Source organism: Rhinichthys klamathensis, unplaced genomic scaffold, assembly GCF_029890125.1.
Source record: "Rhinichthys klamathensis goyatoka isolate OS25496 unplaced genomic scaffold, OSU_Roscu_1.1 h1tg000114l_1, whole genome shotgun sequence".
In the NCBI taxonomy this organism is placed as follows: Eukaryota; Metazoa; Chordata; class Actinopteri; order Cypriniformes; family Leuciscidae; genus Rhinichthys; species Rhinichthys klamathensis.
In genome coordinates, this window is record NW_026606651.1 from 2,627,723 (window position 1) to 2,771,901 (window position 144,179).

The following is a 144,179-nucleotide window of genomic DNA, read 5'->3' on the forward strand; positions in this document are numbered from 1 at the left end:
AGGGGTATGGCGGCCTCTAAAGCCTTGTTATTTGGGGTTTCCCTCCAAGACGTTTGTGATGCGGCAGGCTGGTCCTCACCGCTCACATTCGTCAGGTTTTACAGTTTGGACCTGGATGCTGCCCCAGGTTCTCAGGTGCTTAGTGCTTAGTTTCAACAGACTGACACTCAGGTACTTGGAATTCTGGCGGTTTGGGTATTCTCGTTCCCAAAGCGTCAAGTGACGCATCGCGAGTTCCCTCGAAAGGGAACGTCTCAGGTTACTACTGTAACCATAGTTCCCTGAGAAAGGGAACGAGACGATGCGTCACCCTGCCATACTTCCTGCTTCCCTGTGATCGGCTTGCTTCGACTTTTTGAAGCTAATGCCGCGTTTCACCGGGTGAGCCTTTATCCCTTCCTGGTCATGACGTCACCCGCCCGTGACGCTCATTCTTTCCATTGGACTAGTTGACATTGATGCTCAGACGCATGCACGCTGGGGGCGTTCCCAAAGCGTCAAGTGACGCATCGTCTCGTTCCCTTTCTCAGGGAACTATGGTTACAGTAGTAACCTGAGACGTTTCCCAAGGTGGGTTTTCAGAGTGATAGAATAACCATTTTTTGCTTCCTAAAAGAACCTTTCAGTGAACAGATCTTAAAAAAAAAAAAAAACATGTTTTCTAGTGCACGCTTTAAAATAAAGGTTCACAAACTGGGTTTTCACAGCAATGACATAAAATAACCATCTTTGGTTCCTCAAAGAACCTTTCAGTGAACATGTTCTTAAAATATTTATTTTATTATTGTAAAGAATATTTTAATTATCAAAAAGAACCTTTTTTCACTATAAAAAAAAAAAAAAAAAAAAAAAAAAACTTAAAAGTTTCCATGGATGTTAAAAGCTTCTTCATGGAACCATCAATGCCAATAAAGAACCTTTACTTTGAAGAGTATGTGAAGAACATTAAGAATCTAAAGAACCTGTTTGTCCATTATGAAGAATGTTTTGGGGGTTGGAAATGTTCCATGGCGCATCCCTGAAGTGCCAGCCTCATCAGCCCTGTGAAGGCCTCATCAACACGACAGCCATCGGCACTGATCCTCAACAAACTCGTCTCCATATCGGCGTGATGACTCCGACTTCCAACCAGATGGAACTGGATTAATATTCGGAATGTTCTGATCCAATCTGACTTCTGACCTGTAATGCTGCCTGAATCATAATCATACACTGTTCGCTCGTTGGCCAGAGGAGAACTGGCCCCCCGACTGAGCCTGGGTTCTCCCAAGTTTTTTTTCTCCATTCTGTCACTGATGGAGTTTTGGTTCCTTGCCACTGTTGCCTTGGCTTTTGACTTGCTTAGTTGAGGACATTTAATATTCAACTATATTATTGATCTGCCTTACTTAAGGTGGACGATGACGCAATTTTTTTCTAGAAACAAACTTTGTTGTATTAATTTCATGTTATCACTGTGAAGCTGCTTTGATACAATCTGTATTGTAAAAAGCGCTATATAAATAAAGGTGACTTGACATGGATGTCAAAGGTCCTTCATGGAACCATAGATGCCATTAAAGAACGTTAATTTTTAAGAGTGACTGAAACACTCATGCTGAAACATGTTAATTAGTATGACTCATCATATTAATAAAGAGATTCACCCAAGAATAAACGTCATGTCATTCCAAAACCTCTATGACTTTCTTCTGTGAAACAAAATGTATGATGTACAAAGCCATACAAAAAAGGCCAAAATGTGTTTCTTATTGAGAATAAAGAGTCAAAAGTATTTAAATTATGACCAAATTGTAATTTTTGGGTAACAATTTATTTAAAGAGACTAAATTTAATAAAGAAATGTAATTTATCTCTGATCTGAGAGAACTGTAAAAGCGAGGTTGCCAGCTCGGATGTTGCTTGCTCAAGGCTTTGACGCATTGATGGAGCACAAAACCAAAAGATAGTTAAAGCCTCACTGCATAAACAAGCGGAAGAGCATCTTTAACTCTGAAGAATAGGCCGTCTCATAAAGAGGGTGAAGGTCCAAGCATTTCTGCTATTTCAGTGTGCAGGAGTGAAGCTGTCAGAAAAGACACTGAGAAATCAATCACAGCCAAAGTCATGGCAACTGTGAAGGATACCATTGAGACAGTGGATCGGTTTGACAAGCAGGTTATATAGCATAATACAGCCCAGCGGCCCAAGAGTAATAAAGCTAAATATAAGCACTTTAGGCCCACTTAAGTAAAGTCTATGATCCTTAATAATTGTATGAGGAGAGAGAGGGCGGCGTAGTAAAGCCACACTTTAATAGATCATTATTACAGCGTGTTCATGGTACATTATTCCTAAAATGTGACCTTTAAAGGGTCAGCTTACTCACAAATTAACATTGTGTTATTGTTGACTTACCCTCATGAAAAAAAAAAAACAAAGCTACCCTTGAATTTATTTTATTTTTATTTCAGCTTTAGATTCAGTGATTTAAAGGGTTAGTTCACCCCAAAATGAAAATTCGGTCAGTAATTGCTTACCCTCATGTTGTTCCAACCCCGTAAGACTTTCGTTCATCTTTGGAACACAAATTAAGATATTTTTTATTAAATCTGAGAGCTGGATCACTCCTCCATAGGCTTCTAAGGAATCGAAACTGGCCGGCCCAAAAGTAATGAAAGACATCGTTAAAATAGTCCGAGTGACTACAGTGACTCAACCTTAAGTTTATCAAGTGACGAGAATACTTATTGTGCGCAAAAAACAAAAACAAAAATAACAACTTTAACAACTTCTACGTGAAATCTCGAGGCCAACAGAGAAGGAAATGAATAGTTGAATAAAGTCGTTATTTTTGTTTGTTTTTTGCCCACAATAAGTATTCTCGTCCATAGGTGATCGTTTCCGAGATCTGTTTAATTGCATTTCTGCTAACGGTTTTATTTTTAGTTAACAATAACAATACTGACACAAGTTTAAAGTTTAAATGTCTGTCAATCAATGAATCATTTATTTTTATATTAATTACATTAAATGAAGATAATGATCACATTGGTTAGCATTTGTTGAGAAAAGCCCTCATGAAGATCATTTAAAGTCATTGTCTCGAATGAGCAAATCAGGTCAAAAGTGGCTTTAGATGTCAGTATATTTCCATAATCATTGAACAAAACACTTGAGCAACTGTTGGTCTATATGAACAAACTACTTGCATTGGTTCAATTGTTAACTACTTTCGTCTTAAGATTGTTGCTCCTCTTTAGCTGCTTTTGAACACAAACATTAATTCTTCATGAAAGGTTCCTTGCTTATTTTATACATGTGCATTCGGCATCATTAGCCTTAGGATATTTTTTTTTTTACATCATCTGAACGTGGCTTGTGACTATCGTGAGCATAAAAAGGTCAGTGCGCGCTCGGTGATATTAGCAGCACGTTCTGTTGAGACAGCATCTTACACGAACACCAGAACAAATCTCTTCTCACTTTGTCTTTCTTTTTGTAATAGGAATGCTGTAGGGTTGTGAATGTCCTACTTTCATTCTCACTTGTTCAGTTTTTTTTTTCTTCCCTGTCTGGTGGTGGTAAAGAGAAGCAGTGGCATGTTTAAATATAGTATGGCACAGATGTTTGATTTTCTCTAGGGCCTGTAGGTGATATTAACAGATTCATGCTGAGCCATGTTTAATGTGACCACGGCGAAAAGATACAGCCTGTGCAAACTGGGCCCTCGTGGTTTACCTCGTCATGTCAGTCACATTCTCTGTGTGAATGTCTGTAGCAGCTGAAATTGTTCAGCTCTTGTGTGATATTCACAGCAGCCGCACTTTACTATATCAGTGATATTGCAGCATTAAACCGAGAGCTTATTTAAAGCTGTTATAAGAGATGATTTTATCTATCATGTATATAATCTCTCTGCTATCTGACAGATAGCACTGAGATAGATGCCCTGAGAATCACACCTGTCTGTGTGACAGTCCTGGCATATATGAAACCGACTGCGGCCTGCATGTCAATCAGAAAACTTGGAGCCGGTTCTATGCCAAACAAGCCAGGAATAGTTTACTCTTAGAAAAGGTCCCCTGACATGGGGTTATTTTATTATTTTATAATGTTTCCTGGATTGCCCTTATAATGTTAGTATGTTTTTTAGATCAAAAATAGTCATAATTTAGAAATAAAAGGCATTTTTCCTAGCCTGATTTTAGCCTCTGATTTAAACGCTCTGTTTGAAGGGGCGTGTCTGCTGTGGGATTCAGTGGAACCGCCCACTTCTGTGATTGGCTGACATGCTTGCATATGAAATAGCTACATATTACCAGCCCATTCTCATCCCTAGGCGTCATGAAACTGACGCCTTGGGAATCATTTTGACCATGCTTCAATATTAGACGCTTTAGGCACCCTTTAGCGTCAGTTACATGACGCGATCCTAGGGCGTCATCTTGCTGACGCTTTACCTTTAACGTCAGTTAGATGACGCTATCTAATCCTAACCCTACCCCAGACCTAAACCTACCCGCGTCATCTAACTGACGCTTAGGTAAAGCGTCAGTAAGATGACGCCCTAGGAGCGCGTCATGTAACTGACGCTAAAGGGTGCCTAAAGCGTCGAATATTGAAGCATGGTCAAAATTGTCATTTTAGTGACGCCTTGGGGTGAGAATGCGTTGATAATACATGTGAAACTCTCTCGAATACTTTTACTACAGCTATTATACGTTTTTACTACAGCTATTATACGTTTTTACTATTACAGCTATCGAGATTAAGGAATCGTGAGAAGTTTTTAAAGTATTTAGATCTATTCCCATCACATAAAATGTTGCCGTGATGAGCATTGAGCAAGCAGATCACAGTCTGTTGATCGCGAGAATGAAGATCTTATAATTGCAACACAGTTTCTGCACTCTCTCTAATGCTTTCACCAATGCATACACGATGATGTACATACAGTAAGAGCTTCGTTGTGCAGTGTAACGTGCGTCATCATTGATTTCATAACGAGTTGTCCAGATAAACTCGCGCTGTGTGGAAAGATTGTTCTTTGATCGCTTTCTGTATAATTTGTTCACAATTTAAATAAGTTTATTTTCATCCTACTAAAAGAAACGATGAAGTTGATATTTATTGAAGTTGATAGAAGTTGGTAGAGAAAGATAGCCAAAGCTCGGTTTACACCGATTGAAATTTCTAGCCACTGGGGGACCATTTACAGGCTAGGGGAACTCATATTAATGTTAAAAAACCTCAGGAAGTGAAAATTTCATGTCAGGGGACCTTTAGAAAACAAATCTGAAGAAAGACGTTAATGGCACTGGTCATTTTCTGCCACTGGACATCATTCATTAAGTTTACAGACATTTACTTTAACCCTAAAATACAAGACAATGCACTTCATAATTCAAAATATGGGTAAAACACTTGTGATAATCATTATGGAAAACTCCTTTATAACACAGTGTGAGCCTTATTTTTATGGACTTTTCTAAGTGTAGCTTTTTTCCAACTAAGGGGTCAGGTATACATTTATTTCATTTATGTATTTAATGAATTTAATCACAAATGTTTGCTTGAAAAACATTTCATTATTAAATATGTTGTGAGTAAATACACACCCGTATATGTATTATAAATATTTAGGAGAGCTCTTTAAAGTGTGGAGTGGACTTTTACTCTTGCCTTTGACGTCACTGCAAATGTCTGACTGCAATTATAAAGGATGTTAGTATATGATTTATGCTACAATAAACTATAAACAAACCTTTTCTCGTAGGTTAAATGACCCGGTTATGTGCCAAAAACAACTGCTTTACATGACAAATGAATCATTTCAGATGAAATAAATGGGAAAGTACAGCAATATATCATTTTTTTTTAACATTTCAAAAATGCAAAGCGTGTTATTTTATTTGTTCTGTTGAAAGAATGCAAAGCACTGAAGTCAAGAACACAGCTGGTTTCCGCTCAGTTTGTGGAGCTGGTGACATTTGTGTTGTTTGTTCAACTCTGTTTTAAGAGACACTTCTTCTGTTTAAAATACAATTATATAATACGTTATAGAAAAAAGAAAGAAAAAAAAAACATAGATATGTTTCCTGGACGTTGTTCCCCATTATTTCCATGAGGGGGAAAAAATGCGTCAAGTCATTTTTTAGTTTGTTCACAATTGAAAGCTCAGATTACACAGCTAACACAAAGAGCCATGAAAATGATGGGAGTCAAGGAGCATCGCACACTTCAGGCTCTTTTTGACAAAACAATTATTAGACAGGCTCAGAAAGTGATTTCAGACCCTACTCATGTCCTTCACCCAGAGTACCAGCTTCTTCCCTCAGGCAGACGCTTCAGTCTCTCAGTGCAGGCTCAACCGCTTTAAGAACTCCTTTGACTCTCTGTCCATTAAGGCATTAAATGCAAGTTACCCATTTAGGTAAAAAAAAAAATTAGCTAAAAAAAAATCATAGTTGGGTTGCACAACGGACAGGGTGTAATTTAGTTGGTTATGTATGTAGAACTTATGTATGTATTGTATATTGTGTGTGATATGTTGATAGGGTATTGTATGTATGTCGTATGTCATTTGTATTTAAACAGCAGTATTGTATTGTATGTGTCCAAGACAAATTTCCTTTGAAACAATAAAGGCAATCTTATCTTATCTTAAGTTTTTTGCACACACACCTTTTCTTTTTAGTAATTTCTACCAACAATATTGATTCAGAGCGAGTGGGTCTAATTTAACATGGTAAATAAGTAATCTGGTTTACTGAAATCTGCCAATAAATATTAAAGGGATAGTTCACTTTGAAATTAATTTTTGGTATGTTTAAGCTTACCTCAAGGGCATCCGAGATGTAGGTGTCTTTGTTTCCGCAATAGTTTCAATTTTGATATTTTTAGGTCAAACCGTTCTTGTCTGTCAGTCATGTAATGCAGGTCTATGGTCACCACCTCAAAGAGCATGCAGAGAAGTCCAAATTAAACATGATTTAATGACTCGTAAATGTAAGTACACATTGATGGCCTAAGACACGAAACGAGCGGTTTGTGTGAGAAAACGAACAGTATTTATATTTATATCGTTTTTACCTCTTGTAACCACAGCCACGTCCAAGTGATCTGAGGGCGCGGGCATGACGAAGTTAGTTTAGTCATGTGACGCATATTGTACCAATAGATATTCATGTTTATACCGGTATTGTGCCTGTTATGTGCTATTCACTTTCACACAGTTGCTAAAATGTTACTTTGCACACTCTTCATATCACTGTCCTGCAAAGATGACAGAAAATGTATTCACATTTGCTGTCCTGCAGCAACGAGAGAAGTTGCGTTTTAGACCAAACATATAATGGTGAGTGAGTGCGACCTGGACGCATCAGTGAATGGAAATGGTGAGATATTTTGCTGAATGAAATTATCCTGCCCTTAGAATTGCGCGATTCTCTTCCACACTGAAGCGTAGGAAAACGCCGTTTTCAAATGTTTCCGGATTAATGTAGACGTTAATGACTCTCAAAACTGTCCTGTTACTACAGCTAACATTACAACAACAGCATATCTTGATTCTGTGAAACAGAAAAACCAATGTTACTCACACATGGCACAGAATTAAATGCAACCTCTGAGTTCAATTTCAGGCCTTTCCGCTTCGGTCTCTGCAGCGCTGGAAAGCTTTTCTAATATTAACACGGGTCCCAAAGCTCTTGTCTGATCATAACTCTTAATTTTCCAGTGTTCTTTCAGCCCGTTCTCATCCCAAGGCGTCATCTAACTGACGCTTTTGACCATCCCACATGGAAAGAACCTATATGAGGATATATGCGCATATATGAAACCTATATGCAGTTTATATGCACATATATGCTTCATATACAGCATATATGCACATATATGATAATATATATGCTGCATATATGCGTATATATTGCACATATAGGCAAAACTGAGGTGCATATATGTGCATATACAGGCATATAGGTATCCTGTATTGCTTCTTTTTATCCACATATAAGCCCTATACAGAGGTGGAAAGTAACGAATTACATTTACTCGCGTTACGTAATTGAGTAGTTTTTTTGTGTACTTCTACTTTTTTAAGTAGTTTTTAAAATCTGTACTTTTACTTTTACTTAAGTACGTTTTGTTTGAAGTATTGTACTTCGCTACATTTGAAATCATATCCGTTACTGAGTAAAAAATAATACAAGGGAGAAAAAAAAAAAATCACACTCCGGAAACTACTGCATCGATTGGTTGAAGGGCGGGAGAACAAACGCGCAAGAAAGGTGACGCAGACCCAGCTGAGCTGAAAGCGCCCTCGAATTCTTATGAAGCGAATTATGGCCAGTATGGAAATTCTTTGTAGAAAAAACGAGTGGTTGTCCTCGAGGATAGATATCCAATTTGCAAAAAATGTGGACGCAAAGTGGCTGCAAAAGGAGGATACATAGGACAACACCATCCCTCCTGCAGTTAAAGGTATGTCCTGATGATTATAACTTAAGGCCGAATGACTTACGTGATGCAGAGGGAATCCCGGAATCCAGTCATGAAAATGGAATATACATAACGCAGATGTCACGTAAAACACGCAAAATAATGGATGGATGAATACATGGAAAGTAGAACTGTGCAATAAATCCAATCGCGACATTGTCTGTGAATATTTAAGCACAAAAATACTGCTATGTAAATATATAACATATTTGTTCTGCTGAGCTGCGTCTACTATGTCTACTAACGTTACATACTCAAGTACGCGTGACGTTCATGGTGTTTTCAGCGTCTCACAAACAATTTGAGGACATGAATACATTTCCAGAGCTACTCTGAGAGAACGCCTAATGAGCATTTTCATAATTTTATTTGAGAAAAACCATTGTCAAATACACATTGAAACGGGTCTTCACTACAACCTGTCAAAATAAAAGTTCGGTTTTACTAAGGAGAAATTCTGGGCATACAATAGAACGAACTTCTCAAAATAATGATAACAACAATAATACATTTTATTTAAACATTATTTAAAGGAATATACATTTTTTTTGTCCATGGTTTAATTTAGTAAATCTGTTTTTGCAGCGCTTCCCCCAAAAATAAAAGGACACAAAGTTTAAATTTACATTTGATTACCACCGTTTTTGATAATATATTTGGATTAAATCATAAAAAGAAACATTAATTTTCTGAATAAAATACATTTCATAGGACTATATTATTCTTAAACATTTTAATAAATTATTAATGTTAAAAATAAGTTGTCAATCTAATTCATTATCAATTATTGAATTTAATTGATTAGACATGTTTTATTGAAATTTTAATAAACAAAACAAACAAATGGTTTCAAGTTTGTTATAGTAAAAGCATTTGTTCAACCAAAAAAAAACCCTGTTTTCATTAATTTAACTGTCATTTTAACTAATGATAATAATAACCATAATTTAATAATACCGTTTATTTATTTAAAGATGCTATATGTAACTTTTCTTCTAAAATGAATCCTTTTTTTATTGCCTGCGTGTGAAGGGGTTGTAATCACACATTACAATGATCCACTTGTCGGTTTTAGCTATTACCTCTGAAGGCCAGTATTCCTATTTCTATGTGAAGTCTCCGGGTCGGATTTACTGCGAAATCCATCGGATATGACGTGCATGCGCGCTCCCGAGCCTCTCTCCTTTTTATATACAGTCTATGCGACGGCACTGCAGCTGACGACATGGAGTCTGATAACACCAACAAACGACCTGCCTCCAGCACAGCACAGACTCCAACACAAACTCCACATAAATATAAAAAACAAAACAAAACAAAAATGTATCTGCTGAAGCTCGTCAGGCCAAACGTGAATCGGATCGACTTAGGACGAAAACACGGATCAACATCGGCAGAGCGTTTGAATTATGGAGAGACCTCCGCTATTTTTATTGTGATAAATTACAAGTTTTCAGATATGCTGAAATAATGTTAAACTATAATGAAATAGCAAGGTAAACTACAACATACATGAGACATGAAATGAATACAAAAGACTGTTCCAGGATAACAAAAAGTAAGTGCTTTAGGATGTAACTTTTATTTTATGTACTAGATCTACTGTCTAACGTCACTCATCCCACTACTATCATATTGTTTATAATACACATTTCCAGACACGTTCAGTACAGTAATGTTACTTCCTACGATCTTACTGTTACACTGAAATTGTTCAGTCTAGTTTACTAACCATTTTCGTTATCATGTTATACATTCACCTATGTTGACATTGCTGATTGTGAAAGATACACGAATAGTTAGTGAAATGCCTTATGCTAGATAACACCACAGATGTAACGTTATCATGGTACGAGCATGGAGCATTAGTTCAACGTCAAGCTGATAAAAGTAGCCTATTATTGTAACGTTGCAGTGGGAGTTTACATGAGTTTCCAGCATGTTGTGTGACACTTTCTCCGTGTGTTGAAAGTATCAGTGTGGCCGGTACCATGAGTGATCGCTCTTGTGTTCGAGCACGAGCGCTCTTGTAAAAATTGGTTGCAATCTGAAACATCACCGATAGAGGCCGCTAAAAAATACATATAGCACCTTTAATAATTGATTAATACTGTAAACCGTGATATTTTCTGAGACATTATCATACTGTGAAAATCTCATACCATTAATACAACCCTACACGGGGGATTCCCCCACCCGCTGTTAAAAAAGTAACTCAGTAACTTTTACTCTGAGTAAATTTTAAATGAGCTACTTTTTACTTTTACTTGAGTAGAATTTTAGACCGGTACTTTTACTTGTACTTAAGTAAAATTTCATTGAAGTAGTAGTACTTTTACTTGAGTAGAATATTTTATTACTCTTTCCACCTCTGGCCCTATATGTGCATACATGACTCCTATATATATAGCTCATGGCAGGATCTGGTCATTATACCTCACTTTGGCAACTGTCATACATGATGCCTAGCTCATATTTTCTATTATCGAGGCAATAACTAGAACTAACTAAAAAAAATAAATTATGCAAGAACTGTATATGTGCGAACATGAAATTGGTATCACATGTAATTGGCATGTTATGGAATTTAACTATGGCAATTAAGTGAGAGGAGATGGAAAGCTATTACAAGGTCAATTCTTCCTTGTATGAAGATAGTGGAAAAGAAGGAAATAACAAAATGGTTTGTCGTTTTTTTATTTTGTCAATCAAGCCCTTTTTCCAATTTCAAGTCACTTCCAGATTTACATTACAGCTCATACACATCCACACATTCACCGTTCCACCAAATGCAATGCAAAATGCAATGTTTTCTGTGTTGTCTTAATGCAGTTTCTATATGAATATGGCTGAAAGGTCATTACAGTCTAAATGTAGCAACAAAAAACAAAACAAAAAAAAGAACAGAACATACATTGAAGTAATCATCATCATCATCATCATCATCATCATCATCATCCCATCTATCTGAGCATTTCACTATGGTTAATAAATTTGAAGACAAGCATTTTGAGTCTGTAAAGTTTTTAAAAAAATCGAAAAGCCCAAAGATCTGTATCTCTGCTAAATGAATTTAATATATGTTTGAGATGGCCTTTATCTTTTTCTTTTCTTTTTTTCCAAATTATTGTTGTTTCAACTTATACTTATCAAATGTGAAAATCTGTAAAAGAAATGTGTCAAGAACTTGATATCAAACTCTGTAATTTAAAAAAAAAAAAAAAAAAAAAAAAAAAAAATTCTCCACTCTGCTGCTACCATGGCTACAGCGCCGCGTAGTTGATGACGTCATCCGCCTGACGTTTGACTATTCGCGCCGAAAGATATCGACTGGGAGTGAAAATGGCGATATCAGCGTTGGAGATCCGCTATGTCCTACTTATCATCAATCGTAAGTATTCCTAATTATAATATTTATTAGCAGGGTTTTTTTCTGGAGATGGATATTGTGGTGGCAGAGAAGTATAAACTTAGAAATTGTATGGGCTGAAAGTTTAACACGTGTTTGGCAAAATACATGCTATGTTGTTAACTGAGGTAAAGTTAGTGTGGGTGCTCATAACGTCAGCCGTTGATAAGATTCAAATTAGAATTATATTTATGTGTCTCTTTCTAGAGGAATTCGTTGAGGGTTAACGTTAACAAAAGTCATGGCCTAGAGAATATAACGTTACAGTTCATGAGAATAAATGATGCTTCTCTGCCTTCAACGGCTCAAGAAGTCAATCGGCTCCAGAAAAAAAACCTGGGGAATTTGAATTTGGGACAAATTGGAGAAAGACATTTTTTTATAATTGCGTTCACAACCAGGTTTCCTTTCCAGAGCCTTATCAATGGGCTTTGGAGGGTTTTAGCTTGCGTTCACAGCTGCAGGAAATGTCTTTCGAAGAGTAACGTTAACGTTAGGGCACTGAATTGCTGGGTGCTTCTGCTTTAGTGATTGTAATTGTTTTTTCTTTAGGCTATATAACTTCTTTCTAGAAATCCCTCAAATGAAAAGTGACCTCGCCATTATTGCTCACAAGGTAAGTTCCACTGATTTTCATTGCTTTTTAAAATTGTTTCTCAAGCAGAGCTGTAGAGACTTGTGATGTTGGGCTGATTGATAGTGTTTATTATTTGATGTATTTGCACTTTAATTTATTGAAGAGAATGACTATATTTTTGTTCTATGAACAAGACTGGAAGGAGTCCTGTGGAGGATCTAGATGTCTCCTTCTCGACTTTTGGAGAAGTGCAACCGGTGAGTAACCCCCTTGCATTTGTATTTATTTAGTTTACTTGTTACTCAAACAGAGCTATATGGATTTTTATGATGTTTGGCTGATTTTTTTTTATTGATTTTTTTTTTTATGTTTGGCTATGAATTTATTGACATGTTTAATGTTTTCCAAGCCCCCCCTGTAAATAAGAATCTATAGTGGCTTGCTTGGATGAATAAGAATTGTTGTAGAGTTTTACTAAGTTTCTTTCTTCTCTAAGACTCCAGAGAGGAGACCGAGCCCTTTAAAGAGAGTCTGAGCGCTTTCGAGAGACCCCACAGGTGTGTGTAACCCTTATATACCTCAGATTTTTCTGTACTTATTTTACTTAAGGCTCCAACTGAGCTATAGGGATTTTTATGTTGGGATAGTTAGTGGTAATATGTAATTTACTTGCCCCATATGCATACAATTGTTGAAGTTTTACAATTGAGTTTAACAATGTTTTTCTTCTCTAACAAGACTGCAGCAACAGCTGAGACCACAGCGAAAACACAGGTGAATAACATTATGTAGTAAGGATGGGTATAAACTGTGTGCTTTGTAAGAGCCAATTAGTGTTAAAAGAGACAATCATCCTTTTCTCCTGCCCCCCTTCACTCCTCTCCACCCACTGTCTTTTCTCCTACCCTACTCTCCATCCAACCTCCTCCTCTCCTTTAATAACGTTTAGGGCAATGATTAATTTGTTTCATATCTTTATCATTAATCTGCATTTATACATCATAACCTATTAACTTTTGGGAAGCTAAGCATAAGAATCAATATGAAACATGAAAAAGTTTCTAAAAGTTGCCAATAAATTAATATTGTGATGTGAAATTATTTTTCAGATTGAAGTTAAAGGGCTCTGGGGTGTTTTGCCAGGCAGAAGCGTGGAAAACAGCCCGCCTTGCCACCTCTGCCACTGCCATGGTGCCGAATCTGCTGCTGGGCACCTTTGATTTGGATACTTTGCTGAAAAGCAACCTGAATGGTACTAAACAACATGTTCCTAATCTCTTCTGTCCTTGAAAAAAACAAGTCAGTCATATTCTGCGGAATAAATTATGTTTGTGTGCGGGCATACCATCGCTTTTTTACTTGCCATTTTTGTATTTCCTTGCACCTCAAGAAAATGTGATGTGTATATAAAAAATCTATTGTTTTCACCACCTTCATTTTACCCCCCTTTCATAATCATTTTGAAATATTACTTTAAGGTGGGAAGCCAACCAGAGGGGATGGGGAGCAGCTGGTCACCCTTGACCAAATTAAAAAGGCAGCCATTATTGGTGAGTAAATGCATAATGCGTTGAGAAGGGAAAACAAAACTTTTAAGACTTTATAAGTTCACCACTTTAACCATAGCCTACTTGTATTAATGTTTATTAGGCATCAATGGAGACTGTATAATGTAGGGCACCCATTATTGTTACTGTATCTGCTTGGAACCTATAATACTAATTCATTGCTTGCTCACTTCTTGATCCTACCTTTCCTCTTCTAAAGCCACATTTCTGAAATTTTTCTATCCATGAATTTTCTCTGCTTTGGATGCACATGGTTGACCGTGTGACTGTTAACAATGCAGTCCCCATGACGGACATGTGCATATGAAAGAACGATGCCGCTAAAAAAAAAAGGGGGACGATGTTTCCAATCAGAATTTCTTTCAGATTTAGCAGAATCCAATCAGAATCTTCCAATTGACGTGTTTACATGACGCATTTTTTATTATGATCAGCCCTTTATCCAAAATGTGTGTCCAATCGCAGCTGTACTGTAAGCACTTTGGGTTCCTGATGAAGCAATATATTGTTATTATTATTATTATACTGTCTTATTATTTCTGTCTTCTCTAGATGCTACATTGAAGAAGTGGCCGGCAACCAGCCGAGGGGAGATAGGCACATCTATCAATTCGAAGCTCACGGAGCTGAGAAGATCAACAAGATAAATTGGGTTTTTTTCTGTACAGTTTTTTGTCTTATTTTTGTTCTTGTACTATTTGATTGTTCTTGAGTAAATAAATAATTTAAATTTCTACATTTTGGGCTATTATTTATGTTGCCTAGTAGCTATGGATTTTAATAATTATACTAATATATAGGTAAACATATAGCTGGATATATACGTGCATATATGTACCTATATAGGTACATATGTGCACATATATATGCACATATATAGGTACATATATGCACCTATATAGGTACATATATTTCAACGTATATATGCACATATATAGGTTCATATATGCACCTATATAGGTACATATATGCACACATATATGCACCTATATATATTGGCATATATGCACCTATATATGTACATATATGCACACATATATGCACCTATATATTGGCATATATGCACCTATATATGTACATATATGCACACATATATGCACCTATATAAGTACATATATGGACGTATATATGTACACATATATGCACACATATATGTACATGTATGTGCATATATGTACATATAATATAGGAAAACGGCCAATTTTATATATGTCACATATATTGAAATCCTATATCAAAACCTATATTAAAACATATATGTTTATATAGGTTCTTTCCATGTGGGATGCGTCAACATGCCGACGCACATGGTACCCCTTAAGCGTCAATATGAGACGTGCCTCCTAGTGGTCTAACCCTAACCCAGACCTAAACCTACCCATAACGGAAGCGTCATCTAACTGACGCTAAAGGGTGCCATGTGCGTCGGATTTAGACGCATGGTCAAAAGCGTCAGTTAGATGACGCCCGAGGATGAGCGTCTCATATTGACGCTTAAAGGGTACCATGTGCGTCGGCATGTTGACGCATGGTCAAAAGTGTCAGTTAGATGACGCTTGGGATGAGAATGTGTTGGTTCTTTAGTGATCACTGATCTTTTTTCTTTTGCAATGTCTCTCAGCCATCTCTCTTTCTACAGTCTTTCTTCAAATATCCCTCTTGCTCACTCTCTCTCTCCTCCCCAATCATGAGTGGACACGCCCCTTACTGCTGATTGGCTACAAGAGTGTTGTGGTGCACAGACTGATCCAATTTTAACAACATTTCTAAGAAAAAAAATGCTTACAGCACATTTAATACTGTACTTCCTAATAAAGCAGCTTAGAAACTTGCTTGAATTGCTATAGGTTTTAGGGATCTAGGTTCTAGGAAAACATTATAAATATCTTTAATGTCAATTTCCGGTATGAATCAACATGTAATATTAATCATCTGTCAATGCAAATCTGGCATTTACAACAAGGTAAGATATATCCTGATAAGGTTAATATATTTCCAGTTCATAGTATAACCCCGTCCTTTCCTGACATTTCATTTCATATTTCCGAGGTGTCATATTGTTCATTTCCACCAAAGCTGATGGGCCAAAAAGAACCTGCTCTTTTCTGGCATTTGCCATCATAGTTGTACAGGTGTGCTAATGTGAGATCACATATATGTAATAGATTTTTGTTCAGCATTATATTTCTTCACAACAGGACAAAAAATGACCCTACCCTTCCCAGTCCTGCTTTTGTTATCCTCATCTGCCCTGATCTCTCTCTCTCTCTCTACTTCCTGTTGTCATCTTCATCCCTGTGCCAGAAGTGTTGGCTGCTGTTGCACCTGCAGCACTTCCTGTTTGCCTCCGCACCTCTTATCCTTACTTCCCTATTCCTCATCTCTGCTCAACCTTTTGGCCCATCACCTGCAGCACTCTTTCATCCTGACGTCCCCTCTGCTTTTGTCTGTCCTTCGTGATCCCACCCCAGTGAGAGGCTGCCTCCAAAAATTGCAGTTGTTTTTCTCTGTAGGACTCCGGTTAAAGGCCACATTTTCTTTTGTTGTATCTCTATGATGTTGTTGGCTGTGTCTGTATGCCGTTAATGTGCTTTTTTCAGTCTAGTGGAGTTTGTATAGACACTGTTTTGTTTATTGATGTAATATAGTGGCCCCAAAAAGGGGCATTGCTTTGGACATTTAAAAATGTACACTCCATTAAAAAGAAAAAAAAGAAACAGTAAAATAGCTATTTCATGGGCATTGTTTGACATATGAGCTTGGGGAGACCAGACCGAGCCAGTCGTTTTGGTCAGTCACCAGTTTAATCACATTTTAGCTTTTCTATAGATCTTGCGCCAGAGAATCAAGCGTGCAGCCATCTTTAGAATTATGTGTATGAACGTCTGTTTTAGCGGTTGCTCCGTATATTTCTATGGCATCGCTGTTACAGTTTTTCTCGATTGCTTAAACACATTTCTTGAAACTATGCCTCGTATTCTCAAAACAGTAAACACAAATCCATAACGTCTCACCCAATTCCCCAAACATCCTATTTTCAGGTCAAAATGAAGCTCTACACTCAAAACCATTCACTCTTGCTGAAAAACCAAACTTTGCCCTCAGACAGGACACACAAGCCCTCAAAAATCCACACACTACAACATAGTCTTACACACTGGTGCTTTAAATTCAAAACAACATTTGCAAAACTGGTAAGTCATGTTGCTTGTGGTCCCCCTTAGACCATCATCCAACCCCCCCCCCCCCCCCCCCCCTCCATCGTTTTTTTTTTACTCTCTCCTTCTCTTACGTAAGATGTGTGTGAGCATCATATGACAGTAAAAGAGCACACACAAAACCTTATTCAAATCTGGAATTGTATTGGAATGGTAAAGAGTGTTGGTACATGCCTCCACTCAAGGATACAATATGATGAACAAGTCTAAGAATGTTCCACATATGGTTGAAATACCATCATTGGCCTAGAAAGATAACATTCTGGGAGTCAAGACTAAAGGAGGAAGGATGCCCTCCCTTCACTCTGCAGCCACTCTGTGTGACTGTACGACTGCTGGCCTTTTCTTGCAAGAACATAAACCTCATCAAAGACAATTGGAAATGTTTGTCTCTTATTCAGTGATAGAAATTTGTTTGCCACCACACCTCCCTGAAGGTTCTGATGATGGAGGCGACGGTGAAGCGACTCAAATTTGGCTGTACTCGTTGCCCAGCCTCCCTCATAGTCATACCATGGACAAGCACATGGCCAACTAAAGTGGCTTGAATTTCATCCGAGACTGCTTGTCTTCTTGCCCTTGCCCTTCCTCCTCCTATTCCTCTTCCTCATCCTCATCCTCATCCTCCTCCTCTCCTTCCTCCTCCTCTTCCTCTTCCTCTTCCTCCTCCTCTTCCTCTTCCTCTCCCTCCTCGACCTATTGCTTAATTTCTCTCTGGATCCATTGTTCCAAAACTCAGTAAACTGAATTTTATCTTTTATAAAAGATTGTATAACCTTTTATCTATCTATTGAAGGATCTGACTGATGTGTGTTCAATTTTGACTCTTAGTGTTTTCACCTGGGTAATTGTGTGCTAACTGAGCTGAAGCTGAGCTGACTTGAGTGAACAATATTGAATGGTAGTGCTTTCTAAATGACCACGTGGTGTAGGCAATGAGAAATGAAGGGATTTGTGTGTAGAGTTTTGCTGTGACAGTTCAACAAATCTGACTTATGTGTCAAAACGGGGGAATAGTGTTCATAGTTCAGTGAAATGGGTGTGCTTTTTGATAAATGGCATTATGGGTTTGAAATTTTAGTTCAAAAGCCTGGTTATGGTGTTTAAGCAATCGAGAAAAACTGTAAAGAGTAATTTGCTGGTGAAGTGGATTTACTTATTGTAGAGTTAACGAAAGTTATGTGTATGTAACATCCATCCATTAGACCTTTATTTAAATGTCACACAAAATAAGGGACAAATACAAACATATACATTCAATATGGAACCAATAATCAATTGTCGAACAACAGGATTCAACAGAGGCTTCAAAAATAGTCCACCATCACAATGCACAATCTTTGGTTTAAAGTCATTTATAACTGTTCCCTTTGCAACAGTGTTTGTTGAATAGCACAATTAAAAAAAAAAAAAAAAAAAAAATTCCTTCAGTGCCCATGATTCCACAGCAAAATCCAACATGAAGAGTAATTTGGCATCAGTGTCTGATGTATACAGCATTGTTTATCCAGCTGTAACAGCTAAGCAGTAGTCTATATGGAAATCAACTCTCTCATTGTTCCAGTCTTCTCAATAGTTTAAGCTACCAAGTAGTCCACATATACACAGAACCCAAACCCTCTGTAGACAATGAAAACATTTGACTAAGCAAACCATAACCATGTGCTACAAAAACTCATTATTAAACCAAAAGTATCACTTGTAATTACTTACGAATGAGCTTTAGAACTAACAAGTTCCTCAAACCCTCAAACAGGGTCAACAGGCCTAAAACACCATGAGGAAAGCCTCTCTGGAGATTGTCTTATTATAGGGAGATGAGAGGGTCTGTATCTCTTACCATTGGAGAAAGCGGCTAACTTGGATCATCAGCCTATCGTATAATGGCAGTGACGTCATTTCAAATCGTTTAAAGTTTTATGACAGTCAGTTGCAGTTTACGTTAATCAGTTGGTTGTGGACTATTAGCGTGGTTTTCGTGAATAAATGTTCTATATTTGGTGTTATATTGCTAGTAAAGTTACAGTAGGACTGCATTGTTTGTGGAATGTGCTTTACTGCAGAAAAAACATGAATATCTCTATTAGCTGCAAATTACTAGTCACTGCAGGGGGCAAGAAAACTTAATTAAAGATTACACTAAACTTAATGTAATTTAATACACATTTAATTCATGTTGAAGATTAGTGGACAGGCAGTCGATTCATTAAAGAAGCCATTTCTTCACAAAAGCTGTTTATTCAGTCTAGTGAAGCCTCTACTCCATTGACACCCATTAAACAAAATGGCATCTGGTCTCCTTCCCTACATACTGACACAGCCGGATCGTTAGCGTTAGCCGTTACGCCTTTTTGGCTAAAGGGTGCAGGCTTGTCTTCTTGTGGCTTTGGCCTCTCCATGAGAGTAGAGAATTAACTTCCTATTGTTACTCCATTACTCCCTTGAAAAGATGAATTCATACATTTCTCAGACAAAGTGTCCTCTAATGCCCAGGTGAATAATGACAGTGCTGCATTGTAATGTTTGAAGTGGACATCACAACAAATGTCAATAGACCAGGAAGATTTTAAAACAAGAGATTCATTGATAAATACATAAGATCTTACCGTCATGGTGTGGAAATACAAACCGGAAGACCGAACACAACGAGCACAGCACGGAAAAGGGGCGGGGCAAGGTCTATATTAAACCTACTTATTCACAATTCATGTACAGTAACTCTCTCTCTCTCTATATATATATATATATATATATATATAATACCACTGAAGTGATTTTACAGAGAGCAGCAAGCGCGTGAAGTTGTCAGCAACCAGATAGATTGCATGCGAATTAACGTACTTGTAAGGGCTGCGCCTAGTCTGTTTTGACATTCTAAACTTTGCAATAATCATGCTGGAAATGCACTATAAACAATATTTTTTGTATGTAATTGCATTACATAAAATATCAAACAAAGTAGCATGTATGTTAAATAATATAGCCGAAATACAACAGAAGTACACTTTTAATAAAAAATAAAAAAAACTTCACAAAAAGAAGTGTTATTTATTTTTATGTTATGCAATGATAGTCATTTTCAGGTGTAATTAAGCCAATTTTTTAAGGCCACCATGCATTGTTCATTCACAAAATCAGAATTGAGCAAACTGTGCATTCAACATTTATTGACCATTGTGTGCTGCAAACATAATTTATCAATAATAATTTACGCTACAGCTTTGAAAAGATACCCCGAATTAATGAAGCACAAAAGGTATCGATTTCTTTCCTAGCTCAACACCTGGACAGCATTCACTCCAGTCATCTGGAAGAATATGATTTGGGAAGCTATCTGAAGTGCCTGACCACCTGATTACTTGTGTAATGATGTGAAGATTGAGGCTGATAATCCAATTGCTATTTTCCATAAAGCCGGCATGATGATGGGCACATTTCATTTGCCCAGCACTGAAATTGTTGTGCTGACACTTACTACCAGAGTCAATATGTTGAACATTATAATGGGATTATTTAAGTAGAAAACAAAATCATTAAGTGGAAAATCTGCTTTCTCTATCAAAGCAATTCAATTCATGAAAGCAAGGTATAAGTGTCCACTAAAATGTTAAGCAATTACATAGTTGATTTATGACTGCAGTACGATAGCCACAGCTCAAAATAAACGTAAAGGCTTAGTTCATCCAAAACTGAAAATTCAATTACTCACCCTCGTGTCATTCCAAACCTGTAAGACATCCGTTCATATTTAGAACACAAAAGATCTTTTTGATTAAATCTACAGTAAGAGCTTTCTCTCTCTCCATTGACAGCTACACAACCACATTGACACTTCAAAAAGTGATTGTAATGGAGCGGTTTAGTCCAAATTTTCTAAAGAGACTTGATCGCTTTTATGATGAACAGATTTAATATAGGCTTTTATTTACATATACATATTCATCAAAGCACACATTAGATATGGTAAACGGAAGCTCAAGCATGTTCACTTGACGTGCGAGGACCAATATGGTTTATTCTTGTGTTACGCAGCACGTTTGAGCTTCTGCAAGAACCAATGAGGTTCATTCTCGTGTTACGCAGCACGTTTGAGCTTCAGCAAGAACCAATGACGTTCATTCTCGTGTTACGCAGCACGTTTGAGCTTCAGCAGGAACCAATGAGGTTCATTCTCGGGTTACGCAGCACGTTTGAGCTTCGAACCAATGAGGTTCATTCTCGTGTTACGCAGCACGTTTGAGCTTCAGCAAGAACTAATGAGGTTCATTCTCGTGTTACGCAGCACGTTTGAGCTTCAGCAGGAACCAATGAGGTTCATTCTCGGGTTACGCAGCACGTTTGAGCTTCAGCAAGAACCAATGAGGTTCATTCTCGTGTTACGCAGCACGTTTGAGCTTCAGCAAGAACCAATGAGGTTCATTCTCGGGTTACGCAGCACGTTTGAGCTTCAGCAAGAACCAATGAGGTTCATTCTCGGGTTACGCAGCACGTTTGAGCTTCAGCAAGAACCAATGAGGTTCATTCTCGTGTTACGCAGCACGTTTGAGCTTCAGCAAGAACCAATGAGGTTCATTCTCGTGTTACGCAGCACGTTTGAGCTTCTGCAAGAACCAATGAGGTTCATTCTCGTGTTACGCAGCACGTTTGAGCTTCAGCAAGAACCAATGAGGTTCATTCTCGTGTTACGCAGCACGTTTGAGCTTCAGCAAGAACCAATGAGGTTCATTCTCGTGTTACGCAGCACGTTTGAGCTTCAGCAAGAACCAATGAGGTTCATTCTCGTGTTACGCAGCACGTTTGAGCTTCAGCAAGAACCAATGAGGTTCATTCTCGTGTTACGCAGCACGTTTGAGCTTCAGCAGGAACCAATGAGGTTCATTCTCGTGTTACGCAGCACGTTTGAGCTTCAGCAGGAACCAATGAGGTTCATTCTCGTGTTACGCAGCACGTTTGAGCTTCAGCAGGAACCAATGAGGTTCATTCTCGTGTTACGCAGCACGTTTGAGCTTCAGCAGGAACCAATGAGGTTCATTCTCATGTTACGCAGCACGTTTGAGCTTCTGCAAGAACCAATGAGGTTCATTCTCATGTTACGCAGTGCGTTTGAGCTTCAGCAAGAACCAATGAGGTTCATTCTCATGTTACGCAGCACGTTTGAGCTTCTGCAAGAACCAATGAGGTTCATTCTCATGTTACGCAGTGCGTTTGAGCTTCAGCAAGAACCAATGAGGTTCATTCTCGTGTTACGCAGCACGTTTGAGCTTCTGCAAGAACCAATGAGGTTCATTCTCATGTTACGCAGTGCGTGTGAGCTTCAGCAGGAACCAATGAGGTTCATTCTCGTGTTACGCAGCACGTTTGAGCTTCAGCAGGAACCAATGAGGTTCATTCTCGTGTTACGCAGCACGTTTGAGCTTCAGCAAGAACCAATGAGGTTCATTCTCGTGTTACGCAGCACGTTTGAGCTTCAGCAGGAACCAATGAGGTTCATTCTCGTGTTACGCAGCACGTTTGAGCTTCAGCAGGAACCAATGAGGTTCATTCTCGTGTTACGCAGCACGTTTGAGCTTCTGCTGGAACCAATGAGGTTCATTCTCGTGTTACGCAGCACGTTTGAGCTTCTGCAAGAACCAATGAGGTTCATTCTCATGTTACGCAGTGCGTTTGAGCTTCTGCAAGAACCAATGAGGTTCATTCTCGTGTTACGCAGCACGTTTGAGCTTCAGCAAGAACCAATGAGGTTCATTCTCGTGTTACGCAGCACGTTTGAGCTTCTGCTGGAACCAATGAGGTTCATTCTCGTGTTACGCAGCGCGTTTGAGCTTCAGCAAGAACCAATGAGGTTCATTCTCATGTTACACAGCACGTTTGAGCTTTCTCATAAACTGTATGTCTGATTGAGCCATCAATCCGATTACTAACGGATTATTTGGTTGCATGTAAACGTAGCCACTGTCACATGATCCTTCAGAAATAATTATAATATGGTGATTTTGTTATGGATTATAGACTAAGACAGATAAATGGGGTTAATGGACAGTTTACAGCTCAAAACAGTCATACCCTCTGCAGTTGTGGTGAGTGTAAGGGAAATCCTTTTCCACAGGTGAACAGGACAGAAGAGACTTGAGACAGGTAGAAGGGGACTGATATGCTGGATCATAAGTTTACTTCGTACGAACAAGTATGGATAATCAAGGGAGGCGAGGTGTGTTTTTATGTGGTGCTGCTGACGAGGGTGATGAGGAACAGGTGCAGGTGATAGCTGACAGAGTGCAGGTGAGAACATGGAGGGATTATGGGAAATGTAGTGCGATGATGAAGTGACTGGGGATCATGACAGATTTGCTGCTCAAGAAACTATTCTTATTATTATTAATGTTTGGAACAGTTTTGCTGCTTCATTTTTTGAGGAAACTGTCATATATTTTCTCAGGATTCTTTGATGAATATAGTTAACAAGAACAGCATTTATTAAATAGAAATAACAATGCAAAAACCTTTTGGTCAATATTATGTATCCTTGCTGAATAAAAGTATTTATTATTAATATATATATATATATATATATATATATATATATATATATATATATATATATATATATATATATATATATATATATATATATATAATAAGTAGTGTAACTATTTCATTTACTTTATTCAAGTAATGCAACTGATTACTTTTTGATTACATTTCAAAATTTCTACCAAATGTTTTCACCTGTTAATCATTTTCAAACATTTAAACCAGGCAGAGTTACAGTAGTACTCAACACTGATTACTGTCAAACTTTCAAAATCCTTCATCACTTGAATTAAGATTATAATAATTGTATGTTAAAGCACAGCCACCACAAAATCAAACTTTTGCACCTCTTTTTACTTTGAGACCGTTCTGGGGTTAAATACAGATTTAAAATCATAACAAGAAATAGTTTAATAGGTATGACACTAATATGGTGGCAGCTCTCAAACAGGTTGTAGCCTAAAGCTTTTAGCAGCAATGTGGATTGATGTAATTGTCAGACGTGGTGTACTGCAAATTCAGCAAGAGAACCAATCAAAAGCATTAGAATCAATCAAAAGCATTAGAATAGCACCGCAAACAGCCTTTAAATGCAGGAGGCATTGTGTAAAAAGTAACTACATGTACTTAATATAGGGTTAGGATTAGGGTTTGGTTTGTTTTAGGGTAAGTTGTAATTATGCATAATTTTTCGTTATTACTAACTGCATGTTACAATGACACTGTAAAATAAAGTGTTGCCCAAAATTTAAATTATGTAATGCTGTTACATGTAACTACTAGTTACACCCCAACACTGGCCGTATCATTTTTATTTGTCTGTTATCTAGCTTGTTGCAGAAAAGATTGAGACTACATTGGACCAAATTATGCCACCTCGAGCCAATCATATCCAACACAAGGTCAACAGCTTTCATCCTGGAAGACCTTGTCCTCTCATTTCATGCTTTTCCATTTTCACCCCCTCATTATGAAAAGGCAGCGTGAGGAATGAGGACATGTTGTTGGGGGCATCCATTTGTAATGCTGCCTGTGTACAACATTGAAAACCCCCCTGAGTTGTTTGACCAAAGAAACAGTATGATGAAATCCCATCATAGATGGTGGACTGCCTGTGTGTTATAATGATGCCCTTCTCCTCACACACATCCAGATCCAGCAGGCGCTCTTGATTAAATATTGACTTGCAATTCCCTTTGTGCTTCTTTTTGTCTGATCAATAATTAATATTAGGTAAAAGGAAATGGTGTGAACTGCAGTTTGTCTAACAACATCTTTTCCTGAGATGTTTCATTCCCAACAACCTATAACAAATTGCTACGGACCGTTATCTGTTAAAGGGCCAGTATTATGGATTTTTGAGAATGACCTTTCATGTAGTGTGTAACATAGCTCTAAGTGATTGAAAATATCCTGCAACGTTTTAAATATGAAAGGGCACCCTATGTTAAGTTATTTGCTGCGTCCCAATTCGCCTACTTATACTATGCCCTAAAAGTATGTACTCTTTTTGTGAAGAAAAAGTACATACTTTTGAGTGTGTAGCAAAAGAGTAGGCAAGCTTTGGGACATACTACTTCGTCATCTTTAACGGACAGATCTGTCGCGTGCATCCTATCACCGTAAACTGCCCTGTCAATCATCTCGTCACAGTTAAAATCCTCCATTCAATCTAATATAACTTCTTACCATTTCGGAGAGAATTGTTTTCGCACGTTCATCTGCCAGTCATGGGTCTTTCATGCCGAGACTCTCCTCATGTGTTTGGAATTTGAATATAGTAATGCATTTAAAAGTTAATGGCTAAACGTCTTTGCAAAAGTTCACAATGTTGCTGCAGATGCAATATAATGTGGACAACATTGAATAAATACATTTTCGTCAGGTTAGATACCTATAATTAATCACTCAAACCCCTTTATCTAAACCTCTCTACATAACCGTCGGACTCGTGCGTCCTCCATGTCTGTAGTTGTTTAACACTTTTCACTTGTGTTTGTAGTTCTAACCGAATCCTCGTCCAACGCGCGATGGGTTGTGGGCAATATCAGCCGTTAGAGTGCGCATCGATCTGCACTTCGGATTCTGACCGGATATAGTAGACCATCCGGGTCTCTTTGGGACACGCATTTCAACATACTACGATTTGGGACGTACTAATTCTATTTTCGAATACTATTTCGGACGGATAGTATGCGAATTGGGACGCAGCATTTGTCTTTCAAAAGTAAGAGTCGACTCTGAGTCAATTAAATGAATCGCTTTTCAAACGAGTCATAAGCTGTTTCATTGTAACATCAAGACGAAACATTATTATATTAGTATATTGCCCGCCCACGTTTTGCGCGCGCAGACACCAGGGAAAACTTGAACCTCAAACCGGCAGCTGATTCCTGTGGATACTGGACCGCATCATGTCAAGAAGACGGTCTCCAATGTGAAGGTAAAGCCAGTTTTTTTTCACTGCCCAAGGACGAGCATGTGAAGAATCAGTGGTTAAAATTCATCTTTACCACAGCAGTATAATCCTAAACTTTTGCTGTGTTCCCTAAATTTTACGCTTGCCCCTGAAAGATGGTGTTCAAAAAACTCAGTTTTGAGTTTTATATTGTGTAGGTCTCCAGCTAACTGGCTAACTCACATCTTACTGAAATACTTCTGCTGATCAGCTGTGGGCCACTATTACATAGTGTCTATGAATGCAGATTGTCTGTCGTTTACACTAAGATTACTTTGAGGAAATATTTGTTTTACCAATGTTTATGTAACATCAGTCATTCACGCTAGAGCTCGACTACATTGCATACATGCACTGCTATTGATACAGTTTCCACGGATTCACCGCAATATATTAGAAAAATACTCTGTAAATAAATTAGTACAAGTAAAATAATCGGTTTGTTGATGGACATGCACTTGTTAATGCTGATGGTGAGGAATTACAGTTGCAAAATCTCATAATGTACCTCAAACTGAGAAGCGTATCACTGAGAAACGTCCTGCTCGAGTCCTCCTTGCGATGGAGGTTCGGGTTGAATAACGAGCTCTTCCAGTGTTTCATCATCGGATATGGTCAAATCGACGTCATTGTTCGTTACTGTGTTTAGTTTACAGTGTAGGAAGCCTCAGGACAAGCAAAGCTGATGTTGTTATGGCAATGGGCGTTTTTGTTTTCAACGCGCTGTACACGGTAGGCCAATCACAACAGATTGAGCTGTCTGGCCAATCAGAACAGAGTAGCTAGCGGAAAGGAGGGATTTAGAGGGATTGATTCATTTGACCAGTCGTTTGAGAAGTTTTTTTACCTTTGATGCATGTAAACATGTTATAGGAGACTCCACAACAACATTAGGAAACTTTAAAATAACATAATAGGGCCCCTTTAAAACATTGTGTTCCAAATTGTCTAGGACAAAGTAGTTTCTTTCTCATTACACCAAACCTTAACAGCTTCTCTGAACACGGTGATCTCTCATATTTCTTAGTCACTGCAAAACCAAACTGAAGAATAAAAGGTTACAGCTCTTATTTTAGTCATAACCCTGAAGGTTCGTTTCCAAACAGCAAGACGGGGTGTTTAAAGCCAGTGCAGACGGGATGTGTCTATTATTCAGTGATCCAGATGGCTATTCATCCTTGGAGCGGTTTCAAGGTATGTTCACAAAAACACCACACTCAAAATAACAGCTATGTGTAAAGGCATAAGGTTTAGAGCCAGTTTACAGGATGATAGATAATTGTTGGATAGAAGATGGAAAGATGTTTGTTGAAGGACCTAAAGAAAGTATTCAATGGGGTCATATGAGGATTGCATTTTTTCTTGAAAAATCTAAAACTTGCAAAAACAACTTGTTCTGAACTTCTGAAACATGTTTACATGTTAATGCTGCGTATTGTGTATTCAGAAAATTGTCCCAGCCAGTCACGGTGAGGTAATACTGAGAAAGCAGGGTATATATTTTAAGAACTAATGATAAGAGTAAAATGACTGGGGGAAAATGTGCCAAACTTTGTGCTGTTTCTGGCTGTGTGTAGCACATGGCACTCTGCTGACTGAGCTGACTTTATTTTATAGCAGTGTCTGTGATAATTTCAACTTTTATTTTAATGGTTTGAGTGACACGTTTCAGCATTGATTGTTTGCAAATCTGTCACAGAGCAATGTATAATGTTACAGGGAATTGAATTGAGAATGCCTTTTAAATTGACTTAAAAAAATATTGAAATGTAAAGAGAAACTTTGCGTTCAGTGTGTGTGTGTCTGTGTGTATTCAAATAATCTACTTCAAATAAATGCTGTTCTTCTGAATCAATTTTTTTTATCACCGTTTCCACAAAAATATTAAAGTTTTAGATTGGTAGGCCATAAGATAGAAAAAAAGTAATTAAACGCTAAATCATGGCTTATTTTAATATGCAAAAAACTTTACTAACAACTTTACTAACATTTTTTTTTTTTTAAATATCAAATGCCCCCTTCAATCTTCAAAATGCTCCTGTCACGGAGCAATTATTTCTGTCACGACAACTCTCTGAGTGTTAGCATGATGATGGATTTGACAGTGTGTATACAGTATGTTTGATCTTGGCAGAATAGCTCTGCTATTGCTGCTGCTGTAGAGCATTAGCTAGAGCCAATACATTCATGACACACTGCTGTGATCAAGTAAGACGTGCTGCTGCTGTACAATATAGCATACATGAATTACCCATAGCAGATCTATACAGGTGGAGCTGGGGAAGGTGGAGGGTTTCTGAAAGTGTGTTGCAACTGCTACAGAAAATGCTGACCAGTATTTGAAAGTTGCGCAGCGAGCTCATTGGCTACTGATACAGCAGCAACCAATCAGCTGTGCCCTATAGAGAATGATGTGATTGCAAGCAGATTGAGTTAAGGACCTAAGGATAAACGTGCGCCATCTAGAGTTTTATGACAGAACTTTGTTTTTGTATACTCACTAGTTTGCATTATTTATTTACATGCTAAAATCATAAGTGCAGCCTTTTATGTGAAGTCCAGCTATGAGAATCTGAAATGACAGAGGATATTAGAAATTGCCCAGCCTAGTCACCTGGAAATCCATATCAACAGCTACGCGTTGTGTTACATTATACATCTCGCTAGCTATTATAACAGCATAATCTGAACAGCCGATTCCCTCGTGTGCATTTTTCATCATTTGTGAGGGGTCACTGTGGACCAAGGCCGTTCACAAGTACATGACGCATAATTGCATGGTAATCACCAAAAGGTTACCCCGCAGTTGCATAAAGTCTGAAAATAGAAAGCGGCTCGCCAAACCGTAGGTGCGTGCGGACGTGTTTGCACCCTGTCTTTTTGGTAATGGAACACTTCTAGAAAAGGAAAAAAAGCCTTCCCCATTGGAAAATCTCTGTCAGATACATTTTAATACCTTGCGTCAAAAACACCCACCCTAGAGAGGCCGCTTGACATTACAATACATTTTCTCATTATTCTGACTTTCTTTTCGCCTCTACTTTTGACACTACGGGTTATTCTTTTGGTCTGGTCAGGACTCTACTGAGACACACTGGACTTCTTAATCATGTCGCTGACGTTCCTCAAAGGATGCCGGGTAACCTGCTTTTGGCTCTGCTGTGAAGGTCTGTCACGTCCAGGCTGGAAAGTCTAGAAAGTTCCTCTATTTCAGACATGTGTCAAATGGGGAGAAGGGAGCTTGAGGTTAAATGGAATGAATTGCAAGATCTGTTGTTCAAGCAACTGTCATGCAACTTTAATTGCATCAATTAGCAATGTGCACCAGTGCATCACGAGAGACATTCCCACTGCTTTCTTCCTTATTTGTGACAATGCATATACCCGTTTAGTATTCTGACCCATTCTGTTATTGTCAGCTCTGCAGTCTATTAGGGAGCGCTGTCCTATGCAACTGTCACTTAGCCTGAGAAAACTTTAAGCATGCCACTGCACAAGCATCTATTTGTCTCCACCTCAAACACTTCCAGTGGAGCAGAATACAAGATGTCTCATCTTTTGCAGTAGGAACAGGGGCCGTGAAAGATGAATTATTTACTTTGCTGACTTGTGCAGCGCCTAGGGAAAGAGACTACAGTCGCTGAAAGACAGGGGCACAAAAACCTCCTGCCTGAACCGACTCCAGCAACACTACATTCACAGCCATCTGAACACAGGTACCCTTTACATCTGAGCTCTGCTTATATACATTTGCAGATCGCATTGCGCTGCTCACTCCTGGGAGGTTAAAGAAAGTTCTGAGCAGCTGTTTCTGTAATGTTCCTGGGCTTTGAATACAATATGAATATTGAACCACAAGAGAAAGGCCTCATGCAGTGCTTCTATTCGAAGAACACTTTTCATCCGCTTGTTTGTTTGTTATGGATTTCCTAAAAGTTTTTAGGCAAAAGTTAAATGAACTGTCGAATAAGAAATCTAAGACAATCAGTGGATGTTATGTATAAATGCATTTTTGCTGGGTTATTTTTCAATCGTTGTTTTTTTTTTTTTTTTTCGAAGGTCGCTCTTTCTAGACTTAAAGGTGCATTGCGCACCTCTCTGAGTTTTTGCAGAACTATGCCCCCCTCTGGCGACAAGTGAAACTGCCTTACTGTCTTTGTCTTACGTGGAGTTTGCGTTGGGGTTTATGAACTACAAGCCGGTCTCTTTGAATCCATCTTCTACTTTTGTCGAAAGTTGACTGAAGTTTTTGTCGCTCGAGTTGTCTTCGCTAATACGGAGAATGGCGGCGAATACACAAACCTGCCAGACATAGCCAGGTGAGCGTGAACGCGCATGACGTCACGCCCAGTCTCACGTTCCGTCCCGAATCCCTCTTATTTATTTTACTGTACAGGATTATAGAAGCAATCGCAGTGATCAAAAAAGGGCTCATTCAGCCCATCAGGCAATTTTTGAAGCATGTATGGGTTAGAAAAATGGATATTTTAAACATGAAATGTTGCGCAATGCACCTTTAATGGAGTTTACATTTATTTTAGAATTTTCAGTTTTCATTTTAATTATAGTCATTTATGTGCTTTTGACATTTTTATTAGCTTTTGCTTTTAAAAATATTTATATTAAGCCTTAATTTATTTTTTATTTGTATTTATCATTAACTAATTTTATTCCAGTTAGTTTCCTATAAGCAAAATGTATGGAAGCTTGTTTCCGCCACAGAATGAAAAATAAATGCGAGATATAAAGTCAGAATTGCGAGATATAAAGTCAGAATTGATTGATTTAAAGTCGCAATTGCGTGTTATAAAGTCAGAAATGCATGATATAAAGTCGAAATTGTGTGTTGTAAAGTCAGAATTGTGAGATATAAACTATTCTGAGGGGACAAAAGTTAGTCTTTATTTTTCTTAGAATTGGCCTGATAACTCACAATTGCGAGTTTATATCTCACAATACTGAGAAAAGATGTCAGAATTTCGAGATATAGACTCGCAATTATGTGTTATAAAGTCAGAATTGCGAGATGTAAACTCGCAATTGTGAGAAAAAAAGTCAGAATTGTGAGATAAAAAGACTAAATTCTGTCTTTTTTTCTCGCAATTGCGACTTTATTTCTCATAATTGCGACTTTATATCTTGCAATTGTGACTTTATTTCTCATAATTGCGACTTTATATCTCGCAATTGCGACTTTATTTCTCACAATTCTGACTTCATATCTCGCAATTGTGAGATAAAAAGTCGCAATTATTATTTTCTTTTTTTTATTCAGTGGCGGAAACAAGCTTCCATAAAAATGTCTCATTTCCTCTTATGTTTTTTTTAAGTGTAAAGGGGTTATATGTTAGAAATGCCATGCATTAATCACATTTTGTTGCCAATGTGTGAACAGATTGTAACGACTTCCCGACTTCCTAGGTTGCCAATGAACGCCTGTAGACTGATTTTTATGTGATGGGTTTTTTCCCCACCGTTTTTGACGGGAAAATCAAAAAGATGTGATGTTTACGCACGCTCCCGAGAGCCTCGCATCCATTCTGACACATGAAATTATTGCTTATATAATGTTGAGGATAATGCCAAAACTCTGTACTGTATATATATTGGGGGTTTTCAATTTATCTGTAAAATAAAGACTGTGGTAAACATGACAATACTCGTGTAGGCCTACATTTTTGAGCAGGAGCAAAAAGTTGCTGGCTGCAGTTCACTTAACGGCCACCGGTGTCCCTAATAACAAGGGTTTCTGAATTTACTTTACTTCAATTAATAAAATATTTCTAATTGTTTTATTTATCATTTTAGTTTATATCAACACTGACTGAATGTTTTTTTTTTATTGCTGACATACAGTAAAAGTCAAGTCAAGTCACCTGTATTTCTATAGCTCTTTATACAATACAGATTGTTTCAAAGGCACTTTACATTGATAAACAGGAGAATAATGATTCAGTGATGCGAACAGAAAGCTATAAAATGAATGAGGAAAACAGTGCAAATAATCTGATCTTGGATATATGTGTGGTGAAATATTAATAGATCCTCTGACTTGATTGCAGACTTTTGAGCACAGATTAGGAAATTGTTGAGATATATCATTTGAAACTACAGGATTACTGTCATTCATTTTCAGGGGGGAAATCTGTGAAGCCAGAGAAAGTCTCCATTGGCTGTCCATTTAATCTCAATGCTGTCTAGTTGAAATCTCATTCTGGATTTTTTCTTTCCTGGGAATTATATGGGCGTTTAACATTGCAGGGGTTGGATCATGTGCTAAATATTTAAGGGGAAAATAACCTGTTTATGACTTCACAATGCACTGCATGGGTTGACAGGCTACATACGCAACCTATGCAAAGCCTTCCTCCCGATATAATATCATCCGACTGAAAGTAGTCCCAAAGGACATTGCAACCAACAGCTGGCGGATTTTCGTTTATAATCTCTCCCTTGGTTTGATCTATGCTCGGTATCAGCCGTCTGCCTGCAAGTTTCAAATGAACAATAAAGCAGGCAAAGATTTAGTTGTGCAGGCGACCTGAGATGCAGGCGAGGATTTTGTAAACAAAATGACTTGCTATTCCTGAAGGGTGTACGGTTCAATTTTTGTAATGATTTTGTGTGTATTCCTACTTTGAATACATTTCCTGGGAGTGGAAGGATTCTCTCCCTGACAAATATGACCCAATTTATGATCACTTTGAAGTGCTGCAAAAGCTGAAAGACATTCAAAGATCAAGTCAGGATTTAAAATTAGGGTCTATTGAGAAGCAATTACGTCTTCATAGCAAAGCTGCATTTTCTGCATCAAATCAATGTTCCAAATCAAAAAGTATCATGTGTTGGCTGACATATTTTCCGTCCACTTAATTACATGCTTCTAATATCATAAGACGCTGAAAATGTGATGTGTAATCTACCGCAGGACTTGCCACACTTCCATAGGGAGCAAACCACTAGCCAATTAACTCTTCATACATCTTAAATTATTGCCATATGGCAGTTTCTCTCTCCTCGTCCTAAAGGATAAAAATAAAAAGATTATTGCCTAGGAGATTATGGAAAATCAGCAGCTATACCTGATTCCACAAAGCCTGGCAAGAACATGTGCAGGTCACATTTATGACATTCTTTATTTCACAATTAAGAGCATTATTAAATTTTGTATTATTAAATTATTAAAATGTTATGATTCTCATTACTACACCATAACATTCATTTCCTTTTTAGTTCTTATGTCATTCAACAGTGCTTGTCGTTACTGTAATTGTCTTTTTTGCTGTATTACAATAAAAATGCTAATATAATTTTTTGCACATTTACTTACATTTAGAGATATTTACTTAAAATGACTTAAATGTACTTACTGCACATTTACTTAAATTTAGAGAGACCACCATATATGTGTGCATTGATTTTTATTTTTGTTTTATTTACAGAAATATATTTATTATTATACAACTATATTAATTATATTTGTTAATTATTTATTGTATAGCCTATATTTATTTATTTATTTACTTAATTTTTTGGGAATGAAATGTGATCTGGACAGGTTTTAATGAAATTCATCGAAAGACACCCCTAAAATCGCATTAAACCCTATATAATTTTTTTTTTTCATTTTATTATTTATTTTTGTTTTATGATTTATTTATTTTATCATTAATTAATATTTTTTTTTTATCATATATATTATGTGTTTTATTTTTATTTATTTATATTTATTTTTTGCAGTGAAAGGTGATCTGGACATATTCTTGTCAGGTTTGGATTAAATTCCCCAGAGATGTCATTATTGACTCGTCATGGCATGACTCATCCTCACTTATAAGCTTATATAATATGAAACGTGATGATGAAAGATAATTAACCACTTGTAGCCTCAGTGTGCATTAAATCAGTGAAGCTCAATTTTCAAAAGTGATATGAGGAAATCCAGTAGGTTATTGTTTGATATAGACAGATATGTTAATGACCCCAGAGGGGAAATTTTATATTATAAATCCCCTCGCCAGGAATCAAATCCAGACCATTCCAGTGAGAGAACTAAAGCCTAACCAACAGACCACCAGGATATTTCATATGAATATGATACATACCATAAACGGAGATGATTTTATTCACAAATGACTCCAAGTTCCCCATTTATACTTCATGAATATTGTCAATCTTACCTTAAACACATGTCCATGCACATTTTGCACATGCTTTCATAAAACATACTTCAATAGTCAGTCTGGCCCCTAAAAATGTTCTCTCCAGTTTGACCCCTTCCCAGACAAACAAACAGTCTGAGATGAAGAACATCAGCTTGCATAATGCATTTCCTCAATGTCCTACAAAAGAGCAGCGTTGCATAAGTAAAAACCCCTGATGTGCAGTAATGCAATTGTTTGGTGACATTACTCTTGTGCTTTCTTTGCAGGCTCGTGTTCCTCTGCATTCCTCCTCATTGTCTGCAGTCTGTCCTGTTTTCAAACGCCAGTGAGGCTAAAAGGTGGAAAAAAGGAACAGATACATCCATTAAGCACAGTTAAAAGGTTGAGAATAATTGGTAAAGAGCAGGCTGGATAAAAACAAAACAAGGGCAAAAGGTGATGTGAGGTCAGGTTAGGAAATTTCCCAGACTTCTTAGAGAAAGTTTTCTCTAATGAAATGGAAAAAGGCTACCAAAATAATTAGTAAGTCCACAGTTTAAGCTAACATGGCACAGTAAATTTATATTCAAGTGACATGCTTCATGAATCAGGTCACTGTTCCTCTCCCAATTACAAGACAACCAGTGGTACCACGTCTTTGATAAAGGACCCTTCATTAACGGTTCCAGCGCCCTCTGTTCCGTGCTGTATTAAAACTCCAGTAGTCAGTGTTAGACCCCTGATGCTTAAAGCAGCGCAGCGGTGCTCACACAGGAATATAAATGATGAGAATCTGGGCTGAATGGAGATCCAGGTCACACCGACTGAATTTAGGCACATCAAGGCCACAGTCTGTCTCAGGCAACTCTCTTTTTTTGCCATTCACTTTGAATATATTAGGTTAATGAAAAAGAGTGAGAAAGGCAGTGAGAAGATGGCTCAGTTCCAAACAGCGTGCATCCTATGCCGACATCATATCAATGCATCATAGATGCACTCCAACTAATCCCAGAATGCATTGACAAAAAAAAAAAAACCTAATTTACATTAAACAATTCCTGTACTGTCAGTAATGTCCAGTCTACAAAAGCAAATAAATATGTCATTAAAATCAAACACATTTATTAACATGAAACTTCTGCAAGAACCGTTAAGCTTTGTTTAGGCACATCAAACAGGTTCGGTTGAGCTTCGGTTTATGTTCGCAGATCAATGTTTATATGTGAATAAAAGCCTAAAATAGATTTGTTCATTATTTAAAGCAATCAAGTCTCTTTAGAGAATTTGGACTAAACCGCTCAATTCAAATAGTTTTACCATCTCTTTATATACTTTTTGAAGCATCAAAGTGTCAGTTGCGTAGCTGTCTATGGAGGGAAAGCCCTCAAATTCCATTAAAAAGATCTTCATTTGTGTTCCGAAGATGAACGAAAGTCTTATGATTTTGTAATGAAATGCGGGTTAGTAGTTAATGACAGGACTTTCATTTTTGGGTGAACCAACTAACCCTTAAAAATTCATGTACTAGATTGTGTTTGTCTCATTTTTCTAAAAATGTTCCAATTAATATAAAGATACAGTTGACATATACAAGTTACTTCTATCATGAAAAGCTCATTCTGAAATACGCTCAGGTGATGTCATTCCAGTGATCAAGTCACATTAGAAAGCAGATATGATGTCCTCTCAACAGTTGGGCAGCATCATCATCAATTTTGCAGTTTCTCTTTTATTTATTTTTACATCAGTGGTGACCGGGAGGGAACTGTGAAAGAAATATACAGCCCCAATTTACATACAAATAAAAAGGCAATGACAACAAACAAGGCATGAGAAAATAATACTGAAGAGAATGGGCAAACAGGAACGGAGCAAATGAAAACACAAATAGGCTGCCCAGACTCTGGCTGCATTATGCATGTGCATTATGAAGAGATGAGAGTTAAAGTACAGTGATGAATATTATGTTAAAAGAAACATGAGACACAAGATGCAAGATACAAATAAAGGCAAAGCAGATTTGGAACAACTGTATCGCAACTAAATTTAATTTAATTTTTGAAAAATTAGCTCGAACATCGAACATTTCTAATTAGGCCCTGATATTTCTGGTCCAGCTCCTGACTTATGAAAGCAACAGGTGGCTGTGAACACAACAACTGCAACAATGAGCACTCTAGCCAACATGTGATGAAACACGTCTGCATGGAAAACCAATTTGTTACTAAAACAGAGATACGGAGTGACATATCAGACCATGACTGAGACGATGACCGTCAGTTGGTAAAATCATTGCGTCACTGCAGCTGCCATTAGAAGCTCCGTATGCTATAGAAACAGTTCTGAGATGTGCACTAGGACTGCACTCTAACCTGAAAAATGCAGTTTTTAAAGCTATTGAGCATAAGGAACAACATTTATGGGACAGTTAAGATGTCATATTTTTTTTTGCTGGTATGAAATAAGTTATTTACTTGTGAGTTCTGCAAGCAGTTTTTGAGACTTCAGGATTCCCCCATTCAAATAGATAGGACTTGGTCTTGGATGCCAAGCCGGAGACCCCAGTTCGAATGCTGCTCGGAGCGGGTCAAGTAGGACCGGTTACATTTGGTGCCGTGACCCGGATGGGAGTGAGGTTTAGGGGGTCTAGCGACTGAGCTCCGAGCTGGATTCGGCGCTCTACCCGCTTCGAGCTGGATTCGAACTGGGCCCAACGCACTGCAATAATGAGTGTGCAACTGATGTACTACTAATCGGGTAGAGAATACCCATAATGAACTGTGAGGGTCGTGCCAAATGAATTCCCGCATCTTGCCAGAAGATGGTGCCCGCAGATGAATCATCCATCCATCCATTTTCCAAACTGCTAGTTCAATGAGGCTTCAGCGTAATAGCATACACCTGCTAGTTTCCATGATAGAGTTCAAGATACATCTTTACATTACTATTGGAGATGTCAGTTTGCAAAGTTCCAAATGATTATTAAACAGCAAGCACAAACTACGCAAAAGCGGTAGCCCTTCCAGTGCATTTTCATTCACTCCTTCAAGTGGACTATATTAGTGGAGTGATGTAAGGACTAGTGAATGAGGGAGGGTATAGACCTTATTCACAGCAGCCATCTTTGATTTCTAACGGGAATGAACGTGAGGCTGTGAGGAATAAACATCTCTTTAATGGTTTAATGTGTTTTTGGTTTGTTCTGCTGACGAAACACAGCAAAAAAAATATATGTTCAAGACATTTCAGTTGATGAAAAACGTCTCAGGTTACTACTGTAACCATAGTTCCCTGAGAAAGGGAACGAGACGATGCGTCACTTGACGCTTTGGGAACGCCCCCAGCGTGCATGCGTCTGAGCATCAATGTCAACTAGTCCAATGGAAAGAATGAGCGTCACGGGCGGGTGACGTCATGACCAGGAAGGGATAAAGGCTCACCCGGTGAAACGCGGCATTAGCTTCAAAAAGTCGAAGCAAGCCGATCACAGGGAAGCAGGAAGTATGGCAGGGTGACGCATCGTCTCGTTCCCTTTCTCAGGGAACTATGGTTACAGTAGTAACCTGAGACGTTCCCTTTCGAGGGAACTCGCGATGCGTCACTTGACGCTTTGGGAACGAGAATACCCAAACCGCCAGAATTCCAAGTACCTGAGTGTCAGTCTGTTGGAACTAAGCACTAAGCACCTGAGAACCTGGGGCAGCATCCAGGTCCAAACTGTAAAACCTGACGAATGTGAGCGGTGAGGACCAGCCTGCCGCATCACAAACGTCTTGGAGGGAAACCCCAAATAACAAGGCTTTAGAGGCCGCCATACCCCTCGTTGAGTGAGCTCTGACCACCAAGGGACACGGATGGTCAGAGTACTCGTATGCAAGTGAAATAGCCTCGACTATCCACTTGCTAACCGTCTGTTTAGAAGCAGGAAGACCCTTCTTAGGTGATCCAAAGCAAATAAATAACTGGTCGGACTTCCTCATAGACGATGTCCGATGAACATAAGTATCCAGTGCTCGCACTGGACACAAGAGGTTCAGCCTTTCCTGGTCCGCAGATGTAAAAGGAGGAGGACAGAAAGCCTGCAGCACGATCAGCCTCAATGTGCCACGAAGGAAACGTGTAATCAGGGGGTCTCGACCCAACGATGTACCCCCAACCAGGGCGTGGTAAGCCGCAATGGCCGCCACGTAAACCTTAAGTGTGGAAGGACATAAACCTGACGTAAAGCGCTCCTGCAAGAACTCGAGTACTGTGTTCACAGAACAGTTAACCGGATCCCACTGATGTCGGTGACACCATACAGAAAAAACTTTCCATTTCAGCGCATATAGTTTCCTAGTAGCTGGAGCTCTGGAGCTTAGGATGGTCTCAGCAGCCTCAGCTGAGAGACCACTCTCTATGAGTTGGGCCCCCTCAGAGGCCAAACCCACAGGTTCCAAATCTCTGGTCGAGGGTGAAATATTGTGCCCCCGGCCTGAGACAGAAGGTCTCTCCTGATCGGGATCTCCAAGGGAGGACCGTCTAAGAGATGGATCAGGTCCGCAAACCAGATCCGACTCGGCCAGCGTGGTGCTACAAGCAGTAGGCTTATTCCGTACTGGCGGACTCGTTCCAGAACTCCTGGGAGCAGAGCAACAGGGGGAAATGCGTACAGACGTAGCCTCGGCCACGTCTGCACCATAGCATCCAGCCCCAGGGGGGCTGGGTGAGTAAGGGAGAACCAAAGTGGACAGTGCGTCGTGTGCTGAGACGCAAACAGATCCACCTCTGCTTGGCCGTAAAACTCCCAAATTTTTTCCACCGCCTCGGGGTGGAGTCTCCAGTCCCCTGGCCTCAGCTCCTGCCTCGACAGGATGTCTGCCCCCACATTCTGGTCCCCAGGAATATACACTGCCCTCAGGGAGAGTACCTTCCCCAGAGACCACAGGAGGATCTGGTGCGCCAGTTTGCAGAGCGGACGCGACCGCAGACCCCCCTGACGGTTCAGATAAGAGACCACTGATGTGTTGTCTGTTCGTACAAGCACATGATGGCCCCTCAGGTCTGGGAGAAACTGTCTCAACGCATTGAAGACAGCCATCATCTCCAGGCAATTGATGTGCCACGAAAGATGATGACTTTTCCACAGACCCTGAACCGAGCGGCCTTCCATTACCGCTCCCCAGCCGGTGAGGGAAGCATCTGTCGAGATCGTAACTCGATGGCAGAGAGCTCCCAACACCGGACCCTGGGTTAAGAACCAGTGTTTTTTCCATATAACCAAGGCACGAAGGCATCGCCGCGTGATCTTGATCATACGAAGTGGGTTTCCCCTCGGGGAGAACCCCCTGGTCCTGAGCCACCACTGCAAAGGTCTCATGTACAGCAGGCCAAAAGGAATCACGTTGGACGCTGCCGCCAAGAGACCCAACAGTCTCTCGAACTGTTTCACAGTGCGTGACTGGCCTAGCTTTAGCTCTTTGGTGGCTGTCAGGATAGCAGCTACACGAACGGGCGATAGAGTGGCCCGCATCGTCACTGAATCCCATACCACACCAAGGAAAGTGGTTCTCTGTACTGGAGAAAGAACACTCTTCTTGGCGTTGAGCCTCAACCCCAACATCTGCATATGGGCGAGAACGACACCTCGGTGCCGAACCGCCAACTGCTCTGATTCCGCCAGAATCAGCCAGTCGTCGATGTAGTTCAGAATACGTATGCCCTGAAGCCTGAGAGGGGCTAGAGCTGCATCCACGCATTTCGTGAACGTGCGGGGTGATAAAGCTAGACCGAAAGGAAGAACCCGATATTGGTATTCTTTGCCCCCGAAAGAAAACCTTAGGAACTTCCTGTGCTGAGGGAGGATGGAGACATGGAAGTAGGCGTCCTTCAGATCTATCGTGACAAACCAGTCCTCGGATCTGATTTGAGTCACGATCTGTTTGAGTGTCCGCATCTTGAACTTGAGTTTCTGTACTGAACGATTCAACAGACGAAGATCTAAAATGGGACGCAACCCCCCATCCTTTTTTGGAACAATGAAATAACGGCTGTAAAAACCCGACTCTCTGTCGGGTGAGTACACCTGTTCTATAGCTTCCTTTGCTAACAGGGCCTTTACCTCTTGCTCCATTACCAGAGCCTGCTCGGGATGCACCACTGTGGGCAGCACCCCGTTGTAACGAGGAGGACGAGAACCAAACTGGATTCTGTATCCTTTCTCTACAATCTGCAGGACCCAATGAGAAATATTCGGCAGAAGCTTCCACGCTGCCAGAAAATTTACTAAGGGAACCAGCCTCTCGAGGCTGGTCTCTGGTGTTATTGAGACAGCCAATTCCGGAGCCTGAAACATAATGGCAGGAACTACCTGAACTGGCCGCTCTAAGGCCCCCCTCAGAGGGCGCGAAACCGATGCTGTGCCGCAGCATAGCATCAGCGACTCGCTGGAGACCGCTGCGCCCTGAAGCACCAAGGGTGGCAGGGTTGGCAGAACGGTCTCGTGAGGACCCCGAAATGGAACGGGCACCGTATAATGAGGTGTACACCGCTCCACTTCGGTCGGGGCTGTCCTCACAGGCCTGATGCATGAACATCAGGACCTTTTTTTTTTTTTGAACCGAAGTCTTCTTCGCCTGAAGAACGGTCCTCAGATCCGGCTTCGACTTAGAAGACTTCGGTTGAGAGGGTTGCGTCCGTCTCCAGTCTCTACGTGGAGGTGCACGAGACGCAACACTCTCTTTCTGATGCACACGATATGATGAGCTCGACGGCTGGGGCTGCTCACGCCCAGCAGTCCCAGGGGGCTGGACCCGGCGAGGGAGAAACTTTTTAAAAACGTCCGCTTGCTTCTTTGACTCCTGAAATCTCTCGACGACCGCGTGGACTGCGTCGCCGAAGAGACCAGAAGGTTCAAGCGGAGCATCTAATAAAAAAGCTCGATCTTTTTCTTTAATATCAGACAGATTTAACCATAAATGTCTCTCAGTAGCTACCAAGGCTGCCATAGACCGCCCAATTGCTCTGGCGGTCTCCTTAGTAGCCCTGAGAGAAAGATCGGTAGCCCGACGAAGTTCACGAATATCGTCATGACTGACTCCCTCACTACTATCCAGATCCCCCAGCAGGTCAGCTTGATAAGCCTGGAGCACTGCCATAGTATGCAGACATGCTCCAGCTTGACCTGCTGCCGTATAAGCTTTGCCCACTAACACCGAAGTGGCTTTAAGCGGTCTAGTGGGCAAAGCCGAGGCTTTCAGAGACGATGCGGGACCAGGGGAAAGATAACTGGCTAAATTCTCTTCCGCCTGGGGCATCGCCTCATAACCATACTCTTTCAGCCCTCTTATTCTCGAATAAGTGTTAACATGAGGGCTGAAAAGACGTGATGAATATGGTTTATCCCACGATTTAGAAATTTCATTGTGCAAATCGGGAAAAAATGGAAGCCCTCGTGGTGGAGATAATGTGGTGGAAGATAAAAAGCGCTCATCTAATTTGCTTTTGGGACGAGCGCCCTTCTTCTCAGATGGCCATTCAATATTTAACTTCTCTACAGCCCGCGACATAACATCCACCAGCTCATCATATGCTGGGGAAATAAATTGTGAATCTCTTTCCCCCATGTGTGTGCTTACACTCTCCACACTCATCGCATCAACCTCCTCGGAGGAAGAGCAATAAAGTAATGGAGGGCTCTCTCCCCGGGCGGAAGAAACCGCAGAGCGTGCTTCCGACACCGGGGAGAGAGCACTGGATCTCTCGGGTAAGGAAGGAGAAAGAGCCCTCGGACCCGTCTCCAACCCCTCCGAAAGATCCTTTTGCGATCCCCAGGAATGCATTCTCCGCGCTGCCTCAGCAGACGCGGGTCCTGATCCCTGTGGATCGCGAGCCTGCCCACTCTCTTTATCAAAGAGTGACAGGCGAGAGCGGAGCATGCGAAGCGGTAACATCTCACAATGCTGGCACTCAGCCCCCTCGAAGGCTGAGACCGCATGCTCCACTCCCAAACAAACGACACAAAGCTCGTGTGTGTCCCCACCCGTTAAATAACGCGGGCAGGGAGAAGCACACTGTTTGTACACTTGTTTAGTTTCCATCCTTTTCCGCAACAGACAACAGTAAATAGACAGAGACAAAATGACACAGATCGCTTGCTGAGACACAGAAGCTAATGCCGCGTTTCACCGGGTGAGCCTTTATCCCTTCCTGGTCATGACGTCACCCGCCCGTGACGCTCATTCTTTCCATTGGACTAGTTGACATTGATGCTCAGACGCATGCACGCTGGGGGCGTTCCCAAAGCGTCAAGTGACGCATCGCGAGTTCCCTCGAAAGGGAACTCCTGACAATATAAGCTGTGGAAAATTCAACGCTATCTCACGACCAATTCGTACGAATTCGTACGAGTGATTAAAAGGTGGCTAATTCGTACTAATTCATACGACCTCACTTGTACGAATTTGTACGATTTGTCTAAACCCACGTGATGGGTAGGTTTAGGGGCGGGGTCAGGGGTAGGTCATTCGTACGAATTTATACGAATTTGGTAACTCGTAAAATATGTACGAATTAGCAAAAATCGTACGCATTTGTACGAGTGAGGTTGTATGAGGTAGTATGTACCCACCTGGTAAAATTCGTACAAATTGCCGTGAGATCGGGCTGGGAAAATTATAAGTGATCTAGGAACTTAATACATGCAGCTATAAACAGCGGATGCCATTGAAAACACGGTAAGTCAATCCCTCACAGCCTCACTTTCATAATGGCACTGCTCTGAATAAGGTCTATAAGGGGCGATTTTAAACACAGCTATTGTCTTATATGATGCTCAACACATCACTTTGTTAAAATCTCAGAAAAAAGGCTGTCATTACCCTTAAAAGATGTTTCTACCAAATCAGCTACTGCTGTACAGTTCTTGTCTCAGTTTGTCTCAAGTTTCAGGCCATCGATAATTAAGCAGCCATAATTTACTTGTCCTGGTCTATACAGTGGAAATTAATATCTGTAATGAGTTGGTGATTAGAACTGGCCTCTCTAATTAACTTAATCGTCTGGAGGGGATTAAACCAGTATACGAGTCCTATAGCACTGATTAGGAGCTGGATCTAGGCACTGAGATAAGACGAATTAGAATAAGAAGTTCTCTTAATGAAGCACGAAGCAAAAGACTCGTTTTCTCAATTAACAAAATACCCCAAAGCCAAAAGAATAGAATACATTTACACATTGCCAATTTCAAGGGAGGGGGGGGGGGGGGGGGTGGGGGTGGGGGTGGGGGGGTGTCATCTAAAAGAAGCTGTCAGAATGTTCTTTCTTGCATATCTAATGCATAAAATGTCATATAGTGTTTGGTTATTTCTGTCATTACTGTACCATCAATTAGTTTGACCTGCTATTATAGTAATGAAGTTGAAAGGGGATGTAAGCACAGTGACACTTCTTTTAAAATCAAAATATTTTATTGAAACATTATTATAGTTATTTATTTGTTATTTATTTATTCACCCAAAAATGACAATTCTGTCATTAGTTAGTCACCCTGTCTTTCCAAACCCGTAAGACATTCGTTTATCTTAAGAACACAAACGAAGATCTTTTTAATGAAATCTGAGAGATTTCTGTCCCTCCATTAGCCGCTAGGGGTGTGACGAGACGCTTATCTCACGAGACGAGACTAGACACGAGATTGGGTTCACGAGAACGAGACGAGACGAGATTTTTGCACAATTTTTCAGAAATCCTCAATGACAAAATTCATGGCTGGAAAAATAGTATGCAGGTGCATTTTTCAATGTTTTAACTAATAATCTTCTAATGCATGTCATTTCAGGTCTACTTTATGAGTATGAATTATCAAATGCATTGAAAGAAAACAATATTCAAGCACTGTAAAAGGTTTTTATTGACTGGCTTTTCTCCTGTATAATTTCACATTAGTCTCTTCAGACCTTACTGTACATTTAAGAGCTTTCAGAACTTCTGATTGAGGCTGTGTGTGACCTCCTAACTGAACTCCTTTTAACACACATTTAACAGAGAAATAAAAACCGTATAAATAACAAAAATAAATAACTGTTTTCTCTTAGTCTTATTAAGTGCAAACAATAAGTGCGAGTGCAACCATAATCAAAGTTAGCACACAGACTCTTTATAATTGTTGTGAAATTGCGGTTTTATTTTGCACCGGCAGTTATAGGGTTAATGCGGTGAGTTCGGAAAAGGCCGAGAGAAACGAGGCTGGTGTGTTTGTCTCTACAGTTGTTCTTGCGTTCCGATTATAAGTTCAGAAACGGAGCCTCCCTTGTCTGTTGTCCTTTGTACGTTACAGTGCTCTCTCAATATTCGCAGTGCCAACAGAGACCAGAGCCGCAAATAAACAGTCCAGAGATGGGTATTGGGAGACGGATTATTTTATGTATGCAGCCTAATTTGTGCGCAATGCACATCAGGGAGCTTGTGTTTTACTTTCACTTACAAATTCGTGACCGCGCGTATAGGGAGCAGCGGTGCTGAGCGCGCATTCTAAATGATAAGACATTTACCAGACGTTTAGTCTGTTGCGCAACGAATCCTCCGCCATCGTCACGCGATCAGTGAACTGTGATTCGTGCTGCACTGATTGCAACGGCAACTCGTGCTGGATGAGCAGAGCAGACTTTTGCATTAGTTTATAATGGTTTTTATTTTTTTATAAAAACAACAAAACGATAGTTTAGGCGAATGTGAGTGTAGCGGTGGAATATTAATGGGGATATCGCGAGACAGCTTTTTCACTCGACGAGAAATCTCGTCATATTTAGTCTCGCGAGATCTCGTGGCACGAGATCTCGTCACACCCCTATTAGCCGCGTTTCCATTACCCTTCAAATTGCGCAAATTGAAATTGCGAATTGAAATTACGCTCAATGGAAACACGTCAATTTCACAAAAACTCCCATTTATCGCAAAAAAGTTTTTACGCTCGCATGAGGAGGTTTTTCAGGCAATTCGAAAAAGGAATATTTCGCAAAACTGCAATGGAAACAGTTTTTGCGCATTTACAGTCACCTGACTTAGAAGACGCGGTGTGTTTGGGGTCCGTCCGTGGTAGCCTATACGCAAATAATAATGGGCTAATAATTATCATCATTATTATAACATTTATTAGGCTACATATTTAGAAGATGCTTTTATCCAAAAAAAGGAACAAAGCAATTCGTCAAATGTCATTCATAATGGTTAGACAATAATAATACAGGGCTAAGATTATCACAAAGAAACACAAGATTTTGACGCATATCCAAGTGTTTGTGCGGAGTATGAGCGCGCTGCAGGCAGGGAGACGCGGGCGCGAACACTTGCGTTTTCCTATCAACAGTGAAAACAACTTAAAATACTCTATAATTTCTGGTCATACAGAAAATAATAATACATTATTCGCAACTATGCTTTTATTTGTGTAAACTCAAAATAACAAGAAAACGTTGTGCTTTTGTAAAATAAAATAAAACAATCATGCGCGCTTTCATGATCTCCGTTAAAAAAGCTAAAGCTTGAAATGTCCACTTTAAAACGAACAAATTCGAATCGAAAGCTAATACCTTCTGATTATGTAATCCGTATGAAAGGTGCATTTCTCTCTAAAGGTGCATTCGCGCGGCGCGCCTCAGCGGAGATGGAGATGTTTTTAGCCGACACTAATTTAGAAAACAATAGTTTATTAATAAAATTAAAATGCCTCGTTATTCTTTCAGACACATTTATTATCATTAGCCTATAACTCACCTAAATCACCTTTCTGTAGGCTGTGGTTCCAGAGACATAGGCCTAAATATGGCTCTTCTCATTCAGCACTGCGGGAAAAATATAATTTTCAGGTTCTAATTTGGCCTTAGAAAACCATTAAAATCTAAAAAAAAATTGTATTAAGTTGGGAATATTTTAAATGTTTAGTAAAGGGGCAAAAAGTCATAAACAAACATCTGAAATTTAGTCGATTTTTTTTTTTTTTTCGCAGCATTTGTGTACAGTTTAAATTTAAAAAAAAAAAATTGGTGTTCAACTTTGCATTTAAAAAAAAACAACCACCGTTCATTTTTCGTTTTGCAATACGGGTTAAATAAGGAAAAATGAATGGACACAAATGTACACTGACCGTTTGGACAGAGTTCTTTATTAAATTCATAAAAGAAACAATAGGCTACAGGAATACTGGATTCTAAACCTCAAAGAAATGCCACAATCAGACCTCGGAGCAGAAATGAGGGAGAAACACCCAGAAACTCCTTATGCCGTTCGCAGTATACGGGTCTTTCCCTGCCATTAATGCTTGGATAACACACCACGTCTCCTTCTATTAATAATAATGTCTAGTGTGGTGGTGCGGTGGCTGTGATATAGGGATATAGGCTATAAACCTACCCGTTGATGTTTAAATGACTTATCGCGAGAGGGGAAAAAGTCGCATAACATCAGTTAATGGAAACGCCGTCATTTCGCAATAGTTTTTTATCGACATTTAGAAAAAAATCGCAAAAGTTTTGCGCAAATCTGTAATGGAAACGCGCCTATTGACAGCTACGCAACTGCCACTTTCAAGCACCAGAAAGGTAGTAAAGACATCATCAAATTATTAAAGTCACAATCCATGTGACTCCAGTGGTTTCACCCAATTATGAAGTGGCGCAAGTGCTTTGTTTGCGCAAATAAACATAATTACAAGTTTATTTAAAAAGTTAAAAAGATTGTTTACAAAAATATTAATCTCCAACGCGAGATCATGTAACAACATCCTATCTCTCGTCACCAAAACTGTAACACGCAAGCGTTGTGATGCTCTCAGGAATGTGCAAATGTAAGTTTGCAGTCTGTATTGAATGTGATTCAATAAAAATGGCCATGTACCACAAAATAACAGCAAGAAACTTCTTTCTGTTGAGTCTGTTGAAACAGCAACAAGCAATTTGTATCCGAATCAAAAACAAATGACTCTTATGAGCCGGTTCTTTTTAGAGAATCACAAACTTACAGCATGACAAGTGTGGTTCGAATCACAAAAATGACTTGGTTCTTTTTAGTGAATTAAAAAAACATACAGCGGGAAGAGTGTGGTCTGAACCACAAACAAATGGTTTGTTGTTTTACCCAACTAATGAGTTTCTTATGATATAAATCAGATATTGAAATAAAATGCTGCTTTTGTCACTCTTCGGCAGATGATGTTAAGATGTTACAACAATGCATGATACTATGGTGGTTAAGCAGTGAGTTATGTCGTTGAACGGGAAATGGACCTCAGAGTTGTTAATGAAGCAACATCTGCTATCTTTTGGCTACATCACAGGCTAATTACAACATTTACCGGCAGGATAACTACCCATGCTAACCAGACAACTTTATACCCCGTTTTTGACCCAGCTACGATCTCAGACCTTTCAGTGGCAGAGATGCTGAATGAATGAAACGTGCTTCACCATTAGAAAGACAAGTTCCATGTACAAAAGTGCTCAGAGAGCTCATCCCAGGGCTTTAAAAAAATTAACAAAGAAACATAATGCATTTCCCGGTATACCAGAAATCCATTTCTTGGAAGGAAAAAAAAAACATTCTCCTAATCCTTGGACACAGTTTGCTTCATCTCACTGTCTGTATTAGAGATTGGTAGATGCTGTGATATTCAGAATCCCCACTGTTTTTTGTTATTATTAGCTATTATTATAAGTTGTACCCCCCCCCCCCCTCCTCCCCTAGAGCTTTTGTAGTCTGCAGGGAACCTTCGCCCTGGTTCCTTTGTTCAAGCCCATAATGATCTCCCACAGGACTAAACCGTTGCCATTTCCATCGCAACATGCTTCTGGGATTTCATTTATTTAATTGATTTTTATATTTCTCTTGTTTTATGCAATGGGAATGAAACACGACCCCAGGTCTTCATTCACATTCATTTCAACAATTTGAATAATCTGACCCACTGACATCGGAAAACTACAACATGTGGGGATTTATCGAAAGCATTTTATTCTCAATCGCAACGCATGTGAACCGTTCATTCCTGTTCGCCGGATGAACTTCATCGAGATGTTTTTACTGCGGTATCAATAGAGACAGACCTTGTTTGCATGGTTTTGCACAAAGGGAAAGCTTAAGTCAAGGGCTTTTTTTTTTGTGGACAACTGCGGAAGGCCAGCAACAAATAACCACGAAGGATACATCATGAGAAAATATTGTTACTTACAACAGCCATGTTCTAGGACTAACACCACATCGAGTGTGTATCGAGTGGAGGAAAGGCAAAGCGTGTTGCCTCAGATGTGAAGAATTTTTCTCTTCAGAAAACGAGGTCACCTTGCAGACCTCTGGGCAACGCTGGTTGGAAAATTACTTACGAAAACAAAATTGCAGACACATGTCAGAACTCTCTGGCCTTGAGATTAAAAAAAGTCAATAGATTCTGTGTCATTGTTAGTGTAGATAGTTCTGGGCAATGTATTTTAGGGAGAGATTTCTCTCTTGCCGTCATATGCTTTATTTCTCTTTTGAGCAAATCTGCAAAACGTTAGCAAAGAGGAGATAAGACTGTGCATACTGTGCAAATCATTGTATAAAGTATATTTTTTATCATTTTGTTTGTTTTGTGTTAAATATTCTGAAATAATAATTCAGCCTAAAATGTATATTAGGTTGTCATTTACTCACTCTCAAGTCATTCCAACACACTTCCACAGTAACTTCTAACTTCAACTGTTCTCAGAGCAGCCTCAACTCTGATTGGTTCTGTTCACTATTTGGGGCGGGACTTGAGATTTTATTGGGTCCCTCTGCTGCTTGTCGCTAATTGAGCTGAAATAATTTATAACTATGGGACTAAACCATTGTTATGGAGGGGAATTTGATAGTCCACTTTAGACATTCTACTAACTTTAAGTAACTTTGCAACTACATGTCAACTAACTCTCATTAGAGTATTAGTAGACTGTAGACTGTCAGTAGACTGTTAGGTTATGGTTAGGTGTTAGGGTTCTGGTTAGTAGAATAAGTTGACTTGTAGTTGCCAAGTTACTTATAGTCAGTAGAATATATGTTGGGGGACCAACAAAATAAAGTGTTAGCAAATATTAAGCAGACAGTCTACTAATACTCTAATGACAGTAGTTGACTTGTACCTGCAAAGTTACTTATAGTAAGTAGAATGTCTAAAGTGGACTATCGAAATAAAGGTGTTACCACTTATTTACCTAAATTGTATATTTTTGTGGTTTTCATTAAACTCTCACTAAAAACTGGAGTAATGATGTTGAAAAAAAAATCATTAAGATTATATATATATATATATATATATATATATATATATATATATATATATATATATATATATATATATATATATATATATATATATATATATATATATATATATACATAGTATAACCCTTAGAATGAACCCTTACGCTGTGTTGAAAACCTTTAGTAAATCAGACAGTTTAAAAAAGAAATAAAACCCTGTTCTAATTGAAAGAAAACAAGTTGACAAAAAGATTGAATCCAATAGTTGGTAATAATATAACGAGAGATTTTTAAGCTATTATTTTTAGGCCGGTCGTTTTTGACCACGAGTGAGACTTTGCGAGTTCCATTTTGTACAAAATAAAAGCATATCAAAACAAACTTCCTGGTTAAACATTAAAGGCACACTAGTGTGATAAACAGTGCAATTTATTCCATAATTTTATTGAATATTGACTAAATTATCTTTTTTTTTCACTCAAAAACTGAGGAGCATAAGCTCAGATCAATGAGGCCTGCGATTAATCGTTCAAAAAAGAAATACAAAACCTGTCCTATTTGAAAGAAAACAAGTTGACAAAAAGATTGAATCCAATATTTGGTGATAAAATAGAGTAATGAGAGATTTATAAGCAATTTTCTTGTAGGCCAGACTTTTTTGACCAGTAACACCACAAGCGTAAATAAAAAGTATCCAAAACATTTTGGATATACAATACATTGTGAAAGAAAAAGAGAAACGAAAAAGAAAATGAGAAAAGAAGAACGCTTAAGGAAGTTTTGTGTTCTTAAAGTCACAGATTCATTTTTCATTCCTTATGATGTGACCCAATTAGTTTCTGCTCTGTTAATATCTGTATTATTGGAAGCTGTCACAGAACACTAAAGAACCCCAAACAACACCAAGAACATATGGAAACAGACTGACTTGTGCTGTTAAATGTCAGCATCTCCCATGAGCAGTGGAGGAATATTGGAGCCAAGTTGGTTGAGGAGAGAGAGAGAGAGAGAGAGAGAGAGAGAGAGAGAGAGAGAGAGAGAGAGAGAGAGAGAGAGAGAGAGAGAGAGAGAGAGAGAGAGAGAGAGAGAGAGAGAGAGAGAGAGAGAGAGAGAGAGAGAGATTGTCTTCTGGAGGGCTTCATCACTTGCTATATCTAAACTTTGTAGTAAAACTTTGTAAGCAACATAAACACAGCCATTAGCCGGTCCTATCATAGTTACAATATGTCTAAATAAAAACGTCTCAGGTTACGACTGTAACCTATGTTCCCTGAGAACAGGGAACGAGACAATACGTCATCGACGTTATGGGGAACGCCTCAGGCGTGACAGGTGTCTGAAATCAAATATCAACTCACAGCAATCATGTTGACCGGCGACAGCCCGTGCATCATCAGCTCGAATGATGAGCGCGTCAATCTGGATGTATAAAAAGGGCGCCTTGAAACCGTGACAACATCCTATCGTCTGAAGGGACTGTTGCAGGCAGGCCCCGAGGTATGGCAGGGAGACGTATTGTCTCGTTCCCTGTTCTCAGGGAACATAGGTTACAGTCGTAACCTGAGACGTTCCCTTTCGAAGGGAACTCAACAATACGTCATCGACGTTATGGGGAACGAAATACCCACGCCGCCATACTGAGGGGAGTGCATGCCCAATGGCAGTGACAACTGTCAGAACCAGTAATACAAAGGACACTAAAACCACTCACCCTAGGTCACGTTGGGCTGTCAGTGACAGCACTCCCTACCGGTCATAGCCCAAGCTAATGAACCGAGAAAACTGCCAGAACATAGTTCATGGGAGGTATATCTGGGCCAGCTCAAAGGCTTTGGACCACAACTTCCTAATAGAAGGGGTCCCTTCTAGGGAGTGTGGCTAGGGGACTCAAGGGACTCCCAGCCAGTCACTATTCAGGAGAGCATACCTCCTGACATGCCACCAGGCTGGCCTGGTGATCTATACTAAGACGCACAGTATGGCCATAGCCTGTCTGTCCGAGACAGAGCCTCTGGAAACTGCCTTGGAAAAGGCATCCAAAACTGAAGGCCTGCAAAGCTGGCAAAAATCATTCAGTTCCGGATCACAGAGACGGGACTACCTGGAGAGTGTAACTAAACCTCAAGAAAAGACGGAAGTCGTCCACTCAATCCATGGGTCTACCCAGTGCTCGTCCTGAACACTGAGGAAGAGGGATCAAAAACCAGGAAGGTCTGCTGATGCCAAAGACCTGAATACCCCCTATGTGGGGAGCTCCAGTACCTAAGAGCTCACATCAGGAAAGGCCGGTGAGGCCTGTAACCTGGCGACCACAGTATGTGGGAGCTCATATCAGGAAGGCCGGTGAGGCCTGTAACCTGATACCCAGTATATGGGAACTCAAATCAGGAAGGCCGGAGAGGCCTGTAACCTGGCGACCACAGTGTGTGGGAGCTCATATCAGGAAGGCCAGTGAGGCCTATAACCTGATACCCAGAATATGGGAGCTCATAACCAGGAAGGCCTGATAAGGCCTGCAATCTGACAACCACACCACGTGGGGGCTACATTAGAAAGTACATGAAACAGAAGTGCATGTACTTAGTTATTCTGAGTCCAGAAAAGGCCTGGATCAGAATTAAGAAGTTAGCCAGAAAGGCGTCTGTCGTAGCATACTTTGACGACAGGACGTATCTAGAGTGGGACCCGAAGTGAAAGACTTGGGTCTGGGCCACATAGAAAGGGACTGAAGCGTACAGCGCATGACCCTTACCATAAAAATGGATTTTAGAAAGTACACAAGATGCTCCATCATGTGACTTACCATAAGTATGGTTCTGACATGACCAGGAAGGCCAGATGAGGCCTATAACCTGATAGTCAAAATGTGTGGGAGCTCACATTCAGGAAGGCCTGATGAGGCCTGCAACCTGACATGTGAAAGCTCACAACCACACCCTAGCGACCACAGTGAGTGGGAGTTCACATTCAGGAAGGCCTGGTGAGGCCTGAAACCTGACATGTGACAACTCATAACCAGGAAGGCCGAGGAGGCCTGAAGCCTGGTGACCACTGAATGTGGGAGCTCAAAACCAGGAAGGCCGGCGAGGCCTGTAACCTGACAACCACAGTAGGAGGGAGCTCATATCAGGAAGGCCTGACAAGGCCTGTAACCTGATAACCACACCATGTGGGGCTAGTTTCAGAAAGGCCATAAATATGGATTTTAGAAAGTACATGAAACAAAAGTGCATGTACTTAGTAATTCCGAATCCAGGAAGACCTGGATCAGAAAAGGCGTCTGTCGTAGCAAACTTTGACGACAGGACGCATCTAGAGTGGGACCCGAGGTGAAAGACTTGAGTCTGGGCCACATAGAAAGGGACCGAAGCGTACAGCGCATGACCCTTCCCATAAAAATGGATTTTAGAAAGTACATGAAACAAAAGTGCATGTACTTAGTAATTCCGAATCCAGGAAGACCTGGATCAGAAAAGGCATCTGTCGTAACAAACTTTGACGACAGGACGCATCTAGAGTGGGACCAGCGGTGAAAGACCTGGGTCTGGACCACATAGGAAGGGACCGAAGCAAACAGCGCATGACCCTTACCATAAAAATGGATTTTAGAAAGTACACAAGAAGTTTCGTCGTGTGACTTACCATAAGTATGGTTTTTAACATAATCAGGAAGGCCAGATGAGGCCTGTAACCTGATAGTCAAAATGTGTGGGAGCTCACATTCAGGAAGGCCTAATGAGGCCTACAACCTGGCAGGTGACAGCTCACAACCACACCCAAGCGACCACAGTGAGTGGGAGTTCACATTCAGGAAGGCCTGGTGAGGCCTGAAAGCTGAAACCTGACATGTGACAACTCATAACCAGGAAGGCCAAGGAGGCCTGAAGCCTGGTGACCACTGAATGTGGGAGCTCATAACCAGGAAGGCCGGTGAGGCCTGTAACCTGACGACCACAGTAGGTGGGAGCTCATGTTCAGGAAGGCCTAGTAAAGCCTGTAACCTGATACCCAATATATGGGCTTATAACCTGGCGACCACAGGATGTGGGAGCTCATAACCAGGAAGGCCGTTGAGGCCTGTAACCTGTCGAGCACAGAAGGTGAGAGCTCATATCAGGAAGGCCGGTGAGGCCTGTAACCTGGGCGACCACAGTATGTGGGAGCTCATATCAGGAAGGCCGGTGAGGCCTGTAACCTGGCGACCACAGTATGTGGGAGCTCATAACCAGGAAGACCTGGTGAGGCCTGTAACCTGACGACCACAGTATGTGGGAGCTCATATTCAGGAAGGCCTAGTAAGGCCTGTAACCTGAAACCCAGCCTGTGGGAGCTCATAACCAAGAAGGCCTGGCAAGGCCTGTAACCTGGCGACCACAGCATGTGGGAGCTCATAACCAGGAAGGCCGGTGAGGCCTGTAACCTGACGACCACAGTAGGTGGGAGCTCATATTCAGGAAGGCCTAGTAAAGCCTGTAACCTGATACCCAATATATGGGAGCTCATAACCAGGAAAGCCGGTGAGGCTTATAACCTGGCGACCACAGGATGTGGGAGCTCATAACCAGGAAGGCTGGGTGAGGCCTGTAACCTGGCGAGCACAGTATGTGGGAGCTCATATCAGGAAGGCCGGTGAGGCCTGTAACCTGGCGACCACAGCATGTGGGAGCTCATAACCAGGAAGGCCTGGCGAGGCCTGTAACCTGGCGACCACCGTGTGTGGGAGCTCATATTCAGGAAGGCCTAGTAAGGCCTGTAACCTGCCTACCACAGTATGTGGGAGCTCTTATCAGGAAGGCCGGGTGTGGCCTGTAACCTGGCGACCACAGTATGTGGGAGCTCATATCAGGAAGGCCGGATGAGGCCTGTAACCTGGCGACCACAGCATGTGGGAGCTCATAACCAGGAAGGCCTGGCGAGGCCTGTAACCTGGCGACCACCGTGTGGGAGCTCATATTCAGGAAGGCCTAGTAAGGCCTATAACCTGAAACCCAGTATGTGGGAGCTCATAACCAGGAAGGCCGGTGAGGCCTGTAACCTGGCGACCACAGTATGTGGGAGCTCATAACCAGGAAGGCCGGTGAGGCCTGTAACCTGGCGACCACAGTATGTGGGAGCTCATATTCAGGAAGGCTGGATAAGGCCTGTGACCTGACATATGGAAGCTCATAGCCTGGAAGGCCTGGTGAGGCCTGTTACCTGGCGACCACATGTGGGAGCTCAGCTCACCTTACAATACATTACCTTTGCTTGCCAAACATGTCCCCGGCTCTGTACAGGAGACGAGTTCTGAAAAAGAAGAGAAAAATGTTATTTGCGCAGAAAAAACATTTTCACTCAACATAAAAACCTGCAGGGTGCAGAATGAAGCACACCAGGACTCAGGAACTCAGAAACCTGAGTTCTACTGTTTCACAATGGTTAGGAGACAAGATCCAGGGAGGTGATGTCTAACGTTCAGTCCGAGAACGTTTCCTCTGGATCACCTCCCTGAGATCCTGCCTCCCGCGGGAGTTATACCTCCTGCGCGCACTGCTCCCCTAGCTAGGAGGAGGGGGTGCACGGGAAGCGACACTGGCCTTTTGAGTCTGTCTGTGATCCTCAGACCACGACGGACCAGGCCCTCCCGGCTGCCTGGGCTGGGCCGAGGACCTCCGCGGCATGCAGCCCTTAAACGCCGCAGAGCGCGCCCTCGCCTCCCTGAACTTCTCGACCACCGTCTCAACGGAAGGTCCGAAAAGCTCAGAAGGCGAAACCGGCTAATCGAGGAGAAAGGCTTCTTTTCTCTCTTCCCGATGTCAGCCTGGTTGAGCTACAGATGCCTCTCCGTGGCCACCATAGCCGCCTGATGTAATCTTAAGCGGCTTGGATGGCAGGGTCGGAGTTTTTTTTTTTTTTTTTATATAGTTCAGTCCTAACCAGACTGATATCATCGGTAGCCGACTCCTGCCCGGCCCGAAGAGAACCAGTCACAGATCCATCAGAAAGAGAAAGAACCTCCTCTACATCGACCTGTAACTCATCCTCATCAGCTGGCAGATCATCCGCGAGGTAAACGCCCCTCTCCAGCTGATCTGCCAGCTCCATCTGAGAGCCCCACAAGCTCAAGCGCCGCTGAGCCTCAGCCCGAGCGGGACCGAAACCGCGGGGTTCAGATGCCGCGCCCACTTCACTCGAGAAGTGGGACAGACGAGAACGGAACGTTTTCAGAGAAAAACGCTCACAGTTTGCGCAGGAAGCTCCCTCGAGAACTCCCCGCGCGTGCTCTTCTCTCAAGCAGAAAAACGCACAGATCGTGTGAATCCTCCGGTGTCAAATATCTGGGACACGGGTCGGCACACTTGCGGAAAGTATTTTTCCTTTTCTCTGCACGCTTCATTGTTGATTACTCAAAACAGACAAACAGTCCCTGAAGACGAAAAGATGTTGTCACGGTTTCAAGGCGCCCTTTTTATACATCCAGATTGACGCGCTCATCATTCGAGCTGATGATGCACGGGCTGTCGCCGGTCAACATGATTGCTGTGAGTTGATATTTGATTTCAGACACCTGTCACGCCTGAGGCGTTCCCCATAACGTCGATGACGTATTGTTGAGTTCCCTTCGAAAGGGAACTGTAAAGTAGAATAAAGAAAATACAAAGTGAATACTGCATTTTAATTTGATTCTGCATTTTAAAAATGTCAAGCATTATTTTGGCATATTGCTCCAAATGATACATGAATACAGTAGAAATAAGATTCAATTATATTTTTAATAGATGTGTTCTCTAATTAAATGTTTTATCAGATATTTAATAAAAAAATATTAAATATTAAATAAAAAATCTAATAAAAAGATTAATCTTGGTCCCATTGTAAGATACAGATACTATATTAATCATTCTTAGAACTTATATATGGATATCTATTTCTCTACAGAGTTTGTCCTCTTAAGACAAAAGGCCATGTGCACCAAAAGGATTCATAGCCAGTGCTCAGGGCTTTTATGTGGTGCTGTAATACATAAGCCTTTGACTATGAAAAATGGTGTGCATGAAAGATTTGATAATATAGAAAAAATTGTGTCAAAAGACACAAAGTGCATTCCATCCATAATCATAAGGAGGTGCAAGGTTAACATATGTCTACGGGCTGGTATGTGATATATGTCAAGCCTTCCTACATCATATAAGAATTGTGTGAGGAACACAATGAAATTTTAGCAGCTATTGGCTGAAAATCTTTCCCTTCAGTACAGTATATAGCTCTCAATTGTTATATTGACTTACGACTGTAATGAAGGTGAACTCAAAAACGAGGGGGGACTGGATCCAAATGCAGATAAATGGTTTAATAACAATAAATAAAGGGATACAAAACAACAGGAGCACCAGAAGAAAGTAAAAACACAAAGCAAACCAGAACCTGAAGAAAGAACACCCAACAAATCACATGAGGAGACAAACAAGACCTAACAAACCACAAAGGAAAAACAAGGGCTATTTATACAAGGGATAATTAGGAAACAAGAAACACCTGAACACAATCAATTAACTAATCAACAAAGAAGCTATGGCTGCGTTCAGATTTAGCATGTGTGAACGGCAAAAAGCAATCACATGGAATGCGATTTTTATTTTTTATTTTTTTTGCTATTCATATCTGATTTGAAATCCTATCCAAATCGCATTTCTGGAAATCTGTTCTCAGTCTGATTGCTCTGATTGGACTTTGTGTGGTTTATGTGACTTTCTCTTACTTTCTACTTTTTCATAATTCAATTATTTCGAACATCTTTCTGGAAAATGACCAACTTTTGAGTGGGTGGGGCCAGTAGCTTCGCCACTGCTTCTATGGCTTATAGTATGGATTATAGGGAAAAGAGAAGAGTTAAGGCCCATTCACACCAAGAACGATCACTATAAATAAAACTATAACGATAACTATATTAGTGTCCAGACCAGCGGACGATATTGTTCTGTTTATTATTAGCGCTGCTAGTTTTGTCGTCTGTCGCTTTAAATGCTCTTTAAAGCAGGATGGATTCTGATTGGCTGTCAATGTTTTTAACGTTCATCAGCTGGATTGGTTCATCAACGATCGGCAATGATTTAATTCCTCTGTGCCGTTATCATTATAGTTGTGGTGTGGATTCTGCTATTCTTTTATATTCCGAATGATTTTTAGAACTATATCGTTATCTTTATAGTTATCGTTCTTGTTGAGAATGGGTATTTAACATTCCTCCAAAAATCTTTCGGTTACACTTTATTTTGATGGTCCCCTTTAAATATGTTGTTGACTATAAGTAACCCATCGTTCATGTTCCACAGAAGAAAAAAGCCCAATAGGTCTGGAATAACATTAAATTCAATCATAGGCTAAATTCAGAGGCATTAATGCAATTATATTAGGGATGCACGATGATATCGGGACAACATCGGTATCGGCCGATAAAAGCTTAAAATGACTATCATCGGCATCGGCCGATATGAATATTTCTGCCGATGAGTCTTGCCGATAGGGTGGCGTGTTTCCTATGCGCACGTGACGACCGTGAACGAAGCATGAGCGCCAGCAACTTAAACTTCCAACTAGGGGTGTGCTGTGCGTCTCACGGTTTTTGATCGTGGACGATTAAAATGTCTCCACTATCTGCTTTTGAAGAAAAATCATAGTATCGTGCAGTGGCGTAACGAGCCAACACCGGGCCCTTATGCAGGATTATCAAGGCGGGCCCCCTACTACAACACGTGATGACGCAATGTCCACGAGTAGGCTTTTGCATGCAATACGCAAGTAACTGTTTACACCTGGCCACTTCATGCTTTTTCTGTGATCGTATAGCTATCCGATCGTGAAAAGACCAGGTGTAAATTCCCTTCGAAACGCATTCGAGACGGATTTGAATCCGGTCGCTCAAACCACTTCAGGAGGTGTTCTGGGCCGCATTCCAGACGACACTGGACAAGTGTAAATGCAGGGGCGGATCTACCGGGGTGGCATAGGGTGGCAAATGCCACCCTAAAAGAAAGCCTTGCCACCCCTGCTGCCACCCCAGTTGGCGGCAACGAATTAAAAGTTATGGCCAATTTGACAATTTACGAACGCGAATCTCCAATGTCCGACTGCATTGAATTCGCTCCGTGCATAATATGACGACCGTTGACGTTCGTACTTTATTGTGTGGGCAAATACTTCCGGTGATCTGACCGCGAGAGCGGGAGACAGCGAGAGCAAGAGACAACAGCGACCGAGTTCCATTACCAGAGAGATAAGTTTTCAACCCGACCAAATTTTTAAATGCATATATCATTTTCAGTGTATTTCACCTGTGCGTTTCTATGCTTTATATTACTGCATTTATTTTGTGCAAGTGAGATGAGTAAAGAACATCTGTTTCATATATCATTATCTGTCTGGTGTTTATAAGCAGTAGCCTACAGTATTTTACTACGTGTAAAATATACACAAACTTAGCTATATTAAGTTGTTTGTGTACAGTTAAAAATATAAATGTAAAATATGTGATAATAATATTGATCGAGCAATTGATGTAAGTAAGTAAAAATACATGCGCAGAATTAAGAAAATATTATTTAATATTTATGGAGATAAATTGTAGCCTATGATAAAGCAAACGTGTGAATGTTCACAGGGTATTTTATTTAATATTATAACTATTATTATATAGTAGTGTAATGTAGACAGACACTATATCACAACTAAAAAGAGTTTTGAGTTTTTTTTTTGTTCAATTTGCACACTGAATATGGGTTGGAGCTCTTTATTTTGAACTCTCAAAGTGCACCAGATTGATGAATTTAACATTAAAAAGCACAAAATTTTCTTACGGGGGAGCATGCCCCCGAACCCCCCTAGAGGGACAGAGGTGCACTCTGCACTCACCACAGATTTCCATGGGAAAAACCGGTATGCAGCTTATAGCTTGTTTTAGGATTCATCACTGTGGAGTATAGTTCAACTGAGTATAGTTCAACTTTTAGTATAGTTCAACCCCCAACCCCCCCCCCCCCCCCCCCCCCCACACACACACACACACAAAACAGATACAAATAATGCCCTTTTGTAGTGTGTTACACATACGATTTCTCATCAAACTGTGTTAACTGTGATTAAATTCAGTATATATACGTCTGCCATGTTGCCACCCCTCAAAAATTCCTGCCCCCCTCTTGCCACCCCATAAATATTTTCCTAGATCCGCCCCTGTGTAAATGCATCTGGTTGTTGAAACCACATATGTCAATTTTACTCCTCTAAAAATGCTAAAAAAAATAAACGTGTGAGAGCGTGTTATAGGCTATATGTCATAGTCAGATATGACGACGCTTCTGCAACAACACGCATCACCGCAGATGAGCATCTATTCATCAAGCCAACGCACAAACTATCACAAATCAAAGTGAAAGTAAGTCGCAGACGCTCGCTTAACACACAATCATCTTCATTAAAAGTAAAGAAACGAAATGATCTTACCAGTACTGTTGCCGCTCTCTCTAATTGCGGTCTTCGATTTAGATATTTTAGCTGATGATCAATAAAATACAGCTTATCTGTTGCTTTCGGTGACGTGAACTCTATTAAATCTGCATATAGCGCGGAAATTGAAGATCGGATTTATATCTGTTTTGCAAAAACACATTTATGTGACCAGCTGTAAATGGAATCGTTTTGATAAATCAGTAGCTATCCGATCTGAGAAAACGCATGAAGTGGCGTGCGCGTGTAACGTTAAACAGCCGACCCGGGGATTCCCCAGTCCCAGCTCAAAACAAATTACACCAAAATCCATGATTGTTCGTTTCACACATGTATTTAATGATCTGTAAAATATGTTGTTGTCATTATTTATTTAAAACAAAATCGTGATAAAGTAAAATGCGATCAAACTAAAAGTAGTAATATGCGATAGGGGGCCCCGGCTGTCAATCAATATCTTCCAGTCAAGCGGGCCCCTGATTGGTCCGGGCCCGTAAGCAACCGCGTACCCTGCTTACCGATAGTTACGCCACTGGTATCGTGCATTCTATCAGTTCAATTCTGGCGCCTTCATCTCAACATACTGTACAACGCGACGTACATTCACATCACATCACATGTAAACGCAGAGGTAGAGTTACACTCACGGGACACCGCAATTCACAAAAGTTCATTGTTTGCATGTGCGTCAAAGTCTTGCTAGGTAAACATATCATTCACGTGCTGATGCGCTGTTCTAACATCCGCTTTTCTGAGCGCGTTACACCCGACGCTCACAGGAACTAAAAGCCTGTCACAGCGCCTGCATACTGGACTAATCTTTCGAGTCTTATTGCGCTGATACTGTCAAATACACACACGGTTTACATAAATAAAGTTGGTTATGTCTAAAGTGAAAGCAAACAGAGAAAATCTGCTTGTCAAATGCGTGTATAGACGCGTCGCGTTACTCGCGTGCAGTTCTTAAAGAGACAGTAATAATATTCTGCCGCTTGTCTTTAAAGAGATACTGCACCCAGAAATAAAAATTCTGTCTATCTAATGTTGTTTCAAACCTGGATTCATTTCTTTCTTGTGCTTAAATATACTATGGAAGTCACTGGAGTACAACAACTGTTTGGTTAGCCACATTCTTCCAAATAACTTTTATAATTTCAACAGAAGAAAGAAACTTGAGTAGCCTAAATGATGACAATTTAAATTTTTGGGAGAACTATCCCGTTAATGTTAATAAAACAACAAAACACAGAGGAAATCACTCACTGCTCTTGACTGAGAACATTAATAGAAGCTTTAATAAGCTTTTTTTGCACTTAAAAAAAAACAGATATATCGGTATCGGCATCGGCATCGGGCAAACTTAGTTTGACAATATCGGCATATCGAATATCGGCAAAAATCCTATATCGTGCATCCCTAAATTATATTTATGCATATATAAAGCATACTTATCAACAATAGATCTAATCTGTTGGTTTTGAGTTTCAACAGGAATAAATTCACCCCTATAAAACCACCTTGACAGATCCGCATATCTGAAAAGATTCAAATTTCACAGATGGAATGGTTTATTCGCACCATTGGTCGCAATGTCAAATACGGGGGCATATCAAGGAAAGCTTCTGAAATTCAAATGATCAGGTGCTGATCTGATCCACATGATATCTTCGTGTCCTGGAGGGCTTGAGCGGGGAACAAACCGCTCACTGCCATATTGAGGTTACTGTTCAGAGAGGTGTCTCTGTGTGTGTGTCTTTGTTTGTGTTCGCCGTTTAAGATCCCTCGCAGGCTTGCACTGGGGATTGAAACCCCCTCAGCTTGCTTATGGGAAGCTGTGTTGAAATGCCGTGGATTTATTTAATAAATACCATGGGTCCTATTAGAGAGTGAACCTTAAACCTCATCAAATCCCAATCTGAAAGAAATTTCAATAATTTAATTGTAACCAGCAGCTGTAATAATAATCACAGATGTCAGAATCATGCCAATATTCATGATTTTACTCCCTTAAAAGGTGGTTAGTTAGTTTTGTTTAGTTCTACTAATTGAAGAACTTCAGGCTCCAACTCTATAGTTCCAATTTAATCTGAACTAAATTTAGGATTTATGCATTTGAATTGCATATCAAATTTATATTGCATATACTTTTTGATTAAAGTTGATGCCAACAGAAACGAGACACATTTTTTCTTTTCCTCTACTTTTATTCTCACATTCACTGTATCCAATGAATGGATCTCCATTAACTTTTCTACTTTAGTCAGTTTTAAAGTTAAACCCAAGTGCACTGCCCAAGGTACCTGACATTTCTGGTGACTAATGCATTTCAATGCACTGAAACTTTCACAGTAAAACCAGTGAGAATTGACTAAAAACATTCAGCATATTTGTGAATATGAATAATAATTTTGAATATGAATGCAAAACAGCAGCAGGGTAGCAGTTCTATTCCACCAACACTAAACATATCAACGCTGAAACATTATCATATCCATAACCATGCCAAGAGCTGTCATGACATGGCAGAATTATCTGACCAGTTATCATTGTAGTATTTCACATTAACAATATATAAATAATTTAAATTCAAGCTTTAAGTGTATATGAAAGAACGCATTGAGCTGTGATTCATTCCTTTTCCGTTGGAGCAGAATAGCATGAGTTCAGTGCAAAACAAGACAGGAGGGCAAACATTGCAGGATTTCCCCGAGTTACGCTTCATGAATTGAATTTATCGCCTGAAATTACTGAATTGAAATGACACAACCTTGTCACTCCATTCATCATCTCTTTTCCTCACTGTATATATTTGTCCCTCTCTTTTCCGCTCTTACTGCAACATCTTGTCTTGCCACTTCACATATACAATCAAAACGTGGTTAAATGCAGGACTCAGCATGTACTAACAACACACAAGAATGTGTCCAATCGGTTCGCTCAATGTTAGCGAGGGAAAACATCCTGCATCTCTGAATGAGGCAAGTGCTAAATATTGTGTTCATTGCATTTAAGCAATGGCAAATAAAACTAACACACTTAAATATAATAGCATTTGCTTCTCCGTGAAAAATGTATCAATGAGCACAGGAAAATCATTTCAACACATAAAAGTTAAATCCATCAGTATTTAACTTTTATGTGTTGATGTGTTTCGGCACATTTCAAATGCTTTTTTTGTGTGTCTGCTGTGACATTGATGCCAAATACGTGCTCTATAAGTGTATCTCTTTTTTCAATCTGGTTACAATTAAATTAGTTGAGTAATACTGTGCAAGTTCAGCTCCAGGATAAATACTGTAGTTTTAATAGACATCTCATTGATTATTTGCAAGGTATCCAATTGATTGTCTGGTTTAGTGCTTCTGGAACCAGTTATCAGTCAGTGTACACATACTCCTGTGTGGACATACTCCAACGTCTGTTGGGCATCATTATCAAGAGTGCTTCTCCATGTTTATTTTGCTTTCTTATAATATTACCTGAATAATGCAAAAGAGTGATGCAGATGAACCGTAAAACTATGATATGATATTAAATTATGCATGCTAAAGTCCTGTTTTGCAAGAGACAGGCATGTATTGGCTAACGTATAGGCTCTAAAGCATGTTTAATAATTAGAGTAATCAAATAAACCTCACACAAACAATGCTTATATTGTGACAGTGGAGTGCACAATAGTGCAGCCCTGTGATTTCAGGTTCGGCCGTCAATATGATATATTGATCGCTCTGCCTTTCTAATGCCATTGCAGTTTTATTGCTTCTCACACAGGAAAATTATTCCCCTTCAGAAAGGCAAATGAAAAATCCTGACACCGAAGATGAAAAGACTCATGCCGTCTGACTGAGTTTGCAGAGTGAGATATGGCCAAATGAGAAGAGAGTGATCGTATTGACTGTCCTGGTGCTAATATAAACTTGGCCTATAATAAAATGTGAATTGAGCCCGACTTCTCAACACTTTATGAGTCTCAAACACACTTATAACTGCAGTTAGAAGTATCGGAAAGAACCTGAAATGAAGCAGGGAAAAAAGTTTTACGCACAGTTAACTTTACCGAGCTGATTGTACCTGCAGTGTTTCAATTGGAAAAAAAAAAAACACAAATTGAATTTCTTTAAGCTTCCTTAGGCCTTTCTGGACTGAGGTGGGACCTCAAAAGTGACCGATTTGGAACGCTCTTCTTTGTGTACCATACAAATTGCATTCCTCACACAAAATGCAACAGTGTGACACCCTATAAAAATGCACACAGCATCCACAGATATCACATAAGTGTCATATTTTGCAGCCTGGAATCATAAATCACACCATTTATGGCCAACTGACCACCTGACTGAGCCTGGTTTCTCCTCAAGGCTCTTTTTTTCTCCATTCTGTCACTTGAGTTGGGGTTTCTTGGCACTGTCGCATCGGGCTTGCTTAGTTGGGATTTGAAAGCCACTTAATATTCAGTAATTTTCTCAATTTGAATGCATTGACACTATTGGGTGAGAACAAAACTTGAACTTAATTGAGCTGGATGATGTTTTCTGCAGAGTCGCTTTAAAGCTGATTCGAATTAGTTTAATAATTGACAAATTAACATCAACACTTTTATAGAACTAAACTGAATCAACACTGAAGTGACTCAATCTGAATGACGACACTTTTTTCTTCTGTAGAACTACTTATCCCTGAATATAACTCATTTCAGAATTGAAATGTAGTTATCGAACTGAACTGAATCAAAACTGAAGCAACTTCAGCTGAATCATGACACTTTTATTGTCTTCTGTAGAGCTGTTTTAGAGATTCACATTTGAATTTGTCATATTTGATGAAGTTTGCATCATTGGTCATTTTCTTCCTGTTTAGTATAAAGCTGCTTTGAAACTGCATTGTATAAAGCACTGTAGAAATAAAGGTGACTTGACTTGAATTGATTTGAACAATTTCTCATAGTTTATGGTATTGAATTATATTTGCAATCAAATTTTCTCACACTTTGTCTGCCATTTAGTGCCTTATTTTAGTCAAAAGAAGGTAAGTGCTGTCAACTTTAGTAGCTCGCTATTTTTCAATACAGGGCCAATGTGTATAGGGCTTCAAAGACATTTATAATGAGCGTTTGGACCTTTTTTCTTAATTTATTAAAGACATTTCGCAAATTCATTTAAAATTGCATGGCATTTAACCTCATCACACGCAGCAATGTCAAAAACATCACAAATCACAGTAGGCTTCCCTGATGCCATGATCACAATCAATGTGTGAACTGAGGCGAAACAGCCGGGACGCTTAATAGTAATGCAGTGTTATGAAGTTTTTTTTTTTTAATTAAAACTTCATTTCAGCTGAGGGACATACATTGAAAAAATCTCTATATCAGAGATGAATTTTAATAAATAAAAGCATTTGATTATAAAAAGCAAACACATCAAATGGAAACAAACTGGGCTGAAGGAAATAATTCTCCATGAACATTCCCAAATGGAATCAGATGATCTAGTAATGTAGTTCGTTAGTTTAGTTTTTAATTTACTTCAAATGCCGTGCAAACACTGATTCTTCCCAGTATTACAATAATAAGAACCATCATGTTTAAAGTCACCATGAAATCAAAATGGACAATTCTTGTTCTTTTAATTCATGTGCTCTCATAATCTTTGATCAATATAACTTCTTCTTGCAGTGACATAATTTCTCACCTCTTGTCTTCTCTACAGACATGTTTACGGGCATGAGGGCGGGACAACCTGTCTGTCACTCACATGAGATAACCATCCAATCAATTCCAGATGGACAAAATTCTCAGATATACGTCACAACAAGGAAGAAAGTCTATAAAGAAAGGGGTGAAGAGGCTGGTTAGCATACCTCTGTTAGCTGCTGCTGGTGCAGTAGATGCTGCAACTACACCAGGTCGTTTCATTCCGTATGTAGTATCCCTGTTGCAGACGGACAAAGGTTTCAAGTTGAAAAAGAAAAACACTATAGAGACCTATAGAAATGTTCTTTTAGAGGCTCCTCTTGCAAACACCCCAATGTGCATTCGACACACTTCAGGAACCTCGAACATATGAAAACCGTGGGGAATCTGAGGACATCAGAGAACAATGCATATAAACGATAGAAAATAAGTTGTTTTAAAATGGAATAGACATTTTCATTCCTATTGATAAAGTCTTGTTTCCCAAGTGCTTCACTGTGATCTAATACAATACAATTCATATATTTCACAGAGAGTTCGGCACTTGCACTAAAAGCCCAAATTACTTGAAATGGTTTTAACTCTGTATACATTCTATTCTTTTTCAATGTTATTTTAGTATCACTGTTATAGTACTTCTATTTAGCTTTAAATTATTTTTATTCCAGTTTTAGTCATTTTAGTACTTTAACTTAAGCTTGGTAACATTACTTATTTTCATTAAAATGTTTTAAAATTTCAAATCATGTAATATTTATATTGTACCTTTTTTCGATTGATTAAAACTATATTTTTAATATTTTTAGTTTTAGTTAACAATAGGGTTGGGTATCGTTTGGGTTTTATCCGATTCCAGTACCTACTCGGTATTTTTTAAACGGTTCCGGTGCTTAAACGGTTCTTAAATCGGTACTTAAGAAAATGAAACCGCACACACTTTATCAAAAAACAATACCCTTTAATTTACAGGGCCAAACTGGACACAATATTAACTTAAATCTTTAAACAATATAAATACAAGTAACATATGGTAATAATAAAACCAAAATAAAATAAAAATTCATATTTACATAATATCAAATGAAACAATATTGTATCAAACAATGTAATAATACTGGAGATTAATAGAGATTACTAGCAGGCAGAGCTGCCAACTCTCACGCATTGACCGTGAGACTCACGCAAATGAGCCTTTTCACACAGAAAAATCGCGGACAAAGAGGACACTGACAGACAAGACAGAGAAGGTTACTTTTTTTGTTATGGAACAAATCCACAGCTGTCAGATTCTGTCAATATTTTTACGAGATTCACACAATAAATAACGTTTTGGCTCTTTGAAATGTGACAGATCGCTGTAGCGCGTCAGTTCAAACGGCACGTGATACAGCAGCCTACAAATCCACTGCTTCTTAGCTACGCAGCGTTGAGTGAACCTATGAAATATGGCGTTATTATCCTGTCAGATGTCGAGAGCGCATTATTGTAGCGCGAAAGTACATTAATATTATGCGCGAGCGTGAATCTCTCTGCTCGCGCGCGGAATATGATATGCCCAGCGCGAATCTCTCTGCTCGCGCGCGGGAACTGGGCGCGCGCTCTCAGACACACTTCTCTTGTAAGAATTCTCTCTCTGGGCTGAGTGGGCTCGCTGCCTCGCTCAGAGAATATGCCTGCACTTAAAACGTGTTCAGTGCAATCGCGAATCGCTCCTCTTCCCCAGCTAACAATTTTAGGTTATAAGAACGTTTTCATAACGTTCCCATTAAGTTATAAAAACGTTATTTCTGAATGTTCTAGGGAATTTCAAAAAGTCCCGTTTTTTAGACGTTGTAGCCTATTAACGTTATTTCTTGGTTATAAGAACGTTCAATTCTCCCGTTTTGTAAACGTTGTATTAATGTTATTTCCTGGTTATAATAACGTTAGAACGTTCAATTCTCCCTTTATATAAACGTTGTATTAACGTTCTTGCTTGGTTATAAGAACGTTATTCAAACGTTCAATTCTCCCATTATATAAACGTTCTCTTAACGTTTTTCTAAGATAATGAAAAACGTTTCATTCAATAAAAAACATTAAGAAATGTTTTAATAATTATTAAAACCTTTCTTAATGTTTTTAATATAACAAGGTAGCCTATATAATAGGCCTAGCCTATATGAAGAACCTAAAACAAGAACTTTCAGATTTTAAAATTAAGACAAAATTTTTAAAAAAAGACCCATGAATCATGTCTATAATATGTGTAATGTAGTCCACTGAAGTCGAGTTGAATTGAACCCAAGTATAGTTTATTCCAATAAACCGATTTGGGTTGAAGTGACAATATGAACACGATGAATGTTCATGTTCATGAACATGTTCATGAGAACATGAACATAAACTTGGACTAAACATAGAATCACCAACAATGGTACAGGGAACAAAGCTAGACAAGAGACAATGGGAACACAAGGACAAGGATAATGACCAAAAACATCCAATGACATTCACAAGTTAAAGTTAATTTAATTTATATAGCTCATTTTTACAACAATTTCCAAGTTTATGTTCATGTTAATTTCATATGGTCACTTCAACCCAAATCGGTTTATTGGAATAAACTATAGGCCTACTTGGGTTCAATTCAACTCGACTTCAGTGGACTACATTACACATATTATAGACATGATTCATGGGTCTTTTTTTTTTTTAATTTTTGTCTTAATTTTAAAATCTGAAAGTTCTTGTTTTAGGTTCTTCATATAGGCTAGGCCTATTATATTGTTATATAAAAAACATTAAGACAGGTTTTAATAATTATTAAAACATTTCTTAATGTTTTTTTATTGAATGAAACGTTTTTCATTATCTTAGAAAAACATTAAGAGAACGTTTATATAATGGGAGAATTGAACGTTTGAATAACGTTCTTATAACCAAGCAAGAACGTTAATACATACAACGTTTATACAAAGGGAGAATTGAACGTTCTAACGTTATTATAACCAGGAAATAAAATTAATACAACGTTTACATAACGGGAGAATTGAACGTTCTTATAACCATGAAATAACGTTAATAAAACGTCTAAAAAACGGGACTTTTTGAAATTCCCTAGAACATTCAGAAATAACGTTTTTACAACTTAATGGGAACGTTATGAAAACGTTCTTATAACCTAAAATTGTTAGCTGGGGAAGAGGAGCGATTCGCGATTGCCCTGAACACGTTTTAAGTGCAGGCATATTCTCTGAGCGAGGCAGCGAGCCCACTCAGCCCAGAGAGAGAATTCTTACAAGAGAAGTGTATCTGAGAGCGCGCGCCCAGTTCCCGCGCGCGAGCAGAGAGATTCACGCTGGGCATATCATATTCCGCGCGCGAGCAGAGGGATTCACGCTCGGCACATCATATTCACGCTCGCGCATAATATTAATGTACTTTCGCGCTACAATAATGCGCTCTCGACATTTGCCAGGATAATAACGCCATAATCATCTCTGGTTACTGGTGTAACATATCTCTCAATAGGGAACGGGACGCTGCCAAGCTCCTCGCGCTGCCGACCAGCTTCCTTTTTCGGCAGAGAAATCTGAGGAGCAGATGGCGCGCGCGCGCCAACATAGTATGACGACGTAAGTGCGTCGATGCGGCGCCCGCGCCATCAGCCAATGAATTGGCTTGATTCTATATGGGATTCAGACTATCGGCACACCCAGAGGGCGTTCTGACACGTAATTTTACACGTGAAATGCAGCCAAACCTTGTGAGAAAGAGCGCGCATGCGAGACAGAAGAAACTGTGCTCCAAACTGTGTAGCACACGCACGGCGGAGAGAGAGAGAGCGAGAGACCTTGTGTGTGTGTGTGTGTGTGTGTGCGCGTGTGTGCCTAATGAAGTTAGGCACCGAAATCAGGCACCGAAATTTTCGTTCTTATTCGGTCTGGTTACTACCGTTTACGTCGGAACCGGTTCCCTATTGGCACCGAGTTTCGGTACCCAACCCTAGTTAACAATAACAACACTGTTATTTTTTTATGAGAGTTGAAACCGTGTACATTGCTTTCTGAATTGTCTGAAGAAACTAAATGTGTCCACTCAACTGAAAAACACTACAGTGAACAAAATGTTGAGTCAGCTGCATGGGAAAATGTTGGAATCCAAATGGGAATTGATATAATTCTTATTTTTAAATAGACAAAGCATATACACTCACCGGTAGGGTTGGGTACCGAAACTCGGTGCCAATAGGGAACCGGTTCCGACGTAAACGGTAGTAACCAGACCGAATAAGAACGAAAATTTCGGTGCCTGATTTCGGAAAATTGACAGAATATTGACAGAATCTGACAGCTGTGGATTTGTTCCATAACAAAAAAAGTAACCTTCTCTGTCTTGTCTGTCAGTGTCCTCTTTGTCCGCGATTTTTCTGTGTGAAAAGGCTCATTTGCGTGAGTCTCACGGTCAATGCGTGAGAGTTGGCATCTCTGCCTGCTAGTAATCTCTATTAATCTCCAGTATTATTACATTGTTTGATACAATATTGTTTCATTTGATATTATGTAAATATGAATTTTTATTTTATTTTGGTTTTATTATTACCATATGTTACTTGTATTTATATTGTTTAAAGATTTAAGTTAATATTGTGTCCATTGTAGAGCATACTATTTTTAGATTTTTCAATGAAATTCAAATGACCATATCAAGAAATAAAAAAGAAACTTCCTAAAAAATATTTAGAGTAGGCACACACAGACATCAAGAATCAGCATATGAATCTCAGCAATGGTGACAAACAGATCATAAGCTCATTATTTATTCATGCAGCAATGCATGATGGGAGCCATGAATGAGTTTTGATTGGTGGCACCCAGAATGCACTACAACATGCTTTATAATTGTCACCATTGGTGAGATTTACAGGCTGATTCTTGATGTCTGTGTGTGTCTACTGAAGATATTTTTTAGGAAGTTTATTTTTTATTTATTGATTTGATCATTTGAATTTCATTGAAAAGTCAAAAAAATGTTATGCTCTACAATGACAGTGCTGTTATTATCCATAAGGTAAACTTAACTCAGAAATTCGGTTTAATATAAGTTCAGTGACTCAGGTCAAATGATTATGAAATAATGATTATGTTAAAACACAACCAATACCATCAGATGACCTTCGTTTATTGTTCATCCGGCTGTTATAACTCATGTACAGCAACCAAACAAAATCTAAAGTTAATAAGTTAATGGTCAAGAGCCCAACTAAACAAATACTTATCTCCATAATGGTGACTTAAACATTCCGGTTTTCTCATTCAGAGATTCTGCTTGTTAACATCAGGTGTCTTCAATAATGCTCAATCATCACTCAATTTTTCACTTAATTAACTCATTAGCTCAGAGTTTAATTGGGTCGCTTAAAATGACCAAATTCCATGATGTTGAAGTTACCTGAACATATTATGTTTGTTTAACGAAACATAGTTATGTGGAACCGGTGGAACCTGTTTACAAAAAAAGTTAAGTAAAGCCAACATATCATTTTTTTGAGTGAACGTGGCATGATTGTTGGTGCCAGAAGGGCTGGTCTGAGTATTTCAGAAACTGCTAATCTACTGGGATTTTCACGCACAACCATCTCTAGGGTTTACAGAGAATGGTCCGAAAAAGAAAAAACATCCAGTGAGCGGCAGTTCTGTGGGCGGAAATGCCTTGTTGATGCCAGAGGTCAGAGGAGAATGGCCAGACTGGTTCGAGCTGATAGAAGGGCAACAGTGACTGAAATAACCACTCGTTACAACCGAGGTATGCAGCAAAGCATTTGTGAAGCCACAACACGCACAACCTTGAGGCGGATGGGCTACAACAGCAGAAGACTCCACCGGGTACCACTCATCTTCACTACAAATAGGAAAAAGAGGCTACAATTTGCAAGAGCTCACCAAAATTGAACAGTTGAAGACTGGAAAAATGTTGCCTGGTCTGATGAGTCTCGATTTCTGTTGAGACATTCAGATGTTAGAGTCAGAATTTGGCGTAAACAGAATGAGAACATGGAACCATCATGCCTCGTTACCACTGTGCAGGCTGGTGGTGGTGGTGTAATGGTGTGGGGGATGTTTTCCTGGCACACTTTAGGCCCCTTAGTGCCAATTGGGCATCGTTTAAATGCCACGGCCTACCTGAGCATTGTTTCTGACCATGTCCATCCCTTTATGGCCACCATGTACCCATCCTCTGATGGCTACTTCCACCATGTCACAAAGCTCTAATCATTTCAAATTGGTTTCTTGAACATGACAATGAGTTCACTGTACTAAAATGGCCTCCACAGTCACCAGATCTCAACCCAATAGAGCATCTTTGGGATGTGGTGGAACGGGAGATTCGCATCATGGATGTGCAGCCGACAAATCTGCGGCAACTGTGTGATGCCATCATGTCAATATGGACCAAACTCCCTGAGGAATGCTTCCAGCACCTTGTTGAATCTATGCCACGAAGAATTGAGGCAGTTCTGAAGACAAAAGGGGGTCCAACCCGTTACTAGCATGGGGTACCTAATAAAGTGGCCGGTGAGTGTATATCTATAGTGATTTTTCCAAATTGCGGTTTAGTATCACACACACACACACACACACACACACACACAAGTGTCAAGGCCAAGCATGTGGAAGCTGATCCTCACTTGGATTTGAGTCAATTGCTGCTGGAGAACATGCTATTTGGCAACGTCTCGTTCCTCTGTGGTGTGAATCCCTGTGATATACAGCTGCACTGAAGAGTTCATCAAAATGTGATGTTCTTTAGTAGAGACATCTGACATTTCTCATAAAGAATCAAGATTTTCAACCAGTTATTCCTGCCAATGGTCCTTTAAAAGTTGGCCTTCCTCCACAAACCGTCTTTCGTCTTCTTCATTCATCTAGTCTACCAGAAAGACTCGGGAGGCAAAATAACGTAACAAGTATGCATTTATTAACAGCCCAGCAAGCAAGTATTATGCTATAAAGTTATTTGGCGTAGGCCCCGTCCGTAGCTCGCAAACTGAATCTGCATTTCCTGAAGACGAAGGCAGGGGCGCAGCCGACCCCCTGGGAGGTATGGGACGGGGCCATCCTGGTGGTGGTGGGGAAGATGGAGGGGAAGTGACCATTCTGGTGGTGGTGTTTATTGGGTGTGGATTAGTTCCTAATGCAAGTTACAGCTATAGGTTTTAACTCTATAAACGTGTTGCTTAATATGATTTATGATCATTATTGGTTTTATATCATTATTGGTCCAATAAGCAGCCTTTTATGTCAGAATAAAGTAGTTTTGAATATTTCACTTTTTAGTTTTCGTTACAATTGATGAGTCAAACCAAGGATGCTAAATTAACAATCAAAACTGACATCACTTTTTACTTTCTCAATTCATGTTCCTGGTCTAATTGTGAATGCCAAAGTAACATACTGTTCATCAAAACATTATGACTTGCTCCACCTCTGATTACTTTTAGTTTTGGTAAACATCATCAAGCCACTTGTCATATACACTATATACTTGTCATATACACTATAAAGGTTAAAAAAAAGGATTTCTGCAGCGATGCCATAGATCCATTTTTGGAATGCTTTTTTTATTGAAAAGTTCTTAGTTTCAAGAACATTTAAACTTTTTCCAATACAAAAAAACCTTTTGTGCATTTGAAAGCTTCCATGGATGTTCTGGAGTTTCTTCAAGGAACCATAGATGACAATAAAGAACCTTTATTTTTAAGAGTGTAGAGATCATTTTCAAGATCAATTCCTCATGATGTATAAAACAAGTAACTAAAGCCATTTTTTTTCACTCAGCTAGGAAAAACAGCTCTGTGTGTATATTGCAAATCATTTGTGGCTAAAATCATAATCAGTTTTTCTAAAATCAAGTACGCTTGACGACCCCCAGGTTGGGAATGCCTGTTACAGAGGGCCGTCCTTTCCCAGCTGTAAACATTTCCGGATCCATTTTGCTATTTCATTATTCGTTATTGATAGAAGCAGTGCAATACTTTAATTCTACCCCCCATTTTAGTGTATTAGCGCCTCCAAGCAGGGCAGCTCATCAATCAGCATGTGCAGATGCTCCAAGCAGCCTGCAGTACAACTGTTCTTACAGGACCAAGTCAATGGATCTCTCTGTAGGAGGCGGAGAGACCGAGTGAGAGTTGTGAGGGCTCACTGTGAGAGAGAGAAGAGAAGGGGCATTGAAAATGAACTGGTGTGAGGAGCTAGCAGAATAATAAGAGGGCAAGGGGCTTCACATCCCCAAAGGAGACCAAGGGGGAACTCAGCTGGCCTGCACAGAAAGTTGAACTGACACTCCAACACAGTTCAGCTCAGGGCAGAGAAACAGAGAAGGAAAGAAGACAGAGAGAAAGAGAAGGAGAGAGAGAGAAAGGGTGATCCATGTGCTTGATGCCATCTGGCCTCTCTCACTGATCCAGAACGTGATACTGACAGCTGGAGGAGAAATGAAAAAGAAACATGGGATGAGCAGAAAGGTGAAGAGAGAAGAGAATCAAGAAGCATTCAAATTTTGGGAAAAAAATTAAGCTCTTTTTCGTTACATGGTTTGGGACACAAGAAATGTCCTCCTATGGATAAGAGAAAAGGATGGGGTTTAATTTAAAAGTGATGTGTGTCATTTTAACAGTGTGAAAATAGATGTTCTGAATAGGTGTGTCTGAATGAACTGTTCAGCAAAAACTCTATTATTCACCTGCATGATGTTCCAAACCCGTATGGATTTAACACAAAAGTAGAAAACAGCATATCATAATGAATTTTTAAGGATCATATGACACTGCAGACTGGAGTAATGATGCTGAAAATTCAGCTTTGCATCCCAGGAATAAATTACATTTTAAAACATATTCAAATAGAAAACCGTTATTTTTAAATTGTAATAATTTGTCATAAATGTTACTGTTTTTACTGTATTTTTTTATTAAATAAATGCAGCCATGGTGAACATGAGAGACTTTAAAACATTAAGGCCCAGTTTCACAGACAGGGCTTAGATTAAGCCAGGATTAGGCCTTGCCCTTAGTTCAATTAGGGCATTTAAGTAGCTTTTATAATGTGCCATGAAAAAAAAAAATCTCGAGACAAAACAATGGCACTAACCTATTTTAAGGTATGTCAGTTCAATTGAGCTCAGTCCGTCTCATTATGCCTATAATTTTGCTTTTATAAACTATTCTAACTGTCTGGGAAAATGTTTGTCAGAAGCTTAGTGACGGTGACGATGAATTCGTGGGACCGTGGTGTAGTTCGTTTTATAGCCTAACTTTAGCTTTTTACTTCTAGCGACTACATTTAGGCTTCGAAATTCATTAAAGTTGTGTTCATCTGGGAAAATTATCTTGATGGACAAAACATGAAAGTTTTGTTGATCACAGAGCTTGTTTTTTTGCGATGATCCAAAACCCTATGGAAAATCCTATTGGGTTTTTGTTGAGGGAACCAGTGTGATGCTAATTGCCGTTTGGCCTACAAATAAAGTGAATTCATACCTGAAACACATATCTATGAAACACAAAGCGCACCAGACTTTAAATGTGGCCCCAAAGGCACGTTATTGGAAACCAATTACTCTAATTTAATTGAGAAGTCGTGACAGGCCTACTCACAACTGAACTGAAAAACTATTTCGGACAAAGGGCCAATTATCATTGGTGGCCTTTTGAGCCAAATAATTCTACTTACCACACCTGAGGTGGTTGGAGTCCCATTTTACGATAGATTTTAAACACATTTGACGTGTAACCTTTAATAATGCTGTTGTGTATTCTGTATTAGTTCATGCTAATTGGATTTTTGGCATTTGTAGCTGCTAAATGGTTCACTTATAGAGACCTCAGCAAGCTTTCTCAAGCTGATGTTAATTTAATGGTTTCTGCCTTCTGAAATTCACATCATGAAACGCCATTGTGTCATGTTGAGCCTGAAATCCTTGGTCCTCGGCTTCCAAACCTCCCTCTCTCTCCTTTAAAGAGACATATCATCAGTTGTCTCAAAGATACAGCAGTGCAAATAGTCTTTTCAGAGATAGTCTTTCAAAGAGTCAGGGAGTGGTTTATTTTACCACTCACTGGATATTTCACTTTGAAAGTGTCGTGAAACATACAAGAATCAACATAATATAATTTTGTAAAAATGTTGCCAAAGGTACGTTTTTTTTTCCAATGAGCCTGGGTTGAAAAAATGACACGCCTCTATTAAAGTACAGAATATTGCCCATTTAATACATTAGCATCTGTCTGTTGTTGTTTAGTTCAATTGAGAGACTCGCAAAATCTAATTTGCGAAATCAAACATCCCCTCCGGTCTTAGTTTTTAAATCTAAAGACTAATTAAGATACTAAATATCAGGGGGCTGATTATACATCAGGTACACCTAGAGCGCTTAAGGCTCCGTCTTCATGATGCAATTCAGCTCTGACAGCATCAGAGCGTATAACAATCCTTATTTCTCAACTGTACATCAGCGAGAGCTACTCAATAGTAAATACTTGTGATTGCCAATTGCAGTCATTCAGGAACAATCATTTACAATACAGTTCTCAAAAGAAGATGTGAAATACGAGCAGTATGAAGAAGCTATTATGAATAAAAGCCACTTATTGTTGCAAAACGTATTGCATAGGGAGATGAATGCAGACAGAAAAGAAAAGAATGGCTCAGAAAAGATTGCAAACGTGACCGACTTTTTCACATTGTTGGTTCTGGATCTATTTTTCCTGTTCATTTTTTTACAAAGGAACTTCAGAAAATGCTACAATAAAACATCTGATGCCATGAAGCAAACCAACCAGCTCCGCAACTCAAAACAAAACTATTGACTTATAAAAATATTAATGTAAAGGGGGTTGGACAATGAAATCTGGTTTTCGACTACAATAATTTCTTAGTATGGCGTAGGGCCTCCTTTTGCAGCCAATACAGCCTCAGTTTGTCTTGGGAAGGGCTGATACAAGTCCTTCACAGTGGCCAGAGGGATTCTGAGCCATTCCTCTTCCAGAACAGCGGTCAGTCACGTTTTCTGACTTTCTCCTCCAAAATACCCCAAAGTGGCTCAAAAATCTTTAGATCTGGTGACTGTGCAGGCCTTGGGAGATGTTTAACTTCACTTTTTAATGTTCATCAAACCATTTTGTCACAAGTCTTGCTGCGTGTTGGTACATTATCATGCTGATACACGGCACCACCTTCAGGGTACAATGTTTAAAACATTAGGTGCACATGGTCCTTCAGAATGGTTCGGTAGTCCATCAAGCACAGTCGGGAATGTCATGATATTACAGCTCAAACATCACTGATCCACCGTCGTGTTTCACTCTGGGCATCAACAGTCTGGGTGTTCAGACTCTTTGGGGATTCTCCACACCGTAACTCCCTTGGAAATGGGAAAGACAGTGAACGTGGACCCATCAGAGAACAAAACATGTTTAAGCCCAAGATTTACACTGTTGGCATCAATGAAACCGACATTTGGCATTGGCACGAGTGACCAAAGGTTTGGCTATAGCATCCCGACCATGAATATGGACTCTGTGGAGTTGAGCAGCTGTGGTTTTTTGGATACACTCCGGGTTAGTAACTGGACATCCCTTTCAGACAGGACAGCTTCCTCAAGCGTCGACAGTTACTCCTGTTGGATGTGGTTCTCCTATGTGGAGATATGCCGACATTACCCTGCAACCAGAGCTCTCGATACACCACAAAGACTTGCTGTCCTGATCACAGATGCACCAGCAATTTGTCCTCTTCTGAACTCTGATATGTCTCCCATTATGTCGTATGGATTGCAATATTTGATGTACAGCTGTGCTATTACTCTGCTAATTCAACCTTCACACTCTGCTCTTACTGATGGAATGTATATAATATCAGAGCTCATATTTTGAAAGGTTTATACTTTATCCATTAGCACTGTATGGAGAAACGGAATGAAATTTTTTCTTCCGGAACTCTAGCTTATGCTTCAGACTGATGATTTAATCAAAACATTTATGAAAGAATTCAGAGGTTTTCAGTACCTCAAGAAATTACAAGGCCGGACTTAGATTACTAAACGGTCGTATTCTCCATTCAGTGTGAAAGTTTACTTTTTCTTGACTGAAGCAACATTTGATTGAGGTGTCAAGCCTTTATTCCAGTGCTTGAGGCAAACGCTTTGAGTGCAAAGCAGATCAGAAGTTTCTTTTCTACAGGATCTACACACACACAAAAAAAAGGCCTTTTTGTAGTGGGCCATCGGGGTGTTGGAGGGTCACAAAGAGAGAGGAGCATTTCCCACACTGTGCCACAAATACCTTAGAGATGGTTAAAGATGATAGCATCAATCACCACCCCCCGTAGACCCCCGAAAGGTGCTCCAAGAAAATGCTGTCCTTTTTCATTGATTTGAGAGCAGTGTCTTTAAACCAACCCATATTCTTATCACCCCAAGAGGGTTTCTAAAACTGGTCACAGATCAAATCACAGCAGCCTATATCTGCAAAAAAAAAGGTTGCATACGGATGGAAAGTTCACAGAAGAAACAATCTTTCTACTAGAATGCCAATGCAATATGCTTTTCAAGAGCAGTTTGATTGATTCTCTTTCTTAGTTTTATTTTTCAACGGTGTTCTTATTGTATTGTATCTGTCAGGACATTATTTTAACTATGTGAAGAGATGGATGAATTCATGTTCTGTTTGGTTATTGTATGGAGCATCTGCAAGAAGTTGAATGACACATACGTAACAATAAAACTAACTTCAGCATTTCAACAAGAAGTGTCCGCACACGTGCAAGGTTAAATATCACGAGAACCAGGTCGCATTTCACCTAAAAAGGAAAGAAAAGCTGATGTCACAATATTTTCACAATGAACACATTTCAAACACCCTCCTTTTCATTACCACAATGGTTTCATTTTATTTAATCAAAGCAAAAATATATAAATTAAAATATAAATTATAGATATATAAATATAAAATAATTTAGAAATATATAAATTATTCTGTAATAGATTATAACATTGAAGTCTGCTAACTTAGACACAATGAGACACAATAAAACTACCATATATAAATACTTTCTCATATAATGTGAATATATTATACACCTTATTAACTAAAAACAAAAAAAAAATGTTATTTCCTAATAAATGTTACTTATTTTATATTAGTTAGTTGCCAACATTTCTCATTTTCCTTCAGTTTAAAGTACAAGAATGAAAACAAAATAAAATAAAAACTAATAAATACAAATTTACAAATACTACGTAAACGTATATTTTTTAAAACTAATAAGTACTAAGAGTTTGGGGGAATGTTTTTAATTGTTATGAAACCAATGTGACATTGGACAAATCTACAGCGATACGCTTCATTTTCTTTTTAAAAAAATAGTTTTAATATTTTGTTGAAATATGCCCCATGTTTTGTGAGATTTGTCTGCAAAGCACCTTAGCAGAGTCCCCTAATAAGCACACTCAGAAAACTTCAAAGGAACGCCGTACCGCATTGGATCCCCATTCTGTGCCTGCTGGGGTAAAATTAACTAAGTTGTGTTGGGAGTCAAATAATTGTGGCGTGTGTGTGGAAATGATCTTTTTATTCACGCCATTTCTTTTTTCATGGAATAGCTCTGAGATGGGCAACAGTGACTGGAACTGCGACCTCCTGCTGTTTAAATTTACTCTCTTTTTTACAGTCTTAATTATTTTCTCTTTTCTTCTTGAACGTAAACATGCAGAACTAATAGAACTTATTGGTGCATATAGTTGTCCTGATATTCATAATGACAGTTTTGTCAAGGAAGCAAACAAGTGGCACAACGTCTTGGCTGTTGAATTTACCAGAGGTTTGTCTCGAAAGCATGCACACAAGGAATATCAAAGCACTGAGTACAAAAAATGTCAAAACATATACTGACGTTACATCCGAGGTATGCAGAAAAGGGTAACACTTTACTTGAAGGGGTGTGACATGACACCTTCATAATCATGACAGGACACATGTCATGAATATGAAGGAGGTTTCATGCATGTTTATGACAACTGTCAATAAGTGTCATTTGCTCAATTATGACATTTGTAATGCAAATATGACATTGTTTGAGATGTCTTTGTTATGACACCTTGACATAAACCAATACATCATAACCTGTCATAAATATGTCATAAACATGACATAGCAGATTAATTATCAAACTTAAGAAACCACTGAGCTTTATGTGTTAACATTACATTACATGTCATGTGGTTGGTTTTGACATTGGCTGTCATTAGCCCATTATAACATTTTAATGACAAATTCAATTTGTACCACTGTAGTTGAGGTCAAGAAAAATATTCATGACACAGTAATGCCTCATGACAGCTAATGTCAAAACCAACCACATGACAGTTTAATGTAATGGTAACCATAAAGCTAAGTGGTTTCTTAAGTTTGATCATTAATCTGCTATGTCATGTTTATGACATATTTATGACAGGTTATGATGTATTGGTTTATGTCAAGGTGTCATAACAAAGACATCTCAAACAATGTCATATTTGCATTAAAAATGTCATAACTGAACGAATGACACTTAATGACAGTTGGCATAAACATGCATAAAACCTCCTTCATATTCATTACATGCGTCCTGTCATGATTATGAAGGTGTCATGTCAGTCTTATGCACACCCCTTCAAGTAAAGTGTTACCTAGAAATGCATTTCTGAACAAACAATATGTCAAAGCCTGAAGCAGCAGCAGAAGAACACACCTGTGCCACTCCTGTCAGCTAAGAACCGGAAACTGAGACTACAATTCACACAGGCTCACCAAAATCATCAAAAGCACGGATCCATTCTGCCTTGTATCAACAATTCAGACTGCTGGTGGTGTGTGGGATATTTTCTTGGCGCACTTTAGCACCAATTAAGCATTGTTTAAATGCCTGAGTATTGTTGCTGACCCTGTCCATCCCTTTATGACCGCAGTGAACCCATCTTCTTCTGATGGATACTTCCAGTGGGATAATAATGCGCCATGTCATGATGTCACAAAGCTCAAATCATCTCAAACTGGTTTCTTGAACATGACAATGAGTTCACTAAACTCAAAACGGCCTCCACAGATCTCAATCCAGTAGAGCAGCTTTGGGATGTGGTGGAATGGAAGATTTGCATCATGGATGTGCAGCTGATCAATCTGCAGCAACTCTAGGATCCTATCATGTCAATATGAACCAAAATACAGGACCTTGTTGAATCTATTCCACAAAGAATTAATATATACAGTATATAAGTTTCAACCCGTCAAACAAAGAGCGACCACAGCTGCGATGCTAGTGTACTAGAACAAATAGCATTCCTATTGTAGTAAAATTTGTTACATATGACAGCGATTTTGTGTCGTGTTTCAGCCCTGGTCACGAATTCGTTTGGCGGGAGGTTAAACTTCCATGGTGGCACCGGTGCGTCATTCGCATTGAGTGTAGATCAGTGTATGCTGTGTTTGCAGAGGGCTAAGTAGACGCTCCAAGTAGACGTTAGCTGTGACATGTAAACAAAAAAAGGTAAAAATGTGAGACTACAGACATTTTTATATTTGTACAGTAATAATTTGATAGGAATACGATGTAATACAAACCTTAATTCCATTCAGGAAGTTTCCACTCAGGAAGTTTTCTCTCAGGACAGAACACAAAATGACGATTGACAAAGGTACAGTTTTAACTAGGCTGGCACAGACTACCCAACATTGGGTTACATTGACCCAGCGCTGGGTAGGTATGTGAGGGGTTTGATTGTAAAAATAAAAAATAATCCAAGAAAATGACCAGGCTGTACCCAGCATTTGCATTATATTTCAATGCATTTGCTCACAAACCTTTTGAGTTCTTTGCGATTTACTCCACCTCTGAAGCTAATTGTCAACACGTTCGACTGCAAACACCCACAAATTATTTAGGAGTTGTACATTTTTTTTTCCAACATTGAATTTTTTTTACATGAAAATCACATTCGAATAAAATTTTTGAATGTTTCTTAAAGGGACAATGTGTAGGAATTTGTCCCATCTAGCGGTGAAAATGTATTTTGAATTCAAACGAATTGTGCTCTCCAGCGCCTCGCTTTTTCAAATGCGCGTTGCATCTACGTAGCAACAATGGGTTATTGCCTTAATTAGCTCAAATTATGCATAGGGAATTTTAATAATTAATCATGAATATGATTAATATATTGCATATTACAGTTAAATTATCGAAATTGAAAATAGATCGATTGTATATATGAATGGTAAATCATAACGAATTATAATTCCTCATTCATATATCAATGGTCTCGTTACAGATCGATTATATGAGACAACTTTAAGGGAATTAATTTAGTTTATCAAACAATCGGTTTGTCCAGCAAACAGCCGTAAGATTAACTTACCAACTTCTCAACAAGGTTGTCCCTTTTTATAAACTCCAAGAAATATCAATCTTCTGGCCTTGAATATTAATTTTCAGGTGTTTATAAAATTAGACTCAAAGTAGTCAATAATAAAGCTTTTGTAGCTATAGGATCGCATTTCATTGACTTGTAAAGTATGAGCATTCAGAAACAATCAAGAATATAATGGTTTTAATAAAATGAAACTACGGATACAGAATTCTACATTTAAACACGGGATACATGTATGTACAGTAAACAGTAAAACTAATGAGACAGACGAATAACAAACAGGAGTGAGAGAGAGAGATTGCGAGAGCGCAAGATTGGGAGTGAGAGAGAGAGAGAGAGAGAGAGAGAGAGAGAGAGAGAGAGAGAGAGAGAGAGAGAGAGAGAGAGAGAGAGAGAGAGAGAGAGAGAGAGAGAGAGAGAGAGAGAGAGTGAGAAGATGAGAGATCTTCTGGTTTGGCAAAATTCATCACAGACACAGAACCTTTTTAGACACCAAGAATCAACAGATCTTAAACCTTGAAAGAATGGTAAACGGTTACTTGCACAGGTAAAGCTCTTTGTGGTTGATGTGAAGAAGGGTGCGTGTCTCTGTCCTCGCGTCATGCGTTCACGTGGTCTTTCAGAGCGGGCAAAGCGCGTTAGTTTGAATGAAGGCTTAAAGGTCTTTGGTTCTCCTGGTGTTGCTGAGGAAAACCGCGTCTTGCGTGTGTGTCCTTAGGAGCGGGTGCGTGCTTTCTCAGCTCTTCTGGGCGAGCGTGGTCGCTGCAGATTCAAAGAGTCTCCTTCAGGTTGAAGTTGCCGATTACGTTCATTTCACTGAAACTAAACGTAAGAAAAGTCCGAAGACGAAAATAAAGAAAGATTAAAGAAAACGGAGAAAGCTCCCCGAAGGAGCCATGGATCCTCTCACAGGAAAAAGTTCTCATGTGGCGTAGAAACTGCTGTCTCTTATGGAGAGGAGGGTTCACGCCACTGTTTGCGCGAATCACACATGACCGTCCGCGGATCTGGAGCGGACACAGTTCTCTTTGTCCTGTGGGGGATTCCCACTTGACTGACTCGTGAGGAGATTGTATTTGAGCGTTCGGCTTCTGAAATATGAAATGTGTAAAATAATGCACCTTACTTCATTCTGCTATCGGAATTCGGCTCCGTTAGATTGAGCGAATTACAGACATATCAGACACGTCACATGAAGATTATCGGAATATAGAGTTACATTCATATGCAGAATTACAAGCATCTTTAAAGTTTGCTTAACACACAATAAAATTGTCAGTACTTCCAGTATGGCATGTGACGACAACTCAGCACACAAATGAATATATTTAAAACATGTAGAGGTACTTTTCTCTGAAAAGTTCCATGGCTGGTGTTTGTGTGTTAATGTGTTGGAACATTCTTTTGATGAACTCTTAGACTTCAGAGCTATACACTAGCAAACCACACTTCTATTATAAAGCAAAGCTAATAAGATATGCATGCGTACAGGAAGGTTGGATACAATTTCTGTGTTATATACATTTATATACACATTATAGGACATTTGTGTGTGTGTGTGCATTAATGTGTGATTGTCCTTAAGCGTTCAGGCAGCTTTGTGGACTCTTTCTGTGGGGGGGATGCGTGTCCCGTGAGACGGCGAGGTTTGAATGGTTGACCATTTGTTGAAGACAACGCTGGCTTGTTCCAAATGTGTCATGTGCTAGCCATAGTGGCACCAATCTGGTCAACATGCCCGAAGGGGGTCGTATACAGAATGCCCCTTTGTTTACTCACGAAGAACTGACCTTTGTTTGCAAATCGGGATTCGCTAATTTAGATACATCTGTCCGGATAACCTTGTCAGAGTCGCTACACCATTATGTACCAAAAAGCTATGACAGGATGTCTTCTAATAGCACTTCGTCGAGTGTTCCTTCGGGTGAAAAGGTTTGTTATTTCAAACAAACAGCAACTTGACACAACGAACAAACGAATGTTACAGTATGAATTACTGACTGTGAAACTATTGTAACAATAGTTATGCCTTCATTATTCGTTATATTTTCTGAAGTACGTGCATTATTTTATAGACAGATGAACATTTATAGTTAAAAGTTGATGATGATATCTAACAAAGTACACAACCAAACAATGAAAAAAAGCTTGTTAAGACTGTAACATTGACTTACCTGTCGAGAAGAAAGCAGGACTTCAGCGTCTCTTTTGAAATCTTTCTCCTGCATTAGCTCTATCCACCTGGAAAAAGCTATCCCGACATTAATAACTTGTGTTTTTTATAATCTCCGGTCACGTTTCCTTTTACGATCTATGTTGGACTTTTCTGGCGACGAGGATTTGCAATTCAGCCTTTTAAACTTGCCGGGGCAGTGACAAGCGCCTATGACATTGTCTCCGAACGAAAACGCGCTGTGGAAACGCGTTGGCCTAGTACTTTTTGTCCCTCTTCGCTATTATAGTTTTTCAAGATGGCGGAACTACATGGAAGTGTCCATGGACCTACCCGTCCCATGTATATAAAGATAATAAATTCTTCGTTTACGAGGATAAGTCAGATAATTGGCAAAGGTATTTGTACACCATTGAGGACATATTTATGAATAAAAATATTGATTTTAAATAATAAAATGCATAAAAAAGTACACATTGTCCCTTTAAGTGAAGCATTCTCTCAGGCGACACCATTTGCATGGTTTATAACCCAAAGAACTACCACCTGGTCTGCAAAGTTAACATTCCAGCTGTGATCTCCAAGGTGCCTTATCGTTCCAGGTTTTTAAGATGTGCAGGTCCTCCAGTGCCTTTGACAGACAGCGGGGGACAATATGCCAGTCACGTACGGGATCGAGACCAGCCCAAGCATGCATTAATTCTTACATTAAACACAGGCCCAGTCACACAGCTCCCATGCCGTTTGAAGCTCCCTCTTTGCTAGACCAGATCTTGCATGTCTTTCTCTCCCATGATTCCCTGCTGCAGTGGTTCAGCCTGGTCTTCCATCATCTGTCACTCAAACAGAGTCCAATGTGAAACAGCCTCGTAACTCTCTGGGGACAAAGGTAAATGGCAAGGCAGAACTTAAATAATGCACAATAAGAGCTATAGTCGGAGCCAAAAATCGCCAGTGACACGAGGAAGCAGGCGTTTGTATATGAGTGGCCATAAATGTACATAAAAATACAAACAAAATATTATGATGCTTCACATAGGCTAAAGGTCAGAAACCGTCAGGAACCCTTTTTTTTTTGGCTGGGCATTTGATATAGTAATTTTGTTTTATAGTAATAAATCTGATTTTGTTTTTGAAATAAATTAATACTTTTATTCAGCAAGGATGCACTAAATTAGTAAAAAAATAAATGTGTTCTTTTGAATTTTCTAATTATGAAAGAATCCTGAAAAAAAAACGTATCACTCTTTCCACAAAAATATTAAGCAGCACAACTGTTTTCAACATTGATAATTATAAGAAATGTTTCTTGAGCATCAAATCAGCATAGTGGAATGAATTCTGAAGGATCATGTGACACTGAAGACTGGAGTAATGATGCTGAAAATCCAGATGTATATTTATTTTAAATTGTAAAAGTATTTTACTATATTACTGTTTTTACTGTATTTTTTGATCAAATAAATGCAGCCTTGGTGAGCATAAAATTGAAATTTTACCGACTTCAAACTTGAATGGTATACAGTGCTGGGCAGATTACTTACAAATTCCAAGTTACATGAAGAAAACGTCTCAGGTTACGAATGTAACCCTAGTTCCCTGAGAAGGGAACGAGACGCTGCGTCGATGACGCATTGGGAACGCCCCTGCGTGATTGCGTCTGAAGCATGTATGTCAACTTAGTCCAATTGCGAGAGTGAGCGTCACGACCAGGAAAGGATAAAAGCACATCTGGTCTGACCGGCATTAGCTTTGAATTAGCCGAATCAAGTCGATCACAGGGATGCAGGAAGTATGGCAGGGCGACGCAGCGTCACGTTCCCTTCTCAGGGAACTAGGGTTACAGACGTAACCTGAGACGTTCCCCTTCGAGCGAACTCTCGCTGCGTCGATGACGCTTTGGTAACGATAATACCCAAACGCAGTACTTACAATTGCCTGTTATGAGAAACTGTTGGCAACTATGTCATAAGCACCCGAGACCCTGGGGCACCGTCCAGGTCCAGGCTATAAAACCTCACAAATGTGAGCGGGGAAGACCAGCCCGCTGCATCACACACCTCTTGTAGGGAAACCCCTGGAATTAAGGTTTTAGAGCCCACCATACTCCTAGTAGAGTGAGCTCTGACCAATGGGTGACGGCAGGCCAGAGGACTCAGAAGAAAGAGAAATAGCCTCGACTATCCACTTGCTGATCGTCTGCTTAGAAGATGGAAGACCTTTAGGTGATCCAAAACAGATGAAAAGCTGATCTGATTTTCTCCACGGAGCAGCTCTGTTCACATAAGCACAGAAGCTAATGCCGGTCAGACCAGATGTGCTTTTATCCTTTCCTGGTCGTGACGCTCACTCTCGGCTTTGGACTAAGTTGACATACGTGCTTCAGACGCTATCACGCAGGGGCGTTCCCAAAGCGTCATTGACGCAGCGCGAGTTCCCTCGAAAGGGAATTGTAGTTAGTAACGTAATCTTGATTACTCATTTTAGGTTATGTCTTCTGACTACATTTAGATTACTTTTTTAACTCGTTTATCACTTAGATTTGAATGGGATTATTGTGTACCATATTAAAAAAGGAAGAAAAAAAACAAAGAGAAAGAAAATATTTTCCATTCTATGTTATCAACAACATGGACTTAGGCATTACATTATGCCAGGGTTTCCCAGATGAAATGCTGCATGGGGATTGTGAGGTGATGAAAATCTAATGATTAATTAAATCATAAAAATGTCTAATTAAAATGAATTTATTTGAACATAAAATCAATCAAAATAAAATGATTGAACACTAAAAATATTATATTTTAATTGTTTACATGCATGTCAATGTGACCATTATCTGACAACAGAGAACTGTTAATGTGCAAATGTGTTGATAAATTATTGAAAAATTAACTTTCAGGGGTCACCAAGTAAATATTTTAGCTCAAAGGGTTTGTCTTTGAGCTAAAAAAAATGACAAAAAAAAGTTTAGGAATCCCTGCAATGAACAAACAATACTAAACATCAAAACAGCAATGACATTAAACATTCAAAGTTTTCCAGGTTTGGAATATTTTTGTCTACATCATTGAAGGTCAATAAAGACAGTGTTTATAACTTGCATAATTATTATCTCATACATGAGAGGTTCTTTTGTACCCAAAATTAGAAACATCACATATTTATTCATATGACATTTACATGAATCATTTTCATAATCTATAAAAAGTAATTGTATGATTATGAGCAACTTAAAATGTTATATAATACAATTGCAAGTAAAAAAAAATGTATCTGATAAATTTAGCAAAGATTGTACTATTTTCTGTTTATTTTGATAAATAAAATAATTCATTTTTGTTCAATAAATATACTGTCATTAAAATAAGTAAAAATAAACATTTATTTTAAAAACAAGAAACAAAATCATTTTAAAAAGTAAAGATTCTAAAAGCATTGAAGGAGACCCCATAATAATTTAATATAGCTTTACAGTAATCACATATATTATATTTGATTGATATCATAAATTGTGATGGTTTCATTATATTGTAATTCCCTAAGGTGGACACTAGGGGTGGAACGGTACACAGAAGTCACGGTTCGGTTCATACCTCGGTTCAGACGTCACGGTTCGGTACGATTTCGGTACAATGGAGTGAATAGCAAAACAAAAATATAGAAGGCTTTTTATATAAATGTCTTAAGCCTTGTATTTTTTAAATAAGTTTTATTAATAAAGGCATATAACCAGTTTATTTGTAGTGCACTGACAGTAGTTTTATATAATTAGTTTATTAATTAAATTATTAAAAAGACGAAAAGACCTTGAGATATGTTTCGTAATTGTACCTGAATGAATTTAAAATTAATTTGCTATTTCAGATCAATATATTGTTTCCTTCATTTTAATTAACCCTAACTTTATTCTCATCTGAATTATAAATAATTGATTTCCGTATAAATTAATACTACCACTAAAAACTTTTGTCAACAGTTGTAGGTTACAGTTTGATAAGAGTTTAGAGTGTGACAAAAGCACAATGTTGTGTTTTATTGCGAGTGTACACAAATATAAGTAAACAAATTTCACGCGTGAATTTGCAGTTTTAATGATGTCCTGTATGAAAAAAATGACGGAGTATGTTTTTATGTTTCCACTGTTTGATCGCCCGTGCCTCTCTCTCACACACACGCACACAGTTCGATCGCGCGATTCGCGCCCGCGCCTCTCTCTCTCTCTCTCGCACGCGCGCGCGCGCACACACACAGTTCGATCGCGCGATTCGCGCCCGCGCCTCTCTCTCTCGCACGCGCGCGCACACACACACACACACACACACACTGTTAATCGCGCCTCTCTCTCTCTCTCTCTCTCTCTCTCTCTCTCGCTCTCTCTCTCTCGCGCGCACACACACACACACACACACACACTCCAGCATTGCAATCTTGATCGCAGCCTGTTCATTGCTGTGTTCACAGTCACACCAAAAGCGAATTGAGCGAAATTTATCGCTATTTAAGAGGGTTTTTTTTTATTTGTACCGTGTATTCTCTGTGCAAATTCGTGCACCGAACCGTGACGCCCGTACCGTTTCGGTTCAATACGAATACATGTACCGTTCCACCCCTAGTGGACACCCAACCTAATGTATGTTAATTACCATATAAATCTTGCCAAGTCATGTCAACAAGTGGAAAAGTCAGCCAGCTCTTTATTATCATGTTAATTATTGTGCCTTTCGCCCCAACAGCATGGAGATTTTTACCCCAAATACCATACTTTTACATATACTTCCGTTTTTAAAAAACTGTTGCTTTAATTACCTTGAACAAAACCTTGTTTTGTTCAAGGAATTTACCTTGAAAATCATTAAAAAGACCTCATAATATCAAGACTCTCAAAATATATTCAATAATTTTCATTTGTTATTAAAATCAACAACATTTTAAATCAAAATAGCACAGACTCAACTTTCCGCCGCTGTCCGCGATTTCCACGTGCATCTTGAAAAGCGGATGTTTTGGAAAGTGCTGCGGTACGTTTTTGTGCCATCTAGTGGTTTAGAGGAAAATAAGATTAAATGCACCTTTTGCCCCGTTGCACCCTGCTTGATTTATGTACTTCGTCCCCCACTCCTTTGTGACTTTTTCCCCTGTGAAGCACTTCAACTTCCCGACTCTGCATAAGTGGCATTTCTGCAGCCAAATCGTCCTTTCACAGTGCGAACAAGTCAGTGCAGTGTATAATTTAACCATCACGACCAACCCCGTCTCTTTTGTCCCCTGGGGAGGTGCTGGGGTGATAACCATCTCTGCCTCTGAGCAATTTACAGCCATCAGTTCCAGGAAGCACAACATTAGCCAGAAAATGATCTCCAATGGCTAGCCAATTCACAGGAACTAAATTGAAGATGCACCTCGCCGCCGCCCTGACTATGAATCACCGATAACCCCGCCGCTGGGCTTAAATAAAAAACACTGTTTTTGGTGATTACTTAAGACATGTTGAATTACATCAGCTGTGTTTATTTAGAAAAAAATGCATTTGAAGCGACAGAGAAAACGCAATTGAAACATCAAACTCTCTATCAGTTTGAGGTCTGGTCGGGATCAGAGGTCAAATGAAAATATCAAATTACATCCCCAAATCCACATGTTATCATAGTGCACAAATGAGTTTACAAGCCGACTTTGAAGAGCACTGCGCAGACTTTTCTGTCGGGGATGGTGGTTCCTATGAGATAGAATTTCCTGACAAGATTTTTTTTTTTTTTTTGAATGGCTTTGTGCCATGGGACTTGATCCTCTTTAAAAAGATGAACACTTGGACAGAACATTTTCTCAGTCTGAAAACTAAATATTTTTTTAGCTTTTTGTTTGCCAATATATCTTAATTTCACTCTGTGTCAGCTCTTTTATGCCTTCGCAAAGGCTGATTGTCTTTTGAAATACTGATATTCTCCAAAGCATCTTTCAAATCACCACTGCATCTTTCATGCGTCCACATGTCAGAACCGGCAGCATTTGCTTTAGTGCAGATTTTAGGGGGTATGTACAGAATATCAGTTAACAATGTTGTGTTTTTCATCACACAAAGCTATTGCATGTAGCTTTTAAAGACTTGGAATATAGCAAGAGTCATACTCACTACTTTTAGGGTCTTTGTTTACTTTTTGGAGCTTATAAATCATCATCCACTTTTATTGTGTAATAAAAAGCAGTTCAGACTTTGTCTAAAATACAATAAAATAAAAATGTTTAACAGAAGACTATAATATTGGGTCAGAACATAAACCTTTTTTTTTTATTAGGTGAAAGATCACTTTAAGAAACACCACAATTTAATAATATTAAATTATGATACCAATATTTTATTATCAATCAATACTTTCAGTCTGTTACTTGCACGAAGCTGTTATATGACAAAGCTTGTGTGTCGTAGATATATTAAATAAAAACATATCCATTTTTTATTTTTTATTTAGAGAGACATTCTCTATGATTGAAATGGGTTTTTTTTTTAAACAAAGTAAAGCTTTTAAAATTAAAAGTTAAAAAAAGTTATAAGTTTTATTTCTATTTTTTACGGCTAATATTGCTTGCTCTTTGTTATTCACTTTCATGCTTTGGACAATATCATCTGCTAAATCAATACTGCAATGTATTTTTTACAGCAACAATACTAATATAATCAGATTGTGCTGGTTGGGGTGCAAAAGTTGTTCAAGTGTCAAAGTTTTACTACTTTCATAAGTTTCAAAGAACAGTGTGACAACAAAAAAAAAACATGGTTCCTCCTTTTATACTCTCTCGTTCTCCTGTTCTTTCTCTTTCCCAAATCTTGCTGTGGAATAATAACCACAACACAGAAAATGGTGAGGAGAATCAATCAGAATAACTTTCAAATGCAGGAGGACTTTTGGGAATATCAGTGTGCGGCGGGATAGAGTCAGAAGTCGATACGGTGACCTCAGCTGTCATTACTGGTGGGTCTGGTCAATCAGACATGGGGAAGAATCTTAAAGACAAGCCATATATAATTAATGACACAATACACACTGCATACAGTCACTCTCTCATGGCATTCATTCCACTAGTTAGGCACTATTGTTTCATATGTGAAACAATAACACATTTGTGAATTATCAATTTATTTGAGTTGAAAGTTGATAGTTAAACTTCTAACCCTATAAGTATTACATTTTGACAATACAGTGTTTGCGCCATTATATAAAATTGACATTGTCTTTACGCAGGTTGTTTTTACAAATTAAAATTTTTGCCTGACAGAATATAAAATGCATCGAAAAAAATATCTGTTTGACTTGAGCCATATCTAGAGATCATAATATCCAACATCAGAGAGAATGTTGAATAAAGTGTAGTGTACTTCAAATCTAAAAAGCATATGTGCTTGTATATGATATTATTAATGAAATAAAAGGCAACTTAAGTGTATAGAGAGTAAACTCAGTACACATTTAAAAAGTGCATTTTGTAATGATGTCAAATTAAAAGTTTACACTTTAAAGTAGCATACACCCTACAGCAATAGCTCCGACTAGCGGCAACAAACTGATACAACAAGCATGTTGTATAATGGACTCCCATGATTCCACACTCCTTCACAGGACCATCAAGCTACGATGTTGTTAGTGTTGAATAACAGACCTCTGCTGTGAATGTACCTGTGTATTTTGTATAAGTATGTTACCGATAATCTAGATAGCTTTAGCCACAAGCTTAACTTTAATACATGTTGCAATAATCAGACAGAATAAAGAACGACCATTTTTCCAATGCAACCAGATAAGCCTAAACCAACGCTTGATTACCACAGCATGTTGCTTCGGACAGTATGCGCTATAATACTAGAAGCCTAAGTAACAAGCATATATTCGATAACATTTGGACTAGCAACCACCGTACAGTACTGATAGCGATGTTGCTGAATGACAGCATATTGCTGATACCTGATAAGCTTAGCACAGCATGTGGTAATGACACCAGATATAAGGGTAAAACACAGCCATGTTATATACGACTGGGCTAAATAAACTTAACCCTCTGGGGACCAAGAACGCGCCCGCGCGTTTTGCTGTTTTTTTTTCACATAGCAGCAACATAGACTTAAAATACTCCGTAATTTATGGTCATATAAATAAAATCAATACATGATTCTAAACTATAGAGGGTCTTCTTTTTTTGTGTACACTCACATTAACATCAAAACCTTGTGTTTTTAAAAAAATAAATCAAATAAACAGGGTGCGCTTTCAGCTCACTCTGTCTCCGCAAAAATCTTTCTGAAACATGTCTGGAAAATGAACGGAAACTCCGCTAATACTTATCACACAAACATGAAACATACGTCTAAAGAACGCTTTAAATTTCTACTTTTAAATAAAACAATTCACATTTAAAACAAATATTCTCCTGCAATGTAATCTGTCTAAAACTAAAGAGAAGTACAGTTTCTCCTGTCTCAGCTCATTATCGTTAATTTGTTCACACCCACTCGCAGAGCGCGCTATTCATAAGATAATGTGTTGAGGCCATTTGCAAAATAGATAAACGCCCCCAGGCAAATGCTGTAAAGACACAATATTTTTTAGTCAGATTAAGATTCGTCTTGCGCGGCTATGAGGAATAATCCTGGGACATTTACCACAGAAGGGCTGGTTTATTTTCACTTCGAGGAGGAGCAACAGATTCAGCTGAGAAGTGTAAGTGTTTTGTGCTTTGTTCTAATCGCGATATAGAATAACGTTAGTGTCTGTAAACGGAAAAAAAGCATATCCTACTGTTTAAATGTGAATTATGTTTCTCTCTCTGTGTGTGTGTGTGTGTGTGTGTGTGTGTGTGTGTGTGTGTGTGTGTGTGTGTGTGTGTGTGTGTGTGTGTGAGTGAATGAATGAATGCACAGATACGCACTGTTACAGACGAAATAAAATAACATTTCTTTGACTAGTTTTGGATAAAGTTTTTCAAATCAAATAAGCATCAAATAAGCTTCAAAATAAAGACATCAAATAAGCTTATGTTTTGTCAATAAACTAATCAACTAAGATGTTTGTTCCAATGCAAGCTATATCAAAATAATGAATCCTCAACTTTGAAATATGTATGATCAAACTAAGACATTTATGGAAAAAGACTATTTTCTTTTCAAGATGTTTCCAACTCTAACTTTGAACTGAAATAAAACCATGTCTATATGGTGAAGGGTGTGTGATAGAAGTGTCCAGAGTATGCACCCTGTATTTTAAAGAAGAACATTTAATTATTTGCGATACATTATTCATTCACAAAGAATTCAGGGACATTATTCATTTCCCTAAAGGTTAGAGTTTTCCTCATTTTTTAAATTAAGGCATTAAGATTTTTTATTCCTCTTCGTAGTCAACTTTAGCATGGGTGTTTTCACTTATTCTAAGCAGTGTGTGTGTGTGTGTATATACACTGTTCAAAAGTTTGGGGTCAGTGAGAATTTTATTTTTATTTTTTGGAGGAAAGAAATCAATACTTTTATTTATCAAGGAATAATTAATTTGATCGAAAGTGACAGTAAAGACATTTATAATGTTACAAAAGTCTTTTGAACTTCCTATTCATCAAAGAATCCTAAAAAAAAAAAAAAAAAAAAAATGTACAACTGACAGACCAACAACTGTTTCAACATTGATAATAATAATAAATGTTTCTTGAGCATCAAATCCTCATATTATACTGATTTGTGAAGGATCATTTGACACTGAAGACACTGACACTGGTGATGCTGAAAATTCAGCTTTGATCACAGGAATAAATTACACTTTACTATATATTCACACAGAAAACAGCTGATTTACACTGGAATAATATTTAATACTATAACCGATTTTTGTTGTATTTTTAATCAAATAAGCGCAGCCATGGTTAGCAGAAGAGAATTCTTTTAAAAGTATTTAAAATCGTACCGACCCCAAACTTTTGAACGGTAGTGTATATATAATTAAAAAGCAATTTTAATCAGAAACCATTCCTTTGTTGTGTATCTTTGGATTATGTTGTGTTGTAAATAAATCCAAACAATCTAAAAGCCATTCTTTTTTAAATCTCCTCATTCTTTGTGCAAGGCTCCTCATAAGGGCCTGATAGCACCTAATAGGGCCATTATGGGAGGGTCTTTGTCTTTCTCAGGTGTGAAATGCCACACATATTAATGAGAGATCACGCCTCCTCGCATAAAGCTTTCTCACACTAAACACGTCATACACATTATAAAAGACTTTATTGACTTATCTGAATGAGTAGTCAGGATGATTCTCACATAGTTTTGGAGCAAATATTCTAGGCTATGTGATACAATTTTCAAAAGTCTTGTGAATAAATAATCAATATGTGTTTTGTGGCCTTATTTCAGAAACTTTTATTTTTAAGTTTTTCAATAACCATGCATAAATAATATTCTCTCAAAAATACAAACATGTACATACATGTTGCTCAAATATTATGGTAGCCCCGTTTGTGCTATATAGAGTGAATTTACACCGTTGCCATTAACATGTTTATAAATAACTGAAAAAAGCACAAATGTCAGTGCATGTCAAAACATCCCAAGGGCCTCAAAAAACCCTTGGTCCCCAGAGGGTTAAGGCCTGTTCACACCGGGACGAATTTCACGCGTGATATTCGCCGACGTTTAATGCCTCGTGACTAAACAAAGGGCGCCAATTTGAGTGTGCACACCGACGCGAAAAACACCACGCGTAAAAGCGTCATTTTTTAAAAACGCCTCGGGTTCGTTTTTTTGGTTTGACGCGCCGCGTCAAAAACTATCCGACCAATGAGATTGGCGCTTTTGCTCACGTGTCTGGAGCTTCTGAAGTTACAGTTAAACACAACTTGGGGGCGCTCAAACACAAAACGGTCTTGCCAGCACACATACATAACGGCGAAGAAGATATACGCCAAGATATACGCGTCAACACTGCCGGGAAGAAATAAGACGAGGAAGATGCGAGGCAAGATGAATGTAGAGCTGCTGGTCTCGTTGGTGTCGGAACATATAGAACTATATGACAAATGCGACAGCGTCTACAAAATAGGACTATTTCGGTTTTACATTAAGCGCCATCTAATGTCAGGGAATGAATTGGCATGTTCACTCGGCTCATCGTCAGCAAAAATCGCTTGGGTGTGAACACAAAAAACGCGCTGAAAAACGCTGGCGAATAACGCGCGCCGATATTCGTCCCGGTGTGTACGGGCCTTTAAAAGTAAAAAAAAAAAAAAACATGTTCCCAATAGTAACTAACAGCTTTTAGAGCAAGCAGTTTTCAATAGCCACTAGATAGCCTTTAGAACAAGCAGTGTTTCAATAACATATAGGTTAGATAACCTTTAAAACAATTACATACACTATAGCTTTAAGAACGCTGTGTTTCCAAGAACTATACCCGACAGGATCAACGCTGAATTGACTCAACTGAATAGTGACTGTTTACCGTGTCTTTTTAGAGCTGTGCCACTGCCACAGCAGAAATGATTCCGTTTGCACCATGAATTGTTATTTCCTAACTATCACCGCAAGCTGCTTGAATCTGTGCTGCATAGTGCTAAAGCACAGCATGTGCAACGCGAGCAGTTGCCAATGACAACAGATAAGTAACACACATTACCAATATGATTGCATAAGCCTAGCAAGAGCATTTGAATGAAAACGACTAGATAAGCCCAAGCACACGGATAGCATCAGCAACAAGCATGTTGCCAATACCCTGACAGCTTTTAGCAATGAGCATTAAAAAGGAACTTAACTTAGCTTCGTGAAGACTTTCAGAGATGAATGGAGAGTGAATCATATCGAGTCCTGTGTCAATAATGCAGCGATACGAGCAGCAATGCAGACTGAGGTCACTTCCCAATCAGGCAGCTTATGATCAACAGGGCTTGGGTGCCGCGTTGCATTCTGGGATGTGGCGGCCATGTTGATGGCCTCACGAATCTAAACATACAGCAAGTCGAACGAGGAGAAGAAGCAAAGAAAAAAGATGTTAAAATCCCTAAAAGGATGTGGAATTTACAGAGATAAGTTAAATAGGGAAGCCAGGGACCGGGATGTGGACACAATCGGCACTATTAACGGTTTGGATCCATATGAAATTTCCAACAAATGCCACTTTTTCCACTGCTGGTACGGCTCAGTACGGTTCGGCGCAGCGCGGCACGATTCGGCTCGCTTCGCTTTTCCACTTCGTGGTACGACTCGGCTCGGCACGGCACGGCTCGGTTCGCTTCGCTTTAGCTCGGTTTGCTTTTCCACTGCAGTTAGTACCGCTTCAAAGTGGATGGGATTATAGTCTGATCGACGTAATAGTTTATCCGCTCCTCGGAAACCAACGAGAGGAACGTCTGCACTTCGTCCACTGACCACGATTCAGCCATTTCTTTTTCGGAAGTTTGCTTTCTTTTTTCTTCAAGCAAGTAGTTTTAAAACAGGTGCTACAGCGGTGGCTGTTACTGGCTATTTAAATCTAGCGGGTTTGATGTCTCGCAAATACAATGACGCTGGTAGTGACGATTTTGTCTGACCAATCAGTGATCTGCAGTGTTTTCACGTCACATTTTAGTATCGGTACGGTACCTTGTTTGTGGTGTGAAATAGTAACGCCAAATTAATCAAATGGGTGTACGTCTATAAACAGTGCGCAGTAGTCCGAGTAGCCGTAAAGGAGGCAATCAACATGACGGCCTCGCCAAGTAATGACGTCACGACGCCCAAGCCCTATGCGGCGAATCTCGTGTTCAAGTTCACAAATTTAAATTAATCTGAGGTGAAATCCTTGTGGGGAACAAATTCCTGATTGTAGGCTACGATTCCTTGTGAGATTACGCGGTTTGCCTGCCGAATTTCGCCGTTTAATTAGCTCCTGAGAAACGCGATAGCTGCTGATGATACTGAAGGAGCTTATGCAGTGATAGGCGTCGTATTCCTATAGGTAGACGTGGATCAGCTGAGAGTCAGCTGACGCGAGCTTGACTAACGTGACCTGCCAGAACTGACGCTACGCTTGATTTGCTTTTGTACAGCAACAATCAGATAATCAGATTGTGCTAGTTGGGATGCAAAAGTTGTTCAAGTTTTTACAAGTAAATTTTAGTTTATCATAAATGGTTGTCAGTGTAGACAATGCACTTTAACCATATTCATAAAATGAAACTCATTTAATTAAATTAAAATTTTAACTATAATACATTTTCATTTAATCGCAAATAACAAAGTGTCCGAAAACATTATATTCTGCACTTAAGTATATTCTTCTAAATTATATTATTACAGTAATACTCTTTTTAAAAGTATGCTAAAGTTTTCTTTTGTCACAAGGGAGCCACTTTGAAATACCACACACATTTGCTACGGGAAATGTAACAATTTGATGCTTTTGTGCTTAACAATGTTGTAACATTTTGCAAAGCACTTGTTAATTTAGCAGTGTTGGGGAAAGTTACTTTTAAAAGTAATGCTTTACAATATTGCTTTACTCCCTAAAATAAAATAACTAGTTGCATTACTTTTTGTGGAAAGTAATGCGTTAGGTTACTTTTGTGTTTCTTTTTCTCACCTGGGCTGGACTTGGTTGTTTGTTTTTTTACTTATGTTTTCTCTCAACATGGGGACAGAAGACACGCCAGTCATATTTTGTACAACAGTTTCTATATTTTGTTGTATATGCATTACTTTACTCTTTAAATATGTATTACTCGTAAAATAGTTACTCGTATTACTTGTAAATCTTTACCCTATAGTCTAAATCTAAATGTAAACTAAAGAAAAGTTACAAATCTTCCAAGTCAGTGTGACTGTGAATACAGTGTAATTGGACAGTTTGACGTGTACTGTAAACTCCACAAACATTTTTCTGTCCAACTAGAAACTTTCATTTAGTCATTTTGCGCTTACTGAACACATATGAGGGCCTATAACTCGGGAAAGAGATCATTCGTCTTTCCCAGTGCACTCCAATTTCTCTTTGACCATCACCCTTCAAAGCAAACGAACACATCCACACATTATTCCTCTCTCTGGCCAGAGAGGGGCCTGTTGTGAGTGTGAGTCGGCCATGATTGAAGAGCTCCCCACAGAAAAGGCAATTTCACAATGCTGCCTCACAAGCTTATGAAAAATAATAATTCAGCTTGAAAGTCTTAACTCTAACAATATTATTTAATTTCTTTGTGTGAGTCTTGAAGATAAAGATTGTTTATCGTTTTTTAAGGACCTGTGTGTAAGAAGGTTGATGTATTAATTGCTTTTTATTAAATCTGTGACATGCGCTCCCGAGCTTCTCTTCCGTTCAATGACGCATGAAACAACAATGTTCAGGATAACCCCGAAAGAGCCATTCGGATTAATTCAAAGTATAGTGTAACAAAATCAGATCTATTACTAGTCTCAAATATACTTCACAATCAAACTATCCTAACAGTGTATTTTTCATCTGTTGACATGATGACGGTGAATTGCAGGGCTGGTTCAAACATATCCACATTGCTATGATCAGATGCTTTCTTAACTGCTGTTTTCTCACCACTGTCATTTGTCAGAGAAAGCATGTAGCACACATTTACGTAATCATCAAAATGTCACTCTCAGCAGTGTAGACGACGTTGGGATGTTTGTTAACAGTATATCGCTGCAAAGGTATTTCCAACTTCTTTTTATTTTTCTAAGCAAAGGAAAATAACTTTGCCGTGAGCATATTGGGGCCGTGAATCACGTTCAGTCTCTTGTACGTTATGTGAGCATGAGCAATAAGTTGCCGGCTGCAGTTCACTTAATGGCCACCGGTGTCACTAATAACGAGGGTTTCTGAATTCTAGCCCCTTTAAAGCTGCAGTACGCAGTTTTTCCTCTTTGTCGCCATCTCTGTTCGAAATATGCAATTGCAGTTATTCGCGGAATCATCCACTTTACGTGAGTTGTACTTCGACACGGCACAGCGTGGATGAACACAATGTTTGAGGAGAGTGTGCAGATGTCAGTCACCGTGCCGGTGTGGATACTGGCATTCAGAATCACAGATTATTCTTTTTGGAAGTATGACCAACATAATAATTTTCACCGGAAAATGTCATCTGAACTAGTAAGTAACATCCACTTTTGTTCTGGTTCTGACATTGCAGTAAATCGCGCTGATTAAATCTAAAAATCGCTTATTATATCACGCTTAACCGTGCAAATTATACTTTGTTCCAGCCCATTCTCATCCCTAGGCGTCATGAAACTGACGCCTTGGGAATAATATTTCAATAATATTATTGATCTGCCTTACTTAAGGTGGACGTTGACGCAATTTCTTTTAGAAACAAACTTTGTTATATTGTTTTCATGTTATCACTGTGAAGCGCTTTGATACAATCTCTCTAAAAAGCGCTATATAAATAAAGGTGACTTGACTTGACTTGACTTGGGAATCATTTTGACCATGCTTCAATATTCGACGCTTTAGGCACCCTTTAGCGTCAGTTACATGACGCGATCCTAGGGCGTCATCTTGCTGACGCTTTACCTTTAACGTCAGTTAGATGACGCTATCTAATCCTAACCCTACCCCAGACCTAAACCTACCCGCGTCATCTAACTGACGCTTAGGTAAAGCGTCAGTAAGATGACGCCCTAGGATCGCGTCACGTAACTGACGCTAAAGGGTGCCTAAAGCGTCGAATATTGAAGCATGGTCAAAATTGTCATTTTAGTGACCCCTTGGGGTGAGAATGCGTTGTTTGTTCTCAAATTGTTAATGTTAACAACGTCAGCATTGCGTGACTACATGTAATGTCCTTCCGATATGTATCCTTGTTTTCGCATGGGATCGTTTGCAGTCTTTTTTTCTGTAGCCACTCTGAAGTCCGAACGAAGTCTTTTGCATTTTACAGCGGGTGAGTCTCTAGTTGTCACTGGTGATTGTCGTTTGAACCTTTCTGGATCCGCCATCAAATTGAGAAGTTTAATTATATCAAGTGCTGTGAGAAAAGGCTATAAATCTCCACCTCCAACATCCTCACACTCAATATAGCCTACTAGCCGAGACTCCTTCTTTATGTGTACAGATGTGACGTAATGACTCAATATAGCCGACTAGCCGAGACTCCTTCTTTATGTGTACAGATGTGTGTGTACAGATGTGTGACGTAATGACGCAAAGACATGCTCGAATCTCCCCCGGAAATCTCCCAGTACCACTGGAATTAAAAACATTATTATTATAAACATTATACATTATAAGCAGATAGTTTTGAGCACTGGCTGGTTATGTATTTTCTCAAATATGTATTTTGGATAATTTTTAACCCAAAAAAAGCTACGGACTGCAGCTTTAAATAAAAAATAAAACACAAATATCACCATTCTACTTGGGTCACAAAATCATATATTTCACCCCAACATTTTTTCATTGTCAAATTATTTAAAGCACATTTTAAATGACAAATTAAAAAAAAAACTGTAATGAAAAAAAAAATTATTTGTTTTTTTAAATAAATACATTTAGTTCACATTACAGCTCTTAAATATATTTAATTGTCATTGAAATTTCACAATTTAAACATAGGATTAATTTTCTTTGCATGCAATAGAATTTCTTTTTCATTATTATCCTTTTAGAGGTGACCCAGACATTTATTTGTGAGAATCAGATATTTGTTGTTTCATACAAATCAATACCTCTTGTACATATTGATTTGTCCTGGGATTAGAATTGGACTAACACCAATCAATAAATACATACATACATACAGTAAGATACGTTTTTAAATGCTGAAAGTCACCGGACCACCGTTATGTTTGGTGCAGTGGTGAAGGTCAAAGAGACACGTGCAAGTGTGTAAGAAACACGATTAATGTGGAGACTCTGAAGGACAAACAATGTAGCCATAACTGATTGTTTTGTCTCCGTTTCATTAACTTAGCCAGGCAAAATAAAAAAAGAGATTACATGATCTAAAGTGTATCAATTTTCCAGTTTTTAATCTTCATGGAGGTGTGACATTCATAATTCAGTGGTCATTCTACCTGGAAAGTTAAAACACTTAAAAATGGTTCAGACCTCAGAATTATTGATCATACATGCCTGAGAGAGCTGGGTGACTCGCACTATTACACCATCTTAGGTCTCAATTGAGTGTCCTTGAACATGGTTTGTCAAAAAAGTTAACTCTTAAAAGAATACACTGTACAAAATTATTTTTCGAAGTGGTAAATAAAACAGATTTTTGAAGTTCGTTTTACAAGAAAAGAAAATACCACTGGAATGAAGTCTTTTGCATTTTAACTATCCTTTAACTATCCTTTAAAGGTGAGGTAAGCAATTTTTCTGAGAAACGCTGTTGCAAGTGGATCGGTCCGAGCACCACAACACTCTTGTAGCCAATCAGCAGTAGGGGGCGTGTCCACTCATGATGGGGGAGGAGAGAGAGTGAGCAAGAGGGAGATTTAAAGAACGACATAGAAAGAGAGATGGTTGAGAGACATTACAAAAGAGAAAAGCTCAGAGGAATATCACTGGGAAAAGAAGGGTTATGATCAGGCAAGAACTTTAGGACCCGCATTAATATTAACAAAGCTTTCCAGTGCTGGAGAGAACGAAGCGGTAAGGCCTGAAAGCGGACGCCGAGGTTGCCTCGTTTCTGCTCCATGAGTAACATTGGTCCGCAAGATATGCTGTTGTTGTAATGTTAGCTGTAGTAACAGGACAATTTTGAGTATCATTGTTTGTCTGGAGCTGCTGGCGACTATAGAACCAAATAAAGAAGTGTGAAGTCCGCACACTTCTTCATTTGTTTATATCACTTAGTTGTCCTGCACCTGAGCCCAATTTGGGTGTTTGGGATGTGCACACCATTTTTGTATTTTTTGACTAACCAACTCATGCTTGTATTCTCTTGTGTACTGGATGATTATTTTCTGTTCTTCCTTGTCCTTCGTTTGCCATCTTCACTTTATTTTTCATGAAGCATTATTTTGTTTTGCTTCAGCAATGATCAAAAGACATCCACTCTTGAATTGTGTGTTCATGCATTTGGGGCGGAGCAATGAATGGAGAGGTGTGATTGTTTGGCTTGATTTAAAATATCAACTATGTTTCTTAGAAATCACTTACTGCACCTTTAATCCTTAACATAACACTTTTGGATGTTGAAATACTTGCTTCAATCCTAGTTTAGAGACAACTACAGAGAACAAACCCTTCAAATGCCTAAAGAATGGGTCCATCGTCTGCTTGGGCCCCATGGACCCCACATGGGAGGAACAAGAACTGGAAGTGGCCAAAGGCAGTCATGTCTTTGCTCTGTGAGCTCCATCTGGTGCACTGGCTGGTGTTTGTGGTAAGCACTCAAGGACCTATTGCCTACTCAGAAAGATGGTCTATTCCAGCAAACATCTTTTGCAGAAACTCGGGAACGTATTGTTTCTCTGCCTCTTCGTCTTTCTCTACTAATTTCACAAGTGTTCTCAGGGAGGTTTTTGTGCCATTGTTGCATTTGGCTGCTCACTGGGGTCCTGAATGGATGATTCTTTGTAAAGCTGCTGCAGAACATTATGTACTGTGGAAAAGTGCTGTAAAAAATAAACTTAAACGAAATAAACTTAAACTATAAAGGTCTGCAGAGGCTATAGCATCAAGATTTTCACCCAAATAGATGATCTCTGATAGGGTTGTGGACCGCAGGGAAAAACACTGCTATCAACTGTATTTTATAACTGTATAAACTCTATACTGCTAGTCCATCAACTGTTTGGTTTCCAAAATATCTTCTTTTGTGGTCAGCAGAAGAAAGTTGACAACTTGAAGAAACAAGAAGAAACAACTTGAGGGTGAATTAATAAAAAAAATTCGGAGAACTATCCCTTTAAGGCTCGTTCACACCAAGGAACGGTAACTATAACTATAACTGCACAGAGAAACAATATTGCTGGAAATCATTCTCTATTTTGTTTCCAACTGATGAATGATAAAAACAATGAGAGCCAATCAGAATCCACAAATTGTGCATTGGTGTGGACGCACAAGCGTGCAAAAGTGAGAAGAGTTTCAGTGATATGCCAACGCACCTAGTTTGTGTTGCAAACATCAAAAGGTGATATTCTTGCAGTGTGCGATTTGCTTAAAAGTATTACTTTACCCAAAAATAAGAATTTGGTGAAATGGCAATGAAAACGGTTTACTCACCATCCAAACCCGTATGAAAGACGAGATCTTCAATGGTAGGCTATATTGGTTGCTCATTTCCATGCAGTCCTTAGGACCAAAAGTTTTAGCAAAGTTTTTGTGCAATAAAAACACATTTAGTTTGTGTGCAATATTCCAAGTTTTCAAATGACAGCTTTGTGTGAAAAACCGACCAATATATTTAAGTTGTTCTACACTGAAAGTCTTGAAACCCCCTTTAGCAAATGTCAAAAATTCTCCTTCAGTGTTGCACGGAAGAAAAAGTCCTGGCGTTTGGGAATGGCGTGAGGGTGAAGAGATGGCAGCGTTTTCATTTTCGAGTGAACTATTACTTTAAGGATGGAGTTATGAGCATCTGGCTCAATAGAAGTATTTAGCCATGTGCCTCAGGCTTGATGCCATTTCAGACTGACTCAAATGCTTATTTGCTGCTTGAATAAACTTCATATACAACAGCCTGAGAAGAATGACAAAACACCTGATAAGGAGGTCAATAACTCTAATGTCACTGACATTGGAAAATTGATCTTTTGCAATACAATTCTGAAATGCCTTAACTCACTATCCAGGTGTTTGCTGATATCAGGAGGCAACACATTATGATCCAAATAGAGTGCTCAGACAGTCTTTGTTGTCACAGGTTTAGCTTAAAGAAAAGCTTTCAACACAAAAGCAGACACAACATTTGTGACCTCTTAGGAGAAATGAGCGCAAAGGAATTTATTCATGTTAATGAACGCTCTCAGTCTGATGTGTGATGACTCATCCGCTCTAGTTCTCTCACCTGACAGCCATTTTAAAGCACTCAGCCTGGGTTTAGACAGGAACTGATGTAGTTTTCTGCCTGCTTCCTGACAGTATGTAAATTTTGAAACACAAGTGCTGATACTGGTGATGCCGATTCTCTTACTAAGGAATTGAACTTTATCACGTTTATTTTCATTTGCATTCTTAGCATGTGTGTGTGAAAAGGAAGAGTGGATTATGTGGATGTTACAGAATTGCATGCCATTGACCTTTAAACTCTTGGGAAAATCCAGTAACTAGTTTATGCTTGCTCGCTGTATAGCCTGAGCGCATGTAAACATGAATTTAGTTTCCTGTGAACTGACAAAACCTTTGCACTCTTGACTCCTGAGAGTTGTGTAAAGCCATGTTTTTTTTGTTTAAAAAATGTAAAAAAAACTTTCAAACTTTTGATATGATATACTTTTTTCCTTTAAATCACAGTTTGCCATATTGTGATTCATCTTGGAGCTGGTTGTTTTGGGCTCATGGTTTAGAACTCTTTACTGATGAAATGTATAAATTCTGTAAGAAGAAAATGAATGGGAAAATACTTCCAGAACCAAGGCCTCTAAAAAAGTGGGCCATCACTGTGGGTGGCTGTATATGCGTCAGACTGGGACTAAAAGCAATGCAACCTCAGGAATTATGGTTTATCTACTGTTGTTTTTATGACTTAAGATTAATTTGTTCCACTAAACAACCAAATGAAAGGACAGAAGAGCTCTATAAACAGCCCATGAAAACAAACTGGCAAACTGGTTACATAAAAACCAATTCAGGACAAGCGTGTATGCAAATGTTCATCATCAAACAGGGCTGCACAATGAATCAAATAAACAACTGAAAATATTGATGACAGTATTCAATTTAGGTCCATTTTCTATGTACAATTCGATTGATTTAAATTAATAATCACAGTTACAATATCAAGGGAAATAAATCAGTAGTAATTTACACACCTCCTAAATCAGACATGAAGGTTAAGCGACCTTGGAGATGTTACTCCGTAAATATCGCGGGCTGACACTGTGGCAGATACAACTGTTAATGCATTCTTCATTAAACTTTTATCTGTTTATTTTTAAAGCACTTCCACCCCACTGGAAACAGCTAAGACTTCCTGTGTTTTGTTTGTCCAAAGAGTGACCTACTTTTTTTGTTTCAAATCCTTCTGATGCTGTTTTGACAAAAACAAGGAGCTATGGAAAATCAAGTTATTCAGAAGACTACAGAAAAGAAAACAGTGTTGTTGTTGATAACTAAAACTAAAACTATTATAAATCTTTTTTGTTAATTGATATATATAAGCAAGACCATTTTCAACTAAAAACGGAAAGCGTATGTGTTTTGGCCGTTCATTTACACGACAATGGCGTTTTTTCGGCCCTAATATACGTCAACTTTTGAAGATTTTGAAACCGATGTGTTAAAAACATGAATTCATGAAAAAGGTGACGTCGTGTTACGTGTTCAGTCTAGGTGCATAGTGTTTCTTTAAGTGACATCGTCAACTACTGGTCTGCCTGCAGAGTACAGCGTTTTTAATAGTTTTTGCGGATCCGTGTTTAAGGGGGATCGATTTAACAACGATGTACTAAAAACGGAAAAGTTTTTCCTTTGTGTTTTTCGCGTCCAGATGACAACGTTGTTAAATCGATGTTGTGTAAACGTACCTGTTCGAATTCTGTGTACACCCTTTATAGAGCGGGTCAAATTGACCCTAATTAGATTCAATACAATTCCTCAAAAATCACACTATGAAAAACAACAACGATTTAGAGACAAACTGTAAACTTTTAATATCAACATTTGTCAAACATTACAAAAACATTATATCTGAAAATATGATTTATAAAAAAAAAATTAAACCAATTTTTGACAAAAATTGGAAAATAAACAGTATACTGACTTTTTTTGCATATAATTTTTTTTACTTTTTTTTTTTTTTTACTTTTTATGCTTTGAACATCGTAACTGAACAATAAAATTTTGCTGTATAATGATCATTTTTAATTTTCCTAAGTTAACTTTCCCTAGTTTCCTAAGACCTATAGTTCCCTATATTCATTATTCACTCACAGGGAAGTGAGAAACCAAACATAACAAAAACATAAATCAAATAAATGTTTTTTTTATTAATTTTTTGGCTCTGGGAAGCTGCCTTTGAAAATCCTACATAAAAGTTTTGGTTAAAAGCTAGGTATAATAGATATCTTGAATATTGAAATGAGAGCTTATTTTACTATGTGTCTGACAAAATTTTCATCTGTAATTTGCAAATAATTCTAAACACTGTGATTTTAGCTTTTTCAAGTGTGTTTGGTTAGGGTTAGATCACTTTTAGATACTCTTGCACGTTAGAACTGGAGTTGAAGTGCCCTTACATACAGAAAATAAATGTTTTTATTTTGTGTCTGTACAATTGCTTTTGAATGGCTGTCTATGAGGGTCAAATTGACCCGCGAACATCACGAACATAATAGTAATTTTGTTTGTATATGTCAAAACACATCAGCATGTTGAAACTTTGCATGCATGTTCATCATGATAAATGAGAAAAAGTCACAAAATATCAACAAAAAACAAACAAAACAAAGGTTAACCAGTATTTCCAACAACTAGAAAATCGAAACGGGTCAAATTGACCCGCAACATAACACAAGGGTTAACAAAAATTAGAAATTGCCTTGGCACCTAACTGAAATAATATTTTAGGTTGAAGTACTACAATTACTAAACTAAAAATGAAATACAAATAAATTAAAGCTAAATATAAATATAAAAAAAATTACATTTTCAATTGTAAAAGTCAAAATATTGACTATTACAAATGTAATAGTTAAAAAATACTAAAACACTTCAGAAAATAAGATATGATAACAGAGGACAAACCTTGAAACTTGTCTCAGACAACAAATTAAGAAAACAGACAATCCCTTCACTACTGTATTCCACCTCAACTTTCTGTTTAAATAATAAATTCCTCAACATGGGGAAAAAATTGGGTTTCTCAAACCATTTCATGGGGTTCCCTTTCGAGAGGTTCCTCCTATTGCGTAATAGCTTTACGCTATGGGAAAACTCCTTTTCTCGAGAAATATTGAAGTCTTTATGTAAAACGCATTGCAGCTGCACAGCATACAGCAATGAGCGAGGCAGCTCGGTCATTGGCTGTGCTGCGGCAACTTGCACGAACCAATGACGGGGCGACTCTGAACCCGCTTCCAATGAGCGTGCTTCGAGCCCGCCAAGATGGGCGTGGCCAAGGGCTATATATTGGGCGCCCCGTCGTCTGAGTTCTTTAGATTTAATCTCCTTCAGCAAAGAACCTTCTCTTCGCTGGATCCTCCGGATTTGTTGGAGTCTTTTCGCCGCCGCCGTCGACAAGCCTACAGCAGGACTGCTTCGAGGACGCCGGCGCCTTCAGCCGCCTTCGATCGCCCTTCTGCTAAGCCATCCGGCGCGCACCATCTATATCCTTTTGCAAAGCTATCAGTGTTCGCCCCCGCGACACTTTTTCTAAAAGAGTCAAATTTCCAAGGCGTTGTTTCAAATGCCTTCCTGCGCCTCGTGTCGAGGCCCTCTTCAGGACGGGGATCGTCACATCATCTGCGCCCGCTGCTTGGGACCGGACCACGCAGAGGCTGCCCTTACTCGAGGCGGATGTCCCGAGTGTGACGCCCTGGGCCTCACCGAGCTGCGCGCTCGCTTCGCCGTTTTCACCGCGAAAGAGCCCACCTCTTCCGTGCTGCCATCTCCTCTAGTCGAGCCGCGAAAGAAAAAACGCCGCTCACAGAGGCCGCCGGAGCACGCGGTTTGCAGTGATGTCACGCCGGGCCAATCCCCGCGTGCTTCACCACCAGCCGAAGACTCCCCGCCGCCAGTCCAGTTCACACAGGCGGACCAGCACCCCTCCAGCGGAGCGATGGGGCTCGTCTCGTTTGGCGCGTCAGGGGATGACGATGATAAGGATGACAGTTTTTCCTGTGATGCTGCATCCGACGATTGGCCGGGCTCGTCCTTCGACCCCGCGCCATCGACATTAGCGGGCACGAGCGCGGGCTCCAGCATGGACTCTGAGATCGTCCGCATTCTCTCTAAGGCCGTGGAAGACCTCGGGCTCGATTGGTCTTCCCCGGAAGAACCCGCCCGCAGCCGACTGGACGAGTGGTTCCTGCAGGGGCGCCGACAGGCCCCTCGACAAAGACCCTCCCCCTTCTTCCCGGAAGTTCACGACGAACTCACGAAGTCGTGGAAAGCCCCGCACTCCGCTCGCCTGAAGCCTTCTTTTTCTTTGTCGCTCTCCTCTGTGGACGGCGCAAAAGAAAGAGGCTATGAGGGGACTCCGCCCCTCGAGGAAGCTGTGGCCAATCATCTGTGTCCACCCTCCAACGCTGGATGGAAAGCTAAAGCTTCTCATCCCTCGAAGCCTTGCCGATCTACTTCAGCTCTCGCCGGTCGCGCATACGCCGCCGCCGGCCAAGCTGCATCAGCGCTTCACTCTATGGCTGTCCTCCAGGTTTTTCAAGCCAAACTTCTCCGCAGTATGGACGAGTCTGGACCCGATCCTGAGGCATTTAAGGATGGGCGCGAAGCACGCTCATTGGAAGCGGGTTCAGAGTCGCCCCGTCATTGCTGAAAAGTTCGTGCAAGTTGCCGCAGCACAGCCAATGACCGAGCTGCCTCGCTCATTGCTGTATGCTGTGCAGCTGCAATGCGTTTTACATAAAGACTTCAATATTTCTCGAGAAAAGGAGTTTTCCCATAGCGTAAAGCTATTACGCAATACTCGTTCCCTCCTCTCAGGGAACCGAGGTTACGTTAGTAACCGAGTCGTTTTTAACACTAAATTTGTGCTTAAGAGATCATTGTAGAAGAACTGCTCACAACAGAATATTTATGAAAGAAAAAAGAGTTTCAGATTCAGCAAAGGAACACCATTAGAGCTAGCCAATCTGATATTAAGAGAGATGGTCAGGCGGTGTTCTTCTTGAAGCTCATTTCATCAATCTACCCTACAAAGCGTTCTCCCAATCATCGATCGCCATCCTTTTCATTTGCGTTTCTCTTTAAGTAAACTGTTTAAAAGTTCTCCAGAAACCAATAACCGCTCGCAGAAAACATGAAAAACTCCTGTTTCTAATTCAGCCCAATTTGTCTTATTGAGTCAAGCTGTGGGAACAATTTGAATTATTAATCAGGGTTAATTTGGTTCTTGTGGTCTGTCTGTTTCTGGATTCATGAGCAGATTCGTTTGTAAAGTTTAAAGGAATAATTCAACCAAAAGATAAAAACAATTTAATTTAATTTACTCACACACACTGTTTGAAACCAGTATGAGTCTTGCCGAAGTCTTGCAGTAGATTTGTGTGATGAACAGACCCAGATTTTATTGGATTAGTATCTATATCTGCAACAAAAACAAGAATCTCAGTCAAACTCAGAACTATATCATTGAATCAAAACATCATAAACATTTATTTCACTGCAAAAAAAGGGATGTGTTTCCGGAAAAGACCGAAGAGCTCGCGCCCTCAGATCACTTGGACGTGGCTGTGTTTACAAGAGGTAAAAACGATATAATACTTTTCATTTTCTCACACAAACCGCTCGTTTCGTGTCTTAGGCCATCAATGTGTACTTACATTTACGAGTCATTAAATCCTGTTTAATTTGGACTTCTCTGTGCATGCTCTTTGAGGTGGTGACCATAGACCTGCATTATATGACTGACAGACAAGAACGGTTTGACCTAAAAATATCAAAATTGAAAATACTGTGGACACAAAGACACCTTCATCTTGGATGCCCTTGAGGTAAGCTAAAACATATCAAAAATTAATTTCAAAGTGAACTATTCCTTTAACTAAGTTGAAATATGCAGGGCTGACGGCTTCAACAGAAGCAAATACTATTGATTAACAACCTCGTAGCTCACAGTAAGGCTATCTTTAAAGGTTTATAAGTTATCATTATAAATTATTAAAAGGTTTTTACTTCTGGAACCCCGACTGTTGCACTCAATAGGTTGTGGAATCATTTGGTTGATGCTACTGAAAAAAATGTTTTAAAAACCACCAGTGGTGAAAATCAAGTTTTTAATGTTGTTTATATGTCTATGTGGCGTTTTTTAATATGCTTTAAGACAAACCATCTGCAAATTCATTGGTCAACGCCATTGCTGGGTATTTTCTTCTTAAAACAGAGAACCAGTGAACCAAAGACAGTCTCAAAATATCACCAGTGTTCTCTACATCAAAAATGCTGTCGTAACCAATCACGTCAATGTGCCGGCGGGCTTTAGCATATCATTAACTGCTGCGAAGCAGGGGAGTCTCAAAAGATGCCAGGTTATCCCGGTATATTTTTCTGTTGATATGAAAAATCAGGTACATTTAGCAATATAGTGGGTTAATTATGTATATGATAAATATTACGATGTTATAATGAACTCAATGCCTTTCTCAACTGCCGCTCTAAGTTGTTCAAAGCGTTTCTAAGGATACTGATTTTTAGAAGCCAGCTGTCTGACTCTGAGGTGATGAACGGGAACATGGTGTGTGGAACATTAGCAACACAATATTAGCTGTTTGATAACGTAGTCCAGCAAAAGGCTAATCATATTGATTACCATTATGTGTCCAACGCTGTAAATAGCAAAACATTGGCTGAAGCGCATTACCATTCTGATACATCGATTTGTAGACAACCCTATTATTCACTCTTCCACTTCTTCTTCTAAATCAGTTTCTGGTTCAAACATACATGGCTGAATGAAACCAGTATTTCCTGGTATGCATATTCATGGATCTGCGTATACTAAATGAAGCAAGGGTTTAGAGTTACATTCAAGCTATTTAAAGCATGAAGAAATTATTATCACAGGAAAAAAACTTTTAGATATGTCATTTTGGTGATCAAAGGTGAGTTTTAAGGGATACAATTATTGACTACAGGGGGACTTAAATAAATTATAGTGCCACTACTTATACACATTTTCCTCACGCAATGTGCAATTATGGACAAGAAATGTTGTCATCATTTCCTGCTAATCCCTGGTTAAATACAAGCTACATTTGGCAGTTTGTTTGAAAATGTGCCTTAAAAACTCAACCACTCTGTTTGGTATTCTGCACAGACACATGGCACAGAGCTCAAAAAATTTTTATTTTATTTTTTTTGTCTGGCTGAATGACAGTGCAGCTATACGGTGGACACTTGGAGTGTATCATAGATGTCCAGGAATAGCTCTGGAGAACGACACCATTAAAAACGAGCAGGGGGTGGAGGATGCCAAATGACAGGTGTGGAAAGGTGCAGAGCAAGAAATCTAAGCCACCTCTTCAACCGGAGCTGCAGGTGGCTTATACGTTTGACAACAGCCCTATAGTACAAATGCCTAGGATCCATGAAAAAGTGGAATGGTGGGAGAGCACACAGACATCAGTTTTGGTTTAAACATTGGGCCGCCCTTGACAGAAAGACAAGAGGACTGTAGTGATGATAAAAGGGGACAGAAAACAATCAATTTATGTTTAACATGTAGACGCGCGTCAAGGAGCGATGCATTTCCCCCCGCTGGCTTTGCTGACAGCTAAGGTATGCATCAGCCAGTGTGTTTCTGCATGAGAGGGAGGTTCCTACTGGCTTTTTTTCCCTGTAAGTCAAGAGCAAAGAGTTACACACGTGATTTTCTGATAAAAATATGTGTTTTGTTTGGTTGTTTAAACTCACCACCACATTATTAAGATAATGTGAGTGGTTGCCATGGTGTTGCTGTGTGGTTAGCGTATTGCTAGAGTGCAACAGTTGGGTTTCAGAATAAGTTTTTATTTGTCATTTGTACCAGTACAGCTAGTACAAGTGCATAGGAATGTTTGTAGCAAAGCTCGTTGAGCCAACATTAAAAAGTCAACATAAAAAAGAACTAACAAAACTACACACAATAAATAGACTTTGAGAAGGTACAGTAAACGAAGAACAGTATAACACAATAAAGATTATTACCTCCATATCGGAGTATTGCACTGTCACTGAGATAATATACATAATATCAATATTTAAAAAATGTACTTAATGGAGCATTCTCTGTTTAACAGAGACAGACACATTGCAGGCATAAACTACCTCTAACATCTCTGTGTAAAAGGAGATAACACCTATCATTTTATAAAAATGAGACATATCCTGCCATATCCTCAGCCATCAGTCTGACCGTGGCTGGAAAAAAACTGTTATAAAACCGCACCCTGTGTGAGATAATACTGTCCGGTCTGCCATATCTCAAGTTATATGTTGAGTGTTTAGGCCTGAACATGGAATGAGCTGGGTGGTGTGTATCCCTAAGAATGTTCTGTGCTCTCTTCCTGCAGCGTTGTAGCCTGGTTAAAACCAGACCATTCTCAGTTGTAACTGAGTTATGGTCTGGCAAAGCGTCATAGACAAATCATTTTCAGAGGGGCGTCACCAACGGACGTCGCAGATAGACCTAAAACCAATCTGAGCGATGAAGGAGATGACGCATGCAGAGCGGCGGAGAAACATCTCCGAGTGTTGTTCTTTGCTCGGTTTTTAACAAAAAGGAAACGTTCAAATGGCTTAAAACAGACGCGATAGCTGATTCGAACGAGTGATGTTCGACTGCGGTATCCATCTTTGTAATGTAGGCTACAAAATCTGCTTCAAAATCCCAGCGCTGTCGTCATCGTGTAAAGCCCGCCCCAACGTTTCTGATTGGTGCCTCGATTTTGACGGATTGGAAATGGGCTTGAATGAGTTTTTTTGCCAGACTAACTTTCAGAGCAAATCTAAATTTGCCGGAAGTTGTCTGGGTTTTCCCGGGTTAGCAGAGTTATGTATATAAAGTGTCCACAGATGGAAGGTCAGATCCGACAATCCTCTCCGCAGTCTTTATGACCTTTTGGAGAGCTCTCCTCTCTGCCTGGGTGGTACTTCCAAACCAGACAGTGATGCCGTTTGTGAGGATGCTTTCCACAAGTCCTCTATAGGCCTGGATAAGGGCGGTGGTTAAGTCCTGCCTTCCTTAGCATCCTGATCAAATAAAGCCGCTGTTGGGCCTTCTTCACTGTGGCAACACTGTTTTTGGTCCAACTCAAGTTCGATGACACATGCAGGCCGAGGAACTTGTGACTCTCAGCTCTTTCCACCTCAGTCCCCTTGATGGTCAGTGGCTGTAGAAAGTAGGATTTCTACCTAAAATCCATGATTAATTATTTTGTTTTGTCTATATTAAGAATAAGATCATTGTCCTCTCCATTAATTTATAATTAGTTGCGAATGACTTAATCGATTCTAAATGTTTTTATATAAAACGTCTCAGGTTACTACTGTAACCATAGTTCCCTGAGAAAGGGAACGAGACGATGCGTCACTTGACGCTTTGGGAACGCCCCCAGCGTGAATGCGTCTGAGCATCAATGTCAAGAAGTCCAATGGAAAGAATGAGCGTCACGGGCGGGTGACGTCATGACCAGGAAGGCATAAGAGCACATCCGGTGAAACACGGCATTAGCTTCAAAAAGTCGAAGCAAGCCGATCACAGGGATTCAGGAAGTATGTCAGGGTGACGCATCGTCTCGTTCCCTTTCTCAGGGAACTATGGTTACAGTAGTAACCTGAGACGTTCCCTTTCGAGGGAACTCGCGATGCGTCACTTGACGCTTTGGGAACGAGAATACCCAAAACGCCAGAATTCCAAAAACCTGAGTGTTAGTATGTTGGAACTAAGCACTAAGCACCTGAGAACCTGGGGCAGCATCCAGGTCCAAACTGTAAAACCTGACGAATGTGAGCAGTGAAGACCAGCCTGCCGCATCACAAACGTCTTGGAGAGAAACCCCAAATAACAAGGCTTTAGAGGCCGCCATACCCCTCGTAGAGTGAGCTCTGACCACCAAGGGACACGGATGGTCAGAGTACTCGTATGCAAGTGAAATAGCCTCGACTATCCACTTACTAACCGTCTGTTTAGAAGCAGGAAGACCCTTCTTAGGTGATCCAAAGCAAATAAATAACTGGTCGGACTTCCTCATTGAAGATGTCCGATGAACATAAGTATCCAGTGCTCGCACTGGACACAAGAGGTTCAGCCTTTCCTGGTCCGCAGATGTAAAAGGAGGAGGACAGAAAGCCTGCAGCACAATAGGCCTCGGAATCAAGGTCGGCACCTTAGGGACGTATCCCTGTTTCGGATATAAGAATGCCTTGACCATCCCCGGTGCAAACTCAAGGCAGGTGGGGGAAACCGAAAGGGCCTGAAGGTCTCCAACTCTCTTAAGGGAAGAAATAGCTAGCAGAAAGATAGTCTTGAGGGTAAGAAATTTCTCTGAAACCGAATCTAAGGGCTCGAACGGAGCCCTAGACAGGCCTTCTAGTACTATAGCAAGATCCCAAGCTGGCACCTTAGTGCGAGTTGCAGGCCTCAGCCTCAATGTGCCACGAAGGAAACGTGTAATCAGGGGGTCTCGACCCAACGATGTACCCCCCACCAGGGCGTGGTAAGCTGCAATGGCCGCCACGTAGACCTTGAGCGTGGAAGGACATAGACCTGACGTAAAGCGCTCCTGCAGGAACTCGAGTACTGTGTTCACAGAACAGTTAACTGGATCCCACTGATGTCGGTGACACCATACAGAAAAAACTCTCCATTTAAGCGCATAAAGTTTCCTAGTAGCTGGAGCTCTGGAGCTTAGGATGGTCTCAGCAGCCTCAGCTGAGAGACCACTCTCTATGAGTTGGGCCCCCTCAGAGGCCAAACCCACAGGTTCCAAATCTCTGGTCGAGGGTGAAATATTGTGCCCCCGGCCTGAGACAGAAGGTCTCTCCTGATCGGGATCTCCAAGGGAGGACCGTCTAAGAGATGGATCAGGTCCGCAAACCAGATCCGACTCGGCCAGCGTGGTGCTACAAGCAGTAGGCTTATTCCGTACTGGCGGACTCGTTCCAGAACTCCTGGGAGCAGAGCAACAGGGGGAAATGCGTACAGACGTAGCCTCGGCCACGTCTGCACCATAGCATCCAGCCCCAGGGGATCCAGCCCCAGGGGCATCCAGCTCCCTTACTCACCCAGGGGGGCTGGGTGAGTAAGGGAGAACCAAAGTGGACAGTGCGTCGTATGCTGAGACGCAAACAGATCCACCTCTGCTTGGCCGTAAAACTCCCAAATTTTCTCCACCGCCTCGGGGTGGAGTCTCCAGTCCCCTGGCCTCAGCTCCTGCCTCGACAGGATGTCTGCCCCCATATTCTGGTCCCCAGGAATATACACTGCCCTCAGGGAGAGTACCTTCCCCAGAGACCACAGGAGGATCTGGTGCGCCAGTTTGCAAAGCGGACGCGACCGCAGACCCCCCTGACGGTTCAGATAAGTCTGTTCGTACAAGCACATGATGGCCCCTCAGGTCTGGGAGAAACTGTCTCAACGAATTGAAGACAGCCATCATCTCCAGGCAATTGATGTGCCACGAAAGATGATGACTTTTCCACAGACCCTGAACCGAGCGGCCTTCCATTACCGCTCCCCAGCCGGTGAGGGAAGCATCTGTCGAGATCGTAACACGATGGCAAAGAGCTCCCAATACCGGACCCTGGGTTAAGAACCAATGTTTCCTCCATATAATTAAGGCACGAAGGCACCGCCGCGTGACCTTGATCATACGAAGTGGGTTTCCCCTCGGGGAGAACCCTCTGGTCCTTAGCCACCACTGTAAAGGTCTCATGTACAGCAGGCCAAAAGGTATCACGTTGGACGCTGCCGCCAAGAGACCCAACAGTCTCTCGAACTGTTTCACAGTGCGTGACTGGCCTAGCTTTAGCTCTTTGGTGGCTGTCAGGATAGCAGCTACACGAACGGGCGATAGAGTGGCCCGCATCGTCACTGAATCCCATATCACACCAAGGAAAGTGGTTCTCTGTACTGGAGAAAGAACACTCTTCTTGGCATTGAGCCTCAACCCCAACATCTGCATATGAGCGAGAACGACACCTCGGTGCCGAACCGCCAACTGCTCTGATTCCGCCAGAATCAGCCAGTCGTCGATGTAGTTCAGAATACGTATGCCCTGAAGCCTGAGAGGGGCTAGAGCTGCATCCACGCATTTCGTGAACGTGCGGGGTGATAAAGCTAGACCGAAAGGAAGAACCCGATATTGGTATTCTTTGCCCCCGAAAGAAAACCTTAGGAACTTCCTGTGCTGAGGGAGGATGGAGATATGGAAGTAGGCGTCCTTCAGATCTATCGTGACAAACCAGTCCTCGGATCTGATTTGAGTCACGATCTGTTTGAGTGTCAGCATCTTGAACTTGAGTTTCTGTACTGAACGATTCAACAGACGAAGATCTAAAATGGGACGCAACCCCCCATCCTTTTTTGGAACAATAAAATAACGTCTGTAAAACCCCGACTCTCTGTCGGGTGAGTACACCTGTTCTATCTTTCTATCCTGTCGCTTCCTTTGCTAACAGGGCCTTTACCTCTTGCTCCATTACCAGAGCCTGCTCGGGATGCACCACTGTGGGCAGCACCCCGTTGTAACGAGGAGGACGAGAACCAAACTGGATTCTGTATCCTTTCTCTACAATCTGCAGGACCCAACGAGAAATATTCGGCAGAAGCTTCCACGCTGCCAGAAAATTTACTAAGGGAACCAGCCTCTCGAGGCTGGTCTCTGGTGTTATCGAGACAGCCAATTCCGGAGCCTGAAACATAATGGCAGGAACTACCTGAACTGGCCGCTCTAAAGCCCCCCTCAGAGGGCGCGAAACCGATGCTGTGCCGCAGCATAGCATCAGCGACTCGCTGGAGACCGCTGCGCCCTGAAGCACCGAGGGTGGTAGGGTTGGCAGAACGGGCTCGTGAGGACCCCGAAATGGAACGGGCACCGTATGATGAGGTGTACACCGCTCTATTTCGGTCGGGGCTGTCCTCACAGGCCTGATGCATGAACATCAGGACCTTTTTTTTTTCTGAGCCGAAGTCTTCTTCGCCTGAAGAGCGGTCCTCAGATCCGGCTTCGACTTAGAAGACTTCGGCTGAGAGGGTTGCGTCTGTCTCCAGTTTCCACGTGGAGGTGCACGAGACGCAACACTCTCTTTCTGATGCACACGATATGATGAGCTAGATGGCTGGGGCTGCTCACGCCCAGCAGCCCCAGGGGGCTGGACACGGCGAGGGATAACTTTTTGAAAGCGTCCGCTTGCTTTTTTGATTCCTGAAATCTCTCGACGACCGTATGGACTGCGTCACCAAAGAGACCAGAAGGTTCAAGCGGAGCATCTAACAAAAAAGCACGATCTTTTTCTTTAATCTCCGAAAGATTCAACCATAAATGTCTCTCAGTAGCTACCAAAGCTGCCATAGACCGCCCAATTGCTCTGGCGGTCTCTTTAGTAGCCCTGAGAGAAAGATCGGTAGCCCGACGAAGTTCTCGAATATCGTCATGACTAACTCCCTCACTATTATCCAGATCCCCCAGCAGGGCAGCTTGATAAGCCTGAAGCACTGCCATAGTATGTAGACATGCTCCAGCTTGACCTGCTGCCGTATAAGCTTTGCCCACTAACACCGACGTGGCTTTGAGCGGTCTAGTGGGCAAAGCCGAGGCTTTCAGAGACGATGCGGGACCAGGGGAAAGATAGCTAGCTAAATTCTGTTCCGCCTGGGGCATCGCCTCATAACCATACTCTTTCAGCCCTCTAATTTTTGAATAAATATTAACTTGAGGGCTGAAAAGACGTGATGAGTATGGCTTATTCCATGATTTAGAAATCTCATTGTGAAGATCAGGAAAAAATGGAAGCCCTCGTGGTGGAGATGAAGCAGTAGAAGATAAAAAGCGCTCATCTAATTTACTCTTAGGACGAGCGCCCCTATTATCAGATGGCCATTCAATCTTTAATTTATCTACAGCCCGCGACATAACATCCACCAGCTCATCATATGCTGGGGAAATAAATTGTGAATCTCTTTCCCCCATGTGTGTGCTTTCACTCTCCAAACTCATCGCATCGACCTCCTCGGAGGAAGAGCAATGAAGTAATGGAGGGCTCTCTCCCCGGGCGGAAGAAACCGCAGACCGTGCTTCCGACACCGGGGGGAGAGCGCTGGATCTCTCGGGTAAGGAAGGAGAAAGAGCCCTCGGACCCGTCTCCAACCCCTCCGAAAGATCCTTTTGCGATCCCCAGGAATGCATTCTCCACGCTGCCTCAGCAGACGCGGGTCCTGATCCCTGCGGATCGCGAGCCTGCCCACTCTCTTTATCAAAGAGTGACAGGCGAGAGCGGAGCATGCGAAGCGGTAACATCTCACAATGCTGGCACTCAGCCCCCTCGAAGGCTGAGACCGCATGCTCCACTCCCAAACAAATGACACAAAGCTCGTGTGTGTCCCCACCCGTTAAATAACGCGGGCAAGGAGAAGCACACTGTTTGTACACTTGTTTAGTTTCCATCCTTTACCGCAACAGACAACAGTAAATAGACAGAGACAAAATGACACAAATCGCTTGCTGAGACACAGAAGCTAATGCCGCGTTTCACCGGATGTGCTCTTATGCCTTCCTGGTCATGACGTCACCCGCCCGTGACGCTCATTCTTTCCATTGGACTAGTTGACATTGATGCTCAGACGCATTCACGCTGGGGGCGTTCCCAAAGCGTCAAGTGACGCATCGCGAGTTCCCTCGAAAGGGAATTATATTTTGCAATGAACTTAAATTATTTTGTTTTTTTAATTCAATTATGCTCTTCGCAATGCTTCTTAGGATTGTAGTTCTTTCCCTCACTAAAACCGTCAAGTACACAGTCTTTCTGCATTCTGGCTGGTTGCTAGGCAGTTATTATGGCATTCTGATGGATTCCAAACATTTTGGATTCTTTGCACTCTGGATGGTTGCCAGGCAGGTGCTATGGTGTTCTGGCTGGTTTCTAGGGGGTTGCTATGGAGTTCTAGATGGATTCTAAGAATTCTGGGTGGTTTGTATAATAAACAGGCTTGATATGTGTGCTAATACTTCAGGCTAGGGTTTCAATCAAATAACTACAGCGAAGAATAAGTAATGGTGATGCTTAAATTAGCACCACTAATTAATAAGTATACCATGTCAGCTAATGATTATGCTTTTGATTATTTTAATTATTTGGGGTAGGTGAGGATTAAAAGATTTTGCTGAGTGTTTGGATCTGTAATAGATCATTGTTCAAAACAATTAATTAAGGTGTTCTACTTTCCCCATATTCCATCTCATTATAGAAATGAGCAGGGAACAGAAAACAAAACCTGTGGAGGCATAGAGGTTCCACATGAAGTTCGCTTTTGTCCCATTCTTCAATTATCCCCTTTTATACAGTAATCCCAATAAATTACCATAAAATTACCACAATGACTTTACCGGTTTTTGGTTTTTAATATGAATATGTTAGCCGTATAGTTATCTATAAGCTAGTGTGCTCCAAAACAATGGCAAAATTTGACAGACCAGTAAGTTCCAAAATAATGCAAAGTCTTTATTAAACACAAAATGAGCAACAAAGCAGCTGAGTGAAGACGGTGAAAGAAGGAATGGTGAGTAGCCACACACACACTAAACAGTCGCTGACGGGTATTGATTAACTTCCCTTATTATCTTGCAGAACGATCACATGGAGACTGGAGGAGAATGAGGAGAGGAACAAGAAAGGTATACCTACTTCAGAAAGAAGATAATCCAAATGGATACAGTCTAAGACAAGACTACAACATGTGTATGTGTGTGTGTGTGTGTGTGTGTGTGTGTGTGTGTGTGTGTGTGTGTGTGTGTGTGTGTGTGTGTGTGTGTGTGTGTGTGTGTGTGTGTGTGTGTGTGTGTGTGTGTGTGGCAAGGCCTTTCAATTGGTACTGAGATGATGGGTGACAGCTGGTGGTGATTAATATTCAGGTGATGGCGATCGGTGTGACTGAGGCCCTCCACACGAATTATAACATTTAGTTGCTATTTACTTTTAGATATAATAATCAACATGTACTGTAAATTGGACAAAAGACAGGTTATGCATGAACTTCTAAATCTAATTATAAAGTTCATTTTCTACTCCAAATCATTTTTTGAAATATAATCATTTACACAGTGGCTGTCATAACTCGTTTATATGACAAATTAATTTAAACATACATTAAATAATCAAGAGATTACTAACGTTTTAAGAAAATATAATGAATATGAATTATATAAATAATGAATAGCGAACTAACCTGCTGTCGACACTAAATGCCTGAGGTAAATGTAATGCTACGAGAGATATCATTCTCAAGCTCTTTTATTGATATCGTTCCGCAGTTGAAACACTGATTGAGAGATGTACAGTAAACATATCGAGTGATCATCTCTTCTTCTGCACTTTTACTGGTAGAAAACAGCATTGCATTGCCCTTCTGGATTGGAGTATGGATCGACTGTGACTGAATGTTTCGACGTGCGAGTATGCGTGACGTCACACCCCAGATAGCACACGTACGTCTGCAAGATGTCTGTTAAAGATCACTTCATCTGGAAAACATCTGCTGTTTACTAACATCTGATAGACGTCTTTAAGATGTCAGTTTAACATACATTCTAAATGATTACATCTTAAAAACATTTTCTAAACGTCTATTTGACATCTGACAGGAAACGTCCTATAGACGTTTAGAAAATGTCTTTTCCAAGTAACAATTTTATCAATTTAGGGTGTTTAAGCATTTTTTGTGTATTCCAAAATAATAAACTAAAGGCAGTAACTATTTATTTTATTTGTGAGCTAATATTCAGATGTTCTTTTCAATGGTCAACTTATTTTTGGATCATCAGTCATCAAGCTCTGTAAACACTGTCACAGACTCTTTCATTTCATCAAGCTGATTCTGATCTCTCACAGTCATCATGTTTTCAGGCCATTTCAAGTTTGATTTTGACGTGACAAAGCAGTGATATCTAAGTGGGTGAGTTATTTACTTTATACAGTAATTAGTCTTCCCAACGCCATCATTTTGTTCTTTCAGACCGATTTGCGAACGCACACGAAAACAACATTTATCACACGAACCAATCATGTCCAATCATAGCATGAACAAGGGTGATGTTATCTTCAAGATTGGCCTACAAAAAAAACACATCATACCTGCAGTGCTCTCTTCATGTGAACTTTTTTTTTTCTGTGTGTGTTTTTTGTCCATGTTGTTCAATATAAGGCTATTTTGAACTATTTTGTATGGAATTCTTCTTTTGGGTTCACTGGAAATAATAACAGCATATGGGTTTGGAATAACATGAGGGTGAGTAAATGACAGAATTTTCATTTTGGGTGAACCACCCCTTCAAGACTCAAAACAGGTGGAACCCAGACAGAAGAGCGGGTAACAAACTCAGCATCTCATTCCAAGTGGACAATGCAGTTCTTATGGGAGCACAATCTCCTGGATTTCAGATGAGAATGTATCCGAGATCCTTCCAAACCACTTTGTTTCCTTTGAGAAACATTCTCTCTTTCTCTCTGCTGCAGTCTCTAGAGATTCACTTCATCTAACAACAAAGAGAGCCCCAACAGTGTGCCACTGTACTCTGCTTTGCGTGTATGCGTCAAGAAAAAAATATATATTCAGAATGAAGCCCATTTAAAGATACAAGCGGTACTGAACGCTAATATTAAAGATAAACTTCAAAAGTGAATAATGATACAGGAGCCTATTTTAATGTGCTTTATCTCTACTCTGCATACAGAAACTTTGTTGTGTTTATAGAGGATGTCCTTTCTAAATAGAAAGAATGTGTTTGTGTTGTGTTTTTTAGCCTGCCATGCATTATCCTAAAGGGCAGCTAGACACAAAAAGACCTCATACAGACCTTGAATGAGGGAGTGATGTGTGACTTTATGTAAGCATATCTATGATTAATCACTGTTCCTCCTTCCTGCACAGAATGATAGGAACTCTCACAGTGTTTTGGATTCAATACAAGCTTTACTAACAACATCGGTAGCAGCTCGCTTGCAGTTTACCCACCTTATTTTTAACGTAAGAGCGTATGCAGCCATTTGTAACTTGATTGTGTCAAGGCTTCTGGTCTCACCAGATTCCAGATATTTTTATCAGTACAAAACAGATATGCTGCTTGATACTGCAGACTGGTATTTCTTATCATTGTACTTTAATGTATTTTCGTAGTTATAAATGCCTTGGTTTGTAGCGCATATAGTTTGACCATTTACTACACTTTGTTATTCTTCTAGATATTTACCTATGGCAGCAAATGAATCGGAAGTCTCGCACATTCACGAAAAAATAGTGTGCTTCCACTTTGCAAAATATGTTAAAAACAACTGAAAATCATGTTAACAGTATTGCACAATGCAATACTATGGGGCACGGCATTGCAGAGAGATAAATACTAAAATGCCACAGTTTTTAAAGTATACAGTAGCAACAAATGTGATGAAATCACTTCTCTGTGCAAAGTAATATCTAATGCAACTGAATAACGGTTAACACAATTACAGCAACCTGTCACTCACATGAGATCTCAGCAATAGCAAACCACAACTATCCAATCAGTTCCCCATGGACAAAATCAAGTCCCATCTTCATTCAAGAAGCTTTCACTTGGATATGCATCACAAAAACACCATAGCAACACTGTTTTCATGCCGACTTTAACAAACCAAAGTTATTTAACAGCATTTAACTTGACTTCTCGACTCAACTTAAAACATTTTTTTCTCCATCTGTTTGCTATAACGGTAAAGGTTAGAGATGGTAAATGTTGATCATATAGTACTTTAACATCCAAGACATATACAGTAAGGGTGTATTCACACCAGGAAAGTCCGATAGTTCACTTGCTTTGGTCCGGACCAGATAAAAAAATTTTTTTTTTTTTTGGTACGGTTCGCTTTCACACTGCTCTTTTTGCAAGTGAACCAAAATTTGTACACACAACCACACGTGTGCTAAGGTCGTCCATTCATTGGACAAGGATTCTCAAGTAGGGAAATCAGGAAGTGCAAAAAAGGCTCAGCATGGAGATATTTCGTACTGCAATATTTGTTCTTTTACTAATTTGTGTTATTCTGTGCTACATGGGCAGCTGTGCTACAAGGGCATCTGCCCAAATGTTAATAAGGCAGCTCGTCTCTTCGAAGCTCCAGGTCAAACCACGACTCATTTTATCAAACAGATCACTTTCCCATAACGCAACTCCGACTACGGAAGCCTGTTAACTCAAAGGCGCAGTGCTTTCTTGCAATTGGGTCAGTTCATGTTCACACCGTAAACGAACCGTACCAGAGTTCGTTTGGAACCGTACCGAGACCACCTCTTCAGCTGGGTCTCGGTTCGGTTGTTTGGTCCGCACCCGAGTTCGATTGCTGTATTCACACCTGCCCAAAAGGTCCGCACCAAGGGGGGAAACGAACTAGAGTTCGATTCAATCGAACCAAACAAGGCAGGTGTGAATACACCCTAAGACATCCAAAGAGTTTTTCAAAGAGAGAGGACTTTAATGTCTATGGTGTTCAAAGAAATGTCTAAAAACTTCAAAGAGTTGGGGAAATGTGTACATGTGCGTAGTGTTGCACAGCCTCAGCTTCTATATTAAGCTCTTATGTGATGATGCTTAACAATCCAATGACTCTTCCCTGTGGACAGAAGAGAACATTTCAAACTTAAATGCTTTAATGAACTCATACGATTTAATTTAAACAACTAAATCAAAATGCAGTGCAATTTCCACAGTCAGTCTTAAAAGCTAAAAAAAAAACTATTAACTATTTTATGTAGAGAACTGATAAACATAGACGTGCGTCATTGTTCATGCACTACGGAGCCCGGGGGAAGTCACCTGTAAAAAAAAAACCTAGACCCAAAATCTGTTTCCACAGTTTTGCAGTTTGTTCCCTCAGTTTATAAACCGTCACATGCAGATTCTTAAATTGTTCCTCAGTTTCACAAATCATGCACATGGATTATTAAACCATACCCACACTTTTCCAATCCGTGTGCTCAGATTTGTAAACCGTACCTTTGGGTTTTCAATCCATACCCACAAATTCATGATCCGTTCCCAGAGTTTTGCCAACTGCACAGATTTGTGTCTCCGTCCCTCATTTTAGAAGTCTGTGGCGACTGATTCGACCATGGCTCGCCTATCAGTTAAACTGACTGCTTTTTCAGTAGATATACATGATAATGTAGTAAAATAATAAGCCTAACAATAGGCTAATATTCTAATATGACAGGGAAAGATACAATTAGGCCTATACTGTATGCCTGCTTGCCACCAATTGGACAGAGGTGGGAATTAGTTAAGTTACAGTAGATCACCCTCAGTGTAATTCTGTCAAAATGGTGGACAGTCTTACATTTCTTTTACTGCTAAAAAACAATTCAGTTAATGACTAGTATTTATATATTAGCTAGCATTTCTACCAAAATGCCTGAGCCAAGTTCAGGTCCTGAGTTAAAAAAAAATTATTTTTTAAATTAACAAAACAGTAACACATACAAGGTAAGAAATCAGTGACACACATATACAATACAGAAGAGAGAGAGAGAAAAAAAGCACAAAACCAAAAAACAAAACAAAATACAAAACAGCCCAGCACAGTCATCGACAAGTGGTGTATGTAGGCACACGAGATCCTTTCTGTGACGCAAGTATAGATAGGGGCAATCCGGTAATATCAGTATAATTCTAGTGAAGGTAATAATCACCCCAACAATCACAAAAACAACAATAATATATTAATATTAGTATTAGTGGTGGTAGTATCAATGATAGTTTTAACAATGATAATATTCATAACAACAATAGTAGCATTAGCTCTAGCAATCTACAACAATAGTGACAATAGTACTAATAACATTAACAATTTAGCTCAGTCAATAATGTCACCGTACATTTGCTCTAAACTCTGGGTCAGGGGGCCGATCCACAACTGCCAGTGAGCACAACCAACAGACCCCCCCTGACACAGACATCTCCCCTTGATTCAATAACCCGATTCCCCTCCACCGCCGCCAGCGACACCCAACCCCCGTAGTTAAGCTTCTAAGCTCCATTGAGTTTTCCTCCAAAAAGTACGCCAGGGCACCACAACAGGCACCTCCAAACCAAGCTCCCCCAGTCTGTTTGTGACCTGACATAGCCAAGTGTTATGGGTGCAACTGGCATGCCCTGTTGGCATTATCATTACCGACTCAGTGGTTGGACTGACTGGCCCTTCCCTTTCACTGCCTCTGGCCAAATCCCTCCCTCATGTAAAATAACTATATTGAATTGATACTTGGGTTGGATGTGGTGTCTCTGGCTGGGGAGCCAACCAGTGCACACCTTGGTCCAAGCCATGGAAGAAAAAAGAAAAAAAAAGAGTTAAAATCTTTTACCATCCTGTTGTGAAACACATGCACACGCACACGCACACACACACACACACACACACACACACACGTTTCCATGTTAGCTATTTGGGGACTTTCAATGTTTTTTAACAAGGTTTTACTATCCTTGTGGGGAGATTTTGGTCCCCATAACGTGTGTGTGTGTGTGTGTGTGTGTGTGTGTGTGTGTGTGTGTGTGTGTGTGTGTGTGTGTGTGTGTGTGTGTGTGTGTGTGTGTGTGTGTGTACCCATACCAGGTACACACACACAGAGACACACAAAATGAATATGCACAAAACTGTATACATACAGAAAAAAAAACACATAAGATATATTCTGTATACAGAAAGCACTAATTGGCTGCTTCTATTATATGAAGTATATGGCTATATTTGCCTGACCATAATGGAGTTTACTAATGTCTAAAACTGTTGTTTGCAAGAGGTCAGCTGCAGACCTCAAAACCATTAGAATTAAAACTTGTAAAATGTGTAAAATTGAAAAGTACCAGCATAATTACAGCATTAAAAGTAAATTAGTAATTGTTTTGGTTAGTATTCTAGTCTAATGAGTTGCTCTGTAATTAGTTTTGCCAGAAATAAATCTAATAAAAAAATACTTACTGCTGTAGTTCTGGTTAAAAATGTCTATATTTTTACTAGATAATATCTAGGTATTGTTCAGTCTTTTTACAGAGTCAAGAGCCCTGAGCACATTTAGTCAGAGGGCTAAAAAAAAAAGAACAGAAAAAAAGTCCACTTATATATAAAAATTTACATTAAAAAAAAAATAACAAAAAGACATGACAGAAAATTACTACGTAAATGCAAATTAATAACCTCCACAGTTAGCACAGTCTTTAGCTACAGTAGGACTATACTCTCAAAATCAGTTAAACGCATGTGACATTTGCATTTAAAGGGTTAACCCGAAATATAAGAATTCTGTCATCATTTACTTACCCTCATTATGTTCCAAAGCTAAAAAAACAAAAATGTCTCTTGTTTAGTTTAATTAATTCAAATGAGCAACTTCAGCAATCACACCTTAATCACAACTTAATTACAGTCAACTTAATAAATTTAAAACTGAAGTTTGCTTAATCCATTGGTGTTGGGACTACATGAATCATTTTTGTTGACATAACTAAATTGGCAATGGATCTGCAGTTCCCAGCATGCCTGGCAAGGGACTGCATCAGGAGAGCACATTTAGAGATTATGGCTGCATCCAACATTATTTTAAGTAATTATTTCTTGACTGCTAAAAAGGTATGTTCAAAACATTATAAATGTAAACCGAACGTACTGCATTCACCATGTTGCATCAGTTTCATTGCTTCACTGCCATTCATAAATCCTCTCCCACGGCCTCATGGGATAGAAAAGTTTCCATCGTATGCACACTTCAGAATCTCACTGGAAGTACTAAATCATCCAGGTACTTTTTGCCTACTCTTTTATGAGTACTGTGAATTTGCCTGCTATGTAGTAGGAGACTGTGTGAGTTTGGATGCAGCCTAAGTGTTATTTGACCTGTTTTTTTTTTAGTAAAGGGAATAACATTATTGTTTAATATTCATGTATGTTGGACAATAACTAATCTCAGTACTGACAGCAGCCTCTTCTTATTTGTTCATTATACATTGGATATGACGATGAATGAAACTGCACTCATTTAGATCGGTACAATAAGAATGAAACAAGTTTGTCAAAACAAATAATGTTTTGCTGAGCCAATAAAAGTAAGTTATTGTGTCATACTAACCAGCAATAGCGCATGACAGTATGCGAAAGACATCTTAAATGTATATGATTGGCTTAACAAACAAACAAATGCTTGAGAATACATATGGCCCCTCTCTGAGTGTGCATGATGAAATTATTTCTCAGCATTGTGTGATACTCTCCCACTGTCCAAATATAGATGCAATACAGTTTGACATTTGCATCACATAACCAGTCTCTATATGGCTTTTCTGGTGTAGTAAACTAAACCTGTGCAGCACTCGGACCTTATAGGCTACTTTCCTCTTTATAACTCATAGCAGGACATATATAAAAAATGGACTTTTATGCAGCAGGACCACAGAGATGAATGGCGCTTGGGTTGAGGAAATGGCTTGCTTTTTCAAACGTTTTCATATTTGAAAAGGAGGAAAAATTGATCCATTGAGATTTATTTTGCTCAAGCCTAGGAGCCGGATTTTATGCTAGATCCGATCAAACAATTGACAACGCAAAGAATGAGTGACAGGTGAGGTCACAATGTTTAAATGTACTGTATTTACATTATCTGTCGCCAAATCAACTGCTAGACCAACTCAAGCAGTGTTTCACAACTGGTGGGTCGCAAAACCGTTTTGAGTGGGTCAGTCACAGTTGAGAACCACTGAACTAGAGTCCACTAATCTATATTGCTGCCATTCTTCAGGTTAACTGCCATCAGCTATGTCTGTGTTTCCCAACCTGGGCGTTGTGACCCCCACTAGGGGCCGCTGAACATTTATGAGGGGCCGCCAAGCTCACTCTAGTTTGAGGGGATGAAACGGTTACCAGTTTGACGATAAACCACGATGCAATTTCTGACAGTTAGAATTAGTTTAATATTTTAATCATCATTAAAACTGCATTAGATTGCCAGGATTAGAAAAACTCAAAGTAAATGCTGTCCAGTAAAGTCAGAAACAGTCTCACGCAGACACAGCATGCAGCTTAGGTTTGTCTTGTTTGGGGAAAACATGGCTGAAAGAAGTGGGTGGTTTTACAACCGAGTGCTGTGGGAAATTATATGAATTAAAGTATGAATGAATTCTATGAATGTATCTCTGAAGGGAAATGACTGTCTTGAAAAAAGTTTTGATGGCATTTTCTTTTCATCTTCCCTCTGTGTAGCGCTGCTTTGTTTACAGAGGTTACCGGGGAAACGGCTCTATTTCTGCTCTAAGTGCCATCCTGACAGAGAGTGTATTTACATTTTCATTCAGCCTGTCTGAGTTTTTTTTTTTTTTTTTTGTGAAACGTTTTTTAGGCGCTGTTGTAATAAGCTAATGTGCATTCTAAAAATCTAAACAATTTGGATAAGGTTTCTAGAATTATTCATTGAGCGGGGTCTAGATTTAGCATTTCTCGTGTTGATGTTGTTGTGTCTGGCTGGTCAGGATGTTAAACTAAGGCCTTTTCCACACGATTGCATTTTCATTTGAAAACGCATCTTTTTCTCTCCGCTTTGGCCTTCCGTCCACACTAAGACGGCATTTTTATAAATGAAAACGAAGCTATTTGAAAACGCCGTTTTCGCATTGTAGTGTGGACTGTCAAAACGGAGGTACTTAAAAACAATGACGTAAGTTTAGTCATGTGATGCATATTGTACCAATAGAAATTCATGTTTATACCGGTATTGTGCCTGTTATGTGCTATACACTTTCACACTGTTACTAAAATGTTACTTTGCACACTTTTCATATCACTGTCCTGCCAGATTATCCTGCCAGAAGAATTGCGCGATAACTTTATTATGTATTTTTCCGTATGTATCATCTCAGTGAGCTTTTGTGAGGTTTTTACGCATGCGCAGTAAGGTGAATTTAGCATTTTCCGGCGTTTCAGTGTGGATGAGAAACTTTTGGAAAACATCTGAAAACGCTAGTGTGTACGGAGAGCATTTTTAAACGAAAACGCCGTTTTCAAATGTAGGCGGATTGATGTAGACGTAGCCAGAGACTATTTATATAGAGACATGCCACTTCATCAATCCTTAATATAACTATATAGGGAAAACCCGTAACGCCAAAGATGGCGGTTATATGCACATGTCCCGCCGCTCCCGCCGGAAAGCCAATCGTCTGCTTTTAACAGTCAAGCTGGGAAACATTTAAGCCTATCGTCTAGTTCCACTGACGCATGCGCACAGTTGAGGTTTGCGACAGCGCAAAATACGTTACTGTTTGAAAAGGCAGCAGATTTGATATGCAGTGTATGTGTGAGTTGTGTAAATATCAGACATCAGAAGTCTCCCGCAGATTGATAGCGGCTCCCTGATGCCCGCAAATTAGTTCAAATCTCCCGGAATCTAGAGCGAGCGAGCAAGAGCTCGCACATACTGTGTTTCAAACTGTGTAGCGCGCGCACGAGAGAGAGGGAGAGAACCCTTGCGCATGCGTAGTAAAAGTATAACCTGTGGGGAAAAAGGCGTTTTAAACCTTATTTTGGGGCAAAGTCATCAAACTTTTTCAGCGATTTTTATCATAATTTACTGCTGTTTCTATACATGCAGTGTTTATGTCCCGGTGACCAGTGAAACTGCAGTTCTGACTCTCTGCCCATTCATTTATATAGGAGCCTGGTCTTGTTAGTCCGAAATAGCTGCCCGGAGGCGTTGCCAAGATGGCGGCCGAGTGGCATGACTTGCCTAAAAGGACTTTGACGTAGCCTAAGGCAGACTCACACTCTTACATACTGATAAAACACAAAAAAGCAAAGAAGATTGGAACGGCATGACTCATGACTGACCTTTAAGATGCTTGTAATATCTCTCATATCAATAGGAAGACTCTTTCTTTAACTATGGGTCACGGAGTGAGCGTCGCTCTGTGATCCTTCGCTTCCACGTTGCGAATGGTTGCGAAGAGACTCGGCCCTCAGACTGAGTCTCACTCCTGTCATCTTGCGCACGGTGAGAAATGGATGTGATTCATTTTGGAGCTTGTAATATCTTCAGGGGTAACCGGTCCCTGGGGGGGCACAAGCACGGTATTAAAACTGTCCATCCTCTCGATAGTCACGTCTACATCCTCTCCTGCCATCCTCAAGGGAGTGAATGATGGAGGAGGTGTAAAGAGAGACTAGGGTCAGAGGAAGGATGAGAGAGGATATTGCACAGCTGTCTGCTCATCTGCCTCTGAAGTCAGAGAGGAGCTGTGTGACGGGACACCGGAGAAATAGAAAAGGTGTCTGGAATGGCAATTAGCATGAAACCGAGGCTTTGGAAATGAACTGGACGTAGACATTGTCTAATTAATTAAATACAACAATGAAACAATATAGAGTTACGAATATTTTAATATCATGGATATTTACGATAATATAATGATAATATTTATAAATATATTTAAATTATATTAAATTAGTATTAAATTATAAACATATATTATTAAAAGGTTCAATTAAATTCTAAATAAAAAATAAATACATTTAGAGCGTAAATTAATTAATTAAAATTAATCAATTAATTTAGACCATAAATAAATAATAATGCTGACAACCAATATTGGTAAATTGCGACAAAGTGGAAGGAAAAAGGAAATTTAGAACAAGATTTTGCCATAAAGACCTGTAGACTCAATATTAAGGAACATTAACAAATGTAGGGTTATTTACTTATAAGTAAATTTAATTTGCATGTCTTTTTCAGTTATTTATTTTATTAACTATGAACTATTTTGTTAATAAGTTATTAACTATTTTAACATTACACTGTAAAAAAAAAAAGTTTTTTCACAGAAATATACTGTATTATTTTACAGATATTTTCTGTTTTTTTAACATTACGTGTAAATGTCATTAAAAAACAGAAAAAAACTTTTATTAAAAACATTAACCATAAAATAAAAGTATATCTGTAAATTCATATAAGGAGAAATTATAGTTTTTTTTACAGGATTATTATTTTGTTTAATTGGCTTGAATGTTAAATTACATTAAATTACATGTAAAAAGACAAAAAAAATCGCTTATTTAAAATTAAGACAACTATGTGTTTTTTTACTGTGAAACCTTAAATTTAAGGTAAATACATGTAAAAAAACAATCGTAAAAAAACGGTAAAAAGTCTGGCAGCAAAGTTGCCAAACACTTACCGTCAAATTACAGTAAAAAACCTTTAGTTATTCTACGGAATAATTCTGTTTTTTAAAATACAGATATTTACTGTAAACATTTTCTGTATTTTTACAGTTCCACTGCTGTAGAATGAAAAGAAAATCTCATTAAAAAAATGTCTGTAGAACATTAAACAAATGAATAAATCTGCATATAAACTGGAAATTATTGCAGGAATACCTTACAATTATACAATTAAAGAAGTCTTCTGTTTTTACACAGTATCCTTTGGTAAATTCATAACATTATCAATTATATCCACAAGAACTCCCCGTCAAAGTACAGATTTTTAGATGTAAAACACGTACTTTTCACATTAATGTATGAATATTTATGATAATGGTCATATTTATTTTTAAATTAATTTAGAACATATAAATTCAAAAAATATCATTTTAAATCAATTAATTATTGAATTATTTTGAATACGTAAATATTGTGTTGACCAGTGTTAATCAATATCAACAAAGTGGAAGGTTTAAAAAAACAAAAAAGAACAAAAAAAGGAAACAGTTTTACTATAAAGACCTGTACTCTCAATATAAAGGAACCATGGCATATTGATTGATTTTCTTAAAAACAATATTCATACTTTTTCATTTATCAGTCAATTTATAACCAGATGATATCATTTTTATGGCCCTCATTTTTTTTTACTAATCCATAATTGATATAAATAGAATAAAAAGGGTAAATTTAAACAATTACATTTTCTTGTTCACATGTCTCCACTAAGACCATATAAAGCCTGGTATTCAGAAGCGGCACAGTGGAGGATTCGGCTTTCAGAGCCGAAAAGCTCCTCTTTGAAGAGGGCCGTTTTTATCTCGTAGGAAACGGTTATTAGTCTACAACATTCCCCACCCAATGGGGAAAGACAGACTAGCACACCTGTAGTCTCCGTCTCTAAACACAATCAGGGATTTCAAAGACACATATTCAATAAACGGACTGAGAAATAATCTGTCAAAAAACTCAGATCTGGCAAAATGGGATAAAAGAGGATGAGGGACATCTAATCATGGTTGCGACACTGCTGTCTGTACCGGGTTATGTAAACACAGACGATGAAACGTTCCCCTATGTCTCCAAGCGCTCAAAGACAACAAAACAAAATAGTGGAGGAAACTGGAATTATCTCACTAAACCGTATCAAAAAAAGCACCACTGGCACAGCAGATGATATTTAATAATTCATTATCAGGGCAATTACAGGATGTTTGAAACTTTATAACTCGTTCCCAACAGAGCGGAAATATGCAACACCAATGTAAACACATAAGCTTTGTTCCAAAACCCAAAGAAAGCAATGGCAGAAAGCATTAGAGTATAGGGGGGAAGTCATCCAATATGGCAATGGGAGAGAAATTTTAATTCGTAAATATATTCAATTCAAGATTGGAAATTATAATATATATATATATATATATATATATATATATATATATATATATATATATATACACTTATTAGGCTACCTCAGATTTGTGTCCAATGTGTTTGCTCTGCATGCTTGTTAGCAACATGCTAACATCCACTGTTGAGTCTCCAGTGCACTTCAAAGTACTACTATGAGTTTCTGTAGAGCATTCCAAAGGAGTCACTTATGAGGTTTTGAAATAGAGCTTTAGCCTGTAATTTATTTTCAACTTAATGCTTATTGATATACCTAAAGGAATCAATGAGAACTATGAGAGATTTTCAGGCAGGAGTTGAAAGATATGGAGGGGGGGAGGGTATTTAAACTGAAGTTCCTGGCAAACTACAATCCAACTTTAAAAAAAAAAAAAAACTCAATTTTATCTGATTCATCACTCCTTTCCTTCATTTCAGGCTTTGTTCTTCCAGCTCTTTGACTACGGCAAACGCTTTTTATTAACTTTGCCATAGATTTCTAAACAGAAGCTCCTGGCGTGTTGTGAGTCTGTGATTCAGAGTTGATGCTGTGGAGACTTTAAGGTGTGTTTGCGGCAATCTTTCCATTGAGCAATACTATACAACTCATCCATAACTCTAGCGGATGCCCTAAAAATGTCATCCCAGCACCACCCGTTTCTCCCCAGGGCCGGTTTTCTCTCTCTTTCTCTCTCTTTCTCTCTCAATCGCTCTCTGAAGTGGCTCCATTCGTTTTATCCTTCACTATCTCGCCCACAGTTTAGACTTCAGTATAGATCTGATATTGCTGCTTGTTTGGTCCATAAAACAAAGTATGATCAACCTCTGACAGCCCCTATACCTGAGTGGCCTGAGGGAAAGAGCAGGATGGCTTGTTTAAGTGGTTGCATGGTGTTAAGATGAATACACTGCTCATGGATGCATGGACATTTGGTTTGGAAGGGGTTCAGATCAGACACAATCATAAATCAATTAAGTAACTTATCTGTCTGTGTCTTTCTCTCACTGCTTTTCTTTTCAGCCCTCTTATGTAATATGATTAATGAACTTTGTGGAAAGCATCTCAAGAAAATATAGATATTTTCATTTGAACTTTGTGAATTTTACTACTAATTATTGTGGCCTTTGAGAAATACCATTCCGTTTTGTGCAGATGAATGACAAAGTTAATGTTTTGTGTCATATTTCATCACTATCGATCGGATCACAAGTGGATGATTCTAAATACAGGTGTATTTGAGCTTGTCCACTTTTGACCAGTTGCAGAGGTCGTCAAAAATGCATTCGACCGGATTGCTTTCCTAGTGTAAACGCTCATGTGATCAAATGTGTTCGAACAGCCACAAAAGACCGTCTACTCTCCGCCTAATGAGTAAACATTGTGGCAAGCGCGCTAGCCAGACGGGATTTAAACTTTTGTCGGCTGAAATTTGGATTGAAAAATGTACCAAGCACAATGTTCTCTCACCATTCCTGATTTCCCAAACTGAGGTTGATGAAATACTGCAGGGGGATTGTGAGGTGATGAAAATCAAATTATTATTTAAAATAGTGATTATATCGCGGTTGTGCTTTTGTCCCTAAGTTTAGAAGCTTCACAAATGTATTTATATGACATTTACATGGCCATTCTATATTGTGAATATAGTCAAAGTTAAATGGTATGACAAAAATAGGATTCTTTAGAAAGGAAAAATTAAAATAGTAAATATATATATATATATATATATATATATATATATATATATATATATTAGGGAGAATCAATACATTTTGAATTATTTACTGCTATTGTGTGAATAATATGTAATCATGTAATCCATAAAAAAGTAACTAATCTGAGTATGAGCATTTTAAAAGGCATTTTATCTAATTACAACTAAATGTTTGGAATCTGATTACACAGTTACCCAGCACTAACATAGTTTTATAGTGTTTGTTAATATTTTTTAAATAGTTTTAACTTTTATATTTTCATTTTATTAATCATTTTTGTTTATTTGTAATTATTTAATAATGTGTTTTTTATTAGTGTTTCATATTTCAATATAGCTTCAATTTATTTTCAATTTTAGTAATTTCAGTATTTCAACGTAAACTTATTTTATTTCAGTTGCCGAGGCAAGCATTCTAATTTTTTATTTTTTTTTAAATACATTTATTTATCTTTTTCATCTAATATTTATACTTTATTTAAATTACCGGAAAGTACTGAATCATCAAATCCTCAAGAGACGTTTAGAAAATATATCGAAACGTTTATTCAATTTTCGTTCACATTCATATGCTAAAATGTTGGTGCTGTGTCTCCACCATCCAATGTCAAATCTGAATCCTGAAACAAAACTTGAGAACCAGTAATTTAAAGAGATTTACACAATTTAATTCTGTCATCATTTACCCACCGTCATGCCGTTCCATATAACATTCTGCTGTAAATAACTTCCACTGTGTCCCACGGAAGAAAGTCAGTCAGACGAGTTTTGAAAGACACAAGGGTGATTTTTCATTTTTTAGTGAATGTTCCTTTAAGGAATACTTTAAAGACAAACTTGAGATGCTGTAAATGAGCTTTTGTGCATGGGTATATATACGCTTCAGAGGCTCAGCGACTACAGTATTGACTACACCGCCGCACCAAGTATTCTGTGGTTTCTCAACATGGCAGTTCATTGTTACGGTGTGACTCGAGCAGTTAGCCCTGCTCACTCTCTCTGAGCTTCAAGACACCTCTCCAGCTTGTTTTTCAGCTACGACTGCTGTCCCATGTCAGTCTTTCTCACTCTCCCTCCCTTTTTCTCTCTGTCTTCTCTTTCATTAACTGCAGCTGTCAGTGGGGAAGACCACTTTTGTATTGAGTTTCTCTAGCGCAGCACATAATCAGGTCTCCCCCTTAAACTCAGCAGGATTCTAACCAATTTGTCTCGCATAGCTGGAGATCGTTGTTTCGATCTGCTCGACGGGAAACGTGTCAACCTTGGTTGAAATTTTCAGTTTGTGCCGATGCAAGTCTTGGAGTCCTCAATTTTGCCAGATGGCCAATCATTGTCAGGCATGCATGTCATGACATGCACAGATAGCTGCACTAGGGTGGTTTGCATAAAGGGTTTATTTGGTATTTCAATGTGCAATCCTCAGTATACCTTGACCATGACTCTTGACCAAGGGATCAGCACTGACTTCTGTAGGACAATTTCAGAATCATGATCAGTGAAATTAGTTTTCATTCGTACAGTACAGAATGTCTGTTTAACACAGCTACTACAAGACATGGAAGGGATGAATTACACATTGATTGGGTGAGAACAATTAGCCAGGACTTAGACTTGTGTCATCTGAACATTTGTCATTGGTATTTCATGTTAACTAATTAATTAATTAATGTTAACAAATGGAACCATATTGTAAAGTGTCACCATTATTCTTATTTATTTATTTGTAGTCGTGGCTTGAGCTCTTTTCCTGATAATACAAAGAAGTCAGAGGGCTTTAAATGTCAACCACAACAAAAACTAAACATTTTATGTAAATATCGCTTTCAAACACTGACTTACACTTCATACACATACACACTCATGTTGGGCTTTCATGTTTTATGGGGATATTCCATAGACATTATGGTTTTTATACTGTACAAACCAACGCTATCTCACAACCAATTTGTACAAATTCGTACGAGTGAGTAAAAGGTGGCTAATTTGTACGAATTCGTACGATTTGTCTAAACCCTAGTGATGGGTAGGTTTGGGGGCGGGGTCAGGGGTAGGTCATTTGTACGAATTTACACAAATTGGGCACCCCGTAAAATATGTACTATTTAGCAAAAATCGTACAAGTGAGGTCGTATGAATTAAGTACAAATTAGCCACCTTGTAAAATTCGTACGAATTGCCGTGAAATCGCTGTGGTAAAAACTGTATATTCTATCACCTTACACTACCCTACCTCTAAACCTATACCCATCACAGAAAACATTCTACATTTTTACATTTTCAAAAAACATAATTTAGTGTGATTTATAAGATGTTTTCCCCATGGGGACCAAAAAATGTCCCCACAAGGACAAGATTTTGGATATTTCCGTCTGTGTGTGGACATTTTGTTTACCAGGACCACACGCGCGCACACACACACACACACACACACACACACACAAAACAAAAAACCCTTAAGTTGTTAAGTTTTAATACGAGAGAGATGATGGTGGCTGAAAATGAAGGAATGTAATAAGACGGCCAGGCCAAGCGGATCAGAACCAGACGTCTTCAACATGTGACATCATGAAGCAACGTGGCATCTCTCGTTCCAGATTTGCAGAAGCAAATCCCCACTTGAATGAATCTGGCAAAAGAAAGATTACGATGGGGGAGTAAAGCAATCAGTGTGAAGAAAAAAACTTTTAGGGAACTTAAGTGAACATTGCATTAAGCTCCTTACACTGCTTTGGTTAAAGGCTTAAAAGCTTGTGGGGCGGAAGCAGTTCTGAAACTGACCATTAAGAACACTCAATAAAAGATATGTGATGAATGGGCATTTTTATATTAAATTTCTTGATTTCTGTTTATCTGATATGTAAATTGTGTCAAGTGCAGCAGATGTTGCAAGAATTGTAATTATAAAAGATTTAAATCCAAACATCTGGGTTATAAACTAGATTACTTTTGTGTCAGTTTGAGCAGAATCTTAAATAAAGATGATTTATTCATGAAGAAATGATTCCCTTTTTTCTCATTCTGGAGGTGCATTATGGGAACAACATGCTTGTGGTTACATACAGTATGTGCAGTTGAATGCAGTTGTGTGTTATTCACTGTGGATTTAATTTACAATAAACTGAATGCATTGTTTGCATTGTTATAGAGCCTGTTTTACCAAAGGAATTATGCAAATGAGTAAATTACACACATATGCTCATACAATGTGCACTTTCCAATCTTATAGGTCAGTTTTGATAACTAGATGGTGGATGATGCAGCAGACTTCCACAATCTAGCATATGTTATCATCACTATCATTTAAATTTATAACTGCTGCCATTATCAATGCATATAAACATATTCGGTGTTAATAGTGTAACATTATTTGTGCCAGTCAAATAGCGCTAAGTTTGGTGCAATGTATGAGTCTAATTTACATAGAAAGAAAGTGTGTCTGCGCTGAAATGACAAGGTCTTAATTTTGCAATTTCAATGCATTTAGTCGCTGTTCAACTGGAAATACCAAAAAGTGGCGCAACTGTTTAGTGAATTTGTTCCTCAGTGATAGTGTAATGGATTCAGCGTCAATGAAGTCAGTGCTAAAGTACACTTAAATATGGCCACTATACGGCTTGCTTTGAAGCACACTAAATGGCGCATGTTCTCGTTTTTAATTCAGACACAATTACTGTCTGAATTAGTTCTGCTACATGTATCATAATCAACTAACTGTCAGCGTAATTGTGCTGATGCACTTGGTTTTGATATCATTAATTCGCCATCTGTTGAAAAGAGAACAAGAACAGAGATATGTGAAGATGGTAAACAAAAAGAAACAAAAAAACTCACCATTATCCAGAAGAATGACTTTCGATGAGTAATCAATAGTCAGAGAATGAACAAGGCTATCAATTGAATGCCAATCGTTGGACGGGAATGGCATTTTTTGTGTATAAGGATTGATTTCCAACTGCATTGGGAAGTTTTGCAGTGCATTTCCAACTTTTTACTAAATAAATTTGCTTGTGTTGGCATTTAAAGAAACATTTAAGGGTATATCAGACTTGAAATGTTTCCATTTACGGGCTTAGAAGAAAATGAGGATTAGTAAATAATATCAGGATTAAAATGATTACTTTAAGACATATCTTGGCATGAATAGGTTTATAAACTGTTTAACTGAAAATCAGACCAACACATAAATGCCATAGAATATTTAAATAACAATTGCTGGCATAATCTAAGCTATACTACCACATTTACAATTCATCAAAGCTAAAATGTCAACATTTTGGTCCCTATTGGACCCCTGAATTGGTAGAAAACATTTAGCACAAGCACAAATCCCCATCTCTTTAATGAGATGTATTAGCAGCATATTGGCCTTATCAGTGTGACCTAGAAAGATGAAATGGAGGAGTTAGAGAGTTGGGAGCTTGCTCTCCTATAATCCCTGGAGAGGAAAACATCCGTCTCTCTGCGGCCTCCATCCCCTGGGATGAAATTACTGGGTGAAAATTCCAGAATCCCACACCGCAATCTCTACTTAAACAATTCTGTGCTTCTCAGACTCTGGATTCTATAAGACTCAAGCTGAATATATATAAGTAAAAGACTGATGGACCAATTTCACGCTTTAAAGAGCACTCCAAATAATAACGAGGCTCTGGTAAAACATTTACAATAACAATGAAATATTAGCAAATTATCCGTGTCATGATTGTAAGAACCACTCGTCGGCCCATTGACGGAATCCAACGGCGTGGGCGAAGGTATAATGTGTTTAGGTTTTCCCCTGCGCTTCTGTGAAGTTCACTTATTAGAATTAATATGGAAGTAAAATAATGCCAAATGTTTTTGAAACAAAAAAGCCTGTTAAATTGCACCTCTTGGAAAAAAAATAGGCATTGCATTAACCATGCTTGCATTGTATTTTTAGGGCTTGCATTTTTATGGGCTGAAATCCAACATGATTGAATATATTTAAGCTGTGAATATTTCAATTCAAAACATTTCAAACACATTTTCATTATTAAAAATTAAACCATCTATATTCACCTGTAATATTTCACTTCCAAAATATTCAAACTGTTAAAAAATACAACCTATAATATTCAACGGGCAATTTTCAGTCCATTTTATTTCCGTCCACAAATTCAGTGGTTCAAATTCGACAGTAGATTCAACATTGGCATCCAGGAACTGCAGGAAAAGCAGTAGATTACCGAGCATAATCTCCATCTGCTGTCAGTAGACCTCACCAGCAGGAGGTGCAAAAGCACGTGTTGTTGATGAAGACCAGAGCAACAGTTAGAGCAAGCCGTTCAGGCTATCTCTATGGCCTATCAGGTGCGCAGCTTGCCTTCACCTTTGGCCGTGAGGGCTCATTCAACCAGAGGAATGGCGTCCTCTAGAGCCCTCCTTTCAGGGGCCCCGATCCAAGAAGTGTACGATGTAGCGGGATGGGCCACCCCTCATACTTTTATCAGATTCTATAGCCTGGACATTCCTTCTACACCAGGCACTCTCTCGTCCTAAGTGTGCCTGTGCGCAGCTTCACACTGGGACAGGCAGGGCTCGTTGTGGCTTAGTGGGTACTCGTTCCCCAAAGTGTCGTATCAACACCCTGCCTGGGAGCGACTCGCAGAAGCTAACTCTGTTGTGTGCTGGCATCCCTTTGTTGCTTCCGTGTATGACGTCACATGTAACGTCATGGCGCAGCACCAATTAGGATTGGATTAGTTTCATTCATACTTCAGATGCGTTACGCTAAGGGCGTTCCCCAAAGTCTGGTATTGACGCAGTGTCTCGTTCCCTTCTCAGGGAACAAGGGTTACAGTCGTAACCCAAGACGTTTTCTTAGTCATTTTACTGCAACTTGCTCAGTCAGTAATAGTCAGAAATCAAAAGGTCCCACATGATGTGCCGCATGCTCCTTTCATTGGGCCTTTACAGAAGTTTGACCTATTCTGGACGCAAGTTCCGGGTAAAGCTTTCCTCCTTAGAAAGTCCCTGCTTGAAAGGTAGTACTTTTTCAAAGGTCAGGAACTTTCGGGGGGTGGGACTTGGGCGCTGAACATGCTGATTGGTTGAGTTCATGCCGCATTTTGATTGGTTGACTCCACGCAGTTTGACTTTTATTTCAACCACCATTTTTTTTTATTTTGTTGCGGTGCGTGCAGTAAGAGTCGTTCGCTATTCGAATCAACAATGGAGTTTAAAAAATAGGACCGATGGACCAACAAAGAGGTTCAGGCTTTATTAAGCTTAAATTCAGAGGATCAAATCCAGCGGGAACTATAAAGTAGCGCGCAGTCCTACGTCACCAGACTAATTTGCCTAATCTTCACGGTACTTTAGACCATAGATATCATATAATAAAGGCTAGATGTCTTACGGCGGAGTCACTTCCGGCATCACCGTTCGGTCATCTTGTCACAGGCAGGCTCTGATGTAAGGTGAGTGATCAGCATGAACACAAATCCTCTTATCTCGCTGAAATCTTGACGGATTTACAAACGGTTTGGTTTCTTACAAACGTTATTAACATGGCTATAATTCTGAATGCTTGAACATATATGTTATAATTATTCATATGTATGCAGTGTCATAACTACATCTCTGACGTTTATAACAAACCAAACCGTTTGAAAATCGGTAGAAAATTGAGCAAGTTATGGTTATTTAAAAGTACATGCACCATTAAAACACAATGTTACGAGTGAGCGAGCTGCCTGTGACAAGATGGCCGCCACGTGCGGATGTCGACCTCCAATGGTCAGCAGCGCGGACGAGACATCTAGCCTTTATTATATGATATCTATGCTTTAGACCACGATGGAAACACAGACAGCAACAGTTCTGGGGGGAAAAAATAGTTCCAGGTAATTTCGGTGGAAACGCGGCTTATGTGTAACGTTGTTGTGTTTCTCCTGTTTATTATTCAATTAAAAGGCTATTTTTTGTACTTCGTCGTCATACGCTTCATTATCAGACACATACCATGACAATTACTGAATGGTCATCAATTAAGAAAGATGCTTTATTACCAACAGGGGCTGATAACCAGTCAAACCATCATCTATATAATGTAAGATCGTGCCCAGGCTTTATCCGGTAATTATAAAACTAATAAAAAACAAAATGAAATAAAAGTTTTAATGTCATGTATCTAAATAATCCAAATATAGAGATCATAATTACAATAAATTGTTTTTTTAATTTGAATAATTTAATAAATTATTTAAGGAATTACTATAATAAAATTGCAATGTCATGTATTTATGTATAAATAACAAATAACATACAAATATAGATTTATAAATGCCATAGTGTCCTTGTTTAATTAAAATGAATTAAAATCAATAATGAAAATAATGAACATTACAAATTTTAAATAATACTCATTTATCCATGCATAAATAATCCATATAATGCATTACAATTTTAAATACACTGAAAATAATGAATTAATTAATAGTCAACATTCAAAATTGAAATTTTATGGTAAGCTGCACTTCCATGCAGTCTTAAATGAATCGACACTGCACAGGGCACATTTTATGTGAACTCTGAGGCTCATACAACTTAATGAATAATTACACCAATTTAAAATTACAGTCAGCATCTATATTTGCAGTGACCCTTTTGACAGAACATATTATACAAGTATACGTAACCTAATTAAACAAAGCATGTGAATGGGGGCGTATATTCATCCTACCCTGCCTACAGCTCTGTCTGGTTTATTTACATATGGACGAGCTAGGCTCTGTCCACCTCCAGATAACGAGAGACGAGTGAGGTAGATGTAGCACGTCAATTCTCCAAATGAAACCGATGCAACTGCTTGAAACCAATGACTCATAAGGAGCAAAAATGGCCTTGTTTTGCAAGAAGCATGTATTTTGCCATTATTTGCCATCTGCTTGTAGCAGTTTCCCCCTGAAGTTCATTTGTAAAGTTAGTCATGCTTCTTGCACCAAAAACAGTGAAAATGTAGGCATAATCTTCATTAACTTGTTAATTTTGCTACTGTATTAAGACATGTCAGACGTCTACAGTATTATGAGGTAAAACAATACCCAATTTTCCAAAATGCGAAACATTTCTATTTCATATTTTACTTGAAATATGCAAAGCGTTTTAGTTTAGAATTACAATGAACCGTTTATGTTAGCATGTCTATTAATTCCTCAAGAAAATGTCACAAATGTCTCATTATTAACAATATGTGCTAACTAGGGATGTAAAGAATCTGTCACTTAATGAAGATGTATTTAGATGGGAAATATGTTAATGATGAATGATTGGTCTCTCAGTAAAGCCGGTGATAATGTAGTAGAATCAAATGTGATCCCATTGCCATTTAAACTCTGCCCTAAAATGTGATTGCAATCTAAATTGCATTGTATATTGGCGGTGACAGTCCAATAAAGCATCTCTGAGCATGTTGGCCTATAGGGACTATTTTCACTCGTGCCGTCTGATGCTTTACACAGAGTATAAATGTTTCTGAACATCATAATATATAAAGATATACAAGTCATGTTATTTCTAATTAGACTGTCTATTTCTGCTTTTTTTTTTTTTTTTGACTGGAAAATCATAGTCCTATATCACAGAGTAGTTATGGCTTGCTTTTATCAATATTAAAACAGACACTGCTTTTAGAGGAACTTTTCCTGCAGCTCTCTATTAATAAGTTAAATCCCTAAAAGTCTACCGAACCTAACATGCCGCTCTCAGTTTCGTCACATTCACTGTTAAAACACTGTTAGCCACAGGCATCACACTGTTCACTGGCGTCATATTGCACCAAACTGGTAAGAGTTGGCTGAAAATCAGCAGTGATCTGATTGGCTAGTTTTACATAACTTCTGGGAACTTCTGAGCATCAGTCCACCTGCAAACAAAGTCATTTTAGTGTCATCAAATGGTACACAATGTTTATCCAAACTGTACATTTCACTATGTTTTTGAGTTACTTCTGTGAAATAAACGGTAATGCTTCATTTTACAGTTCAGTACTTACGTGTACTTACAGTGTACTTACCTAGAAAGTACTGGCTAATATAAGGTAAGTACATGGGTTAGGGGTAGGTTCAGGGTTAGTACCTAGTTATTACCTAGTAATTATAGTTACTATAATAAGTACATAGTAAGTACATGGGTAACAGGACTGTAAAAGGAAGCGTTACCAAATAAACTATGCTTATAGACAGATTACAATCTTACTGACTACATAAAGTAATTGCAGACTAGAGATTGACACGAAGTACAAGAAATGCCGTTGTTGTTGTTTTTTATCACATAATATATCAACGTCAATGTCCGGATGAGTAAACTGACTGATCAAACAGTCTTGCCTACAATATAAACAGTATTTT